The sequence below is a fragment of the Furipterus horrens genome, unplaced genomic scaffold, assembly GCF_987537825.1.
Source record: "Furipterus horrens unplaced genomic scaffold, mFurHor1.1.pri manual_scaffold_1, whole genome shotgun sequence".
Lineage (NCBI taxonomy): Eukaryota > Metazoa > Chordata > Mammalia > Chiroptera > Furipteridae > Furipterus > Furipterus horrens.
This window is the reverse complement of record NW_028327171.1, coordinates 116,213,991-116,358,169: the sequence shown is the minus strand read 5'-3', so window position 1 is coordinate 116,358,169 and position 144,179 is coordinate 116,213,991. Positions and strand designations below refer to the sequence as shown.

The 144,179-nt window shown below is 46.3% G+C and overlaps 1 protein-coding gene and 1 long non-coding RNA gene across 19 annotated transcripts; one reads left to right on the top strand and one right to left on the bottom strand.

Annotated features, from left to right (window-relative positions):
• Positions 1-30,422: 30,422 nt before the first annotated feature.
• Positions 30,423-87,303, bottom strand: BIN1 (bridging integrator 1). Of its 15 annotated transcripts, none has more exons than XM_090279010.1 (19): positions 87,055-87,303; positions 56,053-56,139; positions 51,787-51,841; positions 51,474-51,568; positions 51,165-51,260; positions 49,975-50,082; positions 49,037-49,129; positions 45,317-45,402; positions 45,071-45,146; positions 43,638-43,720; positions 42,229-42,273; positions 40,507-40,654; positions 38,959-39,087; positions 35,995-36,102; positions 35,519-35,542; positions 33,657-33,746; positions 33,296-33,406; positions 32,887-32,988; positions 30,423-31,066 (listed from the first exon to the last, which is right to left on the bottom strand). In XM_090279010.1, exons 1-19 carry the CDS (start codon positions 87,136-87,138, stop codon positions 30,959-30,961), a joined length of 1,728 nt encoding a protein of 575 aa, XP_090135136.1. In that variant the 5' UTR covers positions 87,139-87,303; the 3' UTR covers positions 30,423-30,958. The 15 variants fall into 15 exon arrangements, with proteins under 15 accessions (XP_090135136.1, XP_090135142.1, XP_090135140.1 ...); XM_090279016.1 differs by having other exon boundaries at positions 56,059-56,139; positions 87,055-87,302; XM_090279014.1 differs by lacking the exon at positions 87,055-87,303 and adding an exon at positions 76,833-76,920.
• LOC150021808 (uncharacterized) lies at positions 86,194-128,330 on the top strand. 4 transcript variants are annotated; one of them, XR_016511351.1, is made up of 5 exons: positions 86,194-86,312; positions 86,707-86,979; positions 88,643-88,683; positions 92,690-92,759; positions 93,589-95,416. It is a non-coding gene; the product is annotated as an uncharacterized LOC150021808 (long non-coding RNA). The 4 variants fall into 4 exon arrangements; XR_016511354.1 differs by lacking the exons at positions 86,194-86,312; positions 93,589-95,416 and adding an exon at positions 128,229-128,330 and having other exon boundaries at positions 86,533-86,979; XR_016511353.1 differs by lacking the exons at positions 86,194-86,312; positions 93,589-95,416 and adding an exon at positions 96,425-96,645 and having other exon boundaries at positions 86,533-86,979.
• Positions 128,331-144,179: the final 15,849 nt, after the last annotated feature.

The following is a 144,179-nucleotide window of genomic DNA, read 5'->3' as shown; positions in this document are numbered from 1 at the left end:
TGCCCTCCCCAATATGCTCATGTTTCTACCCAGCGATGTGCTATTAAAGTTTTACAAAGTAGCTCTCTAAAAAGAGAAGAAAAAAGCCCAATTTGTAAGTCTGTTAATGTTCATGGTATATGCTCATTTACACTAAGTTACCAATGTGATGTCTCTGAACACAAATTTGAAGGGAGACACAGTAGCACATTATATAGTATTTCTACCATATCATTACAATACATACAAATAACTTCAAAATCATAGATAATATCAAAATGTAAGTAAAATAGAGTTTTGAATGTTTATTTTCTTTTAAAACTATAGTTTCTGTAATTTAAATTCATATAATTTAATTTTTAAGTGTGGCTGAATTTAACAGCTGGCTTACAAAATTTCTGAAAAGGTAATAATCTGTCGGCTCTCAGGAGCTGGTATGAGGCTACTTCAGCACATAACTGTTCCAATCAAGGGTTCATCACTAACACAAACTGCATGATTTGGAATGGAAATAACCTAAGCTGAGCTCCTTTGTACTAAGTTACCTAGTTCAGTGCCTCAGCCTCCCAATTTGAGCCAGCCTGAGGAGTGGCAAGAGCCTGTGCCACTTACCACCTGAGACATGTGGGTGAGCTTCCTAACTCTCCTTAGTCCCTCATGCAGCATGCAGGTATACTGCCACCTTCCAGGGCTGTGTGAAGAGACAGCTCGAGTCATATACAGAAGCCATGCAGATATCACTTTTGCTAAAATGTGCTCCTAAAAGTCTTGGGTTGTACAAAATTGCACCCTAACTTTTTTAAAACAGAGTTTATGAGAAAAATGGGATTCAGGGCAGGCAGACAACTCAAAACCTAGGAGTTATAACCAGGGCACTAATAAAAGCAATAAAAGCCTAATAAAAATACCCAGAGCTCAATGTTCAACTGCATGTGCACCCAGCATCAGAGGTACTTGATGTCCAAACACTTAAGTCTGGGGCTTCAGCTTCCTCCTTCATGGAGTGGGTTATTGTGAGTATTTACTTCCAGTAAAGACCAATTACAACAGAACTATTAAAATGTAAATCAGCGTAGAGCCTGTCTTGTTCATCATTTTTTAAGTATATATTTTTGATTATGTTGATACAGTAGTCCATTTTTTTCCCTTTGCTCCCCTTTGCGGAGTAACCCCCTTCTTTCTAGCAATCTCACCCCTTTTAGTTCATGTCCATGGGTTATGCATATAAATTCTTTGGCTTCACCCTTTTCTGTATATTCTTAACTCCCCCCTGTCTGTTTTGCACCAACAAATTATACTTCTTTACCCTGCACCATTTCCCCATTTCTCCCCCTGCTTCCTCTCAGCTGATACCCCTCCAAATGATCCCCATACCTATGATTCTATTCCTATTCTGGTTGTTTGCTTAGTTTCTTTTGTTTTTATTTTTTAGATTCAGTTGTTGATAGTTGTGAGTTTGTTGTCATTTTAATGTTCATTGTTTTGATCTTTTTCTTAAATAAGTCCCTTTAACATTTCATATAATAATGTCTTGGTCATGATGAACTCCTTTAGCTTTACCTTGTCTCAGAAGCACTTTATCTGTCCTTCAATTCTAAATGACAGCTTTGCTGGATAGAGTAATCTTGGTTGTAGGTCCTTGCTTTTCATCACATTGAATACTTCTTGCCAGTGCTTTCTCACCTGCAAAGTTTCTTTTGAGAAATCAGCTGATGGTCTAATAGCACCCCTTTGTAGGTAACTCTTTTTCTTTCTCTTTCTCCCTTTATCTTTAACCTTTGGTGTTTTAATCATGATGTGTCTTGATATGGCCCTCTTTGGGTCTAGCTTGTTTGGGACTCTCTGTGGTTCTTGGGCTTGTATGTCTATTTCCTTCACCGAATTTAGGAAGTTTTCCTTTGTTATTTTTTCACATAAGTTTTCAATTTCTTGCTCCCCTCTGCCCAGTATCCCTCTCCCCTCCAGCAATCTCATCCCCCTTAGTTCATGTCCATGGGTCATGCATATAAGTTCTTTGGCTTCACCCTTTCCTATCTTATTCTGAACTCCTCCCTATTTTGTACCAATAAATTATGCTTCTTAATCCCTGTACCATTTCCCCATTTCTCCCCCTTCTCCCTCCCAGCTGATACCCTTCCAAATGATCCCCATACCTATGACTCTGGTCCTATTATGGTTTGCTTAGTTGGATTTTGTTTTTATTGTTTTGTTTAGACTTAAGATGAAAAAAACAGATGATGATGATGATTCATCATCATCGGCAGCCGTCCGTCTCGAGAGACGATGGCGTAGCTTCTTGAGAGTCTATCTGCACCACCGAGAATGGCTGTGCAGTCCGACTCGGGAGTGACAATCCCTGCCGCACTTGTTACAGGTGAAGGCAGATGGCTGTTGTTGCTGCTGTTGACGCTGCTTCCGCCTCGATCTTTTCTGGACCGCCTCCTCGTTGCGCGCAGCCTCTGCGCGTGACGTACCTTGCCTGACCGTGAGCCTCCAGGCTAGGCGGTCGTCTGCTTGAACTTCCCATGTGTTGAGATTGATGGAACATTGTGTCATGTCCTTTTTGAAGATGTCTTTGAACCGCAGTTTTGGGCGCCCTGTCATCCTCTGGCCTTCTGCTAGCTCGCCGTAGAGGAGGTCTTTGGGAATACGGCCTGCATCCATTCTTTTGACATGGCCGAGCCACCTGAGGCGTCTCTCACTAAGAACTGCATGCAAACTGCTCATGTTGGCTCGCTTCAGCACCTCGGTGTTGGGAACCTTATCCTGCCAGGTGACATGCAGGACGCGTCGCAGGCACCTCATGTGGAAGCTGTTGAGTTTCCTTTCGTGCCTTGCGTAGGTGGTCCACGTCTCGCTGCCATAGAGGAGAGTGCTGAGTACGCAGGCTTGGTAGATGCGCAGTCTGGTTTTCTCAGTGAGGCTGGAATTGTTCCACACTCGCCGGTTCAGTTTGGCCATAACTGTGGCTGCCCTGGCGATTCTCCGGTTGACCTCCAAGTCAACTGACAGAGAGCTCGAGATGGTGGACCCGAGGTAAGTGAAGTCGTTGACAACCTCCAGGGTGTATCCGTCGATGGTGATGCATGGGGGAGTCCCCGTGCCTTGAGCCATAACGTTCGTCTTCGTGAGGCTGATGGCTAGTCCGAACTCCTCGCATGCGTGGGAAAGGCAAGTGACTAGCTGCTGGAGTCCCTCTTCGGAGTGTGATGTCAAGGTTGCGTTGTCGGCGAAGAGCATCTCATGGATGAGCACCTCTTTGACTTTGGTCTTGGCTCGTAGACGGGCCAGGTTGTAGAGCTTGCCATCGGATCTGGTGTGAATGAAGACACCCTCACTGCAGTCCTTAAAGGCGTATTGGAGGAGCATGGAGAAGAAGATTCCGAACAGCGTAGGCGTGAGGACGCAGCCCTGCTTTACTCCGCTGCTGACTGGGAAGGCCTCAGAGGTTGCGCCGTTGTAGGACACCGTGCTGTGCATGTTGTCGTGAAAGGACATAGAATTTAAGGTCAATTTTATGCAATCCAAGTTGGCTAAAAATCTCCCAAAATAAAAAAGTAATGCAAAATTTGGTTCTGGGGGACCTGGTTTACACAAATGCTCTGGAGTGGGATCGTCGTCATCGTCGTCATCATCGTCGTCGTCGGCAGCCGTCCGTCTCGAGAGACGATGGTGTAGCTTCTTAAGAGTCTATCTGCACCGCCGAGAATGGCTGTGCAGTCCGACTCGGGAGTGACACGGTATCTGTCTCCTCCCGTGTTGAATTGACATCTTGCGATGACGCTGGAGTGTCCTCTCCAGTGAAGCTGAAGCTACAGAGCCTGGGCAGGGTGATATGGAGGGTCTGCTGTTGGCCATGCAGCAGAACCCCCCTCTCTTCGCAGCTGAAGGGTCCAAGGGAAAGATGGAGTCAATACAGCTTGGCTTCAAGTGCGCCGCAGGAGTTGCCGGTGTTGACTACAACGTCAAACCGCCTTAGGGACTCCGGCTCTGGATTTTCTGTCGGGGTTTACTCCCTTAGCCTTTCCCTTGAAGAGGTATGCCGCAAGGCAGCAGAGGTTTTTTGGAGTCAGAGTTTTCCTTCTCTGATGTGCCCTGACTGGAAGATTGAACCAGCGACACTTAGCTCGCAGGCCGACGCTCAATCCACTGAGCCAAACCAGCCAGGATATATTATGAAAAGACCTATGTTAAACATGTCCATTATTTCTAAGTGAATTCACATATTCAATACGGTCCTAATAAAAATGTAGCATGTATTTTTGTGAAAATTGATAAGCTGATTATAAAATGCACATGGAAATGGAAAGATGTACAGGACTACTTTGTGTGGTATCAGGAACTGCAGCCTTGCCACAAGCTGGGCCTTGAAAGAGACCTGTAAGTCTTGACCATAAAACTGGGAAGGCTAGAAGACAGGCATGACCTGATAACTACTCTGAGGGTTCAAGTGGGAATTGGACTTAAAGAATGTGTACTATGCTTTGAAGCTTGCTCTGCTTTTCTTATCAGTTGCTTAACATAAAAAGAATGTTCAAGATCAAAGCCTGGAAAACATATGAAATCCTGCTCCTGGCAGTCATCTGATGCCAGAATATTCACTGAACCCTGATCCAGAATGTTCACTGTGTTCCTTGCATTGTTATCTATAATCAGTAGTTGTTGATAGTAATCCAAGTGTTTAAGCTGATTGGTGATTTACATATCTTGAATGTATACTCCCATACCTGTCTTTCTCAATGAAAGGCACTGGAAAAGAGCGTTCAGGATTTTTTCTTCTCTAGAGAGAACTGCCACCTCTCTTCCTCCCAGACAGAAATCAGTGTCCGGGTCAACTCATTTTTCCTCATCCACAATCGTGAAACTTCTGCTGGACAAAGAGTTTCCACTGAGTTGGGGCGTGCCCCACACCTGGTACCCAAACAAGGCCTCTGAAGAAGATTAACACTCGCATCAGCTGCAAGGCTACAAGTCGTGATTGTGGACAACACGCCGAATTGGATGAGGATTCCAGCGTGCCTCATCCCATGGTAAGGGACAGTGGCACCAAGCTCTTTTTGGTTATGCCACCACTGTGACTAAGATAAAGGAAGGGAGGTTTTCTTAAGAAGAGGCCTCTTGTGGTGTGTTTTTGGTTTCATTTTTCATGTTCTCTCTTTTATTGAATAACGACTGATTTTGACTCCTCTCACTCATTGTAAATGACCACACCTTGCAGGAACATGTCAAGCAGTTAAAAGCCAATAGGGTTCTCACCACTGAAAGATACCCGTGAAAGGATAAGCTGGTCCACAGACTGGGTTAGAGCATTAGGCTCCCACCAGCTTCAAGTCAAAGTTCGTGCAACCACAGGAACATATTATAAGCACTCACTGCCCAATCCCTGTGGTATGTCTCCCCAAATAGGTTTTTGTAAGAGCGTTTCAAGGACTAAATTTATGCATATGGGATTTAGGGAGAAGCTGGATGTTTGTTAATCATTATAGTACTCTGTGTACTCCGATGCATTTGCAAATTGTTTTCCCATGACTGCACATGTGAAAAGCAAGTAGCAAGCTTTGTAGGGCTCTCTGCCATGAGTTTTATAAATAAAAAAAGAAAGAGATGTGGGGGATCACTTTGTCTGGTATCAGGAACTGTAACCTCGCTACAAGCCAGGCCTTGAAAGAGGCCTGTAAGTCTTGACCAAAAAACCGGGAAAGCTAGAAGGTAGGCATGACCTGATAACTACTCTGAGGGTTCCAGTGGGAATTGGACTTAAAGAATGTGTACTATGCTTTGAAGCTTGCTCTGCTTTTCTTATCAGTTGCTTAACATAAATAGAATGTCCAAGATCAAAGCCTGGAAAACATATGAAATCTTGAACCTGGTAGTCATCTGATGCCAGAATATTCACTGAACCCTGATCTAGAATGTTCACTGTGTTCCTTGCATTGTTATCTATAACCAGTAGTTGTTGATAGTAATCCAAGTGTTTGAAGCTGATTGGTGATTTACATATCCTGAATGTATGCTCCCATACCTGTCTTTCTCAATGAAAGGCACCGGAAAAGAGCGTTCAGGATTTTTTCTTCTCTAGAGAGAACTGCCACCTCCCTTCCTCCCAGACAGAAATCAGTGTCTAGGTCAACTCATTTCTTCTCATCCACAATCCTGAAACCTCTGTTGGACAGAGAGTTTCCACCAAGCCAGGGCGTGCTCTCACAGAAAGAGTCAAAAATAAATAAAGCACTTTGGAAAAAGAAGGGCAGAGCTTGAGTTTCTACACAATAGATAATAAACATCTTTTACAAAACCATAAGCAAAGCTCTAGTGAGGATCCTTTCAGAATAAAAAGTTTCAAAACACACAAGGAAAAAGATGTACGATTTCCAAGAGCAAGAAGATGCCAAAGAAACCCCTCAAGAAACAGATTAGATGTACAAGAACTTCAGATAACAAAACTAATAGAAAGAGCTTATAAATTCTAGGTCAGTGGTCCTTAAAGTGTGGTTTGCAGACCAACAGCATTTGTAGCACCTGGAAACTTGTTGGAGATATGGATTCTCAGGCTCTACAACAGCAACTCTGGAGGTGTGGGGATAGACCCTACAGGTGATTCGAACACACAAATGTTTGACAGCCACTTCTAAACCAACAAAGCTTGATTTTTGTAGAAGTGTTTTTTCATTGAATTTTTTAAAAAACTTTTTTCTGTTCTGGCTAAGATGGAGATATATGTAGACACGCTTCACCTCCTTGTGCAATCATAAGACAAAGAACAACCAAAACTGCCAGAAAATCAAACTGCATGGACATCAAACAAACAAAGAAATAGAGAAGCAATGCTCATCCAGATGGGTAGGAGGGGCAGAGACAGGGAGCCGGGGTGGAGAGGACACGGAGTGGTGGCAGTGGTGACAGTGGTGAAGCAGCAGGTTTGCCTGGTCAGTGGAATAAACAGTTACATATTATAATGGCCAGGAGGGACAGCTGGGGAGCAGTCTGAGCCCCAGACCATACCGAGAAACTCATGGTTCCAGTGCCAGAAAAATAAAGCCTCATTACTTCTGGCTGTGAAAACCATTGGGGTGGCAGAAGAAACTGCTGGTCTATCAGGAGAGTTCATTTAGAGGGCTCCCACAGTCCTAGAAGGTACGCAAACCCACCCAATCTGGGAACCATCACCAGGACAACAGCAAGAGGGGTGCCAATCACACAGAGAAAGTGGGTAAAATGACTGGAAAAGGGGTGAGTGCTGAGCAAGAAACATTGCTTCCTCTTTGACCCCCTCCCCTACATACAACACCACAGGGTGGTGAAACTGGTTGCCCAGCACTGAAGAATACCTAAGGCTCCACCCCTTACAATGTAACAGGTGCAGCAACCCTACCTAAGACTCAGAAGCAAACATAGGAGACTGCCAAGTTGAGGAGACAAAAAAGTATGGCCCAAAAGAGGGAACAGATCAAAGCTTCAGAGGGAGAACTAAGCAAGGAGAGGATAGCCAACCTAACAGATGCAGAGCTCAAACCACTGGTGATGACGATGCTCAGAGAAATGACTGAGTACAACAGGTGCATTTGGAAAGAAGTGAAGGCTATACTAAGTGAAATGAAGGAAAAGCCACATGAAACCAATAGTGAAGAAGGAATCTGGGGTTCATATCAATGTACTGGAACATAAATAAGAAATATATAGTCAACAAGTACATAATGAAGAGACAAGAATTGGAAAAAATGAGGAGAGGCTTAGGAACCTTTGGGTCAACTTTAAATGTACCCACATCTGAATCATAGAGGAACCAAAAGGAGAAGAAGAGCAAGAAATTGAAAACTTATGTGAAAAAATAATAAAATAAAACTTCCTTAAATTGGCAAAGGAATTGGGCATACAAGTCCAGGAAGTACAGAAAGTCCCAAACAAACTAACCCAAAAAAGACCACACCAAGACACATCATAATTCAAATGCCAAATGTTAAAGATAAAGAGAGAATCTTAAAAGCAGCAAGAGAAAAGAAGAGAGTTACCTACAAAGGAGTTCCCATAAGACTATTAACTGATTTCTCAAAAAAACCGCAAGCAAGAAGGGACTGGCAAATATTCGATGTGATGAAAAGCAAGGACCTACAACCAAGGTTACTCTATCTAGCAAAGCTGTCATTTAAAATGGAAGGGCAGATAAAGTGCTTTTCAGACAAGGAAAAGTTAAAGGAGCTCATCATTACCAAGCCCTTATTATATGAAATGTTAAAGGGATGTAATTAAGAAAAAGAAAAAGATCAAAACTATGAACAGTAAAATGACAGCAGACTCACAACTATCAACAAATGAATATAAAAAACAAAAACAAGCTGTAACAAGTAGAACAGGAGCAGAACTATAGATATGGAGATCATATGGAAAGTTATCAGCAGGGAGGGCAAAGGGGAGAAAAGGTGCAGGGATCAACATGCATAACTGGTAGTTACAAAATAGGGGGATGTTAAGAATAATAAAGTAAATGAAGAAGTGAAAAAACATATATGCATGACCCATGGATCTGAACTAAGGGGAATTGGGATTGCTGGAGTGAAGGGAGGTACCAGGTGGAGGGAAGCAAAGGGAAAAAGATAATTTGGACAAGTCTAATAAAAGAATCAATAAAATATACTTTAAAAAAGGGTAAAGAGAGGAAGGATAGTGGCAAAGTAGCTTGCTCCCATCACAGAACAGACTTGGAGTACAAACACGGAGTGAAGAGTGAGTGAGAGTGGCTTTCGGAGAGGGCAAACAGGGACAGAAGCATGAGAACAGCCTGGGAGAGGTCAAAAGCTGTGGCCAACACTTTCTAAGCGGAGTGGCCTGGGTTTCCCAGCCCAGTGCCTCTGGCTGCACCATGTAGGGTCAGCTGCAGACTGACTCATTAGCTGGAATCTACTAGGGTGAAGAGAGAAGGCAAGAACAGTGCAGAGGCCTGGAAACTGTGCTCCCACCATAGGCACCCTTCCCAGCAAAGTCCAGGAGGAATTCAGTGAGGTTTGAATGTGGAGGTTGCACTGGCCTCCTCTCGGGACTGATCTGGAATTTTGGTTTAATTGTTGAAAAATCATCTGGATAACCAACTGGATATTGACTGGAGTTAAGCCTTGTAGCCACAGGCGAATGGAGGAGGTCTCTTCATTGAGACATGTCTGGTGCAGATTGCAGAGGAGACGTGGAAGTACCAGAAGTGCCAACTGGGCTCTAGTGGGTGGCAGCTGGGGTTAAGGAGGTTTGTTTCAGTGCCCTGAGGGTTCCCTCTGAGAGGAGTGGGAATGGACCCTAGGCTGGGCCTGCTGGCAGAACTAATAGTAAACCAAGTGGCATCTGGTTGTAAGAGACATAAGGCAGGTTTTTTTTTTGTTTGTTTGCTTGTTTGTTTGTTCGTTTGCTTGTCTTTTGCCCATTGGGAGGAATGGCTGGAGGCGCGGTAAGATTCTTGAGAGGAAGGTGTCCAGGATTGCATTTATGCCCACTTGCCCTGGGCTCCAGCAGAGGGAGGGCAGAGTGAACTAAAGATGCTTGGGGAGAGTTTGGAATGGTAGAGTCAGGGAGAGAGATCTGAGGGAGCAGTGGATGGGACTCCAGTGCTGACTCATCCCCAGTGATCCAGAAGAAATTTATTAAGCAAACCACTACCCTCAAAGTGGCAGCAGCCTGAAGGGAAGCAATAACCCTGTCCTAAGGGATTACTCAGCCCTGCCCCATGGTGCTTAAGCCTCACTGCAGATAACAGAGACTAAAGTAAAAACTGAAAGAGACAGACACAAGCAGCAGAATGCTGGTAGTCTCAAGCAGGCTGCCCAGATTCAGATTGGGACATAATCTGACATCACCAGGGGCAGATTCGGTAAAAGAAGAAAGCAGTAAAAATCAAATACTGCAGAGAGGAAATCCGCTGTGATCTTTTACAGCAGTTATTTGTCTCCTGTGTATCTTTTCAACAGTCATTTCTTGTCCTCCCAGTCTGTGCATTTTAACTAGTCTTTATAATATAAATTATTTCAAATCTCATATTTTGCTCCTCCCTTTTTTCATTCAATTTTGCCATCTAATTTCCTCTTCTTATTTTTCTCTTATTTATTTTTTCCATTTTTTATTGTTCTATTACAGTTGTCCCATCTTTTATCTTTTTATTTTTTTATTTTTTGGTTATTCAATTACAGTTGTCCCATTTTCCCCCATTGCTCCCCCCTCCCAGCCCATCCCTTCTCCCACAATTATATCCCTCCCCGTTGTCCACGTCCATGAGTCATTCATACACGTTCCTTGACTAGACCCTTCCCTTACTTATCCCCCTTTTCTCCCTCCCCCATCCCCCCTACTGACTACTATTCTAGTCTTTGCCTATTTAATTCGTTTGTTTGTGTTGCTCTTTACTTTCCTGTATTAGGTGATATCATATGGTATTTTGCTTTCTTTGCCTGGCTTATTTCACTAAGCATAATTCTCTCTAGTTCCATCCATGTTGTTGCAAATGGCAGGAGTTCCTTCTTTCTTTCTGCTACATAGTATTCCATTGTGTAGATGTACCACAGTGGTTTTTACTTGCATCTCTCTGATGGCCAATGATGTTGAGCATTTCTTCATGTGCCTATGGACCTTCTGTATGTCCTCTTTGGAGAAGTGTTTGTTTAGGTCCTTTGCCCATTTCTTTTTTTTTTTTTCATTTTTAAATGAATTTATTTGAAAATAATTAAACTTGTGGAAAAGTTGCATGTACAGAAAATAATATTCCTTTAGTCCAAATTTACTTAATAACATTTTGATCCACTTATGATCTCTTCTGTCTTTCTCTTTGTTTCTGTGTACTACACATACATTTCTGAATATTTGAGAATACACTTTATGTATCATGTATTTTCTCCTAAATGTTTTATTATATATTTCTTAAGAGAAAAAGATAATCTCTTATACAGTATAGTCATTTCCTTCATAAATTTAAGATTTGGTACAAAACTTTTAACTAATCTCCCATTAATATTCCATTTTGTTAACTTATCACATAATGCTATTTGTAGCATTAAAAAAACCTTTCATTACAGGATTTAGTTGTCATGCATCTTTAGCCTCCCTTTACCTGGTTCAGCTTCTCAGGCTTGTTTATTTTCATGAGAAGGCCATTTTTAAAGAATATAGTTGATGTGCCACTTTTTTTTTTTCCAGATTTAATGTGTTTTATTGATTAAAATATTACATTTGTGCCAATTTCCCTTCCCTCTGCTCCCCTCCACCCGGTGGCCCCCCTCCCTCCAGTTGTCCCCCCCTTTTAGATTATGTCCATTAGTTGTGCATACAGTTCCTCCCAACCTCTCTCCGTCTATTCCATTCCCTCCTACCATGATCCCCAATTCCTATATCATCTCCCTCCCTCTCCCCATTCCCCCTCCCTGTTGACCTCCCCCCACTATGCTTCCCTTACCCACAGTTCCTTTTCCACTCTCGTTGCCTGTTTCGTTTGCCTTTGTTTCATCTCCCTAGCTTCTGTTTTTTAAACCAGTCCCTTTAACATCTCATATAACAGTAGTTTGGATCTAATGAACTCTTTCAGTTTTATTTTGTCCTGGAAACACTTTCTCTGTCCTTCTATTCTGAATGACAATTTCGCTGGATAGAGTATTCGTGGTTGTAGGTTTTGGATTTTCATTACTTTGAATATTTCTTGCCAGTCCCTTCTTGCCTGTAGGGTTTCCCTTGAGAAGTCAGCTGATAGTCTAATTGGGACCCCTTTGTACATAATTCTTTTCTTCTCTCTTGCTGCTTTTAAGATTCTCTCTTTATCTTTAATTTTTGACATTTTGATTATAATGTGTCTTGGAGTGGTTCTCCCTGGGTCCAGTCTCTTGGGAACTCTCCTTGCTTCCTGGACCTGCAAGTCTATTCCCTTCCCCAAGTCTGGGAAGTTCTCCTTTATTATATTTTCACTCAATTTTTCAAGTTCTAGTTCATCTTCCTCACTCTCTGGCAAACCAATGATTCTTATGTTGGGCCTTTTATAGCTGTCCCAGAGGTTTCTGATCCTCTCATTGTTGCTTCCCATTTCCTCTCGCTGCATTGGTTGACTGCTTGTTCCTTCTCCATATTCCAGTTTGTTGAAATGGACTCTGGATTCCTCACCATCTGTCTCGTATGTGGTTTTGTTCCTTTCGTTATGAAAGTTTTTCGCTTCTTTCATATCTTTTTCCTGCTCTTTTGTGAATTCTGTAAGCCACCTGATAACAATGGCCCAGAACTGAGCCTCTGACAGGTTTCTTATCTGTTCATCTGTCAGGTTCTCTATCTGCTGTCTGGTGAGTTGTGCCACCGGGATCTCTATATTTGTCTGCCACATTTTGACAGATGCGTTTTGTTTTCCTGGGCCGGCTGTCGGGGGCAGGGGGCAGTGCCTGCGTACGCGTCACAAATCAGCGACCGCCAGCGCCTGCCCGTCTTCGACCTATTTCGCCGCCCTGTGGTGCTTTCTGTGGGGGCGGGGGTCCAAGATGGATTCACACAGTTATTCAGCTAGGAGACCGGGATCCGTCCTCCCGCCCCCCTGGGCCTCACTGTTCAAGGCGATGCTGCGGCTGCTTTCCCCAGCGCCCGGAGTCGCGCACGCCAGGGGCTTGATTGGAGTCGCGCACGCCAGGGGCTTGATTGCCTCCGGGATTTTTCGCCGCCCCGCCCGCCGCTCCGCAAACAGCTTTGCCTTCTTTAACTCTTACCTGCCCAAATGGCACCGCTGGTTTATAACTTCATATGTTGGGCTTCCGTGTAGTTTTATTTTCTGGAATTTCTAGTTATCCTTTGTTTTGAAGTAGTTGTATTCCTCTATAGTTGTAGAGGGAGACCTAGCGTGTCCGTCTAAGCCTCCATCTTGGCCGGAAGTCCAATGTCCTTTTGCCCATTTCTTAATTGGGTTGTTTGTTTTCTTGATGTTGAGTCATATAAGCTCTTTATATATTTTGGAGATCAGTTCCCTGTCTGTGATATCATTGGCAAATATGTTTTCCCATATGGTTGGTTTCCTTTTCATCTTGCTGATGTTTTTTTTTTTTTTTTTTGCTGAGCAGAAACTATTTAGTTTGATGTAGTTTCATTTGTTTATTTTTTCCTTTATTTCTCTTGCCTTAGGAACTGTATCCGTGAAGATATTGTTATGTGGGATATCTGAAATTTTCCTGCCTATGTTTTCCTCTAGGACTTTTTTGGTGTCACGGCTTACATTTAAGTCTTTAATCCATTTTGAGTTTATTCTTGTATGTGGTGTAAGTTGGTGGTCTAGTTTCATTTTTTTGCACATCCCTGTCCAGTTCTCCCAGCACCATTTGTTAAAGAGGCTCTTCTCACTCCATTTTATGTTCCTTCTTCCTTTATCAAAGATGAGTTGACCATATAGTCCTGGGATTATTTCTGGGCTCTCTATTCTGTTCCACTGATCTATATGTCTGTTCTTATGCCAGTACCAGACTGTTTTGATCACAGTGGCTTTGTAGTATTGTTTGATGTCTGGTATCATGATTCCTCCTGCTGTGTTCTTCTGTTTCAAGATTGCTTTTGCTATTCGGGGTCTTTTTTGGTTCCATATGAATTTTTGGAGGATTTGTCCTAGGTCAGTGAAATATGTCATTGGTATTTTAATAGAGATTGCATTGAATTTGTAAATTGCTATGGGTAGTATGGCCATTTTGATGATGTTGATTCTTCCCATCCAAGAACATGGTATTTGCCTCCATTTATTTGTATCTTCCTTAATTTCTTTCTTCAATGTTGCATAATTTTAAGTGTACAGGTCTTTTATGTCTTTGGTTAAGTTTATTCCTAGGTACTTTATTTTTCTTGTTGCTATAGTAAATGGTATTTTCTTTTTTGCTTCTGTCTCTGATATTTTATTGTTGGTGTACAGAAATGCCTTAGATTTTTGTATATTTATTTTGTACCCTGCTATTTGCCAAATTCACTTATTATATCAAGTAGTCTTTTAGTGGAGTTTATAGGGTTTTCTAGGTATACTATCATGTCGTCTGCAAATAGTGATAGTTTTACTTCTTCTTTCCCAATTTGGATGCCTTTTATTTCTTTGTCTTGTCTGATTGCTGTGGCTAGGACTTCCAACACTATGTTGAATAGAAGTGGGGAGAGTGGACAACCTTGTCTAGTTCCTGATTTCAGGGGGAATGCTTTCAGTTTTGTCCATTGAGTATGATGTTGGCTTCAGGCTTCTCATATATAGCCTTAATGATGTTAAGATATGCTCTCTCTATTCCCATTTCGCTGAGTGTTTTCAACATAAATGGGTGTTGTACTTTATCAAATGCTTTTTCTGCATCTATAGATATGATCATGTGATTTTTGTCTTTCATTTTGTTTAGGTGATGTATTATATTTATTGATTTGCGAATATTAAACCATCCTTGCATCCCTGGGATGAATCCCACTTGATCATGGTGTATGATCTTTTTGATGTATTGTTGGATCCTGTTTGCCAAAGTTTTATTGAGGATTTTAGCATCTATGTTCATCAGTGATATTGGCCTGTAGTTTTCTTTCTTTGCTGTGTCCTGACCTGGTTTTGTGATTAGGGTAATACTGGCTTCATAGAAAGAGTTTGGGATTTTTCCCTCTTCTTGGATTTTCTGGAATAGTTTGAGGAGTGTAGGAGTTAGTTCTTCCCTAAAGGTTTTGTAAAATTCACCTGTGAAGCCATCCGGTCCAGGGCTTTTGTGTGCAGGGAGATTTTGGATTACTGTTTCAATTTCCTTTTTTGTTATTGGTCTGTTGAGACTTTCTACTTCCTCTTGATTCAGTTTTGGAAGGTTATATGTTTCTAGAAATCTGTCCATTTCTACTAGGTTGTCAAATTTCTTGCCATATAGTTGTTTGTAGTAATTTCTTATAATTGTTTGTATTTCTGAAGTATCAGTCGTGATTTCTCCTCTTTCATTTCTGATTTTGTTTATTTGGGTCTTCTTTCTTTTTTTCTTAATGAGCCTGGCTAGAGGCTTGTCAATTTTGTTTATTTTTTCAAAGAACCAGCTCCTAGTTTTGTTGATTTTTTGGATTGTTCGTTTCGTTTCTATGTCGTTTAATTCTGCTTTGATCTTGATGATTTCCTTTCTTCTTCTTGCCCTAGGCTTTGTTTGTTGTTGCTGTTCTAGTTCTTGTAGCTTTATGGTTAGGTTTTTTATTTGAGATTCTTCTATCCTTTTCAGATATGCCTGTATTGCTATGAACTTCCCTCTTGGGACTGCTTTTGCTGTGTCCCATAGGTTTTGGGCTGTTGTGTGTTCATTGTCATTAGTTTCTAGAAATTTCTTGATTTCCTCTTTGATGTCATTGTTAACCCATTCGTTATTTAAGAGCATGTTATTCATTCTCCATGAGTTTGTGTGTCTTTGATTTTTTTCCCTGAGGTTGATTTTTAGTTTCAAGGCATTGTGGTCTGAAAAGATGCTTGATATGATTTCAATTTTCTTGAATTTGTTGAGGCTTGTTTTGTGTCCTATTATGTGATCTATCTTTGAAAATGTCCCATGTGCCTTTGAAAAGAATGTATATTTTGCTTCTTTGGGGTGAAAAGTTCTATATATATCAATTAAGTCCATGTGGTTTAGTGTGTTGTTCAATGCCTGTATATCCTTGGTGTTTCTTTGCTTGGATGATCGGTCTATTGTTGATAATGGAGTGTTGAAGTCACCTAGTGTGAGTGTGTGGTTGTTAATATCCTTCTTGTGGTCTTCTAGTATTTGCTTTATGTATTTGGGTGCTCCTATGTTGGGTGCATATATGTTTACCAGTGTTATATCTTCTTGATGAATTGTTCCTTTAAGTATTATGAAATGTCCTTCTTTGTCTCTTTTTATTGCCCTTACTTTGAAATCCGTTTTGTCTGATATGAGGACTGCTACCCCAGCTTTTTATTCAGGTCCATTTGCTTGGAATATTTTTTTATATCCCTTTACTTTCAGTCTATGTAAATCCTTTGTTTTGAGGTGTGTTTCTTGTAGACAGCAAGTATGTGGGTCCTGTTTTCTTATCCATTCTGTTACTCTATGTCTTTTAATGGGAGCATTTAATCTATTTACATTTAAGGTTATTATTGACATGTATTTATTCATTTCCCTTTTGTATCTCTGTTCCTCTACTCTTTTTTTGTTTTTTCTCTTCCTTTTTCTTAGAACATTCCCTTTAGCATCTCTTGCAATGCTGGTTTGGTGGAGATGTATTCTTTTAGTCTTCCTTTGTCTGAGAAACTCCTTACTTCACCTTCTATTTTGAATGAGAGCCTTGCTGGGTAGAGTATTCTTGGTTGTAGGCCTTTGTTTTTCATTGCTTGAAATATTTTTGACCATTCCCTTCTGGCTTGTAATGTTTCTGTTGAGAAATCAGTTGATAGCCTTATCAGAGCTCCCTTGTATGTTATTTGCTGTTTTTCTCTTGCTGCTTTTAGGATTCTTTCTTTGTCTTGGAATGTTGCCATTTTAACTATGATGTGCCTTGGAGTGGGTTTTTGGGGGTTCCTCTTCATTGGAACTCTCTGTGCTTCCTGAACTTGTATAACTTTTTCTCTCATCAGGTTCAGAAAACTTTCTGTCACTATTTCTCCTATCAGTTTTTCAATTCCATGCTCCTTTTCTTCTCCCTCTCTAATTCCTATGATCCTGATATTATTTTTTTAATGCTATCTTGTAATTCCTTTAAATCTTGTTCATATTTTTTCAATCTTTTTTCATTTTGCTGTATTGTCTGGGAGTTTTTCTCTACATTATCTTCTAACTCACTAATCTGATCCTCTGCTTCATTTAGTCTGCTTTTGACTGATTCTACCGTGTTTTTCAGTTCAGAGATTGCATTCTTTAGTTCTTCCTGGTTCTTGTCAACAGTTTCTATGTCTTTTTTTATGCTGGTGTAGTTCTCTGCAGGTTCCCTGTAATTTTCTTGGAGCTGCTGGTAACTTCCTTGGAGGTTGTCATAGTTGATTTTAAGGATGTCGAGTATATTGAGCTTCTTTACCACCATTGTTTTGAATTCCATGTCTGAGATTTGGGCTATGTCTATTTCATCTATCTCTCTTTCTGAGGATTCCTCTTTTCTTTTCATTGAGGGGTTATTTTTGCATCTTACCATGTTGGATTCTTTTTGTTTTTATTTATTTATTTATTTGTTTGTTTTTTTTGGGGGGTAGTCTGCTCTGACTTCCCTCCTTTGTGGTGTGAGATTCTTTATGGGAGATCTGGGGGTTTCAGTGGTGCAGTCTCTTTGATCTCCTGATCCTGATGTTCTCGAGTTACCCTTTATGTCGTTCGTTCATGCTGTTTGGTTATATTTCAGATGTTCTTTGGTAGGATCTTCCTTCTGGCTAGTTGGTTGAGAGTCACTCTATCCACTTTGTCTTGAGTTCTTTTGTGGATATGCTGTTAAAAACATAAACACACAGCCCAGGCAGGAGACCCACACCCTCAAAAAGTATCCCCCACTCTCTATCCCCCTATCGTCAGCCAACGAGCCTGTATTAGTATAAATGTAAAGAGATTAGAGCTTTTATACTATAAGAAGAATAGATAAGAGTTGTTTTTGGGGAGGAAAATATAATTTTTGATAGAGGGGGTGATAGATTAATAATAGTTGAGACTGTGCAAGCCAGTAGGTAATATTTACATTGTATGTTAATAAAAATAAAAGAAAAGCATAGAAAAATGCATAATATAGTAAGAAAGTGGGATTGTATTGTATTGGGTTTATATAGTAATTATATTCTATTATTTAGAGTGATGGGGGGGCTAAACTAGACACACAAACAAATAAAAAACGATTAAAGAGAAAGGATGAGAAGGAGAGGTTATATGCAACATGTTAGAGATAAAGTTTGTTGTTCTTTTTGGAAGGGGAGGGAAAAAAAAAACCCCCCATAAAAACAAGAAAAGAGAAGAAAGAAAAGAATAAAGAAAGAAAAGAAAGAATAAAGAAGAAAGAAAGAAAGAAGAAAGAGAGAAAAAAATTGAAAAAAAAAAGCGATGTTTTTACTCCGTTTTATCGTTGGTGTGTCGCCTTCTTTTTCTGTGTCCGCAGCTGGTCTAGTGTGGTGGTTAAGAGTTTCTTGTTTCTTGCAGCACTGGTGTGCGCCCACGGTTGCCGGCACTGCGTGCTCCCTTGCTGCCCGCTGGAGCCAGTTGAGGTGTCCCTGTGCGCATGTCCCTGCACGCATGGGCAGCCCGAGAGCTTGCCCCGCGGTTGGCGCCTATTGTTGCCGGCCGAGGTGTTTCCGTGTTCGTGCTGAGGTGTCCCCACGCGCGTCCCTGCACGCGCGCGGGCGGCCCGAGAACTTGCCCTGCGATTGGCGCCTATTGTCTCCGGGCTGAGGTGTTTTCTCGCTCGCATGCCCGTGCCCGTGCCCTTAGTCCCACTGAGCGGAGCTCCAGGAGTTGGTCTCTCGCCTCTTAGGGCGGGGCCGCAGACACTTGTGCTCAGTGGAAGTGACTGACTGTGAGCCGCTGCCGCCCGCTGTTCTGGCGCCGCTGCCGCCCGCTGTTCTGGCGCCGCAGCCGCCCGCCTTCCCTCACCCGTCTGGGTGGGCATGAACAGAGCCTGCGCTAGTGGTCTGCTTTCCAGCCTGGGGCCCGGCGCCCACTGGAGCTGGCTAGGGGCGTCTGTGCACGGTCCTCTGCATGTTCAGTGGGCCCTCCCTGTGCCCGTTGGGGCACTGATCTTATGTCCGTTGGGGAGTGTCCAAGGGATGCCTAGACTCACGGCCCTGCACACCTGGGCCAGTGAGTGAGAGCACTTCCCTATGTGCGCCCCCACGACCCAAGGGTAGGGTTGGGGAGTGGATGAGCGCGCCACTGCGCCTGCGCTCCTCAAGAACGGCCTACCACCCCCAAACTTTCCTCCCCTCTCCACCGTCCACTAGAAAAAAATATAAAGGAGATTTAGGTTCTCACTTGCCCGGCAGCACGCTGTCTCCTGTCCTTCAGCGCCAATGTCACTTGATCGAGCCCCGTCTCTGCCAGTGGGCAGAGATCCGCTCTCCTCCCAACTCCTCTCCGGGGTAGCCTGTGGTCACCAAAAAGCCTTTGTGTACTTCCAGCCACAGCTCGGGCAGCCACCCCAGTCAGGAATCCCATTTCGTCCCCTTTTCCTCCGCTATCCTCACCAAACAGGTCGTTCCCAGATGGTTTTTCTCTAATCCAGCAGTGCCTTGGCTCGACTCCTGCCAGTGTCCAGCTGCTCACTGAGATGTTCTGTCTGCAATTAGCCCGAACTGCAGACGGGTCTCGGGAGCCTGAAACAGCAGCCTCTCCTCACTCCTCCGCCATCTTCCCCTCCTAAGTGATATAATCTAATTGCCATTGTAACTTAGGTTATAACTTCTTGAGTGATGGCAACATTTTGGTAGGACCCTAGCTGTAAATGGAGTTTAGCCCTCATTTCTGTTTGGCCATATTGTGGAGCTTTTGCCTGACAGTTACTGAGCCAAGTTCATAGGTCATTAAATTTTTAGGTTGTCTTTTGTCAGGATTTGGCCATTCTTTTCTTTCCTTTTTCTTCTTAAGTCCAAGACAATAGTACTTGCAATGTCCTGATTCTTTTACAATACCTGCAAATGTCTGAAGGAAAATAACAAGGGATCTGAGTGTGATACAGAGAGATCTGATTAGATCACTGGGAAGAAGGGGGTGTCCATAGGAGGAGGTTGCCTGAGGCAATGGTAAAGAGTCTAGGATGTGATTGGCTGAGAAGCTGAATGCCTCCAGATCACATGGAATTATGGGCTAGAAGACTTGAAATAAAATGGGACTCAGAGGCTCTTGGGCTGGTTGTAGCTCTCTGGCTCCTAGACTGGCTAGCTCTGGCTCCTGGGCTCCCTCTTCCTCTAGGATGCCTGGATGATTGTGCTGCAGCTGCCTGTGTTTCCCAATGGATGGTATTTTGAATGGGAAGGAACTCTGGGCACAGCCTAAGATCAGGCTGGCCTGGCAGATGGTGGCAGTGTTATTATTCTTTGGGTGTCCTAGAGGGGATGACCTCTGAGACAGAAGACCTACCATTCTTCCAAAATTGTGTAGTTTTTTGTATTATGATGTTTTCGTTTGTAAACTAACCCTATAAAAATAAAATAACTAAAAACAAGGGAAATGATAGGAGAACCTGGGTGTTACACTTTAGCCTTAGATGATATGTTTAAGTGAGTAAAGCTGGGACTTGATAGGCTTAAGTGATGCTTTTGAATCAAGACTCCTTTCCTTTATCACCACACCTTTGTGTCTGGAATTTTGCCTGGAGTGTGGCAATGGGCAGCAGGAGCCCAACTTGCTATTTGATAACAAGTAGGCTTTGAGTTTTTTCCCTAATTTCTGTCCTCCCATCTTATTAAGGGAATCTCAATGACTGGCAATTATAATAATATAACAACCCTCTAAAAATTTTTTTCCTTTTCTATTTGAAAGTTTTCCCAAATCAAAAGATCCACTGTCTGGCCTTGACTAAAATCTTAATAGTGACTCAAATCCATAGGAGCTATGGACACAGAGGGATTCTCAAAAGAGGGTGCAATAAGATCCAACCCTCACAAGATAAAGATCATGCCCAGAGTTAGAAACAGCATTCCAAAACACAGGGAACTGAATGTCTCCCCCTTTGTTTTTCTTTTTTTTTTTAAATGTTTTTTATTGATTATATTGTTACAACAGTTCCAATTTTCTCCCCCTTGTTCCCCTCCACCCAGCACCCCCCTCCCCCAGCAATCCCCCCCAAGTCCATACCCCTGGTTCGTAAAAATTAACTATCCCCCCCCCCTCAAATATTAGGACCCTTTGTAATCTTGTAAAGGACAATGGGCGAAGGTCTCAAGCTCCTCTAGCTGCTTCAAGCTGGACATGGTCGTCGTCCTACCTACCCTTGGGTCCAGAAAACGCTAATAAGAGTGGGGGTGTGGAGGGGAGGGTGGCCTTCCCACATGGGGAAGGATCGTGCAGACTCCAGGTCAGTTGGCTGTCTCCGGTCAACGGCGTGCTTGGTTTAACAGGCTGGTGTCCTTGTGTTCTGGGGGCAACAGATTTGGCGAAAAGGGTTAAAAGACATCATTCAATCCATAACTACTAGATGACAAAAGGCAGGGATTAATTTTTCAATGTTCCATATTAGGGAAAAAAAAAATGGCTTCTTTGTAAGAAGGTGTGCTAGGCACATCTCGCCTGTCCAAAACCCTTTTGCCCATTATACTTAGTTTGGGCTGAGGTAAATAGTTTAGGTTTTTCCCCCTCTCAGACCTCTGGGCCTTTTCTGTCCAAGCCATTAGGATAGAAAAGAGAAACCCGTTTTAAAGTGAAGCCCACAGACCACCCCATTCTTCCCCAACCCAGCCATTTAGTTCAGCCAAACCGTTGAGTCTCAGGAGGCAGCGCTGCAGAGAGGATTAAGTGAGGCTTATGCGTACAGATAATCACTCAGGTAATGCGATCATAGGCTTATGTCCTTTGAAAACAAAAAACACGTGTTAATTTATGTAACATAACCCGCAAACAAGTCTCTAAATCTGGAGAAGAAACTTTTAAGACGGTTAGTTGCCCTGTTTTATACTCTACTACTGATCATTGTGATTTTCCTTGAATAATAATTTTTCTCCCTAAGGTTACCCTCCTTGTCTTTAAAGGGACTACATTAAGTCCATTTTTAATTTATCCTGTTCGTTTGCATAAACATAACAAGAGCAGCAAATGATCACTTATGATCTTTAGTTCTGCTTTGCTGGAACTTACCCAAGGAATGTCTCCCCCTTTGGAATGAGGTGTTTTGGATTCCCTAAATTCAGGTCCACTGTCTACTAGGCTGCCCACCAGATATATAGCAGAAAACAAGAATGTTTTTACTATCTCTGGGAGGAAATAAATAGATACAGAAACCCCCCTAGAATGCCTAGAACAGCCAGAGAGCAAGATACACCCCAGCAAGTACACCCTCTAGGTGGTAGAGGCCAGAGAGAAAATATTCCCACTGGTGATAAGGCCAAAGTCTCAGAATATATAATAAGATGAAAGGAAAGACACCAGACAGAGACAGAGAAAACAGAAAAATCCATGAACCCTGGTATTGAATAACCAAGAGTCATTAAACTCAGCCCTGGCCAGTGTGGCTCAGCGGGTTGAAGCATCTCAAAGCAGAAAGGTTGCAGGTTTGATTCCCAGTCAGCGCACATAGTTGTGTATGGGTCCATTCCCCAGTCTGGGCTGGGATGATCCCTGGTTTAGATATGTATGTCCAGGGGCCAACAGGAGGCAACCAATCAATGTTTTCCTCTCACATTGAGGTTTCTCTCTCTCCCTTCCTCCCTCTCTAAAAGCAATGGGAAAAAAAAAATGTCCTTGGGTGAGGTTAAAAAAAAGTCAAGCCCAAAAATACTAGTTGCATGAATATTTTCTCCTGCTAATCTAAACTTATAAAAGGAGAATAAAGACTCTTGCTATTTTTCTTCCACTGTACTCTGCAGGTAGCGACCTGGGACTCTGGGCAAGAATTCTTACTTTGCCAGCTCCTGCTAGAGGCCCTATTGCAGCAACCTCTGGGTGAGCAGTGCCCAGCTGGTGAGGTGTCCTGCTCACAGCACCAACTGAGGAAGAGGGATCAACTTTTATCTACCCTTTATTTGGTCTAATAATCAAGTAGACAGATTAACATGAGAAAATAACCAGATGTATGAGAGCATCAGAGACAGAAAGGGAATATGAGGTATATAAGATACTCTGAGCCAAAGTTGAGGCAAGACACCTTGGGGCCCCAGAGGGGAGGAAGGTTATTCTCAGCATGATAGAAGAGCAGATGTTCAGTAATCACAAGTTTGCCCTGCACTATACATAGGCCATAAAATGTTATTCCTGGTGATAACTCTTGTCATGGGCCCAGTTCCTAATTTCAATTCTTTAAGGGAGAGGTAAAAGTTTCTCATGAGTTTGCAGGATCTCAGTTCCCTTGAACTCAAAATTATCCTCATTCCAAGGAAGCATACCTTGGAGTGACTCATTATGGGGACCTATACCAGGAACTCCATCAGGCACCAAGTCCAAACGGGGACTGACTCGACTGTGGCTGCATTAAAGCGGCTGCCTCACACAATTGTCAATACAGTGGGATCTGCTTTTTATTCTGGAGGTTATATGTAGGGAGTTGGGAACTTTGCCGAAAATTCCCCCTGCCCATACTAAGAAGCCATCTTATGGCCCAGGCACATATTGTGCATGCACAAGCAATGCAAGTCAGGGGCCTTGGTGCCAGGAACTAGACAGCTGTATTGAGAGGCCTAATTAAAAGCCCAGGGCTGTGCAGGTTCAGGGCACCTGACTTCCTAAAGGGGCATGGGCACAAGGCATATGCCTAATTAATATCCTTCCCCAACATATATGGGCATTCCTGCTGAAGGCTGAACTGGGTAAATCTGTACTGTTTTATTGGGGACAGGCCACATGGACCAGCCACCTGGATGTCTTGTTGGCTGGAGAATCCCAGGACCCCATCAGACAGCATGTCCAAATGGTGACTGAGCACGTGCTCATAATGCGAGGTGCTTGTTTTTAAAAAGCTCTTGATAGTTAAAGGTGTGTATTATAATATTTATAGGTAAAATTACATGCTGCATGAAATTTCCTTTTTAATACACTCCAGATTTTAAAAAACAATATAAGATAAAGGGTAGCTCAAATAAAGATAGAAGATATTGATAATTTTTAAAGTTGAGGGATGGTTACGTAAGAATTTTTCATTACATCGTCCTCTTTTATGCATGTTTAAAATTTTCCAATTGAAGTCTTTTATTGTTTTTAAATTAAATACAATGGGTTAAGAACAGGAAAACCAATTTACCAAATTACATATGACTAATAAACTTACAAAAACTAGATAAAGTCAATAATAATTAAATAAATCAAATTAAAAATGATGAGATTTTAGATAGGTTTTAGACCATCATGATATGATGAGACGTAGATGTATGTACTGCTGTCTTGAATCATAAGCAGTGTGAATTTTCTGGCAAATAGTTTAGTTTAGCAATATGTATTAGAGTACTTTAACAATGTGTGCCCTGGACTCTTGGAGAAATTGGTGGCTCTAAGAGTGGAGCAGGAAATATTCAAATGAACCTACAGCATCTTATAGTGCCAGAAACTAAAAAAGTGTAAGGAAAATAACCCTGAAATGATGGGGTTATGTCAAACAGACACAGGAGTCAGCTGAAGTAGCTCCCACTGACCAAAGCCGAAACAATTTGACAACAGAATAAAGTAGCATTGGGTGATAACCCAGAGCTTTAAATGAATAGCCATGAATCCATTCTGATAAAAATGAAGAAAGGTGGGGTATAGCTGCACATTGCTTAAGTGAGGAATGTACATTATGACTTGCTTCCAAAGACCCTGAAAAGAAGTCACTTTACAGTGGAGAAACCTGACAACACCAACAGCAAAAAGGCATATTGAAAGTATGTGCCCTTGATCTGTTGGAATAAAAAGGCACTTTACCTCTGTGGTCTTCATGTCAACACACATGTACCCAGTGCATGAAAAAAGTATCAGATAAATCCCAAGTGAGGAACATTCTACAAAATACCTGGCCCCCTCAGTACTGTCAAGGAAATCAAAACCAAAAAATGTGACAACTAAATGTAGTGGGATCCTGGAACAGAAAAAAACTTTAGGGAAAAATGAGAAAACCTAAACAAAGGATGGAATTCTGGGCCTCACCTACCGTACCCTCAGGGATTGTCCAATTCTGTGGATACATGTCTTTGACTGGGGTTGGGATGTTTTGCAGTTTGTAGAGACTGAGTTAGCTAATGTGGGCTGGTGGAGAAGCATATGATTCCTGCTCAAGGCAATGCTCATGAATCTTGTCCAGAAGAAACTATATAGCTCTGTAAACCCAGTTCTAGTATAACTGCCTGTAGCATCTTAATGGTTCCTTGTTACTTAAATGAGATGTCCTGCTTTCCTAGTTGTATGGTTTATATGTATGATTTTGCCTTTTAAAAATATTCTGTGATACTTCCTAACTCATGCAACAACCCTGTGAATTGGTTCTGTTGTCATAACTATTTAATGGCAAGCGGAGGTCCAAAGCAATGTTGCCAGATCTCAGATCTAACCAACCCAATACCTGCCTCTAGGTGCCTGAACATAACCCAGAATTCTATCTCATCATTGCCTTGCGTCCTTCTGGCTTCACCCTTTCCTTTGCTCCAGGGTAAAATGGCTCTCTGTTCCTTCCTACTTATTTTGAAAATTTCAGTGCCTGTCCTACTATCTCTTAGGACCTTTGCTGGGCAGAGGGTTCTGGGGGAGATGGCATTTTTCCTATGCCCTACGCTGTCCTTTCACTCCTAGCAAACCCTCTCTTCTTTTCACCCTGTGTCAGCTTGCACGTGAAATTCAGCCCCTTCTCCTTGAATTCCTCAAAGCAACATTGACACACTAATGGTTTAGCGTTATAAGTGGGATTTTCAGCCCAGTACACAATTAGAAACAACATGAATGTTAGTCTTCAAGGCCCTACAAGCTCATCAGGTGTTTGCTGTAGGGATATTTCTCCCATTGGTCCTTCCTCAGGCTGGGCTTATTGCATCTCTTCAGGCCCTCTCCCTCCAGATTCTTATTCTTCCTCCACCCTTCTACTCTTAGGGGTCATGTCCACCTCTCGCCTCCCCACAGGCAGAGACAAAATGACTTTATCATGCAGAACATGACTTCTCCCATGCAGACTATGACAGGAGCTGAGGGATCATCTTTTAGAACTAAACATAATCAGTAAGGTATTTTTTTCCCCCACAAATGACCTTTCAACCTGGTTAGGGAAATATTTTGCTTCCCCTACTTCAAACCATAGGCAACTTTTCAAATATAATTTTTCTTCCTATTACATAAAAATCAAATTTCCCCAACAGATGATAAGCTGTCAGCATGCAGTGCATGCATTTGCTACTGGCAGAGGAGATTCTAGAATATGCTGAGCATCTGCAGTCTTTGTGAGAATAAGGACACACACATCACACTATAGTTTTTAAACATTTGTCTTTAAAAATTTTTTATTGTATTTTCTCAATTACCATTTAACCCCATTATACTCCCCTCCCACCTGCAATAACCACACTGTTGTCTATGTCCATGAGTCCTTTTTCCTTTTTGCTCAATCCCCCACCACCACCACAATAGCTGTCACCCTGCTCTCTCTGAGTCTGTCTATTTTGCTTGTTAGTTCAGTTTGTTCATTGGATTCCACTTATAAGTTAAATCATATGGTACTTGCCTTTCTCTGACTGGCTTATTTCACCTAGCATAATATTCTCCAGGTGCATCCATGCTGTTGCAAAGGGTAAATTTTTCTTCTCTTTTTACAGCCAAGTAGTATTCCATTGTGTAAATGTCACATAGTTGTTTTATCCGTTCTACTGATGGACGCTTGGCTGCTTTTAGCAATTGTAATAACACTGCAATGAACATAGGGTTGCTTATGTTCTTTCTAATTAGTGTTTTGGGTTTCTTCGTATATAGTTCCCGAAGTGGGACTGCTGGATTATAAGGCAGTCCCATGTTTAATTTTTTGAGGTATCTCTATACTGTTTTCCACAGTGGTTGTACCAGTCTGCATTCCCACCAACAGTGCAAAAGTGTGCGCTTTTCTCCACATCCTCACCAGCACTTGTTGTTTGTTGATTTATTGAAGATGGCCAATCTGACAGTGTGAAATGTTCACTTGGATGAGCTGTTGGCTCAAAAAATTGTGGACACACATCTTAAAATGTAATCCCTGCCTTGGGATCTCATGGTCTTGCAAATAAAATAAAGATTAGCAGATGGCAGGACAATGAAGGGAGGTCAAACACAGGGAAACCAGCATTTTAAGAGACTATATGAGCAGGCATGAGTCAACTCGGTGGAACTTTCAATTCTATTATAACCTCTTTTTTAAACCTATGTGGAAGCTGGGATTGAGGCCTCTATGTGGACTGTTGGAGATCCCAACGAGGGCAGACAATGAGTAGAGTCAGAACTTGTTCTCCTGTCCTTCTGTCTGCCTACCACCCTTGGCATCAGGCTTTTTGCCCCATTAGGACACAGGCTGAGGCACAAGTATGCCACAGTTGACTCAGAGCCTATGGAGGGCTGACAATCTCAGCCATTAGGTCAAATCAAATTGGGTAAAATGCAGCCAGGAGAAACATCAGTCTGCCCTTGAGTTTTTAAAAACCACAGTCCAAAACAGGCAAAAAGAAAACAAGTTACTGGGTTGTGGTGATGATACTATGATTCATTCAATTTCTAGTAAACAATGCCCTGTGACCTCTGCAATAAACAGTGGTGGCCACATGGCAGGGACAGAGTGTGATAGAGCTCAGTAGAACACAGCACTCTCTGAGCACCCCAAGCCTGGGTCCTACCAGCAGGGGAGGAAAGAGTGGGCAGCTCAATCCCCTACAAGCTGCTCTGTGACAGATAGACTGATGAGGGGGAGTTCAGAGGAGGCAGCTGACCCCTGCATTGGGGTCACTCAAGTCCTGTTAGGGAGTGGATATGAGCAGGTGAGGGAAAGGTTGGCCACAGCATAGCAGAGAAAAGGTGGACAGAGGGAAGAGGGTATGTGGCTCAGCAATGTTACTGAGGCATTAAATTCAAAATCAGGAATGGAGGAAAATGAAGTACAGAGATGGTCAGGGGCCAAATCCTGCAGGGTCTGGGTAAGGGATTTGGGCTTGTGTAAGAAATGGAAACTACTAGGGGGTTTAAACATGGGAGTAATGGGGGTCAGAAATGAGTTTCTGAAAAACCATCCTGGCAGTCATGGTATAATCCAGTGATGGACTGAAGTTAGTGAGACCCACCAGGATACTATCACATTTGTGTAGGATGACGTGACAAGACCTGAACAAGGACAAAATGGGGCCAGTCAGGGGACTTGGTGACAGACACTGGGGCACACATCAGGAACACTTCAAGTACAGAAAACCCCCACAAATATGATGGGCTTACATGTTTTGTACACACATAGAAAAAAAGTCAGGGGACAGCAATCAGGTTAGAATGAACATGACTCTGTAATGACGTCCTTCCATTCTACCATCCTCAGTTAAGTGGCTCTTTGTCCTCATACCTGTAGCTCCAGGGTCACAGGTGGCTGCTGCACCTCCAGCTCTAATTCCAGGCATGGAAGAAGGTAAGGGCCTTTCTCTTAAGAAGGCTTTGACTTTTATTTAGGAAATGATGCCCTCCCTCATCACACTGGCTAGGACTGTGTCATAAAGCCACCCAGAGCTTCAAGGAAGGCTGAGTGACTTTAATGGAATTCACTTGTACCTGAACAAAGTCAGAATTCAGTTAGGGAGAAGGAAGAGATGAGTATTAGGTGGGCACTCAACAGCATCTAGGGCATGCTCTACATTTGACAAGCCCAGCCTAGAGGATCATAAAGTCTTGCCACAGACACTTGGGGAAGTTGGCTAGTTGGAACACCCACCTAAAGCTTGGGTAAGGACACCTACCCGAAGCCATAGATTCGAGGTCACCAGCTCATAATGAAAGGATGAATTTCCAGCACTTCCCCAGCCTACCCCACGACTCTATTCTAGAGAAACTACATGTTGTCTAGACCTATTGAAATAAGAACATGCTTCCAAAAGGAAGAATCCCATTGCCTTAGCTCTGGGATGATTTCTGTACAAATCTTGGCCCATCATGAGCTTGTCATCTCCTTGGGGGAAGAGCTGTGCTTCCTTCCTTGTCACTTCTGGCAGTTTGCACAGGGCAGAGCACTTTGGGGACATAAGCTAAACACTTGAGGTTGACAGATTGGGGGACATAACTTCTGCCCACATGTGATTCCAAACCTTTCTTTTAGCAAGCCTCAACATTCATCTTTGCCCTTGGGCGTTGACTTGGGCTGATTGGGACAGGAGAAATCTTGGCTCCCTTTCTCCCACAAGCAGTCCAGATCCTCATCTCTATTCAAGGGCTATCAGGAATGCAGCTTCCATGCTCATTGTTAACTACACTTTTTAATTATACTAAAAAGGACCTTTCCTTAGTGATTTGCTCTTCTGCATAAGGAGAGCCAACCTGTCAGCAGCCTACCTGTGTCCTCCTGGGCAGCCCTTGGGGACCCAAGAGCAAGCCAGCCAATATTATGTCAACTGTCCATCTTATTCTTTCCAGCTTCATGTACCACTACTTCTGAAGGAGGGAGTTCTCATAAGGCCTTTTACAGCTCCTCATCAGTCAGTGACACAAAACCTCTCCTTCCTCCTTCCTCCACCAGGTGCCTTCATCTTTTCCCTGGCCTCAGTCTCTATCTCTTGCTGAGCTCCAGGCTCTTCAGCAGGAACCTGAACCCCCACAAGCCTCTCCAACTTAACTGTAACCTCTTGGCCAGACTTGCCTACTCTTCCACTTGCTTTTGTCTGCCTAAAATGGGCATTCCCTATACCAGTCAGCTCCTGGCGTCCCCCACTAACTCTAAAGGCCCAGCAGATACCTCCTCCCATGCGAAGCCAGGTGGTGGCTTTTTGTCTCCAGAACCTTGAGCACATTATCACGATAGCCCCTGGTGTGGGTTTCAATTGCTCTGCTTTCCCCAACTGTGAGCACATCAGGGGCAGGAGCCACATTTTATTTTCTGTAATCTCAATGCCTATATGGGAAAGGGTGAGTGAGTGAATGAATGTTCAAGTGACTGAATTTATACTCAGGTGACCCCCTGCCTCAAGTCTGCAAATGGCTGAGGAAGAATACACACTGCTGATACTATAACCAGTGGTGGAAAATGTTCTGGGACATGGAGGCAGTGAGGGCAAGGAGGTCAGATGACCATTACTCTGGAACATAGAGGAACAGATGCATGTGGGTTATGTTTCCGGTCACACATTGACCTTGATGTCAGCCCTAGACAGCCTGGATGGAGCAGGTGAGCAGCCAAGCTTGCTCATCCTGGCATACCAGGCACAGGCTTTTCCCACGTGCCTAGACCAACTACTCAGGTTCAGGCCTATCCCACCACACTCTTACAAGCTACCAAACCTCCTCAGGCCTGTTTCCTCAGCTGTGACACAGAATCCTGGCTCCTAACCCCAAGTTATCACGTGTATTAAATCGCATCACTGGGCAACACCTGCAGACTTCTTGGCACACAGCTGGTTCTTCAAGCTCCTGGTCTTCCCTTGCTGTCACCTGTTCCTATCACCTGCATCCAATCCAACCACCAGTAAAACTGCCAGGGTAGAGGGGCTGAGGCCCTCTACTGGTTTGGAGACCAGCTGAACTTCAGAGGAAGTGGTGGTAGTGCTGCTGGTGGGGCTGCCAAGAATTGAGCTCTCGCCCAGCACAGTTGGCCTGGCAGAGGGCCTAAGGGGTGGGCTGTGTCATAGGAAAGCCACAGATAATCAGCTACAATGTACAGGAAACAGGAATGTATGAAGAAAAATAAACAAACACACATTTTTCTGAGTGCTTTTGTCAGTGTTTTTGTTTCATTTTGTTTTGAACACTATGATTTATTTCCAAACTGCACACAGACGGTCTGCGGGGCAGGGCTAGGTCAGGCAGCTGTCTGGGTCCCAAGGTGTCTGGAGAGACTGAATCCACCTACAGCAGCTTCTAGGAAAGGAGGACCCTTGCCCAGGTGGCTCAGCCGAAGCTTCAGGTAAGCACGGTGGCTCTGAGGCTCCTAGGCCCTGCCTTTCAGCCAGGCACAAGCAGTTGCAGCCACCCAAAGGGTGCTGGCAGGGGAAGGGGCAGCCAGGAAATCAACTAGGGGACACAGCAGCTTCAGGAACACTGGTTAACCGACCAAAGTTGCCGAAACCAGGCTCTTTGGAAAACAACCTCATTTTTGGGAGAACACCTCTTGCCTTAGTCTCTCCTCTCAATTTCCCTTTGCTTTCCAAAAGTTAAAAAAATAAAATAAAATAAACACACATTTTTCAGGAAAAGGTGTTCTTCACACACCCATAGAGCTCTACCAGCTGCTGCCCTCACTGAACCCGTTCCGTGAAGTTCTCAGGGAAGACACCCCGGCATTTATCCAAGTCCTTGTGCTGGTTCCAGTCACTCTCCTTCACACCCATGAGCCAGCCTTCATCCTGAGGGGGAAGCAGAGCACCCACAAATGGGAAAGGAGGGTACTTGGACCCTTCAGGGTATTTGTCTCACTGGGGATCTACTGGGAGGATGTCTCCTCCTCTAAGCTGTCACACCTCCCCTTAAAGAACACCTCCTCCAGGCAGCATTCCCTGCTAATCGCCCCAGACCCAAACCTAACTGCCCCAGAAGCTATCTGCCCTTCAGCAGGTGGATTTAATTAGTCATTCGGCACATGCTCTGCCTTTGGAAAGGCAGGCCAACTGCTGCACTGGCCTGAAGGTGTCTGAACAAGCCCCTCAATCCCAGCCAAGGAGCTCCTCATCATCAGTTGCCCACAGAGGACACTTCACTGAGGACATCAGCTGTCCTTCCAGACTTATACAAACAACTTTAGAAAGTTCTGTTGATCACTAAAAGCTTCTAGAGTGACTGGAAGACACCGCACCAATCCCTCCAACTGGGCCTTTGCCCTAATTCTGACCCCTCTCAGGGATTATGACAATTTCTACAGCCCCTGACCTTGACCCTGGGCCTATAGGAGCCACTGACCTGGTCTGTGGCTGAGGCCATCACTGTTCCTGCAGCTGGGCTTTGCCATGGTACCCACCTATGTTTTTGCTGCTTCATTCTGTGTCATTGCTTGCCTTGTCACAGACCCTACATATATCCTATCTCAGTCACTTCTGTCTGCCCAGCTGACTCCAGCTGTGGGCTAGAGGCCAGGATTCTGCTCCTGAAAACCCCACCCAGCCCAAGCCTAGCCCATGACAGAGATCAGTGGAGACCTGAGGTTTACTCCTAATCGGTTGATTTAACACCAGACCCAGAAAATCATTATTCAAACCTCCCAGCCCAGTGTGACTTCAGTAAGTACCCTAAAGGCCAGCGCAGGACCCCAACCCAAGTTGGCCTCATCCCAAACACAGCCCTCCTCCCACCTTCAGCCATCCTGACAATTAAACCACATGGACATGTTGATGACTAAATGAGTCAGTCTAAACAGGACTTTTATGCACTGTTAATGTCACCTGGATATCAAGGTGGGCACCCCCAAACCACCACCAGTACTCCACAAAGGCTCACTCAACACCACACAGTGAGATTCAGGCTGAGGGGCCACAGCTACATGCACAAAGCAGCCTGTCCCGACCTAGGAGATAATTCTGCCTCATCTGGCCAGGCCCAGGTCACAATGGAGCCCACTCTGACTTAAAAAAAAAAAAAACCTAACAAGCAGAAGCCACAGCTGGGGACATGGCTGCGGTGCTCAGGAGTCATACAATGCTAGAGACCACACTGTCCCTGTGGGTCCTGTGTAGACAGGTACAGGACCAGCCTGGAGAGGACAACATGCAGGATCAGTGGGAGCCCAATGTGAAGCCATGGAGTGGACACCTTAGTGGCAGTAGACAGGGCAGGAGAATTCATGGAGGGACAGCCAGGGATCCTGTCCTAGGAGAAGGGAGAACTTGGAAAAGGGAAGGGAAATGTGGAGAAACATGTAGAAAACTAGGAGAAGGCAGGCAGAGCCTGAATAAAGAAGGAAGAAGGAAGCAGACAAAATTCAAGGAAGAAAGTAAGGTAAGAGAGAAGAGACAGAGACAGGGAGACAGCAGAAGAGGGGGGATGTGATGACAGGGGAGATGGACCAGTGAAAAGGCAAGAGGGAAAGGGCAGAATGGAAGAAGAAAGGGAGGGAAAAAATGAATGATGAGAGAAAAGGGTAGGTGAAGAGAAGGGAGAGGTCCAACTGGCCAACAGCTGGTAGAGCTCACTACTCAGCTGCCTCACAGCCGGCCCAGCCTCACCCCAGCCTCACCTGCTCTTCAGGGTTCTGGAAGGGGATCACCAGGACCACATCCCCAGCCTTGAGCTGCAGCTCATCCGTGTCAGTAGCCATGTAGTCATGCTGGGCCTGCACCTGCAGAGGTTGTGAAGAGCTGGACATCTTCCCCTCTAAGACCCTTGGTCCCACCTGCAACCCTGTACAGTGCACCAGGCCTTGTGGTGGCTCTGGTGTGCCATGCCACACAGTGACGAGAAGCGTGTGAATATAGTGAGAACAGATACCACCTCACCAATTGGTTAGCAGGGGTTGTAGGAGCAGGACGACTTTGGGCCAACCACACAGCCTGCGGGGCTCAGTGTTCTCATCTATAAATGGGGTGATCCCACCCCAGGACACCATCAGTGGCAATCAGGCTGTGGGGTCAGTAGCCTGGGCTCACCTTGAACATGAACCCTGGGGGCAGGTCCAAACGCACAGCCCTGCTGCCTCCCTCCACAGTGCCATTCACAGCTGCTGAGAAGGTCTCCACCACAACTGCAGGCAGAGAGTTCTGGGTAGGGGTTGCAGGGGAGAACACAGGTCAGCCTGAGCATGAGAGGCCCCTGGGGGGCAGGGGTGGTGGGTAGGGGAAGGAGGTGTCTGAGCCCGATGCCAGCCCAGCCTGCCTCCAGTCTTGACAGTAAGTACAACCTGGACAAAGCAAGGAAAATAGGCAAGACACAGAGCTGGGAGGCACCGGCAGGCAGGCTGGCTGGCAGACAGCAGGGAGGAAAGACAGAGCCCGGGTCCCTGAGTCTTACGGAGGCTGCTTCACTTGCTGCTGACTCCCCAGGCTCCTGGGCTCCAGCTTCAGGTTGGGTCACACCCGCTGCGTCTGAGGCCTCTGCTGGCTGCAACATAAATGCCAGCATGGGGTCAGACACAAGGTGGGGCCCCACCACCAGGACATGGAACAGAGCCACCAAGGGCAGCACCAGAGTCGTGTCCAGAGTTGGCCAGTGTCTCTACACAGTACATGGAGTCTCTGGAGGAAAGATGGGGCCCCGGGCTTGCGGAGCAGCTGGAGAAGGTGCTGGCAGGCACAAGGCAGCACAGGCCCCAGAGGGCCACCCATGACCCTCCCTCACAGGCCCTGCCCCCGAGGCCAAGATCTGGCCTAGCCTCAGCTTCTTTGAACCTGTCTGGACCACCTGCCCTCACAAGCTACACCCCGGAGAGGATGAAGCACAGGCTGGAGACCTGGACAAAGCTAAGTGGATGCTACCTGAATGCAGTCAGGCTGCCCTGGGCCAACACTCAAACTTGGCCACTTGGAGCTCTAGGAGCAATCCCTCAACCTTCCCAGCTCTGTAAAAGGAGATATCTAGTATAGGGGGAAGGTTAAATGAGAAAATTCTGAAAAGTTCCCACCATAAACCAGTGGGTGCTCTAAATGTTCCTCCCTGCCACTGTGAGAGGCCTGAGCTAGGAGGCTGGAATGAAGGTGAAGGGGAGAGGGGCTAATCTGACCCCAGCCATACCTAACACAAGAGACAAGCCCCGTTCTGAGGCACCCAGCTCATGGCCCTTGCCTCAACCTCAGTCTCGCAGTTCCCTTGTCCATACTGTGCCTCCTTCTCTGGGCTTGTCTTCCATGTTAAACCACCAGATACTGGGGACAGATGGGAGCTGGCATGTGGGCACTTACTTGGGCAGGGCCCAGCTCTGCCATCTGGTTGGGCCAGGCCACAGCAAAGGTGCCCTCAGCAGCACTGGGCTCCCTGGAAGGTAAGCTACCAGCTGGACTCTCCATGGGCTGGTGACGGCCACCAGGGAGAAAAGGGAGGAGAAGGTGTTGGGCAGGGCATGAGACAGAAAATAGGCATGAGCCGCCAGCACAGGCAGGGGGAGAGTGGTGCCTGTGGCAGGCTGCCTGGCCAGAGCCCATCGAGGAACAGATGCAGACCCCCTGAAAGGACACCTACTTCCGATTCTTTGATCCTACCACTGCCAAGGGGACAGGCAGGTGTGAATATACCACACTTTCAGCACCCACTGAAATCTGCTCATCAAAATGACTCTACTGGCTCCCACCAGGCCTCTTCCAGAATGAAACCATATTACAGAGCTTCCCAAGTGGCCAGGAGCTTGGCTGCCAACACTGTCATCCTAGCCCTTGCTCCCGCAGGGTAGGTCCAATGCCCTCCCTGACCTTCTATGTCAGAGCCTAATGACACATGCCCAGCAGGCTCTGCTCACATAAGGGCACCTGACCTCAGCTTGCCTTCCCTCCCTTCCTTCTCTGATCCAATAGCTCCTTGTGTGGCCCCTGTGGACAGAAAGCTCCTCAAGGGCAAGCACCCTCCTCCACACCAAGGCCCTCCAGCTCTAGGCCTCAGCCCAGCATAAGTACACCATGTCCATCCTAGGTGACCAACTGATCATTGTCTAGGGCCACTCACAGGCCGTGATAACTGGGCTGCACCCAGAAGGACCCCCTTCTCAGGCTAAACCAAGAAGTCCTTTCCCAATAGGGCCTGGCAAGCAGCAGAACAACCCTCTGTGCACCTGTGAACAAGCTAGATGCAGGAATGAGTAGGGGCCCAGCACACATGGAGAAGCAGCTTCCCCCCACCCCCACCCCCCACCCCCCGGAGACAGGCACAGAACAATCACAGCTTACCTCCCAGAGGTCCCAGGGGATTGGCTGAGTGCAGCACAGGGAGAAGGACAGAGTTAGCACAGAAGTTAGAGACGGGGGCAGAAAGCAGTCCCCAGTGACCCCACCCCCCACCCTGCACCCACCCACGGTGAGCCAGTAGTCAAAGACCAACCCTGAGCCAGGATCTGAGGTCCCCAGATGGCTGAGTCCTAGACACCTTTCAGGGGCTGCAGCACCAGGCCAGGGAAGGCACATGGTGCTGGGATGGATGGTACACTGCCAGGTGAGTGTTCAGTGACTCTCCTCCCAAGGGACCTCTCACGAGTCTCTGTCTGCTCTCTCCCTTCCCCCACAATCAGGACCAAAGAGGTGACAAGGACCAGGGACCAGAGTGTGAATGGGAGGAGAGCCTGGTGACTCCAGGATCCTTAAAGGCCCAGTCCTACATGGGCCCACAGGGCCAGTGGGCCTATGGGTGGTGGCGGACTCAGACCAACCTGACTGGAGGGTGTGGCTGCCTTCACAGGGCTCGCCACAGGCAGGAGGGGGTCAAAGTCCAGGTCCAGCAGACTGGCCTGCTCTGAGAAAGGTGCCAGGGCCTCAAACTTGGCAGCAGTAGCAGAAGAGGAAGGCAGTTAGTGACAGGTAGAAAGCACTCAACACAGACATACACAGTAGGTGCCCACAATCAGGGACATGATGTCCTCCTCACACACAAAGAGCATCACTATCCATGCCAGACCTTGGCACACACTCCTACCCACACAAGCCTGGCACCCACCTCATTGATTGGCAACAGGCCAACTACCTGCCAGACTAATGCCAAGCCCCCTGCTCTCTTGTTTGTTTCTGCCCTGCAGACTGGCTCACTGCACCACAAACTCCCAAGACTTCACACATTTCCAGAAGCAGCACAGGCTACAGACCATACTAGACAAGACTACACTTGGTACCCCTGACCCACAGAGCCCCTAGGACAGGCTCCAGCCTCCCCTCACTGCCTCATATAAACAGGTCATGCTGTGAGGACAATCACCCACCAGCCAGTTCCAGGAAGTGAGGGAAGGGTAGCCAGCCCTCTGCCTCAAAGCCCAATCATTAAGGGGGGTGTGCCCAACACCTGTGGCACCTATTTCAAATGAAAGATCCTGCCCCAGCCACCCCTGAGATTACCATTCAGTGGGTCAAGAATGTTCATATGACAAGCACAGCCCTGGGAGTCCGGGACAAAGGGGCCCTGCTCACGCTGGGAGAATCAGCCCCGTTGTAAGCGAGGCCTCACATATTGTGGGAGAAAAGTCTTTCCCAGAGCCACCTGCAGAGGACAGACAGCTCAGCACAGGAGATCAGACAACATGCTGCCCTCCTGGGAGAAGTGGCTTCTATCTGGTAAGAGGGGTCTCCCTTTCGAGGTCATGGAAGAAACCGGCTCAGCCCAGGTTCTCCTCCTCTACCCTCATACAGTCCTAGAAGGACTGTGGCCCCCAGAAGCCCAGGCCAGCCCAGTGCTCTTGATGAGCACTCAGCACTGACAGGGAGTGCCTCCTAGCCTTTGTCCCTCTGAGGCCTCCATAAAGGACCCAAGACCTGGAAGCATGGGGAGGGGCTTGCACAACTGAGGTGTGGCCTGCTGGGACAGAGCCAAAGCCCTCAGACCTGAGAACAAACACTTGGTGACAAGTCACAGCTCAGTGAGCCCAGGCCACGTGGACTCGCTTCCTGGACAGGAGGCCCTGGTCCTGGAGGTCCAGGCCCAAGCTCATCCCAGCCACTGACCTTTCCTTTAAGTCAAACCCTGTTCGACGATGCTGGGGGAGAGATGTCACTGCTCTGCCCCCATAACCCTTTATCTCTAAGGAAATGCATGCTCAGGACACCCGAGGTGCACAGCCTCTAGGTGCCTTTCCACCAGCCTGTAGGCAACATCTCTCTTCCCCAAGTAGTTCCCCCCACCCTTTCTCAGAACTCATCCAGGCCCAGACAGCTGCCCCTTGGCAGTCACCAGGCCAAAGGACAAACCACCACCATCCGCACCACGCAGGACTAGGCACGCAGGCTACTCACCACGGCCCAGCAGAGCAGCCGTCTAGGCACAGCTTCACGGATGGGGACCAGCTGACCCCAGCCCAAGACAACAGCACCCACAGTGTACATCCCCCATTCCCACCAGGCAGACACCCAGTTCCCTGCAGTGAACAGAGGGGCAGCGAGGGCGGTGTGCAGTGAAAGTGGAGATGGACTCGCTCAGGACAAGCGCCCTGGCTGCAGGTCAGACCCGCAGGCTCGCCTGTTACATGGACACAACTCCTTCACAGAAGGTGGCTGAAAACTGAACAAGGTCATACAGGTAAGTACTGGCACCACTCCCTGGTCAGGGCTCACTAGTGCTCAGGTCACCTGGGCAGAGGCACGCTCCAGCTTTGAGCACCCCAGCAGCACGCTGCCCTGGAGGTCTGACCACCTATTTATTCCAGTGCTCCAGGAGCACCCCTGGGCCAGCCTCAGCCACCTTCTATGACAGGGTGGGGCTCCCACACCTCCTGGGCCCCTGAACCAGGGCATCGCCCTGCACCCCCCTAGCAACCCCTTACTGAAAGTTCCTATTTCTGACCCAAAGTCTTCCCTGGGGGCTGGCTAGAAGCCCACTCACCCCAAGGCTGCTCTTAGCAGAGACCACTGTCCTCAGACCCCATCCACCTCTCCCTCTACACTCATGCCTTCTGGCTCTGGTCCTCACCTGCAGACCTCTGAGCTTGTACTAAGGAGTCAGACCCCAGAGGTCCCCAGGCAGGGCAACCCCACAGCAGCAGCCCAACACAGGCCCACCACAGCTCAGAATTAGTAGCCCACACAAGAGACCATGCCTCACATGGAAAGGGCCTGGTGCGGAGGCCTAGAAACCAGGCTTGAGCAGTTAGCACACTATGTGAAGCCCGCTCCAGTGCTATCACAGCAACCTTCTCTGCTTGATCCTCCTTTAGTCCATCTTTGAATGGGTATTATGTGCCTCCTTGGGGGCATTTATAAGCACACTGAACTCCAGAAGTTCCTGAGCCCATCTCTCACCCCTCCTGCCCTATGCACATGCCACTGCTTCAGCTTGTTGCCACCTGGCAAATGACACCTGCTCCAGGAAGCCTTCCCTGACCAGCCCAGGTCCGCCATGCTCCCCACCCCTTTCAGCCATAGCACTGATGGAACCATGAGGCATGGCTGAGATGACCACCTCTGCTAGGACTGTTCACTTATGTCCCACATATGGCCACAGTACATGCTCAGAAGTGGATGAGGGATGATGGACGAAAGGATGAAGGAATGAGTGAGAGGGAGGCTCAGGGCCAGGCTCTGGCCAGATTCCTGGCTCTTGAGGCAGAGGCATAGGGTGTGGAATGGAGGGAAAGCCATGCACACCCCAAGAGAGCAAGAGGAGAGGGAGCTGGGCCGCAGCAGCCGCAGCTGACCTGGGAGGGGGTGGTCACGCTGATCTCAGGGACAAATGTGTCATCAAACAGGCTGAGGATCTGCTCCTGCTTGACCTCCTTTGACGGGGTGTGTTTAGGAGGCGGAGGGACTGGTGGGCCTTTCCGGAGCTGTGGTTCGACAGTGGGTGAGGGGCCGCACAGGGGGGCACAGCCGAGCATGGAGGTCAGGTGGGAAAGGGTGGGGGGAGACAGACAGAGACAAAGCCATGGTTAGTCACATCCCAGGCCATGGCCCCACCCAAGCAACTGAGAAAGATGAAGCAAGAAGAGTCACTGCTCCCCAAGACAGACACCAGGACCATGACCACCCCCACCCAAGGCAGAAGGTCCAAAAACACTGTGCAGAGAGAAAGAAAAGGGAAGAAGGTCCAAAAACACTGTGCAGAGAGAAAGAAAAGGGCAGGGAATGAAGGGAGGAGGGAAGGAGGTGAAAGAAGAGGAGAGAAGAAGGGAATGGCCACAGAAGGGCTCACCACCTGGTGAGAAGGCTGAGAAACGAACAGCAACTGAGAAGTAGCCAGTGCCCAGCCTTCTCTCAGGCCTCCACTCTCCTGGACACCTGGGCTCTCTCCACATCATGTGGGAGGAGCTCCAGCTTGGCCTCTGCTATCACCTGTGGAGGCCAGCACAGAGCTGGGACCCCGGGGAAACCTAAGGAAGACTGTCACACACTGGCCCACCTGGGGGGCCTCAGGCAAGTCACACAACACCTCAGAGCCTAGGCTTCCTCATTTGTCAAGCTGGGCTGATAGCATCACAGGGTGATCATTAGGATTCAATTAATGAAAATATGGAAAGTGTTGGCACAGTGTCCAGCCCAAACTAAGCGCTACTTAAATGTGGATTCTCATCACTATTAACATCTTTGTCCTTGTCAGCTACTGAATGGGATGATGGCATAATCTGAACAGAGATGGTACAGCCTAACATGGCTCAGCGAGGTCTGCCCACGGACGCTGCACCTCTTTCCTCCCCTTCCAGCTTCTGGGGATGCTGCAGAAACTTGAAGAAACCTGGTGGGGGCAGGGGCCAGGGGCCAGGCTTCTCCAAGAGGGGCCAGACCAGAAGCCCAGGCCTTTCCCCTTACCCACCTCACATAACCCTTTCAAGGCCCTTTCTCTCACTGTCCCACTAAAGGTTCTGCATGGCCCCATGCAGCAAAGAGAAGGTGAGGACAGGGGAGGCAGCTGCCTCCAAGGACCTATGTCTCAATTGGAAAGATGGAGGAAGTCAAGCCACCCAATATCCAGGGAGGGAATTGGAGAGGGGGGCACTGCACTGGGGCAGGGGGGACACTGAGGAGGAAAGAAATAGTCACAGATGCCCCTGCAAGGGTCAGGGCCATTCAGGTAAGCCTGGGAAAGTCAGGGCCCAAGGGAGAACAAGATCAGGCTCAGCCCCCTTAAGGCAAAGCCTCTGGCTCCAAACCTGCCCAGTCCTGGGAAGGAAATACAGAACTAGGAAAGAGGGGATAACAGCAAAGCAGGAAAAAGAGCAAGGAGGGAAGAAGACAGGCCAATGAGATACCTGAGATGGGGATTTGGGGAGGGCAGCCCCAGGGGTGGCTGCACTGGCTGGCTCGGGATCATGGTTGACTCTGATCTCAGGGGTGGCAGCTGGGGAACCATCCGGTGGAGGCGAAGGGCTCTTGTTCCCTTTTGCAAGGGCGTTGTCACTGTGGAGGCAAAACAAGAGGGAGCCCAGTGGAGGGAGGTCTCAGTGTCTGAGAGGAAATGTGCAAATCCACAGGTGCGTGTGCACATGCAGATGCCTTTGGGTCCATGTGCATGAAAACACGTGTGTGTATGAGCATGTACAGCAGTCTGTGAAACTGAGTATAACGTGTATCCACACAGACTCACTGGGAAAATGTGTTGTCCTCATGTGCAAAACTGCATATCTGTGTGCTTGAGAACTGGTGAAAATGAGACTGCGCAGCACATGGGCAGATCTGAGTTGGAGACCTGTGTTCCACAGGGGACGGGGCAGGTCCCCAGGAGCCTGCACCAGAGGCAGCCCAGCAGCCCCAAGGCCCACATTAGGCTAGCCCCATGGAGGGCCCAAGCTCCCCAGCAGGAGAAAGCTGAATTTCCTAGAGGCAAAGTAAGTCTCAGCCCACACACCACACAGCAGCTGTGCAGGCTGAGCCCCCAACCTCAGCCTGACCCCATCCCCACCAGAATGCCAAGCACAGCCTGGCTCCCATCCACACCATGCTCTCAGCCACGCCATGCCAGCACTGTCTCTGCACCTCTGCCCCCACGGGCCACATCCCTTCCAGGAAAACATGGGAGACCACCCAGAAGCCATGGCAGGAGGGTAAACAGAGGGCAGTGCCTACTGCAGAGCAGCTGGGATGATAGGGTGAGGTCTCTAAGCCAGATTGTTCAGTACAGAAAACCAGGCAACTGTGTGCATAAACCTACACTTGTATGCAAAGGGGGCAGAAAATAAACACCTATGTTTATACTCACATAAACTCTAGGACAGTGCTGACCAAGACTAGCCACAAGCCATAGGTGGTATTTACATTTATACTTAAATTAAGTAAAACTAAAAATTCAGCTCCTCAGTCACACCAGCCACATTCCAAATGCTGGCCATCCACATGAAGCAAGTGGCCACTGTGCTGGACAGTGTAGTAACCAAGTCACGTGGGTCGGGGAATCTAGACAGCAGAACAGATGTGTGAGACATTGATGGTACTGCCCCACCTTTACTGAACTTGCATTTCATGGGATGTATTTGCCTCCTTGAAGAATATACATGGGGAGACGTGGGTATCAGGGGACTAAATGGTAATGAAAAAAAAAATGCAATAAAGATTAAATCAAATAAATAAATAAAATTGTTTTTTAAAAAAAGAATATACATAAAGATAGCACACAGGCACACACCCCTTCAGAACCACCACTGCACTACACAGCCCTCCCTGCATCACTCAGGCCTCCTTCCAGTCCACCTGCTAATGTTCACGGTCCAGCTGTAGCTGGCACATATGGGTCTGCAAGGGCCAGTGCTAAATTGAGCCCAGGCTGTCTGCTTGCCATTCCCCTCACGACCCCTCTGACTGTCCCACAGCCACACATGACACCACACAGCCCTGACCCTATGGGCAGCACTACACACAGGAAGGCAGGTTGGGGGTTAGTGGCACCCTCAGAGAAGGGCATGAGGCGCATGCACAGGGGCCACCAGCCAGGATGCTGGCCTGGGGCGTCCCCACAATGCAGCACTCACTGCCGGTACCTGTTCTTCTTTCTGCGTAGTCGGGAAAACAGTTTAGTTTTCTTTCTGTGGGGACGGACATGACGTGGAGGCCTTCATTTGGGGGAAATGTGGGATGTGGGGCTGGCTTGTCCCCATCCCTCATCAGCAACCCCTAACAAAAGGGTTGGGTAAAGAAGCAACATCTCCCCTAACACCCAGGGCCTTGAAGAGGGCCCAACCCTGCCCTCGGGCCACCATCATCCAGTCCTGAGGCCACTGACCTGGGCATGCTGCCAGGTGCCCTGGAGTGGTGCTGACAAAACAAGCAGAGAGGGAGTTGCCCCGAACAGCCTGGCAAACTACTGGGGTCCAGCCCATGGGAGCTTCGGGCCCAGAGTACCAGGAAGGAATGGGGAGGCAAGCAGGCCTCCTTTGGTATAAGGAAGGCTCACAAGCCTCCACATCCTTCACTTTTTCCTCAGAATGACCAGCCCCTTTGCCACAGAATGGCTGTCTGAGGGTATGACTGCCCAGGATGACCACCACCTACCCCTGCTCTCCCACCCAACCTGGACACTCCCACAGTGACCTCAGTTGGGCCATGCAGTGCAGCACAAGGGGAGGCAGGTCTTCCCTCCAGTAACCTGGGAAATCACCTTTGGCCTTTATTCCACCCCACTCCACCCCAGAACTCTGTAGCCTAGGGCACTCTCTGGGCCCCTCTGACTGACACACATATTTTATTTTCAGGGGAGAAGAGGGCAATGATATTAATTGAATACCTCCTTAGTCCTAGGTAATATCCCAATCACCCCAAGAAGCAGACACAATCACCCTATTTTATAGATGAGGAAAGTGAGGTTCCCTGTGCTCTCCACACTGTGCTACAATGACCAGAAAGGAAGGAAAATCCCAGACTCGTTATTATTTCCCATGAGCCACAGACAAAGGGGAAGACCTTTCATCTCCTTCCCCATGCTTGCCCATCAGGAAACAGGTGTCTCCACACAGGCAGAGAGGCAGGAGGGGGCCAAGGCTGGGCTAAGGACAGAAACAAGGATACCTTTGCGGGTGTGCAAAATGCCACAATCCTGGGAATTTGGGCTTCCTGGGAGCACAAGAGAGGAAAGGTGGTGCTGTCCCTGATCTAAGAGAACTACTCACTTTCCAGAAGGCTCCCCACCTGTGAATCAGTTAGTTCCTCCTTACCCTCTCCCAAACCTACACAGGTACCGTAGGGGTTCCTGCTCCACCGGAGCAAGGCTCAGGTGCCATGCACAGTGCTAAGGAGTGCTCCTCTCCTGATGGGGGACAGAGGGAACGGCAGTGGCCTCACCTGCTCCCCTGAGCACAGGAAGGCCAAACCCGTGGGACCACAAGAAGAAGCCCTTCCTGAGCAAGCAACAGAAACCCACCCCAAGCCCCGCCTCTCAGCGGCCACCACACACCTGGGCTGAGCCGTGACTGTGAAGGTGCTGCTCCCGTGCTGCTTCTCCAGGCTCACCAGCACATCCTGGAGGTTCTGGTTGAGCTGCAGAAGGGACAGCGACCAGTTAGGGGGCCTCTGGAGCCATAGGACAGCCCCACTCTCCCCAATACCATCCCACTCCTCCCTTATTAACCCCTTCCTGTCCCCACCTGAAACAAGTTCCTCTTTCCTCGCAGTGGAAGCTGGGAACCAGCACACCAAACCCAGGAACCCAAGGGAAGCATGAGAGATGGTGGGCTGCTCTGCTAATAGTTACTGTTTCTAGGGACCATCTTTCCTTTTCTTTCCACTTGTAAGGATATTCTTAAATTCCACATAGAGGCTATATTACTTTAAAATTTTTTAAAACTATTTTTGCAAACTGTTGATCCTACTTGTTAAGGCCATTTTGCCAAGATGCTTCCAGATCACACTACAACTGCCAGATTCCACCAAATGCACAGGCAAGAGAAGAGGTTTATCTCATGCACATAGTGAGTCTCATTACTGATAATATTTCCCTCTCTGTTTTGGCTACTAGGAAGTTCAAAGATTAATTTTCCTCCTATTTTATATAAATATTTTCTTCCCCAAATCACCTGTCTCTGCTTGTTTTTTTAAATTTTCCTAGGCCATCTGAAGTGTCTGATGGGAAAAGGAAAAGAAGGAAGGAAAGGGACAGTCTAAAAGGCAGGAAGTCATCCTCAGGGTGGTGACTCAGGAAAGGATCCAAGCTTGCTTTTCCACCTCCTGCCCTGGTCCTGGAATCCAGCACCATCACTTCATTCCTCTGGGCCCAGGAGACAGCATGAGATCCACCCATTTGCACAGAGGGAGGATACTGCCAAGACTGAGTTTCTCCAACTCAGCTTTGCAGTTTAACTGCCAGTTAAATTAAAATGAAAATAACACAACATAGAAATTTAAGCTAATCAGATACTTTCTTATAGATTCTGGCAGATAAAGCAGATGTGTTTCAATGTCTTAAGACACACGAAAGAACATTAAAAATCGAGAAAATCCTAGTAATTTATTTACTATTTGCCTACAAATTGGGAAGCCACCAGCATTTTCTGACACTGAGCTCCCTGGGCCAAAGTTCTCTGAGAACACATTTACAGTGTAAGTGGGGCTGGCTCTGTTCAGGCAGGAAGAGTAGGGCTGGGAGCAGGATAGAGGCTGAGGCTGGATTTTCCAGCTCTGCTGACAGCCTCCCCTGCACACCCAGCAGCTCGGACTGGTGGGACACTTTGAGGGCGGGGGCTAGAGGGAGCGCTGTCGTTACTAGTGTGTACAGAACCTCAGCAGGGAAAAGGGAGCTCACCAGCCCCTTCTATTCCTCTGCCCATGGCCCCGGGCAGGGTGGAGCAAGGCCCAGAGGCCCTGAGGCCCATAGGAGTCACCAAGGCCTACCTTACTCATCTCCTTATGGAAGTTTTCCTCCAGGCCTGCAATGCTCTGAAACGTGTTGACATAGAAACCTACACGGCTGCAGGGGGGAAGGGAAGCAGACAAAATGAACATGCAGGTCAGGGTGGGCAACCCTCACCAGAGACACAGCCCTAAGAGGGCATAGGGCACTACAGACAGACATTCAAAACAGAGTAATGCAGCCTTAGGAAGGAGGCTGCAGCTCAGGTACCACCTCCCGGCCCTCACCTGTTCCACAGGGATGGCAGCTCCTCCTGCAGGTCCACATTCATCTCCTCAAACACCTTCTGGGCTTTGATGAGCTCCTCCTCTGCCTGAGGGGCAGGACCAGTCATTCCTTCTGCTGGGCCCCTGTCCCAGCCAGGCTAGGCCAGGCCAGGCAAACTCCCCAAGACCTGCCCCCCAACTTCCTACCTAATGGGCTCAGAACAGGGCTATGGGCTAGACAAAGATGGAACTGGATGTGGATACCTGGGCAGACCAACCCTTGTGGCCCCTGGGTACTTTGCGGTCAGACCTTCAGGGGCTGCTCCAGGAAGGGGTGGGCAGAGCAAAAGGGAGAACCTCTCTCTCTGGCCCAGGTAAATCAGGAGGGAGGTGAGGGATGAGTACAACACAATGGGGCCTGAGGAGTTGGGGCATAGGAAAGATGAAGAGGCAGACACAGACCCACCATGTGAACCCCTCTGAGACTAGGTGTTAGCCTGCTGACCAGCTCTCTGGGCCTTGCTGTCCCCTCCAGAGTATTCCTTTCCTCCTGTCTCAAAGCTGCCTCCAGCCTATATTTCACCCACTTGGGACAGTTTTTCCTGCCTTCCTTCCACCCTCTACCATTCTCTCTTCTGTCACCTGTCCACATTAGATGGAGGGAAAGGCCAGGGGAATATGGAGTTGGGCATCTGGGCAGGGTGCCTGAACCCACTTGCAAGGCCTTCCTCCTCCCCAGGCGAGCTCTGCACTCTCCAGCTGCTTAAATCTGCCAAGTAGTGGTGCTAGGCCCCATCACAGAGCCAAGAATGGAGAGAAATGCAGTAGCAGGGTTCCCCTCTAAAGGTGGAAGGCCAGGCACGGGTGGGGGTGAGTCATGAGACCCCACCCCAAAAGGGGCTCTGCTAGCTCATTCTGGAGCAGACTGATGGAAACAGTGACTCAGGAGGGTGACTTGGATTCAGGGTTTGAGTCATGGCCCAAGAACGTGGCAGGCCCCACCCAAGAGAAAACTTCCCGCCAGCAGCCTCAAATTCTCAGGCCTCTGACCAAGGCAGCCAACTGGCCTGAATGCCAAAGTGCCACAAAGCACAAGCTTTCACCAAGCCCACCATGCTGGCCCACCCAGCATCAGGCACCAGGATCAGCCCAAGCCAGCCTTGTCTCCACTGTGCCCAGGGCTGAGCCTGGTGACTTGGGGGAGGGGATAGAGGAGAGAAGGGCCACCATTTCTCCAGACTACAACTACCTTCAGTTGTTGGAACTAGCTAGAGTAAGCATGAGCTCCTTGCCTAAGTTTTTAAAATGTAATTTAAAAATTAAAGATAGAATAAGAAAAAAAGAAAAAAGAAAAAGAAATGTCTCTCTAAACATGCATGCCTCAGCTGCTCTGGGATGGATCAGATCTGATTTGAGTACCCTGGGGGCTACTAATGACAGTTTGTAAAAGCTACAAAGTGAGTGACTGCCACATATCTGGCTGTGAGCACCTCTCACTGTCATGCATGCTTCCCACCCAACAACCAGGAGTCTGACTCCGGTCCCATGTCCCCCAGGAGCCCACCTCGACCATCGCAGCTCCTGTGCCCTCAGAGACCACCTCTCACTATGGATTCAGCCTCCACCCCACAACGCTGGTCCTAACTCCCCAATAAAAAATCGTGACCACGATGGCAGTGGCACAGCATCTCCTCACCGTGTGCCGAGCACTGTTCCCACATTCCAGCAATACTGCAAGAGCAGGGTGGCTCCATTTTAGAGTTCCTGGAGGTCAGGGCCTAAGTCTTTTATTCCCTTTGAGTGATATTTTCATGTCCTAGATCTCTGAGAAGAACTGGGTGGCAGGGAGTATAGGAGAGCTGTCATTGTAGGGGAGGCCTTGTGGCCCTGGTGGCTCTGCTACATGCTTATAAATGGACATGGACAGCAGAGCCAAAATTGGCCGGCTCACTATGCACCAGGCCACTAGAGTCCTGCAGGCAAGTTTTGGGGGACTATGGTAAATGTGAAGAACAGCTCAAAACTAACCCAGGGGACACCTGGAGCTGGTCAGCTGGAGAGATCACACTCCCACAAGGTTGTACTGTTTCCCCAAAGTCAAGTCAGCCACCAAGGCAGCTCCAGGTCCCAAGTACCCAGGTCACATCCAGCCAGCTGCCCATGGAAACCCAGCCAGGCATGAGGCAGGGTGGGAGTAGGAGGATATGCTCAAAGAAAAATTGAATCCAAATGGGAAAGCAAATTTGGCTGAAAGTCAAAACATCTGGAGTCCAACATCCAAAAATGACATCATGTGCTTTAGTCTCCCCTGCCGCTCCCCAAGCATTGGTGTGGGGCCCTCCTAAGCAGGATCCCCAACCACACCCATCCCAGGAGCCTAAAAGCAGCCACAGGCCCCACCCCGGGCCCCACAGGCTCTCAGGGGTACTCCTACTCAACAAAAATGTTCACCTGGCCTTCTGCCAAAGTTGCTTTAAGAAAATTATGCAGAAACCCTGTCTCTAGGTCAGTGGCCCTATTTCCTCTCCAGCCAGAGTCCAGAGCTCTAAAAAGGGCCCACTCTTGCCCCTCACTCCTCCTGCACCTCCTGTAGCAGTGGAGACAGAGGCCTATCGAAGACTCCCTAGGCCATCTCCCTCAGACCCTGGAGATCCTGGGTTACCCTACCCTCAAAAAATCAGCCCATAGTTTTGATCTAAAAGAAATTAGGCAGCAGATCAGGTAAAAATTGGGCCACAAGCCCATGCTGGCTCAAAGCTCTCCACATCATCAGCATTCAATACATGTGGGTTGAAGATGATGAAATCAGAAGGGATTCCCCCCAAAATGGGGCAACTGCCTAGAGAAAAACCCAACCTTCTGGGTTGAGCCTGTTGCCTGTCCCCATCCCAAAACCATGAAGGGGTACTAGAAGGTCGGTTTCACTGAACAGAAAGCCATCAGGCAACTTCTCTCAGGGCACTGTGTCCAACAGCCCCTGGCAATATCAAGCCCAATGCAAGAGCAGGGGCTGAGAAGAATGAACCATTGCCAGAGCAGTAGGATCACTTAGGAATTTGTACCAAGAACCTCCTCCAGGACCAATGGTGCACCCTGCCCTCCATGAAACTCCCAAAGCACCAACCCCAGGTCTCAGCATATGGGCCTGACTTAAGAGCTCTCCCAGTGCCCCCTCCAGGAGGCTCACAGGTCCCAAGGGTTGCCATGAGTCTGGCTACCTTTTGCAGGACCACTCACATGGAGCCCAGGGCCAGTGAGCTAGAAAAATGGCCCTTTTGTCACGTGAGCCCCAAATTAGGTACTAAGTGCCTCAAAGACCCTGGGCAGGAGATTTTGCCGCTCTGCAGTTTGTCTCCTCAGTAAATTCAGAATCACATCATAGCTCTTTTGAGGCTTGAAGGACAACACATGTCAGGATAGGAGCCCTGAGAGAGGACAAAGTGTTCCAAAGCTTTCATGGGCTTTTGGACACTAAAATTTCAGACTCAGAACTACCAGAGACCCTGGTGCTGAGCAACAGACCCAAGTCCACCCCAGACAACCAGACCCCCCAGCCTCCATCCCCTCTGGTGTTTGACCTCAGGTCTCAATCAGAGCTCTGCTGGCACAAGTATATGAAACCAGCCCTGTCTCCCAATCCGGGAAGAGGGCTGAGCACTTCCCAGCCAGGCAGGGCAGCACAAGGACAGGACAATAGACCAGAAGGTTGCCAGAACTCGCAAGGTTAGAAGCCAGTGTCACCTGATTTCGGAGTAGGTTAGTTTGAGCTACAAGATGAGCCTGCAGTTTGCCTTGGCACCACTGGGGGGCGGCTTTCTCAAGCAGCGAGACAGGCTGGTAGGGGAAGGGGAAGTCAAGGCAAAGGAGAGGGGGAAAACGAGGGAAATGGGGAGAGAAACAGAGACACAGATATTAAACACCCAGTCCAAATGTCCCAAACATGATAAAAGACAAGCTGGCTGCCCCTCCAGGGATCCAGCCCCACTTAGCAGGCTGAGAGAATTAAGGGAAGTCCCCCAGCATGGCACAGAAGGGGGTGAAATCCAACTACAAAGCAAAATGTGAGAATTGTTAGCAGATGCAGAGGGGCTCAGCAAGCACGATCCTGCTTTGGGGTAGGGTGGATGGGGTGAGGAGGGGGACTCATCCTCAGGGCTCTGTGGAGAATGTGGCCAGCCCAAGTCCTGTGCTCCCCCACTTACACATACTCTTACACCTCCAACCCCCACCCACTCCGCCCCAACCCAACTGCCTTGCTTGTTCCAAGGGAGACAGGGTCACATCAGATCCTGTGACAGAATTCCACCCAGAACACATCAGGCCAGGCAGAGCCTTCCCAGTGAACCCCAAGCCTGCTCTCCTCTAGAATGTGGCCTCAGAGTGAGTGGAGAGGCCAGGGGCCAGGGCAGGCACCAGAGAATGAGCTAAAGGTGGGCCCTCACCCAGGGGACCACAGGACTTTCCAGTCACCCACCCAGCTCTGGGACCTGGTACTAGTCACAGGTGGAAACCCATCCATAAAGGGGCTTGAGCATTCTCACCCCCATGGGAGTGTTAGAGCCAGGGTGCAAAGGGGCAGGTGGGTACAGTCCAAGAGGGTGGCTGCCCAGAGCCTGCACACACCCCCATCTGCCACTTTGTCTCCCTGAACACTGCCTTGGCCCCTCTCCAGCCCCTACCTTGGCAATTTTGACTTCATCCTTCTTTTTGGCTGTTTGGAGGGACTCGTAGTGGTGCCGGGCACTGTCATAGTCCACCAGCTTCCGCCCTCGCTTGGCAATGCGTGACTGGGAGACAAATAGAGGGGGAGAGGGCTGAACAGGGCCTGGCAAAGGGCCTGCTGTCATGCTGACCCAGTTGGACCCAGTGAAATGGGGACCGGAGTGAAGCAGAGGACTCACGCAGCAGACCTCAGGCTCAGTAAGAGCATTTAACGCATGCTTGAGATACCATTACTCAAATATTTCAGTTGCCAAAGAGTTCACTTCTTTGAAGAAATCTGTGTCCTCTGTCATCCTTTCTTATATAGAAGTGAAACCATTTCTTTGTAAATATTAATCCATTTGTCAGCACCAACCAGCCGGTACTGTGCTGGAGGAGCCTCTTCCCTAGCCTGGCCATCAGGTCCTCAAACGTGCCTTCTGGATCCCAGGTTTCTCTTCTCTAGGGCTATTACCATCAGCCTCCCTTCCACACTCCCCACAACACACTTTGGGAACCTGAGACATCCGCAATGGGGGGGGGCTGAGGGGGCCAGCATGGAGCATGACTGCCAGTGGATCAGATCCAGCATCACCTGGGCTCCAGATGCCTCTTCTTTCATGGCTAAAGCACCCAGGTCCCATTGGCCTCGTTGGAGACGCTGGCACACTGACAATTCACAGCACATACCCAGGCCCAGCAGAGGCAACTGTCTTTTTGAATATACACAATCACACAAATACATCCAGATAACAAGTATGCACAAGTATGTATACATTCCCCTCCAAGCACACAGAGCCTAACACAAGGCAACTTTAGGCACAAATGCCGAGGCCAGACATCCCCTTAGTACATCTTATACAACCCAGACTCCACAGTGACTCGGCCACACATGTAAAGATACCATGTGGTCAGTTCCGCTAGTCCACAGACCCAGGGGTACAGGGCCCAAAGATGCCAGTTCAGAAAGGTCCAAGTCTGGGGCTGGTGGACTAGCCTCAGCAGGTGCAGCCTTGGAGGGATGAGGTACCCAGTGAAGGGGATGCATGCCTTCAGGAAAGAGCCACTGCAGTGCCTGAGGCAGCCCTGAACTGTCTCCACCCCTGGCCCCTATCTCCCTCCTCAGCTTCCCTGTTATAAGCTGCCAGCTCCACAGGCAGTTTCTCACCTTGATGTCAGGGAACTGGCCAAGGTATGTGTCCATGGTCAGCAGTGCCTGGTCCACCAGCTTCTGGTGGTAATCCATCCAGAGCAGGTCATTGTTCTGAAGAGGCAAGAGCATGTGAGTACACCACCGGGGCTGCCAGCCACCCCAGCCCGCAGCTCTTGCCTCCCAGGGACCTGGGGATCAGCTCTTGCCCCATCATTTCAAGGGTCAGTGGCTCCTGAAAACCTAAGTTTCTTCATCTGTAAAATGGGCTGGCAGCTGAGACCAGTAGGGCCTTGTGGGAGGGCCAACCCACCTGCCCCTGCTCACCTCAGTGATCTTGTTCGCTTCATCCCTGCCAGGCCAGTCAGGCTCATACACCTCCTGCAGACACTCATTCAGCTTCCTGGAGGCCTCATGCATGGCTGTGGGGCAGAAGGGCCATGTTGCAGCTAGGGTCATGGGGATCTGGGGTAGGGGTCCCCCCAGGGGCCAAGGAGGTATGTGGGCATCCACAATAGTCCTTGTCCCTTCCTCACAGACCTGACACCCTTCTAGCTCTTTGTGCATCAGCTTCACATGGGGAAGGTCCCTTCCTGCATCCTCTGAAGTCTGGCCCACCCAGGCCAGGTCTGCACCTTACCTTTCACTGAGGCCAGGTAGGTCCGAAGATCCTTCTGCAGCCGGGTGCCCTCATTCTGCAAAGAGAAAGATGAGAACAAGGTACCTGGGGGTACACCCTGAACCCCACCCTCTACTTCCTGCACTCCCACATAGACTAATTAATAAAGGCTGTCCTCATTAGGACATTAAGAGAACTAGAGAAGAGAGACATGTGAACACCTCCAAGATGGGGCCTGGCACCAGTTCAACTGAGAGCACAGAAGCCATCACCTTTTTGGCCACAAACATGTACTGAGTAGCCACTGTGTTCTTGGTACCATCCCTGCTACAGGAGCCATGTGCTTGAAGGGACATTCATCCCGAGTTTGTCAGCACCTGTCTGTCTCTTCCAGGCACTATTTTCAGCCCTGTAAGGAAGTTAGGAAAACAGAGACCCCCTCCACCCTGGACAAGACACTGGGGACATGGCTGAATGACATACATACGGCATGGCACACATGTATGATGGAACTGGCATGCAACAGGCCTGCCCTCAGACAACAACAGAATGGGTGACAAATGAGCACAGAAACATGGGCAAGTGTCAGGGAGCAGAGGCACTTTGTTCCTAAAGTTTAGGTGGTGCCTAAGACCAACGGGCTCCCACTGCATCGTGCCAGGGATGGAGGATGGCCCGCTGGAAAGGGCTGGCCTAAACAGGGTGCACAGAAGTGTAGGGGTCATGTCCAAGACTCTCAGGACACTGGCCTAGCTGTAAGGGCAGTTGCAGGAGGTAAGAGGGAGTGGGTCAGGTAGGGAAGCTACCATCATGCTGGACCTGATCCACTGGGGGTCACACTTCCAAACACAGTTTCTCCTCCTGCCAAACCCCCATCATCTCACTTCCTTCCCCACCAAACACCAGCATGTGTGTACACTGCACCCTAAGGAAATGGTCACCCATGGAGTGGGGTGCTGCATTTGCCCGGATGCCAGGCTGCTTCAGGGCCCCTTGTACCTCCCAGACAGGGCCACACTATGAGCAGGCATGCAGGACAGAGATGTGCAAGGGGATACCCAGAGTCTGCCACCCACATGCAACTGCAGCTGGACCCCTAGGCCAGCTTTGAGGTCCATCTCCAGTGTCAGACACAACCCTTCCCCATCAAGCTGCTCACTTTCAAAACCACTTCTTCAATCCTCTGGAGCTGCCTACAGCTCCAATATACTCCTTGCAGACAGCTGGGGCAATTATCAGACTCTGGCCCCCTTGGCCTGTTCTCTGGGCTCCAGAGTCTGGAAGGGCGCCATAGCCCAGGACCAAAACCTACTGTAGCTCTATGGTGGTAGCTCAGCCAGCACCCTATATCTCCACTATACCTCCCTCCAAAGGGTGTTCCCCACTATCCCTGACATCAGCCCCCACAAGTCACCTGAAGACTAAGCCCCATTTTTCCAGTGGGTCTGAGGGGCAGGTGCATGCCCTCCTGCATGAAGCTCCTCTGGCTCCAGCTGACCTTTGCCACTATGCATCAATGCCAGTGGGTCTTCCCTCCCAGACTAGGATGCATACTTGGAGCAGAGCCTGGGTGGTTCAAGAAGAATAAACAGACAGCAAGTAAGAGTCCTTGGGTATAGGCTATAGTTGGCCCCTTAGAGAAGAGTTTGGCCCACCTGCAGGGGCCTGGATGGTTTCCAGGACTGCCTGAGCTGGGTTTACAGCACTCAGGGGGAGAGGAAGGATAAGAGGCCTCTAGGATTTCTCAGTGCAAGAACAGAGGACAGGGGTGCTGTGACTAGTATTGAGTGACCCCCACAGGGGTTATGATAACAAGATACAGCAAGGTGACCTATACCCTCTCCTAGCACTTACTTCCACAGGAAGGACTAGGAATTTGCTTCCCTGAAGACCATATCCCCTGCCATCCCAGCCCCTGATTGGTTCTGGGCTATCTGTGCTCGGTTTTCAAGAACAGGAAGATGCTCATCTTCAAGGCTCCCCATGCTCGATCTTTGCCTCACCTTTCATAGGGTCGTCCCAGCCCTACAGGCTGGCAAGGCTAAGCCCAGTTCAGCTCCCTGAATTCACTCCCTCCAGAATAGGGACCCTCACATCTTTGTAAATCCTGATACCCACCCCCAGGCCCCAGTCACCCCCACACACCAATCAAATCCAGAATAATATGGCCACCTAAACCCCCAAGGGAGGTTACTCCAAGTCTCAAATGAGAACGAAATTCACCCCCTTCTGCTACCACCCTTGGCCCCTGAAAAGCCAGCTACCCTACTCAACATAACATGAGAGTGGAAAGAGTGCCAGTTAAAGTGATCACTCCATGTCCATAGCCAGAGGCCCACTGGCACTGGCCACCTTTAGCCCTGGCCTCACTGCCCACCCCCGTCCAAGGACCAGTGAGTGACTCCTTGCCAGGAGCCAGGGGCCCAGAGGTAAAGACTCTGGGAAATGAATGCAGAGAGCAACCCTCTGGTCAGAGTAGTGGGACCAGGCCACAGGACACGTCAGCTTCCAGACTGCACTTCCTCACCTTCTACCAGATAGCCCCTCCTACTCAGGGCAGCGAGCACCGTCACCCAGCCCAGGCTGCAACTCAGGTTGCCCTATTTCTTTCCAGGCAGCCAGCTGCCTTCAGTACTGGCTTCAGCTCCAGAGCAGAAGCCTGAGAATGAACAGATCTGGATTTAAACTCCTGAGCCCCCACACTGACTGTGTGGCCTTGGAAGAGCTCCTGAATCTCTCTGAGCCTCAAGTGCCTCATCTGTAAAATAAAGAGAATATTAGCATCCAACTCAAGGATGCAAGGCTCATGTCTGTAAAACACATCACAGTACCTGGTCCACAGTAGGTACTCTAGTAACAGCAATGCCTAAAAGACTGTCAGAGAAGCATCCCCCAACTGATAAGGACAGATGAATAGGGGACTTGTCCCAAGGGCTTACAGGAGACAGAATCAAAAGAAAAACTTCAATTTCTTGTTCAACCATCTATTTCGCAGTTGAGAAAACTGAGGTCCAGTGAGCAGGTGCTCACCCAGGGCCACAGAGAAAGTCTCTGCCATGGTGCCTACTGGGGCCCTGAAACACCCCCTATGGCTGGTCTGTGGGACAAGCAGCCATGGGGGCGTCTACCCTCGCTCTGGGAGTCTCCCAGCATGCTCCCTGGCCCTCTCTCAGCATGTTCGCCAGTCCCTGGTCAGTGGGCTGTCAGAATTCTCAAAAAATAAGGACCCTTTTTCTGGGGTCCATTCCAGCTATAGAGATGTTGGTGGGTGCCCATCTGGCCCCTTTCCTAGCAGAGCTCAGACCCTGCCCTCACTTCCCATGCCAACTCCCATTCCTATCTCGTCTTTTGGCCTCCATCTCCATCTGGTACTCACTGGGGCAAAGGTGCAGAAGCCAGTCATGGCCCAGCTCTCTCCTTTCCTACTGCCCTGGCCCTTCCCAGGGAAGGGAGAGTCACCAGGGTCCCCTCACTGCCCTTCTACTGTCTCAGACACAGCTGTGGCTTATTCTAGACTCTATGGGGGAGTGGTTTCAGGGACAACCCAATCAGAGTATCCAGAGCCCTTCAATCAGAAAGTCATCCCTTGTATCTAAACACTGCCCCCAGACTGCAACGTGATTAAGCCCTTCTGTAACTGGCCACTGGCCTACAAAGGAACCTCATAAGGAAGCCCTTAAAGTCCCTTGCAATCTTTGAAAGTAGACAAATATGGGTCTGAAATCACTCCAACACTTGGATGGCCTTGGGAAAATTACCTAAATTCTCTGAACATTGAGTCTTTCATTGATAGAAAGGAAACATGATACTGGTTGCCTTATACAGTTGTTGGGATGTATCTACAAGCCATCTACAAATGGCCTGGCTTAAAGCCTTCCACATAGCCAGGCACGGTCGATGCTCAGCAGGAACCCAAATCAAATCCAGTCTGTTCTTCTCCCAGATGATCCTTTCCTTATAAGCCTCTATAGCTCCCAGTTGACTTGACATTCAAGGTTTTCTAGAGTCTGGCCACAATTTATTGTCTGCTTTCACCCAACTCCCAACCACCTCCACCACCCTTTCTATGTCTCACCAAGGACCTGAAGTATACCCCTGTCCTTCCTCTTGCCCATGATCCATGCGCAGTACCGATGCTCCCTCCTCCGGGAAGTCTTCTGTGACCTTCCAGCCCACACTGATCCCCTTCTCCAAGCTCCCCTACTCCACAAATTCAGTCTTCCACTGTTTCCACCTGGCAGCCACAGTCCCATTTTCACAAGCTCCCTAAGGCCAAGGGCTACCCACACTCACGAGCTGCTTGTTGAAATTCTGGACACATTGTTCAAACTGCTCATCCTTTGTTTCATCTGCCTTCCCCAGCTTCTGGAGGACCTGCAGAAGCACAGAGAGAACAAAAGAGTGTTACCTTGAGAAAAAGACTGGCCAAACCAAGCCTTTCCCACCTCACCCTGGGTCTGGGAGGCCACAGCCAATATCACCAGCCCAGGGTGCTGGGACCATCGGAATGTCTCATGGTGGCTATGATCCCCAAGAACAGGACTGAGTCCATGAGTCTTGAGACCTCCCTACCCTTTCTCCTGGGCTTGCCCATCAGCCAAGAGGAGGAACATAGGACAGACCTGCTGTAGTAACTGAAACAAGGGAGGAGGGTACTTCAAAAACAGTGTGAGGAATCAGGTGCCCCTCCTTGATGACCTCACACTGCACACTGGGGTGCTTCACCCCAACCCGTCAGCTGAAAAGTGAGCTGAACATCAGGGGCAGTCCCACCTCCCCGCATGGCTCCATGTCCTGGGCCCAAGGCTCCTGAATCCCAGAGGGAGAAGCAGAGCAATCCCTGAGCCGGGGGTGAGGAGGCAGCCAGGGGTAGCCAGGGGATAGGCTCTGTGTCACTAGTATTCAGCTCCCAACCTGACTCAACTTTCATATAGGACCCACTCTAGCCACTTTGCTTCCTTCTCCACAGCCCAGCAGCCTATGCTGGGCAAGCACACCCTACCCCACCCCCGCACAGCCATAGCCACATGCTGGAGAGGAGGTAGAGGGCAGACATGGGTAAAGGAAGAGAGAGAGTAAGAGAGAGATATATACCCAAGAGCAGGAAAGGAGCCGGAGGGGGAGCCCTGACCGGAAAGGCTGGGCCATCAGGTTGTCCCAGATTCCCCACTCTGGGGTTCTGTTCCCTCCAATCCCAGCAGGGAGTCGACAGGGGCATGGCGGGGGGGCAGAGAAAGGGAGAGAGGTAAAGAGAGGCACAAAATAGAAGCAAAGAGGGGTGAGAGCCATGGAAGGAAAGAAAGATGAAAGATGGAGGTTCAGAAAGGGGATGCTAGACAGAGATAGAAGTGGGGTTTGCAGGGAGAGGAAAGCAGAGAAAAAGATAGAGAAAGAGACTGCCATCTACAGCCCAGGGCAGCATCTCCACTGAGCAGCAGAAAACAACATTGAGATGTTCAGTAGAGGCAGTGGCCAAAACCCAACAAGAATGAGAGGGAAACACGTGGCAGTGAGGGTGGTAGGCAGAGAAAAAAAGCTGGGACAGGGCAAGGATGAGTATCCAATGCTGCTGGACCCTGCGGGACCAACGGAGCCAGTCCAGCAGCTGTCTGAGGCCAGCAGGTCCTCACCATTCTCCCCTCAGCTATGTTCTCCCCTCGAAGACCCTGAACAGGGACACACTGCCTGGAGCACCAGCGTTGCTCACCCAAGACTCAGACTTGGGTCCTGGATCGAGGGGCGCCCAGTTCCTGAAGAGACCACAGATGCTTCCCCCCTGATTGGCCCAGGAGGGCCTGTGCTTCCCTCCTGCTCCTGTCTGGCTGGTCTAGGAGCCACAGCAGGCTAATCAGCACTCAGGTTCTCTTCTCATCATGTAGTACATTTGACCATCTTTCGCAAAGCAACTGCTTTGGGGCAGCAGAGATCAACCAGATACAGGTCCAGCCCCAAGAGAAAGGGAGGTACATGGGCCTATAGGAGTCCATGGTAGAGATATCTAGCCTGGACAGTCAAGGAGGACTTCCAGGGGAAGTAGCAGTTCAAATGGAGGGAGAGCTTATAGCAAACGCAAGGAGACTAGAAAGGTGAGGTACAGTACCAAGGAATTTCTAACCATTCAAGGCAACCTGAGGTCACAGAGGATAGTGAGAGACAGTGTGAGTGGCAGGAGAGGCAGGGGTAGGCACTTGAGAGCGGCCCATGAACAATTCTGTGCTACATGGTCAGGACACAATCAATTGGGCAAGTGTAGCTGGATACCAAGCAGACACTAAGGTAAGAAGAGAAAAGCAAAACAAGCTACTATCATACCCACGGGCCACCATTTCCCATGGCAGTCCCTGCCATCTGGTCCTGTAGGAACACAGTGGAGCTGTGGAAGTACCTGAACTTAGATAATTCTATTCCAAAGAGAAACGGACCCATGGGTAGGAAAGAATGTCCAGAAATCAGTGGGGCCACTGAGTAAGCCAAAGGTTCCCAGGGAGCAGGATCAGGGCCTGGCTAGCCCTCAATCCTGGAGGACCAGGGAGGTAGCCCTGTCCACTCCTGCTTCTCCTCCCTGATGAGATACCCAATCAGCAAAAATCTACACCTGCCATCTGGACTCCCAATGTACACATAGATAGGCACCCTGGCCCCATTCCCAGACACAGCTGTGTGCTCCACCCAGATGGCCAAAGCCACCAGGGAGAACTTTAGGACTTAAGAAAGGCCAGCTACAGTGAGACCAAGTTAGGCAGTGAAAAGACCCTTGAGAAAAGTGACTCTTTCTGTCTATCTCATCCTCAAGTGCCTCATCTGGAAAATAAACAGAACATTAGTACTCACTTTAAGGCTCACAACTGTAAAACATATCTCTGTACCTGGCCCACAGCACATACTCAAATAACAGCAAGGCCCTCAAAGGCCTGCACACAACTGGGACCTGATAACAACTAGCCCTTACGCAGGTCCAGACTGATGGCATCTCAAGATGTTAGACAGAAGTCAGATGCACACACTGTTCACGTATGCACGGGCATGCATGTACACATGGCAAACTCCTGTTCATCCTTCAAAACCTGGCTCTGGTAATACCTCTTCTGTGAAGCTGCCCCTGCCCTCTTCCTTTCCCATGACATTTTGTAGTCCTTATGTCCTGGGAACTATTCTCCTCATTGCTGTGCAATAGTGCCTGAGTGTCTGCCGCCGGCCCTGCCCCAGCCACATGAACAGCCTGAGGTCCAGTTCTCTGTCCCCTGCTCCTACACAGGGCTGGGCACAGGGCAGATACAGCATGTTCTTGGTGGCCACTGGCTAATCTGAGCCATGGGCTTTGAGGACAGAACATCCCATCTCTCAACTTCAGTCTCCTCTTATACAGTCACCTCTCATTGTCATTTAGAAAACACTTGTCATGAGAGGCAGCCATCAGAACTACGATTAGAATTAGCATCCATGTCAATCCGAAGTCTAGTCTTGGGTAACGCAAGCTGATTCTAGTGGGCCCCAGCCCTGAAGAAGCAGTGTGGAGGGTGTGACCAGCTCTGAGGCTCTGGGTGACCTCAAGCTAACTGCTTAACCTCTCCACACCTCAGTGCCACGCCTCTGACATGGGAGTAACACCTGTAACCACAACATGACTGAGGCTCAGGAAAGTGCTCAGTAAATGCATGCTGGTTCTGGCTTCATTTAATCTTCACTTAAACCTCCCCTCATTTGATAGATGAGGGAAGAAGAGCACATGGCCTGGGCCCCTGTCCTCAAAGCTTCCAGTGTGGCAACTAGAAGAAAAACAATCTGAGCATCACCTGCCTCAGGGCAGGGACCAGGACACAATTCAGTCCATAAAACTCCACAGCCTCAATAGCTACCTGCTTCCTATTTCCCACCTTCCATAACTAGGACTGCTGTCACATCAGCAGCCACTGGGTGCTCAGATTACAACCATCTCCTTCTTGCCACCTAAAAGCTGCTCAAATGTTCCCATCTCCATGGAGAGGACCCAAGGCTGCTGTCTCCAGTCCCCATCAGTCCTTCACCTAGGACACACACACAGACCCTCTACCTGCTTAGAGGGAAGCTGTGGCCAAGGCCTCAGGCCATGGGGACACAGGTGCTCTATCCATTGGACACATGGTTTAGCGGGGCTTCCCTGTGTCAAACTCACGGACAGACCACTGAATGCACCAGGGGGACTCTGGGTGTCCAGGAGGGGCCTGGCCACAAGGGGCTCAGAGAATGCAGGATGACTGAGCTGGGTTTTGAAGGATAAGCAGAAATTAGGTGAGGAGGAGGGCCTGATGGAAGACCATCAGGATTCTCACTCTGTCCAGGGTAATGTATTGGGGGAGCCCCAGACACTCCTGTGCCACACATCTCCTTTTGTAATAAGCAAAGGGAGCCTTTTGATGGTAGGACAGAGGACAGACACACAGGCCCCACCACACTTGGTGTTAGACGAGGAGGAGCAAGCAGGGACGTGTTCAGTAGGGCAGCTGCCAGCAGTGCACCGCAGTTCCTCTCGCCACATCTTCAGCTCAGCCAGATCGGAGTGGATCTGAAGTGCCTCAGAAGTGACAATCCAGCTCAGGTCAGCGCAGAGGCAGGAGCGCCCTCTGACAGCATCCACAGGTCAGCCTCTCTGAACCTGGGCTGTGAACAGGGCCAACAGCTCCACCCTGGGGGAAGGAGGGAGGCTCACAGACACAGATGAATGCTCCTTGGTGCCCGGGTTCAGCAGGAGCTCCCAGTGGTCAGGGTGCTATCGAGGAAAGAGGTGCTCTTTCCCCAGCCTCTCAGCTGTGGCCTCGCAACTCAGAGCATGGACAGAGGCCTGCCAAGCCCTCTCCTGTCCTTCCTGCCAGTAAACAGCCCAGGAGACGAGCAAACCCACAACAAACATGTGCCTCTGCACAGCTGTGCTGCACGACCACCAAACCCACAGAGACAGAAAGCCCTCCGGCGCCAGTCTTATCTGAACTAAGAGGAGTTCATCACTTACTGCCCACTGAACTTGGAACTTTACAGACACCGGGTGCTTCCTCCTCACAGGTTAAGTGTCTTCACCTCCATGAACAGATGGCTGATGAGCACAGATAAATCAGGACACCAAGTCTAAGGTCTTATAGCTAGGACTGAACTGAATAACACTGCTGCTCCCAAGCTCCAAAACTGGACAACAGGCACCCAGTAGACCATGCCTCCTTGTCCACCTGCTGGGACTGCTGAGCTCTGAGCCCCAGGCCATTTCCTCCTGGGATCTCAGACTCCAGAATGGCCGACCCCCACACTGGTGGTGACACATGCCCACATCTGAACGGTATGGCACAAGGCAGGAATAAAGCCTCAGGCTGGGGAGAAGGGAAACCCGAGGGAGACAGGGCTCACCTTCCCAGGCAGTCCTGCTCCCAGGCACTGAGCCAGGCAGCAGAGCTGAGGCCCCTCCACCAGCCACTGCCCCTGTCACGGCTGCTTCAGAAGGCGTCTCCCATGGCCACCCGTCCCTCACCCAGAGTGTCCCCAGAACCCCACTCACACCTACACACGTTCACACACATGAGGGGGGCTTCATCAAGCCCCCCCCACAAGGGATCCACCACCCAGTTGTGGAACCCCAGGGGGCCTTCACCTTCCTCATCGTCGCCTCCAGCTCCTGCCTGGCCGCCACCCCGATCAGCCTCGGTCTCAGAGCTAGCGGCACCACCTCACTGCTTCCTCCCAGCAGAGCTGTGGCCAGGGAACCACAGCGACAGGATGCACATCCTCACACCCTCACTGAGAGGCTCCCAGACAGGCAGGGGCCAACATACAAATGGCCAGGCAGGGGGAAGGCCAAGTGTTCCCACAGATCACTCAACACACAGGCCGGGCCCCATTCTGGGGGTTATACAGCAACAAGGAAAAGTGAGGTGGGGTCACTAGAATCGGGTCAACGGCCACGCAGTGGCCAGAGCTGCCCTCCCCCAGGCAGACATGACAAGAAGGGAATATTCTGCCCACGAATCCCTGGGCTTCTGGCTGTCTCCCCACACCTGGGGCCTCTGTGCTATGAGTGTCTAGCCACACTGCAGAGGCTGTTGACAGCGCAGAGCTAGCCTCAGGCTTTTCGGCGCCCTGGGGGGATCTGACACTAAAGTGGCTTACCCTGTTACCACATTACTCCCAGGAACCAGGAGCCATTGGAGCAGGGTCTCAGGGTTGCTAGCAAGGAGGATGGAGAAAATGGTCAGCCCCGGCCCACCACTCACTGCCATATTCCACATGGCCCTCCCAACCTCTTAGTTTGAACTATAAACCTCAAAGGAAGTTAAAAGAACAATGCAACACAGTACAACAAACTGTCAGATACCCTCCCCCGCACCCACCAACTGTTACCACTGGGCCACATTTGTTTTCTCTCTTTCTGTCAGTGAACAGTATGAGTGGTTGGTTTATATGTTTGCCGAACCCCTGCAAAGTAAGCTTCAGATATCATGATCCTTTACCCCCAAATACTTCACGCCTAAATACATCAGCATATTTCCTAAAAGTAAGAATGTTTTCCTAAATACCCATTTGCACACCCAATGTATTAAGTATTTGTTTAATACTATTATCTGATAAACAGCCCATATTCAAATATTCCTAGTTGTTTCCCAGAATATTCCTTATGTCTCTGTTATTTATAGATCTGAGATCAAACATGTTTTTTTTAAAGTATATTTTATTAATTATGCTGTTACAGTTGTCCCAATTTATTTTCCCATTGCTCCCCTCCACCTAGTACCCCATCTCCCTCCAGCGTTCCCCCTGTCTATTTTCTACCTACCAATTATGCTCCTTAATCTCTGCACCATTTCCCCATTTCTTCCCCTTCCCCCTCCCAACTGATAACCCTCCAAATGATCCCCATACCTATGATTCTGTTCCTATTCTGGTTGTTTGCTCAGTTTGTCTTTGTTTTTATTTTTTAGATTCTGTTGTTGATAGTTGTGAGTTTGTTGTCATTTTAATGTTCATAGTTTTGATCTTTTTCTTTTTCTTAAGTTAAGTCCCTTTAACATTTCATATAATAAGGGCTTGGTGATGATGAACTCCTTTAGCTTTATCTTGTCTGGGAAGCACTTTATCTGCCCTTCCATTCTAAATGATAGCTTTGTTGGATAGAGTAATCTTGGTTGTAGGTCCTTGATTTTCCTCACTTTGAGTACTTCTCGCCAGTCCCCTCTAGCCTGCAAAGTTTCTTTTGAGAAATCAGCTGATAGTCTTATAGGAAGCCCTTTGTAGGTAACTCTCTTATTTTTTCTTGCTGCTTTTAAGATTCTCTCTTTATCTTTAACCTTTGGCATTTAAATTATGATGTGTCTTGGTGTGGTCCTCTTCGAGTCTAGCTTGTTTGGGACTCTCTGTGCTTCATGGACTTGTATGTCCATTTCCTTTGACAAATTAGGGAAATTTTCCTTCATTATTTTTTCACATAAGTTTTCAATTTCTTGCTAGTCTTCTTCTCCTTCTGGCACTCCTACGATTTGGATGTTGGCACATTTCAAGTTTCCCAGAGGTTCCTAAGCCTCTCATATTTTGTTTTTCCAATTCTTGTTTCTTCATTCTGTGCTGGTTGATTGTTTATTTTTTTCTTATATTCCAAGTCATTGATTTGAACCCTGGCTCTCTTCCCTTCACCATTGGTTTCGTGTGGATTTTCCTTCATTTCACTTAGCATAACTTTCACTTTTTCCCTTATGTGTTTGCCATACTCAAGCATGTCTGTCATGTCTGTGAGCATCATTTTCACTAGTGTTTTGAACTCTGCATCTGTTAGGGTGGCTATCTCCTCGTTGTTTAGTTCTCCCACTGGAACCTTGATCTGCTCCCTCTTTTGGGCCATACCGCTTTGTCTCCTCAATTTGACAAGCTCCTGTGTTTGCCTCTGTGTCTTAGGTAGAGCTGTCACACCTGTTCCTTTGTAAGAGGCAGAGCCTTAGGTATTCGTCAGTTTGGGGTGACCTGTTTCACCACATTGTGGCGCTGTACATGGGGGAGGGGTCTGAGAGGGAACAATGCCACTTGCTTAGTCCTTTCCCCTTTCCAGGCACTTCTCCCACTTCCCCTGTGGGACTGGTGCCTCTCTAGCTTCATGGGTCCCAGAGTGGGTGGGTTTGCATGTGTTCTAGGACCATGTGGACCCTCTAAACAAGAGGTCTCTGTTGAGAGACTGTCAGTTTCTTCCGCTGCCCCAACCCCCACTGGTTTTCACAGTCCGAAGCAAGGAGTCTTTATATTCTCCGGTGCTGGAACCATGAGCTGCGCGTTTCTGGCCTGGGGCTGGGACTGGTACCCAGGTGTCCCTCCTGGTTTTTATAATGTGTGACTGCACTTTCCACCAGCCACTGCCCCTGCCACACCGTGTCCTCTCTGCTCCAGCTCCCTGGCTCTGCCCCTCCTACATATCTGGATGAGTATTACTTCTTTATATCTTTGTTTGTTGGACTTCCATACAGTTTGATTTTCCAGTAGTTCTGCTTGTTTTTAGTTTTGAGGTAGTTGTATTCCTTCTTATGGTTGTGGAGGGAGGTGCAGCATGTCTATCTATGCCTCCATCTTGGCCAGAAGTCTCTTCACACATCACTTTTGAATGTCATATCTTGTCTCCTTTAATCCAGAATATTCCCCGACACATGTACTGACTATTTGTTATTGTATATATATTTTTCTTTTTCATGATACATTTTTACGAGTATGAACCCGTCACATAGAAAATGCTCCACACTCTAGATTCATCTGATTATTTCTTTGTGATTAAGTTCAGGTTAAACACTGATGTATCCTTCTGGCCGCATTACATGGGGATATGCCCTGGTTAGTATGCTGAGCTTGAGCCATTGGTGCAGCAGTGTTTACAAGGTCTGTGCTGTAAAGGTAACTTTCCTCTTGGTAATCAATCAGTCATCTGAGGGGTGACAAACTACCACTGTGTGAATGTCTGAGGCCAACAAGTTTTCACGCGGCGTGTTTACCATCCATTAAATCTCTGCTACTCAAATGGAGTCCACAGACCAGCAGTGTCACAATCACCTAGGAGCCCAGCTGGTACAAATACAGAATTCCAGCACCCTACTCCCCGCCCCAGACCTGCTGAGTTAGACTCTGCACTGTAATAAGTCCCCGTGTGCTTGGTTTGTACACTGAAGTCTGAACAGCACTGCACCTGTCAGCTTTGCCTGAACCAGGTCACCCATGGTGGCTACCATGCCCTCCACATAACCTGGCATTCCACACAGAACAGCTACCCCTGCTTGTGCATCTGTGTGGAGGGGTTAGGGATATCACCACTGTGTTTGAATCTATTACCATCTTTACTATTATTGATGCTCAAACTCTTCTTAATTTGGCCAGTGGGACCTGTGGCCATACCTCATTTATCTTCAAGTAATTCCTTGCTTTCTGACACTACGAGATGCTACAGGCTCTGCTGGTACTTTCCCTACCTGAGCCCAGAACCAGCCTTTTCTTCAAGGAGCGCTGGTTCCCTTTAGGGGGAGGTATGCTCACTGCTACAGGTGTTGTTACTCCTAGGCATATCATTGAATCTTTAGGCCATGTCCTAGGCTATCTATGCTTATCCCCACCTTAAAGATAAGATAAGGTATGCTGAGACACTAAGTAATTTGGACCCAAGGCTAAGATGGAGCAAAGTCAGGACTTTGTGGCTTAGTGGTGGCTGTGAACAAGTGTAGCTCAGATCTCGTCTGCTCTGGCAAAGCAGCTAGACTGACAGCCCCAGCAGTTGCCCTCTGGGTCCATTCCTGAGTTCCAGTCAGGGCTGCACAGTCAAGACTACCCTGGTGACTGTAAGCATGGTGGGTTACAAAGAGATGACAGGCTCCTCCCACAGGCAGCTGGGGCCTATGGGCCCCAGCAGCACTATGCTTCAGCTTGGCCCTCCACAGGGCCTGCCTTCCTTGGCCTCTTCTTCTAAGTGGGCTCATGGCACTCCCACTTAGTGAGTGAGAGGATGAGACACAGGAGGACCTGAGGGCTGGCCAGGTGCCTCTCCTGGGATGTGGCTCTTGGCCCCTGGCTAGTGGGTAACTGTATGAGGGGGCAGCTTTGTCTTCTCATTCAGCCCAGGAAACTCTGCCTCTCTCTCCAGAGAGCCCATGAACTCATTCATAAAGAAGAACGAGGCAACTCTGCCTTCAGATCAGCACTGTTCACCCTCAAGGTCAGTGATCTCCTGGTGATGAGTTCAACCTGGCCAGAAGCTCCAGAGCTTCTGCAGTGCCCTTGGCTTGAGAGGGACCCTGGAGGGAGGGGCTAGAAAGAGAGGCCTGGCCTCCCTTGGAAGTGTCAAGCCTGTGGACCCCTGGCCCAGCTCCAGCCTAGCTGGAGGGATAAGTAGCTTAGGCTCCTGCTTGGGGGCAGAGCCAGGGTCCCAGAAAGAAAGTTCAGGATACATGGCTGAGAGGCTTTGGCCAACAAAACTCCTTAGCCTCATGCAGCACCAAGAGGCTGTGCCCTGCAACTTCCCAAAGGCTTAATGATTTAAGAAAGATAAATTTTGAAACATTGGTTTTGGGTAAGAACCAGGAAATGCATTCCATCCCTAAGAGTTAAAAATGCTCCCCAGCACTAAGGCCCCCATGCAGCACCCCTCTGCACATACGCAGGTTCCCGTGCCCACACAGCAGCACCCCTGCACTCACAAGTCACATGCTGATGCCTGCCACCTGTCTGTGCACACACTCACACACACTCCCCAAAAGGGCTCCTGCCCTCAGCCTGAGGAGGCCATGGAGCCAGAGCAAAAGCCAAGAGAAACTGCGAGAAGAGTCAGAATGATGAAAGAGAGCTGGAGAGAAAATCCAAGAAAGGGAAACCAGCAGTGGCCCAGGGCACATTCATGCACACACAAGGCTGTCCCTGAGAGTCAGGCCTGTCCCAGGGGCCTCAGTCCCCTCCCCTCACTCAGAACCTCTGTTCACCCAGGCTGGTTCTGTGAACAAGCTGTCTGACATCCTGCCTTCCTCCCAGGGCAAATACTGCTAGCTCAGCTCACACTCCAGAGGGGATCCCTAACCATCAGATTCCACTTTTCAGTCATACACCTTCCCAGCCAGCTCAGCAGGCTCTCCGTGGACATCAGTGGCAGGCACTGCATCTGTCCCCCCTTCTGAGCTTCACTGAAATCATATAGCAAGGCATGACCCCAGAGAGCCTGGTCCAAGGACCCACTCTGAGTGAGGACCATCACCCTTGACACCCTTACAAGTGTGGTCTCATGTCACCAGGGCAACCTGAGGTCGTGACCGTTGGCTCTATTTTACAGATGAAGAAACTGAGGCTCAGAGAAGTCACTCAGCAAATGAGTGGCAGACAGAACCAGAACCGCAAAGCCAATGATTCAACTTATGATTCTCAAACAGAGGATTCACAGGCACTTGGGAGTAACAGGTAGCATGTCTAGGGTTTATTGCAAAAAAATTCCCACTCCATCTTGCTTTATCCCAAAAATTTAACCAATAAAAACACTTTTGTGGCATAACCAACACAGATACACAGATTGTGTAGAATACAAAGTGTGCAAAGATTTTAGCAATAACATGTAAAACTAGAAACACATTTTCAGGTTCCTACTGGCCAACTGCAGCTGGGCTGCCCATCCTCCTCAAGCTCCAAGGCCTCACTCCCACTTGGCAATTTGTTTTTTAAGTGCTTGTGTTTTGGAAGTCACTGTCCCTGACACCAGTCCAAAAAGGCTCATCATCCTTTTCTGTGGGCCCCTAGTCAGAGCAGCTGACTGACTGAGCAAGCCAACTGGTCTTTCTTGGGAGACTGTACCTCTAAAATTATCTTCTTCCTCTTTTGGTGACTTTCTCTTTCCTTTACGAAATACTGGCAAGAGTAAAAAGTGGTTTTTGGTTTTCTCTTTTACATCCTTAACTAGACACAAAAAGCTTGGCTAGCTCCAAAATAATGCCTTGAAATGTGACTGCTTGGTCAAAAGCCAAAGTACAGACATGCGCTCCCAGCCCAGATCCTTTCCATGGTAACCGCTCCCAGGACTGGCAGCTTAACTCCACCCCTGAGAGAGTTGGAGGGATGGGGGTCTCCTCCTCCTGCTCCACATCCATCTCTCCAGGTAGAAGAAAAGGCTTCCACCCCAGGTGGGGATTTTCCAGTTGACTCCAGGCTGGAAGACACCCTTCCTCCTCTCCTTCTTCACCCCCTGCCAGTGTACCTGAAATTCCATCCTGTTCAGCAGATAAGCTGAGTCCAGGGCCAGCGTAGGGCCAGCCATATCCCAGAAGAGTTAGAGTGGGCTAGGTGGCTGGACCAGCCTATAACAGAGCACAGCCAGCAGAGGCAGAAGGGACTAAAATCAAGACGGGGAAGGGGTTTAGGGTACTTGGAGAGGCCAGGCTAGATTGGTGGGAGGTGAGATGGCGGTCACAAAAACAGCAGTAGTCACTCATGCAAAGGCATCCAAAAGACCTGCAAGTGTCCTACAAATCCTGTGAGTAGATGGTGGTGTCCCACAGAAGAAGTAACTGAGGCTCAAAGCCTGGATCTCAGGGCCAAGTGAGTGAGAAGCTAGGATGTGAACACAACCATCAGCTCCCAACCCCAAGGTGTCACCTTCACTGAGGGGGGTTGTCTGCTAAGAGGAGGACAGGCTAAAGCAGCACTGGAGCCCCAAGGGAGTGCTGGAGGGCCCTGGCTGTGTGACTACAGGCTCTCCGCCCCTCAGGGACACCCACACCTTCCACCAGGCTAAGCCCATTTCTAGCCTCACAGAACCAGGAGTCTACAGGGGGTAAGAGGGCTTCTGGAAGGGACAAAAACATCCAGACCAAGCTGGGCACCTATCTTTTATAACCAACTGCCACCAAACTATATAGATCTCCCTACTAGCCATTTACCCCACCTAGCCCACACTCCAGTGGAAGAAAGGGCTGTTCACCAACTGCTGCTCCCTCCTCGGTGGCGCGCACCTGACTTCACCCCTCATAGCCCAGATCCAACTGGCCCCTCTAGTGAGGAGGCCCCACCCTGGACATGGGCCTTGCCCCTGGGCTATGAGGGCTGGGCTCATCCTGGATGCCCTCCCCAGTGCTGCCTACCTTTGTTCTACAGGGAGCAAAGCAAGGTCCCTGCCCTGGAGGGGCCAGTGCTACTAGGGACAAGCATGCGGTACTCTTAGGCTACCAAGAAAACCCAGCAGGGTACAGAGTGGGTGAGGCAAGGGAGGTGCTGCTCTTGGGCAGAGCTCAGGGAAGTGACATATGAAACCTGATGATGGAGGGATACCAGAAAAAGGGCACAGCAGGTGCAAAGGCCCTGAGGTGGGAAGAGCAGGCCAATGCGTCTGAAGAGAGGGTTGTGAACAAAAAAAAGAGGGGAAGTAATCTCGCAGGGTAATCTGCTTATAAATTCCTAACTGGGCAGGTCATATGTATGTATTCATACCCCAGGCATACAACTTCTTTAGTGAAAGGTGTGTCTTTGCCTTAAGCAAGTCCTGTCCATTGTTTCTGTACATCTAGGTTAACACACCTTTGATATACCAGAAGCAAGACCTCTCAAAGGGGTTATTAACCCTAAAGAGAATATATTATTTCCAATCCCTACCTTGCTTTTTCCCACCTTATATCATCTCCCTTTTGTTCCCTCCATAATTTCAAATGCATAAAAATATTATAAATCTGTTTTACCCAGAGTCCTTGAGATACTGCTCCCCAGCATATGCCATCAGTTTGGCTCAAATAACTCAAAAAACTTCCCTAAAGGTTTGGACATTTCTTGCTTTGACCTGAGCTGAACTTTTAAAATCTCTCAGCCTGCTGTGTGTGGGGATACACTGCAGAGCAGGATGGCCCAGAGCTAGTTTAGAAGTGACTGCAATGACCCAGGTAAGAGGATTGCCTTGGGCAAGGACAGGAAATGGTAAGAAGCAGAAAAAATAAGGGGTGACAAAAGGAAATGAAGGGGACACCAGGGTCTGAGCCATGTTAAGGAAGGAGCTATCATCATCCATGATAGGGACACCTGGGGACAACGGTCATCTTGAGGTATATAGAGATGTTGGGGAGGGAAGTGGAGACACACCAGCCAGGGACCCTGGGGTGGCAGGACAGACCTACCATCAGACTCCTGCCACTCCCCATTCCCTGCCCACCTTTCTCAGTTGCACCCACTCCAGCAACCAGCTCAGGGTGGTGACCAGCTCAAAGTGTCTGGTCTGTCTGGACAGCGGCTAAGAAAAGGGGAGGCAGAGTCGCATCAGGGAAGGGCACCTCTTGCTCTGGACCACTATAAGTGGGAAGAAGCCCTGGGCAGAAGGTACGGGGAGCAGGCCCAGCTATATAGCCCTGGCAGGAAACTCCACCTTTGAGCCCTGAGCCTCATCAGTGAAGCACAACCAAGACCTCTCTAACGAGGGGGAATATAAGGATAGATACTGTGTGGCTACATAAGTAAGAGGGCTAGTTTCCTTCCTGCCCCATTCCCGTATCTTGACCCAAGATACCTCCCACCCAAGCTGAAAAGCTCTGGCAGCATCTCCCGCCCAGTCCACACCCTGTTCCCTCCCCACCACACAGCCCTCACAATCCTTCCCTGGTGCCTGGCACCTGCAGCCAGCACACCTGCTACCCATGACTCATTCGGACTCACACAGGACATTTCTCACAGAGAGCGAACACTAGCCCACTCCGCCACTCTCTCCTTGCCCAACATCCCCTTAGCAGCCTCTTCACCCCTTAGCTCTGCAGGGACCCTGCAGGTTTCCACATACCCTGGTGCCTTTGGTAAAAGGGTAAAATGATAAGGGCCCCATGGAAACCAAAGAGCAGCAGAAAGTACTGGCCTCTTCCAACCACCAGCAACCACAGGGGCAGCCTAATGGCCCTTGATATTTGACATCCCAGGGCCAAGCCATGATGCAGCTCACTCTATGGAGAGGTTCAGAGAGGGCCACCCACTGGCCCTTGTGTTGTGCTGGGGGGGACCTTCGGACCCCACCCTTGGCCCTGTGCTCCATGCCACCTGTTCAGGGATGTCAGAACAGCCACCCCAAGAGTTACCACTCACCCACCTGTCCCCTTCATGCAAGTGTGTATGCTATTCTCAGCCCAGGCTCCTGGATGCCAGACATCAACACAGGGGTAGAATCTGTCCCCAGGCCACCCACCTCCCCCCAGCACCTGCCTCCTGGGATCAGTGTGAGAACAGCCTGTTCAGAGGAACAACAGGCATGGGCCCAGCCCAGAGCAGAGGATAGGGCCAAGGGAGGAGGGGGTGAGGGCCCTGGCTGCACCCACCTGTCTTTCCCAGGGGCCAGGCAAAGGCCTGACTAGTGGAGGAAAACAAAACCCCCAGTCTTCATCAGGTAATCTGCTTCCCTCCTGATGCCCGAGCATGCTGGCCCTTCAAGTCACCTCCTCCAAGCAGCCTTCCCTGATCCCAACCCAGGCACAGAGACATTTACTTGTCCCTCCTGTTGCCCTCAGCCCTTTGCATATGTCTGTTCCTGTCTGAGAAGCTCGACCTAAATGTGCAACCAGGTTATTCATTCATTTTCCCAATCAGAATCCTTCATTTCCAGTTCTGTGCAATTGGAACTATTAAATAGTACTAAAAGGAGATAAGATATGTGGTATTGTTTCAAACACATTATTGCTATTATTTTGGTTATTATTACTTTTGTAATTCAAAAGAGTCAATTGATGCCCAGAGTCAACTTTAAATAGCTTCCATCCAGGCCCACTCACAAAAGTGCACACCACACACGACACAGAAGTGAGGGTGGCTAACCCTCATGCCAGTCCTTGAAGTCACTCCCAGCCCCTCATCTGCCTGGAAGTTGTGCTAATGGCTTTCCTGCTTCAGCTCTGTCTGCCCACAAGTCCCTAGTATATGTGAGGGCACTACAGAGACTCCCCTCTTTGTGGACGCAGAATGCTCCCAGCCCAGGACTAGCTCCACTGCATTTCACTGGAGCCAAGGATGAAGGAGAGTGGGAAGGGACTGGAAGAGGAGGGGGGTGTTTGATCAACTTACAGGTTAAGGGTTAAGGTTGGGAGGTAGAAGGGCAAGAGCAGACCAAGAACAGACTAGGGGAGTCATGTGGCTACTCCAGCCTCAACAGATGGAATGAATGTCCAGGCGACAGGACGGGCTTTTCCTGGCTTCCCTGCTAACCCTGTACCCTACTATTCTTGTGTTAGTAGGGTATGGAGGGGTAAGAGAAACAGAGTGCACAGCAGGGTACTGTAGGGGAAGGCACCACCTCCAACTCCAGCAGATGCAGGAGGTTGGCACACAGTGGGCCTCACTTCACTGCCTCAGGACTCATACCAGAGCCCTGGGCTGGTCTCCAGGTCTGTGCCCCACCGTTGCAGTTGGAAGAGGGAGATGAGGACCAGGTGAGCATGAAAGACCCAGCTCTGGCTTCCCAGGACTCAGGTAGTATCCACTCCAGAGCCCCTGTCTTACCATCTAAGGAGGTCTCTGGGGTCTGGCCCACATTCTTCCTCTGAATACTTTCAGGCTCCTTCCAAAGGCTCCAGAAAAGCTGAAGTTCAAATTTAAATTTACCCAAAAACCTGTGAGGACAGGGAGGGGTGGCAAAGGTCCCCTCCTAGAAATCAAAGCTAATACCAGCACACACTCTCTGCCTGCTGGGGAGGCACTCATGCCTACTGTCCCCCAGGAAAAGAAACACAGGAAAAGCTAAGCAGCCACACAGTACCCAATCTACTTTTGTTTTTTAAAGACATAATCAAGGAATGTGCCAAAGCAGAAGCACAGAAAATGCAGAAAAGAGCAGAGTGGGGCCAGGCCTCAGTCTGAACGCCCAGCCCCAGGTGCTAGAGGTTGAGTCTTGGCCATCCCACGCTGCAGCTCTGGACAAGTCCAAATCATCCAAAAGCTGGAAGGGATTCCTGCTGCCTGCAGGGAGGGGGTCAGGGTAGAAAGTCTGAAATGGTGGGAAATGGAAGGGGGTCCATGTTGTCACCTGGGCCCTGGCCCGCATAGGACTTCTCTGGGCAATCCTCTCTCCTAAGGCCTCAGGCCCCACCATCTGGATCCCAACGTGGGCCTAGATTCTTTGGATGATGGTGGGCCAAAGCCAGCCTGGACTTGGGCATGATGGCCCAACAGGACACACACAGAGGGCATTGGTGCAGCTGAACACCCCACACTTGCCTAGGGCATCTCAGCCACCCCACCCCACAAGCTGCTACCCCAAATTTATGTCCTCAGGTGTGAAATGGAGGCCCTGTTTTCTCATTTAATCTTCAAAAATAGGAAAACTGAGGCTTAGAGGAAATACGTAACTTGCCCAAGGTCAAAGGCTTGAGGAGAACAGAGCTGAGATTTGAGCCTGGGTCTCTCACCTTGCCACACTACATAAGAGGTTTTGCAAAACCTTTCTCATCCCTTATGCACAGGAGGCCCACACTCCAATTCACTTGGCATTGAGTGCCTACTATGTGCAGTGCCCAGGTAACAGCCTCCACCCTCCAAGGCTCAAGGTCCAGGAGAGAGATGGTTACCCCACTTTACAGAGGAGCAAACCAAAGTGAGAGGGGTTAAGTAGCTGGTCCCAGTCCCAGGTGGAGGGAAGGAGAAGCAAGCTCTGGACCAGGTGGGGCTCTAAGTATGCTGAGAACACTTGATTGCTCAGGCTCTCCCTGCACCATGCTGCTCAGGAGTTGCACTGTGCTGGTTGCAGGACATGGAAGTCACCTCCCCTGGTTTCCTGGGGTGCACAGTGGGCAAGGTGACTCATGCGTGCAGTGCCACAAAGTCGGGACACAGGCATCAGGTTCTGTCCTGCTGTTGACCATGGCTTCCCCACAGTGCTTACTCAGCTTTCCTCCCCAACACCCTCCGCAAGACCCTGCACACACCTGCCCTCTGGGCAGCTTTCGCGGTGCCCAGGCCAGTAGGGCCAGGATCAGGCCCCAGGATACTACTTAACATCCTCATGTGGACAAAAAGGGGCCACATACTAAACCTGAGGAGAGGCCTGCGTGACGGCCTTACAATCTCAGAGACCTAAAGTAAATGTATAGGGTGGTCTGAAATTAAAAACTTTCTAACTGGAGTCAGGTCATGGCAGGCAGTCATATCCTAGGCTCAGTAACTTGCTCAAGGTCAAAGGCTTGAGCAGAACAGAGCTGAGATTTGAGCCTGGGTCTTCCACCTTGCCACACTACATTAGATGTTTTACAAAACCTTTCTCATCCCTTGTGCATGGGAGACTCACACTCCAATTTATTTGGCACTGATTGCCTACTATGTACAGTGCCAGGGTCACTGGAAAAGTTAATCTTTACCTTTATTGAGCCTGTCTATTCTCTTTTTGTACCTACTATAACATACCTTCTGAATGTCAAATTTCCTCAAAATACAGGCACCACACCACAGAGACCATAAATTCCCTCATTGTTATTGAATTAATTGGTGACTGTTAACTATCCTGTATCCACCTATGTAAAAGACGTATCTGTCTATCCTTTTACTTTTTATCCAATCCCAGAAGTTTCTTCACTTTGCTTTCTCTTGCTTCCTTAATCTATCACCAATTGATTTCATGTAACCTACTTACATCTTCTTTTTTGATTGTAATATATAATGTGCAAAACTGCCATTTTCTGGAGCATTTTCTCAATCCACTGAGGTTTTGCTTCCCAGCAATTGTCATCAGTTTGGCTCAAATAAACTCGTAACAGTTCTTACAAGCTTGGACATTTCTTATGTTGACACTAAAAAAGGACCTAGGGCCTCCCTTGGCTGTGGCCTTCTCCAGGCCCACAGTCCACCCAACCAGAAGGGTCAGGCTTGGGGAAGATGGTGGCATTCCAGTACAGCCAAGCCTGCTTCTGGAATAGACTGCTCCACTGAGTCCTCAGGAAGGAGGACAGGGTGGGGAGGACACAAATATATAAACTTCTGGCTAAGTTGAAGTTTCAGAAAAACAATATTTGGGTCTTGTCTCAGGTTCAGCAAATGCATCCAATTAATTGTGGATTCTTTTTCTTGGTTTAGGTCACAAGACTCAATTTGTATTCCTGGCCATTATTGTGTCTTAGATCTCCCTGGCCCCAGGATCCTCCCCAACTCTTTCTTTTTGGGACGTGGAAGCTGTAGTATCTGTGCCCAGATGTCCCTCTATCTTGAGGCTCCCTGGGGTGTGAGAAGTTGGGTCAGCTCTGTCCAAATACGAACCCTTCAACACCCCCTCATGGAGTCCCTGGAGGATCCCAATACAGTGAAGGGCCAGCTCCGCAGGTTCATCTTCTCCTCTAGTGTGCTAGTCTCTTGGGGCAACCAAGGTTCCCAAGCTACACATGCACACACACCACATACAATACACACAACACGTGTGTGCCCCACAAAGGCAGCCCCCACACTGACTTTCACTGAAAACACTTAAGCACTCACATTTGCACTTTGTCACTATCAGCCGCTGATTTCCCTGAATTCAGGGATGGTCAGAGGCAGCACCAGGGAAAGGCCAACTTGGGGCCAAATCTGATGACTGAAAGGGAGGAAATCCCAGGGATTCTCTGAGCCCCAGGGCTCTCATCTGTCAAAGGAAACCATAGTCCAGTCCTGCTACGTCACACGTCACCATGGGACAAATGAAAAATGGTGGGTGTGAGGGTTCTTAGTAAGAAATTACAGAATGCCATGGAGATGTTAAGATTGTTCTCTCTTCCTAAACCATCTAGACCTGGCTGGACTAAGCAGGAACTTGGCTCAGCCATCATCACCTACAGGAGTCCTAGAGGTCATCGCATCTCAAAGAAAAAACAAGAGATCTTAACTTCCCAGTCCCAGGTAGACATACATTCGGGGGCCCAGCCAGGGTTCAACCCAAGTCTCTCAAGCCTGTTGCCTTCTGCTACACATCAGGCTCCATGAATGAATGAATAAATGAATGAATGAATAAATGAATGAATGAATGAATGAATGATGGGAGGCCCCTCACCTCTGTCCCAAGCTCCCTGCCCTCATCTGGCCTCTCAAACCACAACCCCGCCTGGAACTATTTTCTGTCCCCCATCTCATTCAGTCAGACTCTTGTTTGTGGGGTGAGGGGCACTCTGACTTCCCATATCAGGGAGGTGATACCACCACCTCCCAATTCAGCTTTCTCAGCCTATACAGGAAAAAAGGAGGAAATGCATTGCAGTTCAATTTCAAGAATCTCATACACAAAGACAAATGGTTCAAACACAAAAGCTAGAATGGTACATTCATGTCGGCTCTTGCTGGGCTTCTCCAAGATGGCCCCCACCAGGGAAAAGGCACTCACCACACACTCACCTCCTCCTGGACCCTCTCTGTAAGTCCTGGGGCAGGAACTCCCATTCCCATTGACAGAGCGTGAAATGAGGGCCCAGGGAGGGCATGGCTTGCACAGGGTCCCAAAGAGGGGAAGTGGTCACTGGGACCATACTCCTTTCCCTCTGTATTTAGGTCTGTCCTCCTTCCACACAAGCCTTCTAACTGTATCTTTCCTTTTCCCCTTTTGACCTCCTCTACCTTTGCGCAACTGCAATGCTTCCAGGACTGGGGTTTGCACCTCATCTGCCCATCACGTATCTGGCTCTGAGGTAGTTATCAGAGGGCTGGAGGACATGTGCTGAGAAACTTGATACTACCTTGGAGCAGAGAAAGAGGGGAGCCACAGAAGAAGGAATGGGGGGAGCAAGGGTCCCCTGGAGGGGTCACTCCCAACCTAGGTTTCCCTGAACCAAGTCTGTCCCTAGTGCTCATGTCAGGCCCAGACTCCCCCAGGGTTCAGGCATGTTGGCCATAGTCCTGGGGAGAGGCTGAGCTGAGCAAAGGGTCCAAAGAAAGTAGCAGCAGCTGTTGGAAAATGTGGCCTCTAGCAAGGGCGCTTCTGTCATCCCATCCCCCTTCTGACCCCACGGCCTCTTTTAAGGCTCCTCAGGCCACAGGCTTGTGTGGAAACCCTGACCTCTCACCAGGCAGCCGCTTCCCCCGACCCTCCAACCACACATTTCTACTACTGCTGTCCACTGCCCACCCAGAGGTCTGTGCTTACAGCCACAGATCCTTACCAGCTGGCATGTAAGCCCTCCTATGAGGACCCTCCTCCTCTGAGGAGCCTCCCCAGCTCTGACCCAGCAGCTAGGGGATCCCATCTGGTCAAAGGCCTGGCCTCAAAGGGCAGAGCACACTGGGTGCCTTGGAAAGGAGTGAACTGATCTGATGGCCCCTCCCAGCTCTGAGACTCTCCAAGCCCAGCAGTGTCACCTGCGGGACCCCAAATAGATAGAGGAGCAGGTATCTATGTAACAGGGTACATGCCAGCCTTTCCAGCAAGACTAGGGCACAAGTGCCAATCAGCTCCTGTAGCCACAGCCCTGAAGGGGTAAACTCTGGGACAGCAGCCCTCCCCAGAACCCCTTGTGCCTTTCTGGACAGGGCTGCATTTGACCTGTCTGAGGCCAAGGTTATTTCCTCCGGGGACTTGGGACTCACCCCTCACTCTGTCTCCTCCTCTTCCTCAGAAAGCCAGAGGCTTCTGAGGCCCAGGAGAGTGAAACGCTGGGTCCTCAGTGATCCCAAACTAGGAGATGAACAAATGGCTCAGGCCACACCTGAGGAAGCAAAGTGAACAGACTGGGAAAATAGGAATCTGGAGGCAGTCTGCTGACCCCTCTTGGCCCTCCACGGCCTGATCTCCCTCACCTGCATTTTCAGATTCAGGCTTGTCCCACCCCATCCCCCTCACACACATTCCAGTCACCCTGAACAGGCCTCCAGAAACCTCCCTCCCCACCCCACAACCTGTCTCCTTTACCTTTATACCCAGCTCAGGGGCCACATCCTCTGAGAAGCCATCCCTGACTGCCCAGGGTGTATGGGAAGCTCTTCAGGGCACTGGTGTCCTTGCCCGAGTGTCCCCACAGTATTGTGCTAGGCACTATGTAGGGGCAAGGAGCTCCTTGGGGCAGGGCAGGTTCTCCTTTTCTCAGTACCCTCGGCACCTCATCATCCTGGCCCATAGCAGGTGGGCCGTAATGAGAGAGTGACACTGGCACTGAATAAGGTCAATACAGCCACTGGAGATAACACAGTGTAAGAAGCTGAGGCATATAAAACAAGGGGCCAGTGGGAATGCTCCCACAAGGGTACCCTGGGAGCTCCGGAATGGCAGCCTGCAGGGTCCAAGACCATCTCAGACCCCAGCCCAGCAGGCCAGTGATGAGTCCCTCCTCCAGTCCTGTTGCTGCTGCAGCCTACAGCCACCCCCTCACTCCTTCAGCCCCAGATTGCTGCTCACTGCTCTGTGATTTCGAACTGTAGAGGTAGAGATATCTGCAGCTCTCTGGCCTTCCATGGGGTGGAAACAGCAAGCTTGGGTACAGATGGGGGGCACCAATGCCCACTTCCAGGGTCACTATGGACAGTTCTCGGTGCCCACAGACCACTGCCCACCACCAGGCTCCAACTCCCACTGTTGGCCCATGCTGTGGTCTGATCCCACCCCATCTGCAGTGGCACCGGGATCTGAGTCTGGAACTGAGGTGAAAGGGGAAGTCTTGGAAGCAGGGAGAAGAGGCCTGCCAAAAAGCAGAGATGGGCATGAGGGCAACAGCTCACTGGGCCTAAAGAGTGAGGTCTCTGGCCCAGCAAATCCCTAGGTCAGTGATCCCAAGCCTCTGTGTCACCTAAACACTTTCTCAAGTTGGAAGAGCACCCTTGCAGAGGATCCAGGCAGGACTCACCAGAAGTGCCCCAGTTCATTCCTGGGAACTCTGTTTCTGGGCCCAAATATTGCAGCCCCTGGCTCAGGTAAGCACTGCCACAGCTCTGAGCCATTCTTATGTGGGGGAAAGTGCTGTGCAGTGAGGCCCAGGTCCCACTGAATGGCCTGTAGTGGGGTGGGATGTGCCTCTCCATCTGACTCTAAGACCTGAGCTCCCACTGCCGCCTCCCCTGCTCTCTGAAGTCTGAAATACTGCAGCCACAGCTCCCTCCCCCTGTACCCAGTGAGCTTCCTGGACCTCTGCAGGAAGAATCCATACATCTGTTCAACAGGTCTGCACTGAACACCTGTGTGCCAAGCTGGGGGACACCGCAGTGACTGCAGGAGGCAAGACCTAGCTTCATTGCCCCAGGATACCATGGGACTGCCTATAGCCTAGACCCAGGAGAGAGCTGCTTCCCCATCCACATGGCCAGTGCAGAGGGTGGGCAGCAAGCTCCCAGAGCAGTAGGTTCCAGACTTTTAGATCCCATTCCAGGAAAAGTAAAGTCTTCCCCGTGTGTGTGTGTATGTGTGTGTGGTATGATCAGCAGCAGGATTATTTCCTCCCCAAGAACATTAAGAAACAACTAGTATTACCATCATTTCATCAAAGAAACATTTTAACAAAAGTAGACAGATATAATTTCAGAATAAAGGCTGTCCTTTTATAACAAATAAAGTGGGTGGGAATCCAGGGGGAGACTGGGGCCCCAAATCTCATTTAATAGGAAAGGGAGAGGTCTTAGGGACCAAAATCTGTCAAAGCCCTCCCCCCCACCCGCGCCCCCACAAGAGATAGCCTTGCCTTGGGGCAGGAAGAACCTGCCTTTCTCGTCTCAAGTCCCCAGCCTTGGCATGGAGTTAGCTTTCCTGCCCAGGCCAGAGAACCATGTGGCCTCTTTGGGAGGTGACAACTCTTTGGGGAGGCACCAGGAACCTTGGGGACCAGCTAGTTTCCACAAGGTGTGCACTCTCCACAGACAAGAACAGCTCCTTTGCTCAAGTCTATTTAATCTGCACAACATTTAATCTGTGGCACACACCACCTATTTCAGGTAAGGAGACTGAGGCTCAGAGAGGTCAACATGACTTTCCCAGGGTGGTAATTGCTGGGGAGGGATCCAAACCCAGAGCTCCAGAGCACAAGTGGTTTTCCCCACACTGATGTGAAAATCTTACAAGTGGCCCTCTCAGTCTGGGCCATCTTTACTGCCTTCCTCCTCCTCTTTTAGCAGCCCTCTCACTTCCCCATCCTACCTCCTGGGTGGGAGTCCTTGCCCTCTGAGGCTGCCCATACCTGCCCCCTGATGGGTGGTTTTAACTTTGGTGTCCTGTTCTCTGCACCTTTAATCCCAAAAGGAGACTTGCCAAAAAGACAGCTTTAGAGAAGCAAAATATACCAGGGTGCCATCCAACAGGAAGCCTTCCTCCCCCAGTTGCCCTGTAACCTGAAGACCAGAAGCTCCTACTCAGCCTCTCCCTACCCAATCTCCTGTGCTGTGTGTTTGCATCCACCCCTGTGCCCTCGGCACCTGCACTCAGGAAAAGCTGAGCCTATCTATCACATTCCACTGAGGGAAAGCTAAAGGCCACCACCTCCTGCTTCACTGCCCTTATAATAATTACCTGCCACCAGAGATGCATGTTTCTTTACTGTCTCTCCAGCTAGAATGTCAGCTCCCTGAGTGTGGGGCTTGGTTTCGTTTGGCCTGTCCCTAGAATAGTGTCCACCACCTAGGCATGCTCAACATTCATTTCATGAATAAATGAAAAAATGAGCATCCTCATCCCTTTGCCGAAAGCCAAGGCAGAACCCAGAAAGGGAAAACTGACCCAGACCCACAGTTACGTGAAGGCAAGTCAAGATCACCCAGAGCTGTCTGATTTGCTCCCTGCTATAGGCTGCCCTTCTACATTTACACACACTCACACCACCTGGGACCATGGCAACATCATAATCCCTGATCAGCCAAAGGCTAAGAAGGGATTAGCTGTTTACTGAAGCCTGTAATGGACAGTACAGGAGAGGGCTTTGGAAGAGGCCTGTGCAGGAAGATGGGCTGCTATGTGGGTTCAATCACATTGCTGTGCCCCGAAGTTATTTTTTTTTAATGTTTTATTGATTATGCTGTTACAGTTGCCCCAATTTCTTTTCCCTCTGCTTCCCTCCACCCAGTAACTCCCCCCTCCACTAGTCCCCCCCTTTTAGTCCATGCCCATTGGTTGTGCATGTAGTTCTTCTCAACCTCTTCCTGTCTACTCCATTCACTCCTACTATGCTTCTTAATTCCTGCATCATCTCCCTCCCTTTTCCCCCTTTCTCCTCTCCGCTGACCTCCCCCCAATAAGTTCCCCATACCTATAATTCTTTTCCCACTCTCATTGCCTGCTTACTTTGCCTTTGTTTCAATTTCCTAGCTTCTGTTGTTGGTTGTTGTGATACAGTTTTCATTTTAATGTTCATAGTTTTGATCCTCCTTCTTCTAAACAAGTTCCTTTCACATCTTGTATAGCAGTGGTTTGGATCTAATGAACTCCTTCAGTTTCACTCTGTCCTGGAAGCACTTTCTCTGCCCTTCCATTCTGAATGACAGCTTTGCTGGATAGAGTAATCGTGGCTGTAGGTTTTTGATTTTCATTACTTTGAATACTTCTTGCCAGTCCCTTCTTGCCTGCAGAGTCTCCTTTGAGAAATCAGCTGATAGTCTAATTGGGGCCCCTTTGTACATGATTCTTTTCTTCTCTCTTGCTGCTTTTAAGATTCTCTCTTTATCTTTAATTTTTGACATTTTGATTATAATGTGTCTTGGAGTGGTTCTCCCTGGGTCCAGTTTTTCTGGAACTCTCTGTGCTTCCTGGACCTGTAAGTCTATTTCCTTCCCCAAGTTCGGGAAGTTCTGCTTCATTATTTTGCACATAATCTTTCAATTTCTAGTTCTTCTTCTTCACTTTCTGGCAACCCTATAATTCGGATGTTCGTTCGCTTATAGCTGTCCCAGAGGCTTCTGAGCCTCTCCTCATATTCCTCACTTTTTGTTTCCTCTTTCTGCCCTGGTTGACTGTTTGTTCCATCCCTATGTTCCGATTTGTTGATTTGATCTCTGGTTTTTGTTTCCTCACCACTTGTCTCATATGTGTTTTTGTTCATTTCAGCATGACTAGCTTTTATTCCTTTCCCGTCTTGTTCAATATCTTTTATTAATTCTATAAGCTGCCTTATGACTGTAGCTCTGAACTAAGCCTAAGATTTTCTATTTGTTCATCGGTTAATTCCCATATCTGCTTTTTGGTTAGCTGCATAATTGGTATTTCAATCATTATTCCTGCCATCCTGACCATTTTCATTTATCTTTCCTTCTTGGGCGGGGCTGTCACACCTCCTATGCTATTGGGTGCAGATCCCTGAGCACCTGTCACAACCCAGTGACCCTTCTCACCACACTGTGGCGCTTTGTGTGGGGGTGGGGGTCCCAGATGGATTCCTGCGGTTACTCTCTGCTGAGAGACAGGGAGCCTCTTCCTCCATCCCCACACCCTCTGGACCTCACAGTCCGAGGCAACGAGGGTCTGCCTTCCCCAGCATTAGAATCGCAAGCTGACAGGTCTCGACTGCAGCCGGGACTGCTCCCCTGGCATCTCGTAGTCCCGCCACTGTCGCTGCTGCTGCTGCCAACAGCACAGCCTGACCTCTCCACCCCAGTTTCACCCCTCCTACCCGTCCGCACAAGCACCACTTACTTATAACTTCGTATGTTGTACTTCCATGTAGTTTTATTTTCTGGAAATTCTGGTTATTTCTGGTTTTGCGGTAGCTGTAGTCCTTCTTTGTTGTGGAGGGAGACAGAGCGTGTCAGTCTAAGCTTCCTTCTTGGCCAGAAGACCAAAAGCTGGTATTTAATGGGTACTTGTCCAAGGCTTTACTCCACAACATGTGAAGAGGAACCATTATCATTCCCATTGTATACATAAGGAAACTGGGCTGAGCAAGGTCTTGCAACTTGCCCAAGGTCCTGACTAGCATCAAGGAGCCCAGGAAAGCCTACGTTCCAAGCCCATATACCCACTCTCTCGTCTTCTTTGGTGAGAGAGGCCTACCAGCAAGGGTAGGACCCGGAAACTCCAGAATCTCATGAAAAAAGAACCGTGCAAGGAGGGAGAGGCAGAGCATTCTCCTCACATTATCCAATTCACACAGTTTGTATAGGATGAGCTAGGCTGAGACGGCAGAATCCAGGGCATGGCCTGGCCAGATGTCAAAGGATGAAGGTGAGAAGGGGCTTTGGTGAGATCAGAATGCACAAGAGTTCAAGCCTCAGCTTCTCTGAGAACCCACAGAGTAAACAGATACCCATGGACTCAAGACTTGATCAAATCTGGCCCAAATCCACTGCCCACCCTCCCCCGCAACCACTCCCAACACACCACACCCATTCTCTTCAAATGTATGGGCAGCTTTGCAGTGCTCACACCCACCCTACACCTTGGTCCATACAGTCCCTCCTGGAACACCTTCTCCACACCCCATGTAGCCAATTGTGTTCACCTATTCAGCAGGTCCCTGGGCAAAGCAGCCTTAGCCTCACTTTAAGCCCTTCCATGAATAAGCAGACTCTACTAAGTGGAGACTCAACCCACCCAGGGCCCACTGAGCCTCAGAGAAGGCTGGAGGTCCAGCTTCCAGTTTCTCCACACCCACATTCCTTAGCCGAATGTCCACCAAGCCCCCATAAACACCTCACCCAGAGACGATGCTCAGCTCAGATGCGTTCTTTCCGCAGGCAAGATGAAACCATGTACATCAATAACTCAAGCTCAGAGAGAAGCTGATCTGAGACTGAAGAGGTGCAGAAAAGCTTCTACAAGCTCAGAGGAAAGAGACAGAGACCAGTGACATACAAAGAGATAGCAAGAAAAAGAGGGGGTGGGAGCTGATAAGCGGGAGGAACAGGAAGATCCTCAGATGCTCAAGGGTAGAGATGGACGCCCAGGGGAAAAAGAAATGGAAAATATGGGTGTAGAGGAGTACCTTTGGATTAGGGCATTGGAGGGGGGGGGAGGTAGGTAGGAGGAGGAGACCTGGGTGGGCTTCCTGCTCCCAGGGCCTGTTCTTTGGTGTAAGGAGGCTGCTCTTGAGGCTGCTGTGAGGATAAGGATTGGTTATAAAGGCCTAACTCCTACGGAGGGGCCAAAATGGATGCTGCACCATGCTCACCAGATGAGCATGTTGCCATCCTGGTCATGTGTCAGGGTTCTATATATAACTGCCATTGCACCTTCCCTCCAGTAAGCATCTACTCCCACATGCCAGGACTTTCTATCCACTGACAGCTCCTCTCAGGGGGGCCATCCCTGCAGATAATGAGTGCACACGCTCACACACTAACTCCCATAGGGCCTTCTCCCTCACCATTGGCCCAAACCCCCAGCTCAAGGCCAGCCTCTTTCATGAATAGTCTATGAGAATTTCTGGGCAGTGGACCTCAGTGGAGAGCAGGCCAGATTCTACCCCCACCCCAGCTGTCCCTTCTCCCCAACCATTCCCTCCCCCAAGGGGTCAAGCCAGACAATCTCTAATCCTCTGTCATCTGACCCAGCTCCACCCTAAATTAGCTCTGCCTAGCCATCCTACTGAGGCCCAAAAATGGACAGTGTCATTTATAGAGGATCCAAGAAGCCAAACACAATGGGAAGATGACCTCATGGCGCTCTGGGTCTGAGCTCCAGACACGCACTCTGCACCTCAGGCACTCTGGCGCACCTAGGAGCTGGAAGGTGAGCAGCAATGGCACCTGGCTAGCAGACCCTGGTGACCCTTCCCATATATGCTCATGTTCGCCCTCCCCACCAGACCCAGAGGCCACAGGACATTACAACCATAGCTCCATGCCAACCAGAACTACACATACCCTGCTCCCAACTGTTCCTGGGCTCAGCCCAGGACATATGTCCAGTCACAATTTGCTAAACAATGGAAGGCAAAGGAGCACACAGCACAAACCAGCCCACCCACAGGCCAGTGTACAGGCTCCCAAGCCAAGCCCCCAGATACCCTTGTTTGTTCCTAAACAGTTACTCAGTACCTGCAGTGATCAAATGAATTGCCTTATCCCTCAGGAAGTACCCAGAGCAGTGTGGAATGCAGGCTGGTCAATGGAGTGCCAAGCCAGGACCTATGGAGACACACTGAGCTGAGGGACAGGAGAGCTGGCTCCACAGAACAAGCCTTCTGAGACCTGGTGGACTGAGCTACTGCTTGGCCCTGCTCAGAAAATGTCCCCATGTGGTACCTGGAAAACTGGAATCATCATGTTACTCACTGATTTGACAAGTGGGACAAGGGCAGGGGTGCCTGTGAGACCACTGACAATGTTAGTTCAATGTGGTTCTGTCACCACCAGAAAGTGTTGGGAGGCAGCCAAGTCATGGCACTCAGGCTGTAACAGACTAAGCTGTAGGAGGGAGAGGGGAGAGGTCCCAGTGGGTTGACACATCAGATTTCCTGGAAAGGGATACCCAGCTGGGCCAATAAGGGAGAGGACAGAAGGAAGGCTACTTTCTGAGACTCAGTCAGGAAGCCTGTTGTGCTGCTCTGGCTTCTGATGGGGGACAGTGTCCTAACCATTGCCCACCAGTAGCATTAAGCTGCTCCAGTCCCAGCTCAGGTAGAGCCAGCCCTTGTGCAAGTCCAGCATCCATAGCTGACCAGCTGTCACAAAACTGGGTAAAGAGAAAGGGGTGGCAGCTCAGTGGGGTCAGTGATGACATATTGCCACTTATAGGGAGGGACACAGCCCAGGCCTACTGCTCCTGAATTACTGAAAGATGCTGCTGCAGTGACAGGGCAACCAGGGCAAAGGAGACAGCAAGAGCAAAGCAGTGCCAAGAAGGAGTAGGACCTCAGTGTAGTGGGGGCAGGGAACTTGGTCTCACCTGGCTCTGCTTCCCATTCATCTTCCTGGCCCCTTAGGAGCAGGGAACAGAAAGCAGGTTTAGGCCCAGAGCAGCAGCTCCAGGCACCTAGATGGATTGATTACCCAGTCACAGAAGGGAATGGGGAGGGGAGAGGGGGCTGGAAGAGCAGTAGCATTTGCCCTCTCAAACCTAGGAGAATGAAGCCTTCCCAGCACCCACTGACAATCTATAGGGCTCTAATCCATCCTCCAGCCTGGGGGGAGGGGGTGGGGTGACAGCCGAGGCAGGCCAGATCTGCAGCTTGGCTGAGGGCCCTCACCTCCACCCACTGCCATCTACCTCCTCAGCCCAGGACCACCAGAATGAGCAGCAGGATTCTGAGGGAGGCAAGGGAAAGGTCTAGTGCCTGCAACCCCTTCATCACGTGGTTGCATCCTTAGGGAGCCTGCAGGTCCCAGCTGTGCAAAAGTCATTGTTTATAAACAGCCACAAGCCTTGCAAAGGAAGGCCGTAGGTCTCCGGGGTTCCCACTTGGCCGCGCATCGCACGGGCATGGGGCATAACCCAAGGGGGTAAGGACTGGGGCTACCCCGGCAGGAGCACATATTCTGCAATCTTAGATTTCAGAGTCCGAGTGGGCAGGGGAAGTGGCATCAGCACTTGACATGATACAAGGCAATAAACCAGAAATAGCTTGGGACAGAAGGCTGAGCCCGCACGGACCCCCGCCTCCAGTCCTGCATTTCCTGAACAGTCCTGGCGCCGTGGGAAGCTGGGCTGCAGGCCCGGCTGTGGCCAATTGCTCTCGGCTCTAAGGCTCAGGTTTCTCGCGGTGCCCTCCTTGACCCTAAGGCTCTCCGCTCTCCTCCAGGTCAGTCGGCTCCCCACTACGGCACTGGGCCCCAAAAGCTGGGGTCACCACCCCTCCCCCACCGCCGGAAATACTAAGTCCCCAAGGGGTGCGCAGCCTTCCATTCCCCGGAGCTTCCAGGCCACGGGCACCCTGGGGAAAGGAAACCCAATCCTCCCGAGGCCAGCGGGGACATAAGGGGAGAGGCGGGCAGGAGGAGGGTAGGGCGGGCCCTGGCAGAGTCCAGACACTGGCAACAAGCGCGCAGGCCCCCTGGGCAGAGGGGCAGCCTCGGGATTCCCCCAGCACTGCTACCCAGAGGACCAGGGCGAAGGTACCTCCCACTGTGCTGCCGGCTGGCAGGACCCGTGGGGGTCTGGATAGCCAGGAACGCCACCTCGTCCCAATTCTCCAGGTTCTCGGCCTCCAAGGTGGAGTTAGCCTGGACCTCACGCACAGAAGGTCAGCATTGGCCGCTGCTTCTTCGCAGACCAGCGGCGAAAATACAAAGTGGCCCGGGAGAGATGGTGGAAGGAGAGACAGCTGCGCCCTCTCCAGCATGCCGTGGGGGTGGGGAAGACAGATGACGCGGACCAGAGAGGGTGAGCAGAGTTCCGAGAAGCGCAGCCCATGGACCCCCGAAAGCCTGCGGCTGCAGTCTTCCGGACGCGACAGCGCCCGACCCCCGGTAAGGACCAGCCCCTTGGGCAGGATGGAGGCAGGTGGCCGGAACCGCGGTGCCGCCCGGTCTAGGCTCACTAACCTTCTCCTGCGCGCGGGTGAGCTTTTTCTGCACGTTACTGGCAATCTTCCCCGCCGTCACCCCCTTGCTGCCCATCTCTGCCATGGCGCCTCAGGCCTCGCCCGGTGTCGGGCACGGAGCTCCCAGCCCTGGCCGCCGGCTCCACGCTGCGAACTGGATAGCCCAGCCGACTAGTGGAGGCGGAGCGTGCGCCAGACAAGCTAGCGTGCTAACGACGTGGGACCCAGGGAGGGACAGGGGTGGGGAGAGGAGAGGAGAGGCGGACCTGCGGAGGTGGTCTGCTCCCCCCGCCCTCTGGGCCGGACAAGACACTGCCTTTTAAAGGGCCTCTCACAAATGGGAACCGCTAAGCCTGCAGGCGTGGAGAGGGCGGGAACATGTTCTCTGGGCTTCCACCAGCGGGACTCTCAGGACCGGGACTAATATGACAGTCGCGGGTCCGGTGCTGCCGCAGGCCTGGATTTCCTCCCCAACAGTCACCTCCCGCAGCCCAGGAAAGGAGACCAAATGGAGTAACAGCATGCGGTAATATATGCGCGCCCCTAAAATCTAGTAGCCGCCTGTCTTTTTCCGGGGCTCCTGTGGCCCCGGGCTCCACTCTCAGCCTCCTCCGGGCCTGCAGACATACCGGTCTCCACCTGGGTTCTCTGGATGCCTCCCAGACATGTTCACATCTCTGTCGCAAGCGCCTGGTCTCATCCCAACCAGGCGCTCAGTCTTCCAGTTTGCCAAGATTTATTTTATTATAATAACAATCTAACAGTACTGAGGGCTCACTGTGGGCTTATATTCTGCTAGGTGCCTCCCAGACATGTATCATCTCGTCCAGTCTCCATAACAGCCCTATGAGGCAGGTGCTATTAAAATGCACAGTGTCCTGGAACCAGCTCTCTGACGGTCAGGCTTTCAGCTGCTATACCTTGGGTATCTCCTCTTCCTTGCTGGAAGAAAAATGATTAATGATCAGTATTCAAAGAGAAAATAATATTACTGCTAACCAGCTTTGCCAAAAGAGCAATGACATTTATTCAATGTGAATAAATACAGGGTGGGGCAAAAGTAGAATTACAGTTGTTCATATGGGAAACAATACAATAATTCATAAAGAATAAACTGTGCTTCGTGTAGTTACAAATGTAAACCTACTTTTGCCCCACGCTGTATGTATCCAACCCACACACCTCCCCCAAATTGTCAGGGTTGTGAAGGATGCCACAGCTCTTTGCCACCCTGGAAGGTTTCTCAGGGACTGTGGGTTGAGTTGAATGGAGAGCAGTATCCTGGAGGCCTTGCTGAGAATGACTAGGCCTAGACATGTACAGTGTGTGAATAGGAGCCAGGGCAGGGGTACCTGGAAGCAGGAAGGGCTCTTGCAGACTGTAAGGCAAGCCCCCTTATACAAGCAGAGAAACAGGCTCAAGAATAAGAGGTTCAGCCTGGGTCCACAAGCCATTCTCTCTTCTCTCTGCCTGGTACACCCTCTGTACTCTCTCTCTGGATACTCCTTGTTTCTCCCATTACTGCTCAGCACCTGTAAATGAGAATCTTAATCAGCTCTCCCTCCTGGCTAATTATTCCTATTTTACAGAAAGATGGACTGAGACTCTGCAGCTGCTGAACGTCAATCAGGTAATCAGACATTCAGACCCAGGCTCTCCTACACTAAAACCCTCAATCAATACACTGAACTGTACGAATGGAAAGCATTTTGTCAAAATTATTATTATAACCTCATGCCTGATGTGTGAGTCACAAAAACAAAACCTAAATAGTGCAGCCTGAGTTTCAAGGCAGCTTTCTCCTAAAAGCTCAACACACTCTCACCTCTAGTCTTTCTCTTCATTTTATATTTGTCATTTTTTAAACCACTCTCTAAGAGCAATTTCTTCCAGCACTCCTCTGAGGAAAGGAGGAAATGAGCAGAAGTCAAATCTTATTACAGTCAGCCCCAGGAACAGTGGGAAAGTCTGCTGTGTTGCTGCTCTTTGGTATTTTGAAATATCACTTGACAAAAAAAATTGGAAGCAACTTCCATGGTTTTCAGCAGGATAGGGTCAGCTAGATAGCACAATGACCAGAGGGGCCATTAGAGGATCACTTTGAACAACAGTCACAGAGATTAGGTAGCAACATAAAAATAATGCTTGTGGTATACTTATGAGTGAAATGAGAAGATAAATTGTGCATGCATTATCCTTGTAACCACATAAAAATAAATATAAATGCTCATGACCAAAGACTCAAAAGAACCATGTGCAAAGGAAGTAGATGTGTTAAGGTCAAAGCATTATGGCTTATTTTTTTTCCTTAATTTCCTTAATATGCTGTAATATTTTGTAATGCCTTCATAACTAAAAACACACACAGCTCTACTGTTAGATTGGAAAGACTTTTTCAAGCACAAAAGTATTTCTAGTTTGATGTTACATAAAAATTAAAAATTTTTAAAGTTCAAAAAAAAAAACCATCAACACATAGTGTTAAAGTTTGGAAAGACATTGTCTTTACTATCGGATTAAAAAAAATTTCCATCTTGGAAAGAAATTTGGCATAAAGAAATTAAAGTGTAAGAAACTAGGAAAGTAGTTTTGAAAGTAAAATAGAACTCTTACCATTCATAAGGAAAACACTAAGATCCCACTATATAAACGGGTGCGTGGATGGTACAAATGGACAATTCTAAAATTGGAGATGCAAATAATAAATAGGTTTTTAAATTTAATTTTACAAAAAAAATGTTTAATCAATGAGATACTATTCCTGATCCCACTTTCATCAAATTAGCAAAATCGTTTTTTAAATTGTATTAAAACCAAAGACAGACACTCTCACAAACTGCTTCCCGGACTGTAACTGATATAGAATTTCTGAAAAGCAGTTTTTCAATATGTATTAATAATCATCAAAATATCCATATTCTTCAGCCCTAGAATCTCAAGTCTAAGACAAAATTCAAAAATTTAGCAAAGCTTTAATAATTAAGATGTTCATCAGATTTTTCATAATTGTAAAAAACTGAAAACATACAAGTGTGAAGTGTTATCATTTACGCTTGCTCACTCCCTCAGTCTGCAAACATTCGGAGCACCTACTAAGTGTCAGCACTGCGCTCACTGCAGAAGCAGTGGTGGGTTCAATGAAGCCCTTTCCAGGGATGCATCCTGTGTGGGGAGAGACCAGAGGCTCTTTGAAGGGGTGATGTTGAAGACCTGAAGTCAACATTGACAGAAGAACAGGAAGGGAGCCTGATGCCTGGCAGACCTCTTAAGTGTTGAGACCAGAAGAAATGACAGAGAAGCAAATATTCAGTGCATTACTGGCCTCCCTTTTGCCCCTTCAGCACCCCAGCCTCTGAGTCCTGCATGCCTCCAGCTCTCCACAACAGAGACCCCTGGGCCCACCCATCCAGCCCACCCTCAGATGTCTGCAAAAGGCCTACTACCACGTGTTATTAACTAAACTACAGCATATACATACATGAAATGTTTATCAAAACAACAACGCTCGTAGAGTTTCTTGTGATGGCGAGATGCCATTAATATAATACAGGATATTAAATTGCTTAACAGTATAGTGCTAACTACTGTCCAAATGTGTTCAGTACTGGGATCGCTGGATGGAGCAATTTGGAATGAGGGTTTTTAAATTTTCTTTCTTATGTTCCAAGTTTTACATATGTATTATTTGTATAACCAGAAAGAAATGCTATTAAAAATACAAATATTTTTTTTGAAATGAGGAAACTGTTTCCGAGGACTCTCGCTGGGCAACCACAATGTTTCAGAGTAGAAAGAGAAAGCACAGAGGAGAGTATGTGTGCTGTGCCTGCACATCCGAACTATGAAGTCTGGGAAAGTGATTTTTCAAACCATGAAGAACTCAGACAAGCAAAGGGCAGTCCTCCCTTTCCATGGAGAGAAAAGAGCACTATCCCATGTTTTTCTTCTATTCTTCAAGAATTAAGTAAGAGGCTCTGGACCAGCACTATGACTATCATAATTATCATTGTTTCACAGAGCAAGATTTTTTGTTTATATTCAACCATCAGAATAATCCTGTGTTCAACAGTTATATGACTTTTTGCCATTCTTTTATAGTTGAAGGCTTGGAGCACACAGACCCACCAGAAGGTACACGGCTAGTGGGTCGTGTACAGACATCAGTTACTTAGCACCTGGCCAGCTCCAGCTTGGGAACAGACCAGCTTCACACCTTGGTCTGGGCCCTTGGGCTTCATCTCTTAGAGAGACAGGAAAGATCCAGAAGATTTTACAGGCAGAACCAGAAGGGAATTTGTCACTTCAAAAGCATGACTTCTCTAAGACAAGAGATTGATCTCCAAAATATATAAATAACTTACACATCTCAACACCAAGAAGACAGACAGCCCAATTTAAAAATGGGCAAAAGACCTGAACAAACACTTCTCCAAGGAGGATACACAGAAGGTCCATAGACACATGAAAGAATGCTCAACATCACTAACCATCAGAAAGATGCAAATAAAAACCACAATGAGATACCACTTTACACCTATCAGGATGGCCATCATCAACAAATCAACAAGTGCAGGCGAGGATGTGGAGAAACGGGAACCCTACTGCATGTTGGTGGGAATGCAGACTGGTGTAGCCACTATGGAAAACAGTATGGAATTACCTCAAAAAACTAAAAATGGAACTGCCTTCTGAACCAGCAATTCCACTGCTAGGATTATACCTGAAAAATCTTGAAACCCCAATTCAAAAGAACTTATGCATCCCTCTGTTCATAGCAGCGCTGTTTACAATAGCTAAGTGCTGGAAACAACCTAAATGCCCATCTGTAGATGAGTGGATTAAAAAACAGTGGTACATTTACACAATGGAATACTGTGCACCAGAGAGAAAGAAGGAACTCCTGCCATTTGCAACAACATGGATGGAACTAGAGAGAATTATGCTTAGTGAAATAAGCCAGGCAAAGAAAGAAAAATACCATATGATATCACCTAATACAGGAGACTAAGGAACAACACAAGCAAATGAACTAAATTGAACAAGGAACAGAATAACAGTTATTGGGGGGGGGTAGAGAGAGAAGGGGGATAAGTAAGGGAAGGGTTTAGTCAAAGAACATGGAGATGGACAACAGCAGGGGGCATATGACTGTGGGAGAAGGGGTGGGCTGGGTGGTGCGGAGCAATGGGGGAAAATGGGACAACTGTAATTGAAAAACAATAATTAAAAAAAGAAAATAAACTAAAGACAGTTAAAAAAAAGAGCATGACTTCAAGGCAGCCAATCGTGATATGGTGTACAAGAAGGGCACCCTGACTCGAATTATCCTTGCTCCCTTTCACATATAAAACGCCACCATGATATTTTGAGAGGGGCACACCAACATGGAGTCAAGTCAGCTTCTCCATTTATCACTTTTCCATCTTTGGTGACATTATTTAAATTGTTCCAGCCTCATCTGTAATATGGAGGAGGGGTAAATAACACTCTTTAGATTACTCTTCAAATAAAGAACAATATACAGGTATATAAAGCCCTTGGAATATTAGAAGTGACTTTAAATGTTGGCTATATAGTGGATGGCAAATGCTATAAATTTGGTCTGCCAAGCTAATTAATTGTCCTACTTTCCTTAGGAACGCCTTCCTTGTTCGATGTGGTTTGAGGCAGCCTTGTCTTTTGTACCATGATGTACACACACAGCAGGTGAGCCATTCACTGCAACCATAACAGTTGGCCCAAGAACGAACACATGACCCAAGCAGAGCCACTAAGAGCATACCCTGGATTTGTATGGATGTGTGCTTGTAGGACACAGAAATTCCTCTTTCTGCTAGAGTTGCTAAAATGGGAGGATGTGCATCTGGAGTCACCAGAGACCAGCTTCCCCACCATGTTAAAGATCCTGTCTAGAAGATGAAGTCAACAAGAGTTGAGAATTAGAGAGGTGGGGACAGAGAGAAAAAGAAACAGAGACAGATATTACAATATTGAGAACTTGTTCCAATCATGCCTGAATTCTGCCCAGTCCCCACATCCAACTATCCAGCTCTGTGAAGCATCCCTTTTTTCCTTGTTAGAGCCAATTTGAGGCCACTTGCTATCTACAGGGTCATGACTAATATAAGTTATCATAAAATGTCATTCTCAAAGACTACTTGAACGGAACTTTATGTCAGAGTTTCTTTTGAGTGTCTCTACTTGGTCCATCTAAATTAATATAGAATATACAAACTCAGACAGTTTTGAGTACAAAGGGATAAAAATAGTTACATTCAGCTACTAGGCACAAACCAGGATTATCCTAGGCAATTCAGGATGTCTAAGCACCTAAGTTGGGGAACAGGAGTTAAGAGTAAAGGTGAGAGCCCTGACCAGTGTGGCTCAGTTGGGCGTCATCCTGCAAGGCAAGAAGTCACCAATTTAGTCCTCAGTCAGGGTGTGCGGGAGGCAGCTGATTGATGTTTCTCTCCCTCTTTCTCCCTTTCTTCCTCTTTCTCAAAAATAAATAAAATCTTGGGGACTTCCGGCCAAGATGGAGGTGTACAGACAGGCTGCGTCTCCCTCCACAACTAAGAAGGAATACAACTACCTCAAAATTAGAAACAAACAGAAGTTCCAGAAAAATCAAACTGTATGGAAGTCCAGCAAACAAAGATACAAAGAAGAAATACTCATCCAGATAGTAGAAGGGGTGGAGCTGGGGCAGAGAGGACTCAGTGTGGTGGTGGCAGCAGCGGCAGGTCAGCAGAAAGTGCAGTCACACATTTTGAAAAGTCAGGAGGGACACCTGGGGAGCATTCCCAGCTCCTCACCGGACCTCGCAGCTCACGATCCCAGCACTGGGGAAAATCAAGCCTCATTGCTTCTGACTGTGCAGACCAGTGGGGGTTGGGGTGAAGGCAGAAACTGCCAGTCTCTTAGCAGAGTCCGCCTGTTTAAAGAGCCCCCACGGTCCTAGAACATCTGCAGACCCATCCACTCTGGGAACCACGGCCAGGGCAGCAGCTAGTGGGGGCGCCAGTCCAGTGCAGAAGTGGGAGAAGTGCCTAGAAAAGGGGCGAGTGCTGGGCAGGCAGCATTGTTTCCTCTCAGACCCCTTTCCCACATACAGTGCCAGAACGTGGTGAGACACGTCGCCCTGTACTGACAAACACCTAAGGCTCCACCCCTTACAGCGTAACAGGAGCGACAGTTCTACCTGGGACGCAGAGGCAAACAAACACAGGACCCTGTCAGAATGAGGAAACAGAGAAGTATGGCCCAAAAAGGGGAACAGATCAAGGTTACAGTGGGAGAACTAAGCGACGAGGAGATAGCTAACCTAACAGAGGAGGAGATAGACAACCTAACAGATGAAGAATTCCAAACACTGGTATTAAAGATGCTCACAGACTTGACAGATATGCTTGGGTATGGCAAACGCATAAGAGAAGAAGTGAAGGCTATGCTAAGTGAAATGGAGGAAAATCCACACAAAACCAATGGTGAAGGGAAGGAAACCGGCATTCAAATCAATGATTTGGAACATAAGGAAGAAAATAGTCAACCAGTGCAGAATGAGGAAGCAAGAATTGAAAAAAATTAGGAAAATTTCCCAAATTTTGCGAAGGAGATGGACATAGAGGTCCGGGAAGCATGGAGGGTCCTGGGCGAGCTGGACCCAGAGGGGACCACACCAGGACGCATCATGACTGAGATGCCAAAGGTGAAAGATAAAGACAGAATCCTGGGGGCAGCAAGAGAGAGGCGGAGAGTTGCCTACAGAGCGGTGCCTATAGGACTATCAGCTGATTTCTCAGAGGACACTTTGCAGGCAGGAAGGGACTGGCAAGCAGTATTCAATGTGGTGAAAGGCAACCTGCAACGAGGATTACTGTACCCAGCAAAGCTATCATTTGGAATGGAAGGGCAGATGAAGAGCTTCCCAGACAAGATGAAGCTAAAGGAGTTCATCATCACCAAGCCATTATTATATGAAATGTCAAAGGGACTTACTTAAGATAAAGAAGATCAAAACTATGAACACTAAAATGACAACAAACTCACAACTATCAACAACTGAATCTAAAAAAATAAAAATAAAATCCAACTAAACAAACCAGAATAGGAACAGAATCACAGGTATGGGGATCATTTGGAGGGTTATCAGCTGGGAGGGGGGAAGGGAAGAAATGGGGATATGGTGCAGGGATTGAAAGCATAATCGGTTGGTACAAAATAGACAGTGGGAAGTTCAGAATAATATAGGAAAGGTTGAAGCCAAAGAACTTATATGCATGACCGATGGACATGAACTAAGGGGAGTTGGATTGCAAGAGGGAAGGGGAGTACTGGATGGAGGGGAGCAAAGGGGAAAAAGTTGGAACTACTGTAACAACATAATCAATAAAATATACTTTAAAAATAAATAAATAAAATCTTTTTTTTTTTTTTTTTTTAAGCGTGAAGGTGGGGAAGGAGGCTACGGTCATGCAGTTCACAGTTGGTGTTTAAGCTGGTGCTGACCACTGCATCTGTCCATTCTCCAGACCTGTTCAGCCATCTTTTATGGGATCCTTGTAGAGATGGGAAGTGACACTCCAGAGGACTTTCTGGAAGGAGACATGTCCCCAGGCTTTACCTCCTGGCTTCCAAACCTACAGACCCAGATGTTTAGCTCCAGTCTTGATCCAGTTTAATCATGCACTGCAGGAGTATCCTGGCCAATCATGGGGCCACCAACTAGCTTCAGGATGTTTCTAAGTCTTCCAGCAAAACCCAGTTACTCCCTTTTGCCATGAGCAAATGAAATCTCTCCAAAAGAAAAAAAAATCTTAGGTAACTGACTTCCTTGTGTTCCTCCCACATATCTTTAAACATTTAGTGACCTCTGTGTGTGGTCTCTGGTATGGCTGGAAGGTAGTAGACCAGGAAGATGAAAACAACGGTCTTTATACCACAAGTTCCTGGCTCTGTTGTTATTAATCATATGACCTTGGGCCAGTCACTGCCTGTTTCTTCTAAATGGAACAATAATAGCAGGCAAGGCAGTTGTTGAAGATTAAAGGTAGCCCAGGGTGTAGTGGTCTGGGTAAATAATGGTTACTATTTTGACATCTTATGCTAAAGATCAGAGACAGTGTCTCTTAGTTAATCTGGTGTGTGGCCTCTTTGCTGGTGAAACACAGTAGGCTTATGTTTGTCAGCTCCACAGATGGGTAATTAATAGTTGCAGAAAAGTAAACTTTGTCCTGTACTTCAATAAATCATTGCTGAGTTTCTCTAGAAGTGAAATTCTAGCTTCTGGAATTGCTTACTGGAAATGTACTGTAATTATCTTTATTTTTTAATTAATTAATTAATTTGTTTATTTGTTTGTTTATTTTTAGAGAGAGGGGAAAAGGAGAAAGAGAGGGAGAGAAACATCACTGTGTGGTTGCCTCTCACTCACGCCCCCAACTGGGGATCTGATGTGCAACCTAGTCATGTGCCCTGACTGGGAATTGAACCAGCGACACTTGGTTTGCAGGCCGACGCTCAATCCACTGAGCCACAGCAGCCAGGGCTTGTAATTATCTTTATCTATGAAAAAATGGTTTATTAAACAAAGTGCAGGACAACATTGCACATATATATTTTTAAGCATTTTTGATATATTTTTATTTATTTATTTTAAGTATACTTTATTGATTATATTGTTAAATAGTTCCAGTTTTTCCCCTTTGCTACCCTCCACCTAGCACCCCGCTCCCCCAGTAATCCCCCCAAGTTCATGCCCATGTGTCGTACATGCAAGCTCTCCCGCTTGACTCTTTCATATATTCTTCTTCTTCTTTTTTAAATACATAAATGATTAATTAATTAATTTAACAATAAAAAATAACAATCCCTCCCTCTCAGATATTAAGACCCTTTATAATCTTATAAAGGACCATGGGTGACGGTCTCAAGCTCCTCTAGCTGCTTCAAGTTGGACATGGTCGTCATCCTACCTACCCTTGGGTCCAGAAATCCCTAATATGAGTGGGGGTGTGAAGGGGAGGGTGGCGTTCCCACATGGGGAAGGATCATGCAGACTCCAGGTCATTTGGCTGTCCCCGGACAATGGCGTGCTTGATTTAACAGGCTGGCATCCTTGTTGTATTCTGGGGGCAACATATTTGGCAAAAGGGTTAAAAGACATCATTCAATCCATAACTACTAGATGACAAAAGGCAGGGATTAATTTTTCAATGTCCCACATTAGGGGGGAAAAAAGGGCTTCTTTGGAGGAAGGTGTGCCAGGCACATCTCACCTGTCCAAAACCCTTTTGCCCATTATACTTAGTTTGGGCTGAGGAAAATATTTTAGGTTTCCCCCCTCTCAGACCTCTGGGTCCTTTCTGTCCAAGCCATTAGGATAGAAAAGAGAAACCAGTTTTAAAGTGAAGCCCACAGACCACCCCATTCTTCATCAACCCAGCCACTTAGTTCAGCCAAAACATTGAGTCTCAGGAGGCAGTGCTGCAGAGAGGATTAAGTGAGGCTTATACGTACAGACAATCACTCAGGTAATGCGGTCACAGCCTTATGCCCTTTGAAAACAGAAAACACATGTTAATTTATGTAACATAACCCACAAACAAGTCTCTAAATCTGTAAGACTGTTTTATTGGAAAGACATCCAGTTGCAAGGCATTTGACATTCTTCTTGCCTGTAAATTAAATATCTTTGATGATACTGTTACGGCTACATAGGCGAGATTGAACACTCTGAAGCGGTGTATAAAGTTAAGCAAAGGATTTTTAATATTGGCCAGGAGTTGGGCAGACCCTGAGCAGGTCTCTAACATGCTCCAACCTCCAATGGAGTCTAAACGCTGGGTTTTTATACTGGTGCAGTCTCTTTGTTTCTTCTTTGGCGGGAAACAGCCTTAGGAAGAGGGGGCTGGGCAGGACTGCAGGAATGTCTTGGCAGTAACAGGAACAGAAATTCGCAAGGCTAAAGGTTATCTTCGACGGCAGCATAGCTCTTCAGCCAGGGACGAACTCCCTGTGAGGCAATTTATTTTCAAAGGGCTAGACATTCTGCAAAGCACAACCTTCACAAATGTTATAAACCAGACACAAGCAAGCAAATGGGAGGTGATAGAGGCTGAAGTCCTTTTAGCTTGTAAATCACTAATTGCTATAACACTCCTTCTTACATTCCTTTTTCCAAGGCCTTTTAGCAAGTCCTTGCTACTTCTTACAAAGAACATTTAAAGCCCTTACATACTTACATATTGAAACTTTTTACAGGGAATATTTGGTGCCCCTACATAATCCCCCCTCTAGTCCCTGGACTAAACCTATTAGGGACGTCTAGGGACTATAAGTAGGGTTTTTAAACCCTGGTTTTCAGGAGGGGCTTAGTAACAAGGATAAGGAGTTGGGTATTTATAATGCTAGCTTTCAGGAGCTGCAAGGAAGAAATTAAGTTTTCAGAAACAAATGATAATGAGTATACAACATCCCAAAACTAAAAGGGACACAGCAAAAGCAGTCTTTAGAGGAAAGTCCATAGCAATACAGGCCTACCCAAAGAGGATAGAAGAGCTCCACACAAAAATTTAACCCCACAGCTACAAAAACTAGAAAAACAATAATAAACAAAGCCCAGAGCAAGCAGAAGGAAGGAAATTATTAAGGTTAGAGCAGAATTAAATGACACTGAGACTAAACAAACAACTTAAAAGATTAACAAAAGCAGGGGCTGGTTCTAGGCTTATAAAGAAAAAAAGAATCCAAATAAACAAAATTAGAAACAAAAGAGGAGATATTATGACCGATAACACAGAAATACAAAAAATTGTAAGAAATTACTATAAACAACTATATGGCAAGAAACTTGACAACCTAGATGAAATGGACAAATTTCTAGAAACATATAATTTTCCAAAACAGAATTAAGAAGTAGAAAGTCTTAACAGACCAATAACAAAGAAGGAAATTGAAACAGTAATCAAAAATTTCCCGGCACACAAAAGCCCTGGACCGGATGGCTTTACAGGCGAATTTTACAAAATATTTAGGGAAGAACTAACTTCTACCCTTCTCAAACTATTCCAAAAATTCAAGAAAAGGGAAAAATTCCAAACTTTTTCTATGAAGCCAGTATTACCTTAATTTCAAAACCAGGTCAAGACATAACAAAGAAAGAAAACTACAGGCCAATATCGCTAATGAACATAGATGCTAAAATTCTCAACAAAATATTGGCAAACAGGATCCAGCAATACATCAAAAAGATTATACACTACGATCAAGTTGGATTCATCCCAGGGACACAAGGATGGTTTAATATTCGCAAATCAATAAATATAATACATCACCTAAACAAAATGAATGACGAAAATTACATGATCATATTAATAGATGCAGAAAAAGCATTTGATAAAGTACAACACCCATTTATGATGAAAACCCTTAGCAAAATGGGAATAGAGGGAGCATACCTTAACATAATTAAGGCTATATATGAGAAACCTGAAGCCAACACTCTACTCAGTGGACAAAAACTGAAAACATTCCTTCTGAGATTAGGAACAAGATAAGGATGTCTACTTTTTCCCTTTTTCCTTTTTTTTTTAAACAGTGTTGGAAGTTCTAACTACAGCAATTAGACAGGAAGAAATTAAAGACATTCAAATTGGTAAGGAAGACAAAACTGTTACCACTTGCAGAAGACACGATAGTATACATAGAAAACCTTACAAACTTTACGAAAAAACTACTTGACCTAATAAATGAATTTGACAAAACAGCAGGGCACAAAGTTAATATTCAGAAATTAAAAGCGTTTCTATATACCAACAAAACATTAGAGATAGAAACCAGAAAAAAAATTCCATTTACTATAGCAACAAGAAAAACAACAGTATTCAGGAATAAACTTAACCAAAGAGGCAAAAGACCTGCACTCGGAAAGCTACACAACCCTGAAGAAAGAAATTAAGAAAGACACAAATAAATGGAAGCATACACCACATCCACGGATGGGAAGAATTAACATTTCCAAAATGTCCACATTATTTAAAGCAATTCATAGATTCAATGCAATTTCTATTAAAATACCAGCAACATATCTCACAAACCTAAAGCAAACACTTACAATTTAATTTAGCAGACATTTGTTAAGCACTTGCTATGTGCCATGCATTGTAGATTCAATGATTAATAAGAAGAGCAAATGGAATGTTAGCAAGATGATGGAAAACAAATTTCCAGACCCTTATGGAAACATTAAATTAACAACTAGGAACTGACTAAAATAAGTTTTTACAGCTTTGAAAACTAGTCAAAGATTAATAGCAATTAAGGAAATGACCAACAAAGAAAGCACTACATTCAAAATGATAGAAAATTTTATGGCACTGTACTTATTTTTGCCTTACCCTTTTTTTTCAATGTAGTGCAGTATACTTGGGAGGAATTAGCCTAATTCCCAGTTTTTTTTCTTTTCTTATAAGGAATGTCTGAAGCCCCTGTATAATTCCCCTCCTTAGACTTAAGACCTTTTATTTTATAAGAGGACAATGGGCGAAGGTCTCGTGCTCTTCTAGCTGCTTCAAGCTGAACATGGTCGTCGTCCTACCTACCCTTGGGTCTAGGAATTTCTAATAAGAGTGGGGGTGGAGGGGAGTGCGGCCCTCCCTTATGGGGAAGGATTTTGCAGAGTCCAGGTCAGTTGGCTGTCCCCGGGCAGCGGCATTCTTGGTTTCCAAGGGCTGGCACTGTTGGACAAATTGACATCCTTGTCATATTCTGGAGGCAACAGATTTGGCAACAGGGTTAAAAGGCATAATTTAACCCACAACCACTAGATGACAAAAGACAGAGATTAATTTTTCAATGTCCCACATTAGGAAAAGAAATGGCTTCTTTGGAGGAAGGTGTGCAGGGCATGTCACACCTGTCCAAAATTCTTTTGCTCACTATACTTAGCTAGGGCTGAGGGAAATATTTTAGGTTTTTCCCCCCTCTCAGACCTTTAGGCCCTTTTTGTCCAAGTCATTAGGATAGAAAAGAGAAATAAGTTTTAAAGTGAAGCTCACAGACTACCCCATACTTTACCAACCCAACCACTTAGTTCAGCCAAACCGTCGAGTCTTAGGAGGAGGCACTGCAGATGGGCTTCTTAAGTGAGGCCTATAAGTACAATTACTCAGGTAATGAGATCATAAGCTTATGCCCTGTGAAAACAGAAAGAACACACATGTTAATTCACACAACACAATTCACAAACCAGTCTCCAAATCGGAGAGACTGTCTTATTGGGAAGACATCCAGTTGCAAGGCACTTGACATTCTTCTTGCCTGTAAATTAAGCATCCTTGATAATGTCACAGACCTGGTTTAACATTTAAGTGAAGATAAACTTTATAGACAGTTAGCTGCACTGAGCATTGCGATTTTCCTTGAGTCACGATTTTTCTCCTTAAGATTACCCTCCTTGTTATTAAAGGAACTGCATTAAATACAGTTTTAATTTAGCCTGTTTATTTGCATAAACACAACAAGAGCAGTGATTGACCACATATGATTTTTAAGTCTACTTTGCTGGAACTTATACAAGGAACCTTCATGCTGACTATTAGTCTGCCCACTAGGGCACAGAAGCTGAGCCACACACCTGCCATTCAGCCTTGCCTGTAAACACCTGCTTTTTCCAAGTCCTTTGGATTTTTCATTGTGCCTTGAGGTTCCTTCTAGCCATTTTTCAGGAAAGCAACCTTCGTTCCTTCCCTGGAAAGACTGCCATGAACCGCACAACCAACCAAGGTGTCAGGCCTTTTTTCTCATGGGCTTTTCTTAGCTTCAAAAGTTAAATCCAGTTCCTTAGGGCTTCCTGGTAACAACCAGAGCCTAAGCATGCCTCTTTCAGGCATATTATTCCAGTCAATGTCTTGGTTAACAATACCTTTATTAACAACTGGTCTTTTTAGTTTTATGCAAAGAAACCTAATGTCATTACTTACTTCTTTAAATTGCCAAATTCTGGAGGGATCAGGTAGGGAGAAAAATATACAGTGTGAAGGAAAATCCTTGTTCTTCTAATATTTACTAAAACTGCATTTCCATGCCTTATACCTTCTTTTGTTCACTTTCCTACATGTGAAGTTTTCTTTTTTTTTCTTTTTAACTCTCTCTGGGGAACCTCAATTTTCCTTTCAGATTATATGGCTAATACCAATACAGAGAATTCTAGACCTTTTCTAGGTCCCCAATGGCTAATGCCAATTCCAACACAGGGAATTCCAAATGACCTTTCATAGGTCCCAAGGCTAAATGCCAATACAAAGGTACAGTAACCATACAATTAGACCACAAGTAGTTGAGGTTTCCTTTCCCCAGGTTTAAAACTTTCACAACCTTTCTATACATTTTTATGACTTTCCACAGACCTTCTGCAACATTCACAAACTTTCCATATATTTACCCATTCAGATTTAACCATAATCCATTTCCAATTCTTGTTCTTTTCCACACTGTAAAGGACTCTACTCAAACTCAGTATTTAGCAGCTAAAATTTCCCTAGATTTATAGATATTCTGCAGTTTTCTGAAGCTTCCTGCTTCTTCTTCTTCTCTAACATACACTTTTGAGCTTTCCTGAGAAGTTTTTCAATTGTTTTATTTGGCCTATTATATTCTATTTAGGATTTTATTGGGAACCTTTTGTTTGGCCAGGACAATTCCCTGACCAGGAGGATGCTTGCATTTTTTTATATTCTTATAGCAGCCCACCTGATTATTCCTCTTTCTTTCCTATTGAAGAGGATGTCTAGAATGGACATTAGTTTTATTCATGTGTAACAACACTTTTCCTTAAGATACAGGCACATTCCCCCTGCTGAAGCAGTGAGGAGATTGAAGGCTCTTTAGTTACAGCTTTAGAGGTGTTGCTGATTGGCACCCAAGCAGCTTGCACCAGTTTAAAGAGCGGCCTGAGTTTTAAAAGTGTCATTTTTTTTTTTTTCCCTCCATGTTGGAGAGACAGACATTCTGCTGTTTCTGTAACCTGTAGCAAGGGGATTAGACGGCTGCTTCGCTAGCAAATTTAACATTGTCCCTCCTTGCAGCTCCAGCAGGGAGTATTCAGATGCAAACTGTATTGCTAGAAGTTACCTGGGGTGGAAAGAAATGCTGCAAGCAAGTTCTCTGGGGAAATTTTTAAGGAGCCTCATCCCTCTGGCCAGGGCTACAAGGCAGCAGGAGACAGCACAGAGGGTCCTAGGCTTATTTTTTGGGGGGGACACTGCCCATATTGATAGCCTTGGTTTTCCTGTTCCCCATTCCCCTCTCCTGCGCCTGCAGCTGTTTGAGAGATAGCAATTTGATCTGGGAACCAGGGGCCTTCCCAGATTACAGAATATGTGAAACTAACCCACGTTTGTTTGGCCTTCACTAGCCATCTGCAAGATAATACCTTTTTTTTTTCTTCTTAAAAAAACACTTTTCCCTTAGAAGTGCAGAGCAGGAGCCACTCTTTCAAGGCACAGCTCCCTCCTGCCTTGCTACTTCCCCCAATAACACTCTCCCTTCTGCTTGTTGCATTTTTGCTTCGCGAGAGACACCATTTTACACTTATAATATTTAGATTTAAAGTACTCCCAAGGGGGGGGGGCTATCCGACCCCAAAAGCAGGCCACTCTGACCTACAGAATGTTTCCAGGGTGCCAGAGTTTATGAAGGGATTTTGTCCCCGGAACTTGGGGAAATTCTGGAGCACACAGTCAAGAACTGTGGGTGCAGGCTTAGACTGGCGTCCCCTTATGTTGGCTAACGTGACTGCTACAAACATGCACTTAATTTGGATTACAATTAGGAGCTGGAACACAAGGCACAGGAGCAATTCCCCCCTCACGGCGCAGACAAACACGGGCTGGGAGCTCCCAAAGGAAGCCAAACAAATGTCCGCTTGGCCTCTCCTCCTGCGAGGCTAGAGCCCACTCAGACTCCATAGACCGAAGTTTGTGGAGGCACACAAAAAGGAGGAAATAACTTTTTTTTTACTTTAACCTTAACATTCACTCACACATTCACTCAGAGGTTAAACAATCCCACCCAAACCCCGCCTAGGCTTCTGAGATTAGATGAACAGCATCGGCTACAGGCAGCAGAACCCCAAAACCAAAAGAGCTCTATACAATCCAAATGAAGCTAGCCAAGCCGGCTTCAACAAATTCCCTGTTCGGGAATATGTACCTCTGCGTCCAGAGGACAAAAGAGACCAAGTCTCAGTGGCAGTGGCCCAAGTCCGCTGCCCAAATGGGTTGCCACTCACCTGTCGCCGAGGCTGTCCTCTGTCCTTTGCTTACTCTAGACTGGGCCGTCAGGGCTTCTAGCAGCTCCCGAGTGTCTCCTGAAGGCGCAGGGAATTGCTCCCAATCAGAGCTTGCGGCCGCTGTCCTGCCACACGTCAGCTAGACACACGGGACCGCACGAAGCCCCGGGGGCTCACCGAAGGCGGCACCGCTTTACAGAGGCATCTCGCTGGGGCCTCCAAAATGTTACGGCTACATAGGCGAGATTGAACACTCTGAAGCGGTGTATAAAGTTAAGCAAAGGATTTTTAATATTGGCCAGGAGTTGGGCAGACCCTGAGCAGGTCTCTAACATGCTCCAACCTCCAATGGAGTCTAAACGCTGGGTTTTTATACTGGTGCAGTCTCTTTGTTTCTTCTTTGGCGGGAAACAGCCTTAGGAAGAGGGGGCTGGGCAGGACTGCAGGAATGTCTTGGCAGTAACAGGAACAGAAATTCGCAAGGCTAAAGGTTATCTTCGACGGCAGCATAGCTCTTCAGCCAGGGACGAACTCCCTGTGAGGCAATTTATTTTCAAAGGGCTAGACATTCTGCAAAGCACAACCTTCACAAATGTTATAAACCAGACACAAGCAAGCAAATGGGAGGTGATAGAGGCTGAAGTCCTTTTAGCTTGTAAATCACTAATTGCTATAACACTCCTTCTTACATTCCTTTTTCCAAGGCCTTTTAGCAAGTCCTTGCTACTTCTTACAAAGAACATTTAAAGCCCTTACATACTTACATATTGAAACTTTTTACAGGGAATATTTGGTGCCCCTACAATACCACAGACATAGTTTAACTTTCAAGTGAAAACATATTTTAAATGAAAAGAAACTTTAAATGTGGTTAGCTGCACTACCTTATAGTCTATCACTGATCATTGTGATTTTCCTTGAATAATGATTTTTCTCCCTAAGATTACCCTCCTTGTCATTAAAGGGACTGCATTAAGTCTATTTTAAATATATCCTATTCATTTGCATAAACACAACAAGAGCAGCAAATGATCACTTATGATCTTTAGTTCTGCTTTGCTGGAACTTAGGCAAGGAACATTTAGGGTGACCTTCAGTCTGCCCTTCAGGGCATGGAAGCTGAGCCACATATCTGGCATTCAGCCTTGCCTGTATACACCTGTCTTTTCCAAGTCCTTCTGATTTTCCATTGTGCCTTAAGGTCCCTTCTAGCCATCTTTCAGGAAAACAACCTTCATTCCTTCCCTGGAAAGATTCCTGTGGATGGCACAACCAACCATGATACCAGGCCTTTTATCTCGTGGGCTTTTATTACCTTTGAAAGACATTCCCAGTTCCTCAGGGCTTTTTGGTAACAACCAGAGCCCAAGCATGTCTCCTTCAGGCATGACATTCCAGTCAAAGACTTGGTAAGAAAAAAAACCTCTACTAACAATTGGTCTTATTAGTTTTATGCAAAGAACCTTATGTCATTACTTACTTCTTTAGAATACCAAACTCTGGAGGGATCAGATAGGGAGAAAAATATATAATGTGAAGGAAAATCCTTGTACTTCTAATATTCACTGAACTGGCATTTCCATTCTTCATATTTTCATTTTTCCCCCACTAAAAAAAAATTTTTTCCCATAACAGTTGTCCCATTCCCCCCCCCTTTCTTCCCTGCACCCTGTCCCTCCCTTCTCCCACATTCAGTCTCCACTCACTTGTCCATGTCGGTGGGTCATTTATACATGCTCTTTGACAAGACCCTCCCCCTTCTTACCCCCTTCTCTCCCTCCCACTTCCCTCCTTGTTACTGTTAGTCTACTCCTTGTTTACATACCTCTGGTTCAATTTTGTTCATTTCTTTGTGTTGTTCATTAGTTTCCTGTATTAGGTGATATCATATGGTATTTTGCTTTCATTGCCTGGCTTATTTCGCTAAGCATAATTCTCTCTAGTTCCATCCATGTTGTTGCAAATGGTAGAAGTTCCTTTTTTCTTTCTGCTACATAGTACTCCATTGTGTAAATGTACCACAGTTTTTTGATCCACTCATCTACAGATAGGGACTTAGGTTGTTTCCAGCACTTGGCTATTGTAAATAGTGCTGCTATGAACATTGGGGTGCATAGGTTCTTTTGAATTGGTGTTTCAGGATTTTGCAGATATAATCCTAGCAATGGAATTGCTGGTTCAAAAGGCAGTTCCATTTTTAGTTTTTTGAGGAAATTCCAAACTGTTTTCCATAGTGGCTGCACCAGTCTGCATTCCCACCAGCAATGCACCACGGTTCCCATTTCTTCGCATCCTCTCCAGCACAAGTTGTTTGTTGTTTTGTTGATGATGGCCATTCTGACTGGTGTGAGGTGGTATCTCATTGTGGTTTTTATTTGCATCTCTCTGATGGCCAGTGATGTTGAGCATTCTATCATATGTCTATGAACTCTCTGTATGTCCTCTTTGGAGAAGTGTTTGTTCAGGTCCTTTGACAATTTTTAAATTGGGTTGTCTGTCTTCTTGGTGTTGAGTCATATGAGTTCTTTATATATTTTGGAGATCAATCCCTTGTCTGAGGTATCATTGGCAAATATATTTTCCCATATTGTTGGTTTCCTTTTCATTTTGCTGATGTTTTCCTTAGCTGAGCAGAAACTCTTTAGTTTGATGTGGTCCCATTTGTTTATTCTTTCCTTTATTTCCCTTGCCTTAGGAGATACATCAGTGAAAATGTTGCTATGTGGGATATCTGAAATTTTCCTGCCTATGTTTTCCTCTAGGACTTTTATGATGTCATGGCTTACATTTAAGTCTTTGATCCATTTTGAGTTTATTCTGGTATATGGGGTAAGTTGGTGGTCTACTTTCATTTTTTTGCATGTCCCTGTCCAGTTCTCCCAACACCATTTGTTGAAGAGGCTCTTTTCACTCCATTTGATGTTCCTTCCCCCTTTGTCAAATATTAGTTAACCATATAGACCTGGATTTATTTCTGGGCTCTCTATTCTGTTCCATTGATCTATATGTCTGTTCTTATGCCAGTACCAGACTGTTTTGATTACCATAGCCTTGTAGTATAGTTTGATATCAGGTATTGTGATTCCTCCTACTGTGTTCTTCTTCCTCAAAATTGCTGTGGCTATTCGGGGTCTTTTTTGGTTCCATATAAATTTTTGAAGTATTTGTTCTAGGTCTGCGAATAGGTCTGCGAAATATGTTGCTGGTATTTTAATAGGGATTGCATTGAATCTATAAATTGCTTTGGGTAGTATGGACATTTTAATGATGTTGATTCTTCCCATCCATGAGCATGGTATGCTTCCATTTATTTGTATCTTCCTTAATTTCTTTCTTCAGTGTTATGTAGTTTTCTGAGTACAGGTCTTTTACCTCCTTGGTTAAGTTTATTCCTAGGTACTTTGTTTTTCTTGTTGCTATGGTAAATGGGATTTTCCTTTCAGTTTCTATCCCTGAGATTTTATTGTTGGTGTACAGAAATGCATTCCAGTTCTGAATATTGACTTTGTACCCTGCTATTTTGTCGAATTCACTTATTAGGTTGAGTAGTTTTTTTGTGGAGTCTATAGGCTTTTCTATGTACACTATCATGTCATCTGCAAATAATGACAGTTTTACTTCCTCTTTTCCAATTTGGATGCCTTTTATTTCTCTTTCTTGTCTGATTGCTGTGGCTAGAACTTCCAAGACTATGTTGAATAGGAGTGGAGAGAGTGGACATCCTTGTCTTGTTCCTGACCTCAGGGGGAATGCTCTCAGTTTTTGCCCATTGAATATGATGTTAGCTTCAGGTTTTTCATATATGACCTTTATTATGTTGAGGTATGCTCCCTCTACTCCCATTTTGCTGAGAGTTTTCATCATAAATGGGTGTAGTACCTTATCAAATGCTTTTTCTGCATCTATTGATATGATCATGTAGTTTTTGTCTTTCTTTTTGTTTATGTGGTGTATTACATTTATTGATTTGCGAATATTAAACCATCCTTGCATCCCTGGGATGAATCCCACTTGATCGTGATGTATGATCTTTCTAATGTGTTGCTGGATCCGGTTTGCCAATATTTTGTTGAGGATTTTAGCATCTATGTTCATCAGCGATATTGGCCTGTAGTTTTCTTTCTTTGTTGTGTCTTGACCTGGTTTTGGAATTAGGGTAATACTGGCTTCATAGGACGAGTTTGGGAGTCTTTCCTCTTCTTGGATCTTTTGGAATAGTCTGAGGAGGATAGGAGTTAGTTCTTTCTAAATGTTTTTTAGAATTCACCTGTGAAGCCATCTGGTCCAGGGCTTTTGTGTGCTGGGAGTTTTTTGATTACTGCTTCAATTTTACAAGTTGTTATTGGTCTATTCAGGCTTTCTGCTTCTTCTTGATTCAGTTTTGGAAGACTCTATGTTTCCAGGAATTTGTCTATTTCATGTAAGTTGTCAAATTTCTTGCCATACACTTGTTTGTAATAATTTCTTACAATTCTTTGTATTTCTGTGGTATCGATTGTGATTTCTCCTCCTTCGTTTCTGAAAATATTTATTTGGGTTTTCTCTCTTTTCTTCTTGCCAAGCCTGGTTAAAGGCTTGTCAATTTTGTTTATCTTTTCAAAGAATCAGCTTCTACTTATGTTGATCTTTTGAATTGTTAGTTTAGTCTCTATGCCATTTAATTGTGCTCTTACCTTGATGATTTCCTTCCTTCTACTTGATCTGGGATTTGCTTGTTGTTCTTCCTCTAGTTCTTGTAGCTGTAGGGTTAAATTGTTTTATTAGAGATTCTCCTAGCTTTTTTAGGTAGGCCTGTATTGCTATGAACTTTCCTCTCAGGACTGCTTTCACTGTATCCCATAGGTTTTGGTTTGTTGTGTGTTCATTATCATTAGTTTCCAGAAACTTTTTGATTTCTTCCTTGATGTCATTGTTAACCCATTCATTATTTAATAGCATGTTATTCATTCTCCATGAGTTTGAATGTTTTTGAGTTTTTTCCTTGAGGTTGATTTCCAATTTTAAGCCATCGTGATCTGAGAATATGGTTGATATAATTTTAATTTTCTTGAATTTATTGAGGCTTGTTTTGTGTCCTACTATGTGTCTATCTTTGAAAATGTTCCATATGCACTTAGAAGAATGTATATTTTGCTTCTTTGGGGTGAAAAGTTCTATATATATTGACTAAGTCCATTTGATCTAGAGTGTTGTTTAGTGCCTCAATATCTTTGGTGTTACTTCGCTTCGAAGATCTGTCTATTGTTCACAATGGGGTGTTAAAATCCCCTACTATGAGTGTGTTGCTGTCTATATCTTTCTTGGAGTCTTTAAAATTTTTTCTTACATATTTGGGTGCTCCTAAGTTGGGTGCATATATATTTATAAGGGTTATATCTTGGTGGATTTTTCCCAAAAGTATTATGAAATGTCCTTCTTTGTCTCTTCTTATGAACTTTGCTGTGAAATCTGTTTTGTCTGATATAAGTGTTGCTACCCCAGCTTTTTTTTCATGTCTATTTCCTTGAAATACTTTTTTCTATCCCTTCACTTTCAGTCTGTGTTGATCTTTTGTTCTAAGGTGGGTCTCTTGTAGACAGCATATATGTGGGTCATGCTTTCTAATCCATTCAGCTACCCTATGTCTTTTGATTGGAGCATTTAATCCATTTACATTTAAGGTTATTACCGATAAGTACTTATTCATTGTCATTTTTCCCCTTTGTACTCGTGTTCCTCTCTGTCTTTCTCTGTTTCTTTATCTTCTTAGAGCAGACCCTTTAGCAACTCTTGCAATGCTGGTTTGGTGGAGATGTATTCTTTTAGCCTTCTTTTGTCTTGGAAATTCCTTATTTCACCTTCCAGTTTGAATGAGAGCCTTGCTGGGTAGAATATTCTTGGTTGTAGGCCTTTGTTTTTCATTGCTTGGAATATTTTTTGCCATTCCCTTCTGGCTTGTAGTGTTTCTGCTGAGAAATCTGATGATAGCCTTATTGGAGCTCACTTGTATGTTATTCGTTGTTTCTCTCTTGCTGCTTTTAGGATTCTCTCTTTGTCTTTCAACGTTGCCATTTTAATTATGATGCATCTTGAAGTGGGCCTGTTGGGATTCATCTTCATTGGGACTCTCTGTGCTTCCTGGACTTGCGTGACTCTTTCTTTCCTCATGTTAGGGAAGTTTTCTGTCATTAGTTTTTCAAAGAGGTTCTCTATCCCTTGCTCTTCTTCTTCTCCTTCTGGCATTCCTATGATACAGACATTATTACGTTTCATGTTGTCCTGCAGCTAGCTGTCTTTGAACATCTTCAATCTTGTTCAGCCTTTTTTCATTTTGTTGAACTGTCTGTGAGTTTTTGTCTACATTGTCCTCCAGCTCTCTGACCCGATTTTCTGCTTCCTCTAGCCTGCTTTTAATTCCTTCTACTGTGTTCTTCAATTAAGAGATCATATTCTTCATTTCCTCCTGGCTCTTATTGATAGCTTCTATGTCCTTTTTCATGCTGGTGTAATTCTCAGTAAATTCCTTATAGTTTTTCTGGAGTTCCTTGTAGTTTCCCTGGAGTTCTTTGTATTTTCCACTGAGCTCATTGAACTTCTCCATAATCCATGTTTTGAATTCCATATCTTATAGTTTGCTCCCCTGTATTTCATTAAGCACTCTTTCTGGGGATTCTATCTTTCCTTTCTATAAGGGGTTGTTTCTCTGTCTCCCCATTTTCGTGACTCCTATTGTTTGTTGGTGCTTCTTAGAATGATCCGCACTTCCTGGATCTGCCTCTGGTGGCATCAGATCATCTACCAGTCTGGCCCTAGGCAGCCTGTTGGAGACTTTCAGGGATCTACTGCCTTTGTCTGTCTTCTTTAGTTGTTAATCTATTCAATCTGTGATTAGCAGTCAGGCTTAAGACCAAGGATGTGGCAGCTTAATTCCTGTAGGCAGGGCTTTTGCTTCCCCTCAGGCTGATGCCACTTGGAGGGGAATGGTCTGCCTGCAGTACTGAGGATGAGTCAGCACTGAGACCTGGTCGGCTTCTCCCCTAGTTCTCCCCTCAAAGCCACCACGCCAAACTCTCCCCAAGTGTCTCCAGTCCTCTCTGCCTTCCCTCTGCTTGAGCCCAGGGTAAGTGGGGCCCAAAATATTTTTGTATGTGATCCACTTAAGAGCTCTTCTTCTCCTTCTGTTTCTGTCTGACTAGCAAGAAACCCTGTGGGTTTTCGCTTTTCACAGCTGGATACTATTTTACTTTCCACTCTTTTGCTGTAGGCTGGGAAGCCCAGCTGGGGGGTTAGACTCTGCCCTTCTCAGGGGGAACCCCTGGTTGCTGAGCTGTTTCTCAGTTCCTTCAGATGCCACCCGTGGAACCCAGCCAGCCCTTCCACGTCTCTGCACTCCCTACCGGTCACGTTGTGATGTAGCGGCCTTTTCTGTCTCTCTATGGTTATAAGACTTCTCTCCAGCTAGTGTTTGGTTGGTTATTCCAGATGATTTCTCCAAAATTAAGTTGTAAATCCAGACTGGTCCTGGGAGGAGGTTAGTGTAGCTTCCACTTACTCCTCTGCCATCTTTGACCTCACGTTTCTTTTTTTTTTAAAGATTTTATTTATTTATTTTTAGAGAGAGGGGAAGAGAGGGAAATAGAGAGGGAAAGAAACATCAATATGTGGTTCCTTCTTGCATGCCCCTAATTGGGGACCTGGCCGACAACCCAGGCATGCGTCCCAACTGGAAATCGAACCCTTAACCCTTTTGTTCACAGGCCGGCACTCAATCCACTGAACCACACCAGCCAGGGCTAAAGTTTTATTTATTTATAAACAAATTAACAAACTATGAGAATACTATGAAGACTGGCTGGTTCCGTGAAACTGGGCTTTATTGAGAAGTTACAAGTTGCCCTTTAGGAAAGCCATTCCAGGGTGTGAAACAAAAACCTTACAAATGCTGGCCTGCTGAGATACATCTGGTACTATCCTTAGAACACAGATTTAAATACAATGATATTCTTTTAAACAAATGAAGTACTGAAAAGGTGAACACAACTCAAATGTCCAAGTATGAGTTGGTTAAATGAGTTAAATTTCTAAGTTTTGAATATTCAACTACCATTAAAATTTGATGAGTGGAAATTCTTAAAATTTTTGAGTAGTATAATGGGGGGACAGAGATAAGGGGGTAAGTAGGGGAAGGGTTTAATAAAGGAACTAGTATAGATAACCCATGGACATATACAGTGAAGTGGGGATTGACTGTAGGAGAAGGGGTGGGCTGGGCTGAGGGGGCAATGGGGGAAAAAGCGGGGCAACTGTAAGAGAAAAGCAATTAAAAAATTAAACAAAGCAAAACAAACAAAAAAAATTTGAAAGTCTGCTTTTCCAAAGATGTCATTATGAAAATAAAGAGTAATTCATTCTTGTAAAAACTACTTATGATATTGTCAAGGACTTGTATCCAGACTATATAAACAATTACTGTAACTCAATAACAAGAAGGTAAACAAAGCAATAAAAAAAAAGCAAATGATTTGAAGAGATTAACCTTCACCAAAGAAGATGGCAATAGTACATGAGAAAATGCAAAACTTCATTAGTCTTTAGGAAAATGCAAATTAAAATCACAATGAGCTAACACTACACACTCCCCCAAAATGGCTAAAATTAAAAAGACCGACAACATCAAATATTTTTTAGGATGTGGAGCTCTGCCCAGAGCCACTTACACTTTATACCAGATTCCTTCTCCTTTCCTCATGATGAATTTTTCTTTTTCTATCTTTTCCTCCTACATATTCTACTCAAGTTCATCATATGTACCTGAAGTCTAACTGTGGGATCAGCTCTGTGTTTCACCCCCTGAGCATTCTTGTGGCTGCAAATAACAACCTGGATTAAAAGGAGATGCCCAACCCAGACAGGCCCCTGATGCATGCTGAGGTTTTTAATGTGTCCTTCCTAAAGACATGCACACACTACCCAACTCTCCTTCCCTCATATATATACCTGCTACCTGACAACCCCGCCTCATCCTTCATATGCATTCATGTGTCACCCCTCCAGAAAGCCTTCTTCAACCCGTCTCACTTAGGTAGGGCTAAGTGGCCTTCCTCTGTACTTCCCAGAATCTTATGCTTAACCGAAAGTTATGCTGTAATATTGGGGGAAGGCACTCTGGGACCCAATTTCTAGTTCTGACAGTTAGTGAAGGTGCATTTCCTATGTTCCTCCTGACCTGGTGATAAACAGAATTGGGGGAGGAGGTTGTGCTTCTTAACAGGGAAGAATAATTCCTTTCTTAGATTCCAACTTGAGAAATGGCAACCCGCTACACAGAATTGTGCTTGCCTTTCAGTGTCCATGATGCTTGGGGATTTGTTTTTTTATTTGTTCTTGTTTTTTGAAATTTCTATTTCTATTTTATTTTTTATTTTATTTTATTTTTTTTTAATGTTTTTTATTGATTATATTGTTACAACAGTTCCAATTTTCTCCCCCTTGTTCCCCTCCACCCAGCACCCCCCTCCCCCAGCGATCCCCCCCAAGTCCATACCCCTGGTTCGTAAAAATTAACTATCCCCCCCTTCTCAAATATTAGGACCCTTTGTAATCTTGTAAAGGACAATGGGCGAAGGTCTCAAGCTCCTCTAGCTGCTTCAAGCTGGACATGGTCGTCGTCCTACCTACCCTTGGGTCCAGAAAACCCTAATAAGAGTGGGGGTGTGGAGGGGAGGGTGGCCTTCCCACATGGGGAAGGATCGTGCAGACTCCAGGTCAGTTGGCTGCCTCCGGTCAACGGCGTGCTTGGTTCAACAGGCTGGTGTCCTTGTTGTGTTCTGAGGGCAACAGATTTGGCGAAAAGGGTTAAAAGACATCATTCAATCCATAACTACTAGATGACAAAAGGCAGGGATTAATTTTTCAATGTTCCATATTAGGGGAAAAAAAAGTTTCTTTGTAAGAAGGTGTGCTAGGCACATCTCGCCTGTCCAAAACCCTTTTGCCCATTATACTTAGTTTGGGCTGAGGTAAATAGTTTAGGTTTTTCCCCCTCTCAGACCTCTGGGGCCTTTCTGTCCAAGCCATTAGGATAGAAAAGAGAAACCCGTTTTAAAGTGAAGCCCACAGACCACCCCATTCTTCCCCAACCCAGCCATTTAGTTCAGCCAAACCGTTGAGTCTCAGGAGGCAGCGCTGCAGAGAGGATTAAGTGAGGCTTATGCGTACAGATAATCACTCAGGTAATGCGATCATAGGCTTATGTCCTTTGAAAACAAAAAACACGTGTTAATTTATGTAACATAACCCGCAAACAAGTCTCTAAATCTGGAGAAGAAACTTTTAAGACGGTTAGTTGCCCTGTTTTATACTCTACTACTGATCATTGTGATTTTCCTTGAATAATAATCTTTCTCCCTAAGGTTACCCTCCTTGTCTTTAAAGGGACTACATTAAGTCCATTTTTAATTTATCCTGTTCGTTTGCATAAACATAACAAGAGCAGCAAATGATCACTTATGATCTTTAGTTCTGCTTTGCTGGAACTTACCCAAGGAATATTTGGGGTGACCTTCAGTCTGTTCTTCAGGGCACAGAAGCTGTGCCACATATCTGGTATTCATCCTTGCCTGTACACACCTGTTTTTTCCAAGTCTTTCTGGTCTTTCCTTGTGCCTTAAGGTCCCTTCTAGCCATCTTTCAGGAAAACAACCTTCGTTCCTTCCCTGGAAAGATTGCCGTGGACCGCACAACCAACCATGGTACCAGGCCTTTTATCTCACGGGCTTTTATTACCTTTGAAAGTCATTCCCAGTTCCTCAGGGCTTTCTGGTAACAATCTGAGCCCAAGTATGTTTCCTTTAGGCTTGACATTCCAGTCAAAGACTTGGTCAAAAAAAAAAAAAAAAAAAAGATAAAAAGAAAAAAAAAAGAACCTCTGTTGACAACTGGTCTTATTAGTTCTATGCAAAGGAACTTATGTCATTACTTACTTGTTTAGAATGCCAAACTCTGGAGGGATCAAATAGGGAGAAAAATATACAACGTGAAGGAAAATCTTTGTCCTAATATTCACTGAACTGGCATTTCCATTCTTCATATTTTCATTTTTCCCCCACTAAAAAATTTTGATTTGTTTTTCCATTACAGTTGTCTCACTTTTTTAGCCCTCTTGTTTCCCTGCACCCTGTCCCTCCCCTCCCCCACATTTAGTCCCCATTCAGTTGCACCTGTCTGTGGGTCATTCATATATATATATATTTTTTAACTTGACCCATCCCCTTACACCTTTCTTTTCCTCCCCCCCGTCCCCCTTGTTACTGTTAGTCTACTTCTTGTTTACATACCTCTGGTTCAATTTTGCTCATTTGTTTGTGTTGTTCATTAGTTTCCTGTAATAGGTGACAGCATAAGGTATTTTTCTTTTGTTGCCTGGCTTATTTCACTAAGCATAATTTTCTCTAGTTCCATCCATGTTGTTGCAAATGGTAGAAGTTCCTTCTTTCTTTCTGCTACATAGAATTCCATTGTGTAAATGTACCACAGCTTTTTGATCCACTCATCTACAGATGGGCACTTAGGTTGTTTCCAGCACTTGGCTATTGTAAATAGTGCTGCTATGGACATTGGAGTGCATAGGTTCTTTTGAATTGGTGTTTCGGAATTTTTTGGATATAATCCTAGCAATGGAATTGCTGGTTCAAAAGGCAGTTCCATTTTTAGTTTTTTAAGGAAATTCCAAACTGTTTTCCACAGTGGCTGCACCAATCTGCATTCCCACCAGCAATGCACCAGGGTTCCCGTTTCTCCGCATCCTCTCCAGCACAAGTTGTTTGTTGATTTGTTGATGATTGCCATTTTGACTGGTGTGAGGTGGTATCTCATTGTGGTTTTAATTTGCATCTCTCTGATGGCTAGTGATGTTGAGCATACTTTCATATGTCTATGGGCCCTCTGTATGTCTTCTTTGGAGAAGTGTTTGTTCAGGTCCTTTGCCCATTTTTTAATTGGGTTGTCTGTCTTCTTGGTGTTGAGTCGTATGAGTTCTTTATATATTTTGGAGATCAATCCTTTGTCTGAGATGTCATTGGCGAATATATTTTCCCATATGGTTGGTTTCCTTTGCATCTTGCTGATGTTTTCTTTAGCTGAGCAGAAACTTTTTAGTTTGATGTAGTCCCATTTGTTTATTCTTTCCTTTATTTCCCTTGCCTTAGGAGATATATCAGTGAAAATGTTGCTACGTGGGATATCTGAAATTTTCCTGCCTATTTTTTCCTCTAGGACTTTTTTGGTGTCACGGCTTACATTTAAGTCTTTGATCCATTTTGAGTTTATTCTGGTGTATGGTGTGAGCTGGTGGTCTAGTTTCATTTTTTTGCATGTCCCTGTCCAGTTCTCCCAACACCATTTGTTGAAGAGGCTCTTTTCATTCCATTTGATGTTCTTTCCCCCTTTGTCAAATATTAGTTGACCATATGAACCTGGGCTTATTTCTGGGCTCTCTATTCTGTTCCATTGATCTATATGTCTGTTTTTATGCCAGTACCAGACTGTTTTGATTACCGTGGCCTTGTAGTATAGTTTGATATCGGGTATTGTGATTCCTCCTACTGTGTTCTGCCTCAAAATTGTTGTGGCTATTCGGGCTCTTTTTTGGTTCCATATAAATTTTTGAAGTATTTGTTCTAGGTCTGCGAGATATGTTGCTGGTATTTTAATAGGGATTGCATTGAATCTATAAATTGCTTTGGGTAGTATGGACATTTTAATGATGTTGATTCTTCCCATCCATGAGCATGGTATACGCTTCCATTTATTTGTATCTTCTTTAATTTCTTTCTTCAGTGTTATGTAGTTTTCTGTGTACAGGACTTTTACCTCTTTGGTTAAGTTTATTCCTAGGTATTTTATTTTTCTTGTTGCTATGGTAAATGGGATTTTTCTTTCAGTTTCTATCTCTGAGTTTTTATTGTTGGTGTATAAAAATGCCTTCGATTTCTTAATATTGACTTTGTATCCTGCTATTTTGCCGAATTCACTTATTAGATTGAGTAATTTTTTTGTGGAGTCTAAAGGATTTTCTATGTACACTATCATGTCATCTGCAAATAATGACAGTTTTACTTCCTCTTTTCCAATTTGGATGCCTTTTATTTCTCTTTCTTGTCTGATTGCTGTGGCTAGAACTTCCAAGACTATGTTGAATAGGAGTGGAGAGAGCGGACATCCTTGTCTTGTTCCTGATTTCAGGGGGAATGCTCTCAGTTTTTGCCCATTGAGTATGATGTTGGCTTCAGGTTTCTCATATATGGCCTTTATTATGTTGAGGTATGCTCCCTCTATTCCCATTTTGCTGAGAGTTTTTATCATAAATGGGTGTTGTACTTTATCAAATGCTTTTTCCACATCTATTGATATGATCATGTGGTTTTTGTCTTTCATTTTGTTTATGTGGTGTATCACGTTTATTGATTTGCGAATATTAAACCATCCTTGCATCCCTGGGATGAATCCTACTTGATCGTGGTGTATGATCTTTCTAATGTGTTGCTGGATCCGGTTTGCCAATATTTTGTTGAGGATTTTAGCATCTATGTTCATCAGCGATATTGGTCTGTAGTTTTCTTTCTTTGTTGTGTCTTGACCTGGTTTTGGAATTAGGGTTATACTGGCTTCATAGAACGAGTTTGGGAGTCTTCCCTCTTCTTGTATCTTTTGGAATAGTCTGAGGAGGATAGGAGTTAGTTCTTTCCTAAATGTTTTGTAGAATTCACTTGTGAAGCCATCTGGTCCTGGGCTTTTGTGTGCTGGGAGTTTTTTGATTACTGCTTCAATTTCGCTAGCTGTTATTGGTCTATTCAGACTTTCTGCTTCTTCTTGATTCAGTTTGGGCAGACTATAGTTTTCCAGGAATCTGTCCATTTCCTCTAGGTTGTCAAATTTCTTGCCATACAGTTGTTCATAATAATTTCTTATAATTCTTTGTATTTCTGTGGTATCAGTTGTGATTTCTCCTCTTTCATTTCTGATTTTATTTATTTGGGTTCTCTCTCTTTTTTTCTTGATGAGCCTGGCTAAAGGCTTGTCAATTTTGTTTATCTTTTCAAAGAACCAGCTCCTACTCTTGTTGATCTTTTGAATTGTTACTTTAGACTCTATGTCATTTAATTCTGCTCTGATCTTGATGATTTCCTTCCTTCTACTTGATCTGGGTTTTGCTTGTTGTTCTTCCTCTAGTTCTTGTAGCTGTAGGGTTAAATTTTTTATTAGAGATTCTTCTAGCTTTTTTAGGTAGGCTTGTATTGCTATGAACTTTCCTCTTAAGACTGCTTTCGCTGTATCCCATAGGTTTTGGGTTGTTGTGTGTTCATTATCATTGGTTTCCAGGAACTTTTTGATTTCTTCCTTGATGTCATTGTTAACCCATTCATTATTTAATAGCATGTTATTCATTCTCCATGAGTTTGAATGTTTTTGAGTTTTTTCCTTGAGGTTGATTTCCAATTTTAAGGCATTGTGATCTGAGAAGATGCTTGATATAATTTCAATTTTCTTGAATTTATTGAGGCTTGTTTTGTGTCCTACCATGTGGTCTATCTTTGAAAATGTTCCATGTGCACTTGAGAAATATGTATATTTTGCTTCTTTGAGGTGTAAACTTCTATATATATCGACTAAGTCCATTTGATCTAAAGTGTTGTTCAGTGCCTCAATATCTTTGGTGTTTCTTTGCTTTGAAGATCTGTCCATTGTTGACAATGGGGTGTTAAAGTCCCCTACGATGAGTGTGTTGCTGCCTATATCTTTCTTGGAGTCTTTCAAAATTTTCCTTACATATTTGGGTGCTCCTAAGTTGGGTGCATATATATTTATAAGGGTTATATCTTCTTGATGGATTTTTCCCTTAAGTATTATGAAATGCCCTTCTTTGTCTCTTTTTATGGACTTTGCTGTGAAATCTGTTTTGTCTGATATAAGTATTGCTACCCCGGCTTTTTTTTCATGTCCATTTGCTTGGAATACATTTTTCCATCCCTTTACTTTCAGTCTGTGTAGATCTTTTGTTCTAAGGTGGGTCTCTTGTAGACAGCATATGTGTGGGTCATTCTTTCTAATCCATTCAGCTACCCTATGTCTTTTAATTGGAGCGTTTAATCCATTTACGTTTAAGGTTATTACTGATAAGTACTTATTCATTGTCATTTTCCCCCTTTGTACTCGTGTTCTTCTCTGTTTCTCTCTGTTTCTTTATCTTTTTAGAGCAGACCCTTTAGCATCTCTTGCATTGCTGGTTTGGTGGAGATGTATTCTTTTAGTCTTCCTTTGTCTGAGAAACTCCTTATTTCGCCTTCCATTTTGAAAGAGAGCCTTGCTGGGTAGAGTATTCTTGGTTGTAGGCCTTTGTTTTTCATTGCTTGGAATATTTTTTGCCATTCCCTTCTTGCTTGTAGTGTTTCTGCTGAGAAATCTGAGGATAGCCTTATTGGAGCTCCCTTGTATGTTATTAGTTGTTTCTCTCTTGCTGCTTTTAGGATTCTCTCTTTGTCTTTGGATGTTGCCATTTTAATTATGATGTGTCTTGAGGTGGGCCTGTTGGGGTTCATCTTCATTGGGACCCTCTGTGCCTCCTGGATTTGCGTGACTCTTTCTCTCCTCATGTGAGGGAAGTTTTCTGTCATTAGTTTTTCAAAGAGGTTTTCTATCCCTTGCTCTTCTTCTTCTCCTTCTGGAATTCCAATGATACGGATATTGTTACGTTTCATGTTGTCCTGCAGCTGTCTTAGAACCTCTTCAGTCTTGTTCAGTCTTTTTTCATTTTGTTGCATTGTCTGGGAGTTTTTGTGTACGTTGTCCTCCAGCTCGCTGATCCGATCTTCTGCTTCCTCTAGCCTGCTTTTAATTCCTTCTACTGTGTTCTTCAATTCAGAGATCGTATTCTTCATTTCCTCCTGGCTCTTATTGATAGCTTCCATGTCCTTTTTGATGCTGGTATAATTCTCAGTAAGTTCCTTATAGTTCTTCTGGAGTTCACTGTAGTTTTTCTGGAGTTCTTTGTAGTTTCCGCTGAGCTCATTTAGCTTCTCCATAATCCATGTTTTAAATTCTGTATCTGATATGTTGCTCCCCTCTATTTCATTTAGCACTCTTTCTGGGGATTCTACCTTTCCTTTTGATGGGGGGTTGTTTCTCTGTCTCCCCATTTTTGTGATTCCTTTTGTTTGTTGGTGCTTCTTAGAATGATCAGTTCTTCCTGGATCTGCCTCTGGTAGCGTCAGATCATGTACCAGACTGGCCCTAGGCAGCCTGTTGGAGACTTCCAGGGATCTACTGCCTTTGTCTCTCTTCTTTAGTTGTTACTATACTCAATCTGTGATCAGCCGTCAGGCTTAAGGACCGTGGGTGTGGCAACTTAATTCCTGTAGGCAGGGCTTTTATTTCCCCTTAGTATGACACCACTTGGAGGGGGATGGTCTGCTGCTGTACTGGGGCTGAGTCAGCACTGGCTGGTCCCTGGAGGAGGTTAGTGTAGCTTCCACTTACTCCTCCACCCTCCTGGATCTCCGTCTGTGTTGTCCTTGATGATATTTCTTTAATCTGTCTGGTTGTATTTCAGCTACTTTTTGGTGGATCTTTTTCTCTGGTTAGTTGATTGAGAGTCACTCTGCCCACCTTGTCTTGAGATCTTTTGTGAAGGTGCTGCTAAAACATAATTACACAACCCAGGCAAGAAACCCACACCCTCCAATGTCTCCCCCAAATACAATCCCACTATAGGCTGCAAATGAGCCCGTGTTAATATACTTGTGGAGATACTGGGACTCTTATTTCGTAGGAGAAACAGAAAGGAGTTGTTTTAAATGAAGGAAGGGTAATTTTTGAGCTGGAAGTTGATAGAGTATTAATATTAGCAATTGGGATCAAGGTTATGTAAGAGAGCAATTAACACTTACACTGTCTGTTTGAAAAGGAGGGGAGGGTTACAGTGTGGAGAGAGAAAGTGGAAGTGTATAGTATTAGGATTATATAATCGGTATATACTATATGATTAGCGTGGGAGGTAGGGTAGACACAACAGACATCCAGGTAGACAGACAGCCAGAAATTGAAAGAGAGGGCTGGGGAGGTTAGAAGGTAGGAAATAGATTGAGAGAGAATTTTTTAAGGATAAAAATACAGAGTAGAAAATAGCAAGACAGGAAGGGAGAGAGGAAAGAGAGAGAGAAAGTAGAGAAGAGAAGGGTAGGAGAGAGAACAGAAGAAGAAGGGGAGGTAGAAGAGAGGGGACTGGATTAAAATTCTTTTTTAAATTATATGTTATAAAAAAGATTAGGAGATTAAAACATGATATAAAGATGCAAGATAGAGAGAAAAGGTGAATGTAGAGAGAGAGGAATAGGAGATAGGAAAGCAAGAGGATTTGGGAGGAAAAGAGCTCAGAGGAGGGAAGGAAATCAGGAGGAAGAGGAGATATTAGGGAGGGGAGGATTGAAATTGAAGAGTTGGCAAAAGATAGGATGAAGGAGAGAAATACAAGAGGTAGGGAAAGAAGTGGGGGGTGGGGTAGAAAAAGAGAAGGGGTAAGAATAGGAGAGTAAAGGGAGAGGGGGATAGATTAGAATTATAATTTGAATATTAAGAGATTAGAATATAAAGTGTAATAGGGAGAGAGAGAGATTATGTATAGGGAGAGAAGGAAAATAAGGACAAGAGATGAAAGAAAAATGAATGTAGACTGAAGGGGGACAAAATAAAGAAAGAAATTTAATAAAGTTGAAGGTGAGTAGCGCAGAGAAAGGAGAGGGTGAGAAAGGGAGAGAACTTAAAATTATAAAATTAACTGAGAATAGGATGCAGGGGAGAATGCTAAGGGGAGAGAAGGGGGGGAAGGGGAGGGGAGAAAAGGAGCGAGAATAAGAAGGGACTGACGGTAGGGGTAGTTAGAGAGAGAGTGAGAGATAAAAGAATGAGGATTTTAACTCAACTCAACTTTTATGCACAGTCTCTGGGTGTTTTTGGTTTGTTTGTTTTTTGGTTTTTTCCTTGCTTCCTTCCTGAGACTGCTCCTATTCAAAATTCCATGAGTTTCAAATCTTTTCTGGTTGGTTGGCTGGCTGTGGGAGGGTTCTGCTTGATTCTGGGGTTGCTAGTCTTTTTTTCGTAGGCCTACCACCGCTCTGCTGTGAGCTGCCTTTAGTAGTCCCCTCCTGAGGCAGCCTCAGCCCTCCTCAGGCTTGTCCAGCTACTCCTTCCCTCTGTTGGTCCAGCCTGTGCCTGCCAGCAATCCCCGCCCTGCCTCCGGTCCTGTCTCTATTCCCAGGCTACAGCTTCTGCTCTCTTTCCTGTCTATATGCCTGCGCACCCCACCTCTCTCCCTGTCTCAAGATCGTCCTTTTGTTCTGCAGGACTCTGGCACAGTCGGTCAAAGTGCCGGGCCCAGTGGCCCTTTCCTGCCCAGGGCCTCTCCCCTAGTCTGGAGCTTTGCAGTGGCTTTCCTGCCTGTGCTCTTCTCCTTGCCCCAAAACTGTCTCTATTCCGAGCTACCGAGCTACCGCTTCCTCTGGCTTCCCTGTCTATCGGCCTGCGCGCTCTATCTTTCTTCCCGCCACAGCACCGTCCCTTTGTTCTGTGGGACTCTAGTGTGGTCGGTCGGCGCAGCACTCTCCTACCCCGGAGCTCTCTGCCGGTCTGGAGCTCCGCAGCAGCCCTTCCCTGCGGGCCCTTCTCCTTGCCCTAAAACCGTCTCCCCTCCAGGACCTCTGCCTCCGCCCTCTTCCCTACTTACACACCCTGCGCGTCCCACCTCTCTCTTAGCCCCAAACCTGCCCTTTGTTCTGTGGGATTCTAGCGCGACTAAAGAGCAAACACTGATTTCAAGACCACAGTTCTCCCCCGGTCCGGAGTTCCGAAACAGCTTTTCTGTGCAGCCCGTCCCCTAGCCCCAAAACTGCTCCTTTGTTCTGTAGGGCCCTAGCGCAAGTGCTGGGCGCGCCCGGGATGCCGAGCTTTCCCTCGGAGGTTGCAGCTGAGGATGTTTCTCTCTAGACTCAGGTCACACAGTTTCTCCCAGTCCTGGTTGTTCACTGTTCTCTCCCTCCTCTGGCTTTTTCGGCCAAATCCTCTCCCTAACTCCCTACAAGAACCCACTCCCGGCTAGTGAGCTCTCTGGCTTGATACTGCAAACGAACGGAGTCTCAGAATGACTCAGCCTGCAGTTTGTGACAAACCCCTCCACCCCCCTCCACGCTGCTCCCACGATCTCCTCCCCGTTCACGTTATCAGATATTCCCACTCACTCAGTCATTCCTCCCCGAGTTTGTTCCTCCTGGATTGTCTCCTTAACAGGAGCGAGCTGAGAACACTGTTCCTACTCCACGGCCATCTTGGTCCCCCCTCCTATTTTATTTTTAATTTTTAATTTAAATATTTTACTGTTTCTGCTATTATAATTGTCCCAGTTTTTTTCCCTGTTGCCCCACTCATCCACACAGCCCACTTCTTTCTCCCACAGTCAATCCCACCATTGTCCATGTCCATGTGTCCATGGGTCATTCATGTATGTTCTTTGACTAATCCCTTTACCTTCTTTCAACCAGTCTCCACCTCCCCTCTCCCCTCTCACAGCTGTCAGTTTGTTCCATGTTTCTATTTTATGATGCCTGGTTTGAGAATCACAGCCTCTGACTGAGGCTTCTGGGTGGCAGGGACTGGGTCTGGTAGGCTCTGACCCCCATGTCTTCCATGAGTCAGGCACAGATCAGGCACTCACCAAATGTATACTAGCTGTTTCTATTGTACCTGGCTCTAGGAGTAGTCCATCTAAGATCAGGGAAGGAGAGTGGAACCTACCCAGAGCTGGTATCTCATAAATGGGCAAGCTGCATTTGTTCAAAGTTGCCTGCTTTTTTGTCTTTTCTCATAGATCCCACCCTTGTCATCTCCTCCTCTTACATTTGCTTTGGTAAGCATGAGTATGATGTGATGGTTTTATAAGTCATTGGCCATGCTTAATTCACTTATTTCCTGATGACCTCTATTACTTCTAAAGTCAGCTTCTACCACCCCAGCCTTGTTCATGGCCCCTGGGAGCTGGTGAAAGCACAGAGGTCATGGCTGAGCCCTGGCAGGTGTCAGGTGCAGCAGAGCAGACAGAGATATGCATTCACAGAGTGCAGGTGGCCAGTATTACTCTTTCAATGAAATCATGTTTCTCGCATTTTATATTTTACAGAGCAGAACACAGAACATAATAGTTTTTGTTCATCCTAAGTAAACATCTGACAATGCCCAATTCAATGTGTTCTGACCCCAAACAATAATGCTTCCTTAAATTAAAAAAAAAAGAGAAAAAGAATGCAAAATGTGCACTCATAGCAGTGGGGTAGATCTCAATCCACAGTTCTGGCTGTGAAGAAATAATGACTTCCTTTACTCCTCTCTCAAACCCTTATTTCATCATCAGGTCACTACTGCCCTCAGCTCCCACGTCTCCAGACTTAGAAGGCCCAGATGCTCACATCTGTCTTCTGGACACTTCTATCCACCAGTGTACTCTTCCTGTCTCTCTCCAGTCTGGGGTCCATGGGTGACCCATAATGTTGCATCACATATCTGTTCCAGGGCAGGGGAGAAACATCCTTTGTGACTGGGTTTGGGAACACCCAACTTTGGTGGTCTTTCAGGCCAGTAGGCAGATATAAGGAATCATTTTTCTTCTACCTCCTTGGTGGAGCCACAGGTATAACCTCTGAGGCTTCCTTACGCCCACAACCCACACACGATGAAAGAGTTTTTCTCCTACCTTCTACATGACTGCTGTATTCTGCTCTCAGATTTTCTCAAACCTACTGGGATTTTTCTCACTCTCCCTATTCCTGGGTATTGGTCCCAGTAGCAGGGCCAGGGCATCTCTCAAGAACCTGGAAGCACTTCTCAGGTTCCCCACAATTTCACCGTAAAGATAGCTTTCTTTTTTTTTTTTTTAAGATTTTTATTTATCTTTTAGAGGGTGGAGAGTGGTAGGGAGGGAAAGAGAGGGAGAGAAATATCAATGTGGGAGAGAAACATCCATGAGTTGCCCCTCACATGCCCCCAACCAGGGACCTGGTCCTCAACCCAGGTATGTGCCCTGACTAGGAATCCAACTGGCAACCCTACAATTCACAGGCTGGCACCCAACCCACTGAGCCACACCAGCCAGGGCAAGAATAGCTTTCTGATCTCACAAGAGGAAGACTTGCTCTAGACCAACTCCTCAGGCACTGTCTCCGGTCTACTGGCTTACTAAACAGATCCAGGCTTTTCAAAAGTTCATTCCTTGAGGCAATGAAAGCAGATAGCTCATCTGTTTGAAACAGGCAGGATAGGGGGTAACAGATAATGCTGAGGGGAGAAGCTATATATATATATCACTATATATATGGTTTATGCAAACCCCTCTGCAAACATAAAGCAGAGAGGTATTTTGTAGAGTCCCACAAGGCCCAAGCACAGTCAGCTAGTCAGAGCAGAAACAAAGATTGTTGAGAGTGAATCTTCCCCCTTCAGCATGCACTGGGGCTCTGAGCTGGTGGCCCTGGACACTGGGACTTTCAGTAGAGAATGCAACAAGTCCCTGCCAGCAGGAGCCCTCAGTCTGGAAGGAGATAGACAATACTCTACAAACAACCCACAGTATATTATCATCTGTAACACAATGAAGTGCTACTTCTTGCCCAAACTTCTACAAGTGGGAGAAAAACCTGAACAAGGATAAATATTTTGAATTGGCTTTGAATTATAAACATACAAATGTTTTGGGTTGGCCAAGAAGTCTGTTTAGTTTTTTCTGTAAAATAAAAAACACATTTTTCATTTTCATTAATAACTTTATTGATTTGGATATTTTGAGTATGTCAGCTATCTCCTGTGTGGTATAACATTGATTGTTCTCAATTAATGTCTCAATTTGATCGCTAGCAACTTCAACTGATCTATCTGACCATGGAACATCATCCAGTGAGAACTCTCTAACATAAAACTTCACAAACCACTTTTGACATGCTTGATCAGACATGGCACTTTCTCCATACACTGCACAAATCCTTTTGTGTATGTGTGTGTGTGTTTCCATTGCATTTTTACATTTATTGAAATAACAAAGCATAATATGCTAAAGATGTTGCGTATTTTCTTCCATCTTCAACAGTAAGATGGCTACACAAAAATTCACCAATTTTGGAAAGTTTCTTTTTAAATGCATGCTGATATGACAGCTGCCACAATACAATCTAACAAAATTGTTCTGAGAAGTTAAAGACACTTAAATGCTTCTAGACCCATCTTATGGAAAAAAACAAGCAAACTTTTTGGCCAAGCCAATAGACCTCTTTGGAGGAAGGCAACTGCCTTGTACCTCTTCTAGTCTCTCAAGAACCCGAGGTTTTATGTAGTGAAACTAGCCTCTTCAACAAATAGTGCTGGAAGAACTGGACAGGGACAGACATGCAAAAAAATGAAACTATACCACCAGCTTACACCATGCACCAGAATAAACTTAAGATGGCTAAAAGACTTAAATGTAAGCTGTGATACCATAAAAGTCCTAGAGGAAAACATTGGCAGGAAAATTTCAGATATCCCATGTAGCAACATTTTTGCCAGTATATCTCCTAGGGCAAGGGAAATAAAGGGAGGAATAAACAAATGGGACTACATCAAACTAAAGAGTTTCTGCTCAGCAAAAGAAAACATCAGCAAGATAAAAAGGGAACCAACTGTATGAGAGAACACATTTGCCAATGACACCTCAGACAAGGGTTTGATCTCCAAATTTTATAGATAACTTAAACAGCTCAACACCAAAAAGACAGAAAAGCCAATTGAAAATGGGCAAAGAACCTGAATAGACACTTCTCCAAGGAGGACATACAGAGGGCCCATAGGCACATGAAAGAATGCTCAACATCACTAGCCATCAGAGAAATACAAATTAAAACCACAATGGGATATCAACCCACACCAGTCAGAATGGCCATCATTAACAAATCAACCAACAAGTGCTGGTGACGATGTGGAGAAAAGAGAACCCTAGTGCACTGTTGGTGGGAATGCAGACTGGTGCAGCCATTATGGAAAACAGTATGGAATTTCCTCAAAAAACTAAAAATGGAACTGTATGTTGATCCAGTGATTCCATTGCTAGGATTATACCCAAAGAATCCTGAAACACCAATTCAAAAGAACCTATGCACCCCTATGTTCATAGCAGCACTATTTACAATAGCCAAGTGCTAGAAACAGCCTAATTGTCCATCAGTGGATGAGTGGATCAAAAAACTGTGGAACATTTACACAATGGAATAGTATACAGCAGAAAGAAAGAAGGAATGCATACCTTTTGCTACAGCATGGATAGAACTTGACAGTATTATGCTAAGTGAAATAAGCCAGGTGGCGAAAGATAAATATCATATGATCTCATCTAATACAGGAAATTAATGAACAAAACAAACAAGCAAGCAAAATAGAACCAGAGACATGTAAACGGAACAGACTGACAGTGACCAGAGGGGAGGGGGAAGGAGTAGAAGGGGGATAAGAAGGGGAAGGGTCTAGTCAAGGAACTAATATGAATGACCCATAGACATGGACAACTAAATGGGGATAGACTGTGGGAGAGGAGGTAGGTGGGTGGAGCAGGGGAGAGCAAAAGGGGGAAAATGGGACAACTGTAATAGAAAAAGAATTTAAAAAATAATTAAAAATAATACTAAACAATGAGAAAAAAATTTTAATTCCAGTATTTGCATTGTTCAGCTGTAATTTGTGAAAACTTTCCAACTTCAAGAACTAAATGAAAGAAATTTGTACTCAAAGTTCACAATATGCTATTTCTCAATGTATGTGTTTTTTGTTTTAACCTCTGAATGCACTAGGTAATATTTTCAAGATGAAGACAGGTAAAAACACTTATGTGTCAGAATTCCTACGGACCCAACTACACATATTGTATTCAACAGACTAGAGACATCATCAGTATCCACTCTATTATTATGTATTTGGAAATAAACTATTTCAGTATTTTGCAAAAAAACAAAACTGAGGTTTTTACTATCTGCAGCTGCAGCAACCTGGTTCCAGGGGTGGGGGTGGGGTGGGGGGGGCATGGTTCCTGCAGGAACATCCTGACATACCCATTCGAAAAGCCTGACCCTCATTCAAGTCATCTGCTGAAACAAGACATTCCCAGGCAGCGAGCAGGCTCTTGACCCAAAAGCTTATACAATGCTATGCTGTAGCCCAGGGCTGTGCCCTCCCTGACCCAAGGCACAGGCAGGGACAGTTTGGCAGCCAGAAGCAATTGTGTTCTACTGTTTCCTGGAGGGGCCTGGCCTGGTCTCTGGAACCATTATAGCTGTGTTGTGTCCATACATTCCTGGTTAACTCTGCCTCCCAAGACTACCTCCCTCTGAACCCTTTTCCCTGTGCTCCTTCAGGCCTCCCACTTCATCTGTATTGTCCTTCTGGTTGGATCCTGGCCCATCCCCTCCAACCTGCCCTCTTCACTGTTATTCTGACCATGCCACCCTTCTGCCTTTCACTGCTTTCCAGATTTTAAAATAAATCCCAAATATCCTAGATTAATATGTAGCCCTCTGCCAACCCACCTCCCACCTGCTTCTGTACCTTTCTCTCCCTACACTCCTAAGCTCAACCAATGCAGCTCTTCCTGCTGACCCTTCACTCAAAACCTTGGTACAAGCTGTTCCCTCTGATCAGCATCACCTTCTTTGCTTGTTTATAGCTTATCTTTCTAGACCCAGTTCAACAGTCCTGCCATCCAGGAAGCCTCCCCATATCTGCCAGCTGGGCCAGTGACTTTGCTCTGAGACCCCACAGGACTTATTCTGCCTTATTATCTGTCCCTCTAGGGAGCAGTCCCCCACTTTATTCATCACCACATCCTCAGTGCCCACCAGCATCTGATGCATAATGTACTCAAATGCTTGGGAGAAAGAGAGTGGGAGGGATAAAGCAAGGTACATTCTATCATTTGTCCCTTTTATATCTAGAAGACTTCCTCTGCCACAATCCCTGCTGACTTCATCAGAACCTCAACCAGACAGTGTCTGCACATAATAGGACTTAATCCCAGTCCCTCCCTCCCCATTCCCCCCAATGCCACCCACCTGTATGATTCTCAAATTGGAGTTGTGGGCCATGAAGGCCTACGAGGTATATGGAGGTGTGCAACAACGTCCATATATCTATTGTAATTTTTTTGAAGAATTCATTATTTTGCCACCATTTTTCCTTTATTTTTACTTTTGAAATAATGGCAAATTCACAGTAAGATGCAATGTGGTATAGAGAAATCCCAGGTATCCTCCACCCAAGTTTTCCTCATGGTAGCATCTTGCATAACTATAAAACAATATAAAATCAGGAATTTTATATTGGTACAATGTGTATCTCTTTGCCACTTTATTTTTACATGTAGATTTTTAAATATTTTTATTTTTTAATTTCTATTTATTTAATTTATAGAGAGAAAGGAAGGGAGAGAGAGAAACATCACTTTGTTGTTCCACTTATTTATGCATTCATTGGTTGATTCTTGTGTACCCTGACCAGAGAGCCAAACTGCAACCTTGGTACATTGGGATGATGCTCTAACTAACTGAGCTACCCAGCCTAGGCTACATGTATAGATTCATATTAACTACCACAGAACTATTCCAGCCTCAGCCCTACAAAGACCTTCTAGTACTACCCCTTCATAGTCACATGGTCCCCTCCCACCATCCTTCAACCCTGGCAACCACTAATCTGTTCTCCATTTACATAATTTTATTATTCCAAGAATGTTATGTATGTAGAATCATAAAGTATGTAACATTTTGAGACTGGCTTTGTCCTCAGCATAATGCCCTTGAGGTCCCTCCCAGTTGTTTCATCAACCAATACCTCATTTCTTGGTATTAATAAGCAGTATTCCAGGTGTGGTCGAATGCCCCATACTTTGCTTAACCATTACCTGCTCCGGCATTTTCTTTTTCTTTTTTATTAAAGTTTTACTCTTTTCTAAAAAAAATTATTTAAGTTCTTGGAATATGGTGGAGGAGTGAGGGGAGGCTGCGGTTTCAGGCTCCTGAGACCCGTCTGCAGTTTGGGCTAATTGCAGACAGAACTTCTCAGTGAGCAGCTGGACACTGGCAGGAGTCGAGCCATGGCACTGCTGGAGTAGAGAAAATCCATCTGGGAACAACCTGTTTAGTGAGGATAGCGGAGGAAAAGGGGACGAAAGGAGATTCCTGACTGGAGTGGCTACCCGAGCTGTGGCTGGAAGTACACAAAGGCTTTTTGGTGACCACAGCCTGCCCCAGAGAGGCGTCAGGAGGAGAGAGGATCTCTGCCCGCTGGCAGAGACAGGACTCGACCAAGTGGCATTGGCGCTGAAGGACAGGAGACAGCGTGCTGCCGGGCAAGTGAGAACACAATTTTCCTTTATATTTTTCTCTTCTGGACTGCGGAGAGGGGAGGAAAGTTTGGGGGTGGTAGGCCATTCTTGAGGAGCGCAGACGCAGTGGTGCGCTCATCCACTCCCCAACCCTACCCTTGGGTCCCAGGGGCATGCATAGGCAAGTGCTCTCATTCACTGACCCAGGTGCTTGGGGCCGTGAGTCCAGGCGTCCCTCAGACACTACCCAATGGACATAAGATCAGTGCCCCAATGGGCACAGGGAGGGCCCACTGAACACACAGAGGACTGTGCGCAGACACCGCTAGTCAGCTCCCGTGGGCGCCTGGCCCCAGGCCGGAAAGCAGACCACTAGCTCAGGCTCTGTTCGTGCCCGGCCAGACGGGTGAGGGAAGGCAGGCGACTGCGGCACAGGAACAGCGTGCGACATGGACTCACAGATGCTCACTTCCACTGAGCACAAGTGTCCAGGGCACCGCCCTAAGAGGCGAGAGACCAAGCAGGACTAAGGGCACCGGCAGCACACAAGCGCGAAAACACCTCAGCCTGGGGACAATAGGCGCCAATTGGGGGGCAAGCTATCAGGCCGCCCGCGCCTGCAGGGACGCGTGTGGGGACACCTTGGTGCGAACGCGGAAACCCCTCAGCCCGGCGACAATAGGCGCCAATCGCGGGGCTAACTCTCAGGTCGCCCCACCCGTGCAGGGGCTCACGCGCAAGGACACCTCAACTGGCTCCAGTGGGCAGCAAGGGAGCGCGCCATGCTGGCAACCGCGGGCGCACACCATTGCTGCAAGAAACAAGAACCTCTGAACTGCCACACTAGACCAGCTGCGGACGCAGAAAAAGAAGGCAACACACCAAGGCTAAAACGGAGTAAAAACATCCCTTTTATTTTATTTTTCACTTTTTTCTCTCTTTCTTCTTTCTTTTCTCTCTTTATTTCTTCTTTTCTTTTTTCTTTTTTCTTGTTTTTTTCTCCCCTTCCAAAAAGAAAAACAAACTTTATCTCTAACGTGTTGCATATAACCTCTCCTTCTCATCCTTTCTCTTTAATCGTTGTTTATTTGTTTGTGTGTCTAGTTTAGCACCCCTATCACTCTAAATAATAGAATATAATTACTATATAAACCCAATACAATACAATCCCACTTTCTTACAATATTATGCATTATTCCATCCTTTTCATCTATTTTTATTAACATACGATGTAAATATTACCTACTGGCTTGCACAGTCTCAACTATTATTAATCTATCACCCCCTCTATCAAAAATTATATTTTTCCTCCCCCAAAACAACTCTTATCTATTCTTCTTATAGTATAAAAGCTCTAATCTCTTTAAATTTATATTAATATGGGCTCGTTGGCTGACGATAGGGGGATAGAGAGTGGGGGATACTTTTTGAGGGTGTGGGTCTCCTGCCTGGGCTGTGTGTTTATGTTTTTAACAGCATATCCACAAAAGAACTCAAGATGAAGTGGATAGAATGACTCTCAATCAACTAGCCAGAAGGAAGATCCTACCAAAGAACATCTGAAATATAACCAGACAGCATAAACAAACAACATAAAGGGTAACTCAAGAACATCAGGCTCAGGAGATCAAAGAGACTGCACCACTGAAACCCCCAGATATCCCATAAAGAATCTCACACCACAAAGGAGGGAAGTCAAAGCAGACCGTACCCCCCCAAAACAAACAAATAAATAAAAACAAAAAGAATCCAACATTGTAAGACGCAAAAATAACCCCTCTATGAAAAGAAAAGAGGAATCCTCAGAAAGAGAGATAGATGAAATAGACATAGCCCAAATGTCATACATGGAATTCAAAACAATGGTGGTAAAGAAGCTCAATATACTCGACATCCTTAAAAACAACTATGACAACCTCCAAGGAAGTTACCAGCAGCTCCAAGAAAATTACAGGGAACTTGCAGAGAACTACACCAGCATAAAAAAAGACATAGAAACTGTTAACAAGAACCAGGAAGAACTAAAGAATTCAATCTCTGAACTGAAAAACATAGTAGAATCGGTCAAAAGCAGACTAAACGAGGCAGAGGATCGGATTAGTGAGTTAGAAGATAATGTAGAGAAAAACTCCCAGACAATACAGCAAAATAAAAAAAGATTGAAAAAATATGAACAAGATGTAAGGGAATTACAGGATAGCATGAGAAGAAATAATATCAGGATCATCGGAATGAGAGGGAGAAGAAAAGGACCATGAAATTGAAAAACTGATAGGAGAAATAGTGACAGAAAATTTTCCGAACCTGATGAGAGAAAAAGTTATACAAGTTCAGGAAGCACAGAGAGTACCAATGAAGAGGAACCCCAAAAAAACCCACTCCAAGGCACATCATAATTAAAATGGCAACATTTCAAGACAAAGAGAGAATCCTAAAAGCAGCAAGAGAAAAACAGCAAATAACTTACAAGGGAGCTCCGATAAGGCTATCAACTGATTTCTCAACAGAAACATTACAAGCCAAAAGGGAATGGTCAAAAATATTTGAAGCAATGAAACACAAAGGCTGGAGGGGGAAGATGGCCGTGGAGTAGGGACAGTGTTCTCAGCTCGCTCCTGTTAAGGACAGACTCCAGGAACGAATGCAGAGAGGAGTGACTGAGTGAGTGTGGATCTCTGATAGCGTGAATGGGGAGGAGATCGTGGGAGCAGCGTGGAGGGGGGTGGAGGGGTTTACCACACACTGCAGGCTGAGTCATTCCGAGACTCCGTGCATTTGCAGTATCAAGCCAGAGAGCTCACTAGCCTGGAGTGAATTCTTGTAGGGAGTTAGGGAGAGGATTTGGCCGAAAAAGCCAGAGGAGGGAGAGAACAATGAACAACCAGGACTGGGAGAAACTGTGTGATCTGAGTCTGGAGGGAAACCTCCTCAGCTGCAACCTCCGACCGAAAGCTCGGCACTCTGGGTGAGCCCAGCACTAGTGCTAGGGCCCTACAGAACAAAGGGACAGGTTTGGGACAAGGAGACCGGCAGCACAGAAAAGCTGCTGCGGAACTCCGGACTGGGGGAGAACTGCTGAGCAATCGTGCTAGAATCCCACCGGCAGCACAGAAAAGCTGCTGCGGAACTCCGGACTGGGGGAGAACTGCTGAGCAATCGTGCTAGAATCCCACAGAACAAAAGGCGGGTTTGGGGCTAGGAGAGAAATAGGACACGCGGGGTGAGTAAGTAGGGAAGAGAGCGGAGGCAGAGGTTCTGGAGTGGAGACGGTTTTAGGGCGGGGAGAAGGGGGCTGCAGGGAAAGGCTGCTGCAGAGCTCCAGACTGGGGGAGAACTACTGGGTAGGAGAGGACTGCACTGACTGACCACACTAGAACCCTACAGAACAAAGGGACAGAGCTGGCGCAGGGAGGGAGATAAAGCGCACAGACCTATAGACAGGGAAACCAGTGTTAGCTGTAGCTCGGAATAGAGACAGTTTTGGGGCAAAGAGAAGAGCCCACGCGGGAAAGCTACTGCAGAGCTCCAGACTAGGGGAGAGGCCCTGGGCAGGAGAGTGCCACTGGGCCCGGCGCTTTGACCGACTGTGCCAGAGTCCTGCAGAACAAAAGGACGATCTTGAGACAGGGAGAGAGGTAGGGTGCGCAAGCATATAGACAGGGAAGAGAGCAGAAGCAGTAGCCTGGGAATAGAGACACGACTGGAGGCAGGCTGGGGATTGCTGGCAGGCACAGGCTGGACCAACAGGGGGAAGGAGTAGCTGGACAAGCCTGAGGAGGGCTGAGGCTGCCTCAGGAGGGGACAACTAAACGCAGCTCACAGCAGAGCGGTGGTAGGCCCATGAAAAAAAGACTAGCAATCCCAGAATCAAACAGAACCATCCCACAGCCAGCCAACCAACCAGAAAAGATTTGAAACTCATGGAATTTTGAATAGGAACATACTCAGGAATGAAGCAAGGAAAAACAAAAAAAAACAAACCAAAAATACCGAGAGACTGTGCCTAAAAGTTGAATTGAATTAAAATCCTCTCATTCTTTTATCTCTCACTCTCTCTCTAACTGCCCCTACCGTCCTTTCTTATTCTCTCTCCTTTTCTGCCCTCCTCTTCTCTCCCTTCTCTCCCCTTAGCATGTCTCCCCTGCATCCTATTCTCAGTTAATTTTTTTAATTTTACGTTCTCTCCCTTTCTCACCCTCCCATTTCTCTGCGCTACACCCCTTCAATTTTATTAAATTTCTTTCTATATTTTGTCCTCCTTCAGTCTACATTCTCCTTCTGGCTGGTTTGGCTCAGTGGATTGAGCGTCGGCCTGCGAGCTAAGTGTCGCTGGTTCGATCTTCCAGTCAGGGCACACCAGAGAAGGAAAACTCTGACTCCAAAAAACCTCCGCTGCCTTGCGGCATACCTCTTCAGGGGAAAGGCTAAGGAGAAGGGAAAGTCTGACTCCAAACCTCCGCTGCCTTGCGGCATACCTCCTCAGGGGAAAGGCTAAGGGAGTAAACCCCGACAGAAAATCCGGAGCCGGAGTCCCTAAGGCGGTTTGACGTTGTAGTCAACACCGGCAACTCCTGCGGCGCACCTGAAGCCAAGCTGTATTGACTCTGTCTTTCCCCTTGGATCCTTCAGCTGCGAAGAGAGGGGGGGTCTGCTGCATGGGCAACAGCTGGCCCTCCATATCACCCTGCCCAGGCTTTGTAGCTTCACTGGAGAGGACACTCCAGCGTCATCGCAAGATGTCGACTCAACACGGGAGGAGACAGATACCGGTTATAAGCTCATCCGACTGGCGAAGGAAATGAGCGCCAGGGGTCTCCTCTGACGGTGGGAGAGGTCATCGCACCTCACTGGACAGCTACCGCCCGCCTCAAGCTGGGCAGCCCCCAGCCAATTAGGTGCCGTCTCGCCATGGCTCGCCTGCCCCACTGGGTGCGTGGGGATCAGAGAGGCGTCTCGCGAAAAGTGGGCCACAAAACACTCGCACCAGTCTACATTCGTTTTTCTTTCATCCCTTGCCCTTATTTTCCTTCTCTCCCTATACATATTCTCTCTCTCTTTCTTTCTCTCTCCCTATTCCACTTTATATTCTAATCTTTTAATATTCAAATTATAATTCTAATCTATCCCCCTCTCCCTTCACTCTCCCATTCTTACCCCTTCTCTCTTTCTACCCCATCCCCTCAGTTCTTTCTCTACCTCTTGTATTTCTCTCCTTCATCCTATCTTTTGTCAACTCTTCAATTTCAATCCTCCCGTCCCTAATATCTCCCCTTCCTCCTGATTTCCTTCCCTCCTCTGTGCTCTTTCCCTCCCACATCCTCTTGCTTTCCTATCTCCTATTCCTCTCTCTATATATTCACTCTTTCTCTCTATCTTGCAATTTTATATAATGTTTTAATCTCCTAATCTTTTTTTATAATATATAATTTAAAAAGAATTTTAATCCAGTTCTCCCTCTTCTACCTCCCCTTCTTCTTTCGTTCTCTCTCCTACCCTTCTCTTCTCTACTTTCTCTCTTTCCTCTCTCCCTTCCTGTTTTGCTATTTTCTACTGTGTATTTTTATTCTTGAAAAATTCTTTCTCAATCTGTTTCCTACTTTCTACCCTCCTCAACCCTCTCTTTCAATTTCTGGCTGTCTGTCTGCCTGGATGTCTGTTGTGTCTACCCTACCTCCAACGCTAATCATATAGTATATACCGATTATATAATCCTAATACTATACACTTCCACTTTCTCACTCCACACTGTAACCCTCCCCTCCTTTTCAACATACAGTGTAAGTGTTAATTGCTCTCTTACATAACCTTGATCCCAGTTGCTAATATTATTACTCTATCAACTTCTAGCTCAAAAATTATCCTTCCTTCATTTAAAACAACTCCTTTCTGTTTCTCCTACGAAATACGACTCCCAGTATCTCCACAAGTATATTAACACGGGCTCATTTGCAGCCTATAGTGAGATTGTAGTTGGGGGCAATATTGGAGGGTGTGGGTTTCTTGCCTGGGTTGTGTGATTATGTTTTAGCAACACCTCCACAAAATATCTCAAGACAAGGTGGGCAGAGTGACTCTCAATCAACTAACCAGAGAAAAAGATCCACGAAAAAGTAGCTGAAATACAACCAGACAGATTAAAGAAATATCATCAAGGACAACACAGACGGAGATCCAGGAGGGCAGAGGAGTAAGTGGAAGCTACACTAACCTCCTCCCAGGACCAGCCAGTGCTGACACAGCCCGAGTACAGCAGACAGACCATTCCCCTCTAAGTGGCATCATACTAAAGGGAAATAAAAGCCCTGCCTACAGGAATTAAGCTGCCACACCCACAGTCCTTAAGCCTGATGGCCAATCACAGATTGAGCATATTAACAACTAAAGAAGAGAGACAAAGGCAGTAGAACACTGAAAGTCTCCAATAGACTGCCTAGGGCCAGTCTGGTACATGATCTGACACTACCAGAGGCAGATCCAGGAAGAGCAGATCATTCTAAGAAGCAACAACAAACAATAGGAATCACAGAAATGGGGAGACAGGAAACAACCCCCCATCAAAAGGAAAGGTAGAATCCCCAGAGAGAGTGCTAAATGTATCAGATACAAAATTTAAAACATGGATTATGGAGAACCTGAATGAGCTCAGCGGAAACTACAAAGAACTCCAGGGAAACTACAAGGAACTCCAGAAAAACTACAAGGAACTCACAGAGAATTACACGAACATGAAAAAGGACATAGAAGCTATCAATAAGAGCAAGGAGGAAATGAAGAATACGATCTCTGAATTGAAGAACACAGTAGAAGGAATTAAAAGCAGGCTAGAGGAAGCAGAAGATCGGATCAGTGAGCTGGAGGACAACGTACACAAAAACTCCCAGACAATGCAACAAAATGAAAAAAGACTGAACAAGACTGAAGAGGTTCTAAGGCAACTACAGGACAACATGAAACGTAATAATATCCGTATCATCGGAATTCCTGAAGGAGAAGAAGAAGAGCAAGGGATAGAAAACCTCTTTGAAAAACTAATGACAGAAAACTTCCCTAACATGAGGAGAGAAAGAGTCACGCAAGTCCAGGAAGCACAGAGAGTCCCAATGAAGATGAACCCCAACAGGCCCACCTCAAGACACATCACAATTAAAATGGCAACATTCAAAGATAAAGAGAGAATCCTAAAAGCAGCAAGAGAGAAACAACGAATAACATACAAGGGAGCTCCAATAAGGCTATCATCAGATTTCTCAGCAGAAACACTACAAGCAAGAAGGGAATGGCAAAAAATATTCCAAGCAATGAAAAACAAAGGCCTACAACCTAGAATACTATACCCAGCAAAGCTCTCATTCAAAATGGAGGGTGAAATAAGGAGCTTCCAAGACAAAAGAAGGCTAAAAGAATACATCTCCACCAAACCAGCAATGCAAGAGATGCTAAAGGGTCTGCTCTAAGAATATAAAGAAACAGAGAGAGACAGAGAAGAACACGAGTACAAAGGGGAAAAATGACAATGAATAAGTACTTAGTAATAAGCTTAAATATAAATGGATTAAATGCTCCAATTAAAAGACATAGGGTAGCTGAATGGCTTAGAAACAATGACCCACATATATGCTGTCTACAAGAGACACACCTTAGAACAAAAGATCTACACAGACTGAAAGTGGAGGGATGGAAAAAAGTATTTCAAGCAAATGGACATGAAAAAGAAGCCAGGGTAGCAATACTTATATCAGACAAAACAGATTTCACAGCAAAGTCCATAAAAAGAGACAAAGAAGGGCATTTCATAATATTTAAGGGAAAAACCCATCAAGAAGATATAACCCTTATAAATATATATGCACCCAACTTAGGAGCACCCAAATATATAAGGAAAATTTTGAAAGACTCCAAGAAAGATATAGACAGCAACACACTCATCGTAAGGGACTTTAACACCCCATTGTCAACAATGGACAGATCTTCAAAGCAAAGGAACACCAAAGATATTGAGGGACTGAACAACACTCTAGATCAAATAAACTTAGTCGATATATATAAAAGTTTTCACCCCAAAGAAGCAAAATATACATACTTCTCAAGTGCACATGGAACATTTTAAAAGTTGGACCACACGGTAGGACACAAAACAAGCCTCAATAAATTCAAGAAAATTGAAATTATATCAAGCATCTTCTCAGATCACAATGCCTTAAAATTGGAAATCAACCTCAAGGAAAAAACTCAAAAACACTCAAACTCATGGAGAATGAATAACATGCTATTAAATAATGAATGGGTTAACAATGACATCAAGGAAGAAATCAAAAAGTTTCTGGAAACTAATGAAAATGAACACACAACAACCCAAAACCTATGGGATACAGCGAAAGCAGTCCTAAGAGGAAAGTTCATAGCAATACAAGCCTACCTAAAAAAGCTAGAAGAATCTCTAATAAAAAATTTAACCCTACAGCTACAAGAACTAGAGGAAGAACAACAAGCAAAACCCAGATCAAGTAGAAGGAAGGAAATCATCAAGATCAGAGCACAATTAAATGGCATAGAGTCTAAAGTAACAATTCAAAAGATCAACAAGAGTAGGAGCTGGTTCTTTGAAAAGATAAACAAAACTGACAAGTCTTTAAGCAGGCTCATCAAGAAAAAAAGAGAGGAGACCCAAATAAATAAAATCAGAAACGAAAGAGGAGAAATCACAACTGATACAACAGAAATACAAAGGATTATAAGAAATTATTACGAACAACTGTATGGCAAGAAATTTGACAACCTAGAGGAAATGGACAGATTCCTGGAAAACTATAGTCTTCCCAAACTGAATCAAGAAGGAGCAGAAAGTCTGAATAGACCAATAACAGCTAGTGAAATTGAAGCAGTAATCAAAAAACTCCCAGCACACAAAAGCCCTGGACCAGATGGCTTCACAAGTGAATTCTACAAAACATTTAGGAAAGAACTAACTCCTGTCCTCCTCAGACTATTCCAAAAGATACAAGAAGAAGGAAGACTCCCAAACTTGTTCTATGAAGCCAATATAACCCTAATTCCAAAACCAGGTCAAGACACAACAAAGAAAGAAAACTACATGCCAATATCGCTGATGAACATAGATGCCAAAATACTCAACAAAATATTGGCAAACCGGATCCAGCAACACATTAGAAAGATCATACACCACGATCAAGTGGGATTCATCCCAGGGATGCAAGGATGGTTTAATATTCGCAAATCAATAAACGTAATACAGCACATAAACAAAATGAGAGACAAAAACCACATGATCATATCAATAGATGTGGAACAGGCATTTGATAAAGTACAACACCCACTTAGGATAAAAACTCTCAGCAATATGGGAATAGAGGGAGCATACCTTAACATAATTAAGGCTATATATGAGAAACCTGAAGCCAATATCATATTCGATGGGCAAAAACTGAGAGCATTCCCCCTGAGATCAGGAACAAGACAAGGATGTCCGCTCTTTCCACTCCTATTCAACATAGTCTTGGAAGTTCTAGCCACAGCAATCAGACAAGAAAGAGAAATAAAAGGCATCCAAATTGGAAAAGAGGAAGTAAAACTGTCAATATTTGCAGATGACATGATAGTGTACATAGAAAATCCTTTAGACTCCACAAAAAAACTACTCAACCTAATAAGTGAATTCGGCAAAATAGCAGGATACAAAGTCAATATTAAGAAATCGAAAGCATTTTTATACAGCAACAATAAAAACTCAGAGATAGAAACTGAAAGAAAAATTCCATTTACCATAGCAACAAGAAAAATAAAATACCTGGGAATAAACTTAACCAAGGAGGTAAAAGACCTGTACTCAGAAAACTACATAACACTGAAGAAAGAAATTAAAGAAGATACAAATAAATGGAACCATATAACATGCTCATGGATGGGAAGAATCAACATCATTAAAATGTCCATACTACCCAAAGCAATTTATAGATTCAATGCAATCCCTCTTAAAATGCCAATGACATATTACACAGACCTAGAGCAAATACTTCAAAAATTTATATGGAACCAAAAAAGACCCCGAATAGCTACAGGAATTTTGAGGAAGAACACAGTAGGAGGAATCACAATACCTGATATCAAACTATACTACAAGGCCACAGTAATCAAAACAGTCTGGTACTGGCATAAAAAGAGACATATAGATCAATGGAACAGTATAGAGAGCCCAGAAATAAACCCAGGTGCATATGGTCAACTAATATTTGACAAAGGGGGAAAGAACATCAAATGGAGTGAAAAGAGCCTCTTCAACAAATGGTGTTGGGAGAACTGGACAGGGACATGCAAAAAAATGAAAGTAGACCACCAACTTACCCCATACACCAGAATAAACTCAAAATGGATCAAAGACTTAAATGTAAGCCGTGATGCCATAAAAGTCCTAGAGGAAAAAATAGGAAATTTTCAGATATCCCACGTAGCAACATTTTCACTGATATATCTCCTAAGTCAAGAAAAATAAAGGAAAGAATAAACAAATGGGACTACATCAAACTAAAAAGTTTCTGCTCAGCTAAAGAAAACATCAGCAAGATGCAAAGGAAAACAACCATATGGGAAAATATATTCACCAATGACATCTCAGACAAGGGATTGATCTCCATAATATATAAAGAACTCATACGACTCAACACCAAGAAGACAGACAACCCAATTAAAAAATGGGCAAAGGACCTGAACAAACACTTCTCCAAAGAAGACATACAGAGGGCCCATAGACATATGAAAGTATGCTCAACATCACTAGCCATCAGAGAGATGCAAATTAAAACCACAATGAGATACCACCTCACACCAGTCAGAATGGCCATCATCAACAAATCGACAAACAACTTGTGCTGGAGAGGATGCGGAGAAACGGGAACCCTGGTGCATTGCTGGTGGGAATGCAGACTGGTGCAGCCACTGTGGAAAACACTTTGGAATTTCCTCAAAAAACTAAAAATGGAACTGCCTTTTGAACCAGCAATTCCATTGCTAGGATTATATCCAAAAAGTCCTGAAACACCAATTCAAAAGAACCTCTGCACTCCAATGTCCATAGCAGCACTATTTACAATAGCCAAGTGCTGGAAACAACCTAAGTGTCCATCTGTAGATGAGTGTATCAAAAAACTGTGGTACATTTACACAATGGAGTTCTATGTAGCAGAAAGAAAGAAGGAACTTCTACCATTTGCAACAACATGGATGGAACTAGAGAAAATTATGCTTAGTGAAATAAGCCAGGCAACAAAAGAAAAATACCTTATGCTGTCACCTATTACAGGAAACTAATGAACAACACAAACAAATGAGCAAAATTGAACCAGAGGTATGTAAACAAGAAGTAGACTAACAGTAACAAGGGGGGCGGGGGGGAGGAAAAGAAAGGTGTAAGGGGATGGGTCAAGTTAAAAATATATATATATATATATATGAATGACCCACAGACAGGTGCAACTGAGTGGGGACTAAATGTGGGGGAAGGGAGGGACAGGGTGCAGGGAAACAAGAGGGCTAAAAAAGTGAGACAACTGTAATGGAAAAACAAACAAAAATTTTTTAGTGGGGGAAAAATGAAAATATGAAGAATGGAAATGCCAGTTCAGTGAATATTAGGACAAAGATTTTCCTTCACGTTGTATATTTTTCTCCCTATTTGGTCCCTCCAGAGTTTGGCATTCTAAACAAGTAAGTAATGACATAAGTTCCTTTGCATAGAACTAATAAGACCAGTTGTCAACAGAGGTTCTTTTTTTTTTTGACCAAGTCTTTGACTGGAATGTCAAGCCTAAAGGAAACATACTTGGGCTCTGGTTGTTACCAAAAAGCCCTGAAGAACTGGGAATGACTTTCAAAGGTAATAAAAGCCCACGAGATAAAAGACCTGGTACCATGGTTGGTTGTGCGGTCCACAGCAATCTTTCCAGGAAACGAACGAAGGTTGTTTTTCTGAAAGATGGCTAGAAGGGACCTTAAGGCACAATGAAAAACCAGAAAGACTTGGAAAAAACAGGTGTGTACAGGCAAAGATGAATGCCAGATATGTGGCTCAGCTTCTGTGCCCTGAAGAACAGACTGAGGGTCACCCCAAATATTCCTTGGGTAAGTTCCAGCAAAGCAGAACTAAAGATCATAAGTGATCATTTGCTGCTCTTGTTATGTTTATGCAAACGAACAGGATAAATTAAAAATGGACTTAATGTAGTCCCTTTAAAGACAAGGAGGGTAATCTTAGGGAGAAAAATCATTATTCAAGGAAGATCACAATGATCAGTAGTAGAGTATAAAATAGGGCAACTAACCATCTTAAAAGTTTCTTCTCATTTAAAATATGGTTTCACTTGAAAATTAAACCATGTCTGTGAAAGCATCAAAGATATTCAAGTTGCAGGCAAATAGAATTTCAAGTGCCTTGCAACTGGATGTCTTCCCAATAAGACAGTCTTACAGATTTAGAGACTTGTTTGTGGGTTATGTTACATAAATTAACACCTGTTTTCTGTTTTCAAAGGACATAAGCCTATGATCGCATTACCTGAGTGATAGTACGCATAAGCCTCATTTAATCCTGTCTGCATTGCTGCCTCCTGAGACTCAACGGTTTGGCTGAACTAAATGGCTGGGTTGGTGAAGAATGGGGTGGTCTGTGGGCTTCACTTTAAAACTGGTTTCTCTTTTCTATCCTAATGGCTTGGACAGAAAAGGCCCAGAGGTCTGAGAGGGGGAAAACCTAAACTATTTCCCTCAGCCCAAAGTAAGTATAATGGGCAAAAGGGTTTTGGACAGGTGAGATGTGCCTAGCACACCTTCCTCTAAAGAAGCCCTTTTTTTCTTTTTTTTTTTTCTTTCTCATAATATGGAACATTGAAAAATTAATCCCTGCCTTTTGTCATCTAGTAGTTATGGATTGAATGATGTCTTTTTTTTTTAAATATTTATTTATTTTTTTATTTTTTTAATGTTTTTTATTGATTATATTGTTACAACAGTTCCAATCTTCTCCCCATTGCTCCCCTCCATCCAGCACCCCCCTCCCCCAGCAATCCCGCCCCCAGTCCATACCCCTGGTTCGTAAAAATTAACTATCCCTCCCCTCAAATATTAGGGCCCTTTGTAATCTTGTAAAGGACAGTGGGCAAAGGTCTCAAGCTCCTCTAGCTGCTTCAAGCTGGACATGGTCGTCGTCCTACCTACCCTTGGGTCCAGAAAACCCTAATAATAGTGGGGGTGTGTAGGGGAGGGTGGCCTTCCCACATGGGGAAGGATCGTGCAGACTCCAGGTCAGTTGGCTGTCTCCGGTCAACGGTGTGCTTGGTTTAACAGGCCGGTGTCCTTGTTGTGTTCTGGGGGCAACAGATTTGGCAAAAAGGGTTAAAAGGCATCATTCAATCCATAA

What these genes read in the sequence shown, in the direction of transcription:
- BIN1 (XM_090279010.1), bottom strand. Translation starts at nt 87,138, where the DNA reads ATGGCAGAGATGGGCAGCAAGGGGGTGACGGCGGGGAAGATTGCCAGT. An exon ending in TCACCCGCGCGCAGGAGAAG is followed by an intron (nt 56,140 to 87,054) that starts GTTAGTGAGCCT and finishes GTGCTTCTGCAG; the next exon opens with GTCCTCCAGAAGCTGGGGAA. An exon ending in CTACCTGGCCTCAGTGAAAG is followed by an intron (nt 51,569 to 51,786) that starts GTAAGGTGCAGA and finishes TCTGCCCCACAG; the next exon opens with CCATGCATGAGGCCTCCAGG.